This window comes from Lycium barbarum, chromosome 7, assembly GCF_019175385.1.
Source record: "Lycium barbarum isolate Lr01 chromosome 7, ASM1917538v2, whole genome shotgun sequence".
Lineage (NCBI taxonomy): Eukaryota > Viridiplantae > Streptophyta > Magnoliopsida > Solanales > Solanaceae > Lycium > Lycium barbarum.
The window spans coordinates 126,124,522-126,255,639 of record NC_083343.1 but is presented as its reverse complement, the minus strand read 5'-3'; the positions used below and the strand labels follow the sequence as shown (position 1 = coordinate 126,255,639).

At 34.7% G+C, this 131,118-nt stretch overlaps 8 protein-coding genes and 1 non-coding gene across 16 annotated transcripts; 7 read left to right on the top strand and 2 right to left on the bottom strand.

Annotated features, from left to right (window-relative positions):
- The first annotated feature begins 14,598 nt into the window (after positions 1-14,598).
- LOC132604234 (eukaryotic initiation factor 4A-2-like) lies at positions 14,599-19,674 on the top strand. Its single transcript, XM_060317653.1, has 5 exons — positions 14,599-14,759; positions 16,241-16,310; positions 16,496-16,602; positions 16,692-17,122; positions 18,748-19,674. Exons 2-5 carry the CDS (start codon positions 16,243-16,245, stop codon positions 19,381-19,383), a joined length of 1,242 nt encoding a protein of 413 aa, XP_060173636.1. The 5' UTR covers positions 14,599-14,759; positions 16,241-16,242; the 3' UTR covers positions 19,384-19,674.
- A 1,865-nt stretch (positions 19,675-21,539) lies between these two features.
- LOC132604233 (NDR1/HIN1-like protein 6) lies at positions 21,540-23,419 on the bottom strand. Its single transcript, XM_060317652.1, has 2 exons — positions 22,871-23,419; positions 21,540-22,177 (listed from the first exon to the last, which is right to left on the bottom strand). Exons 1-2 carry the CDS (start codon positions 23,361-23,363, stop codon positions 21,861-21,863), a joined length of 810 nt encoding a protein of 269 aa, XP_060173635.1. The 5' UTR covers positions 23,364-23,419; the 3' UTR covers positions 21,540-21,860.
- Positions 23,420-27,962: 4,543 nt separating this feature from the next.
- On the top strand, positions 27,963-34,060 carry LOC132604232 (eukaryotic initiation factor 4A-2-like). Of its 2 annotated transcripts, none has more exons than XM_060317650.1 (5): positions 27,963-28,146; positions 31,108-31,177; positions 31,356-31,462; positions 31,552-31,982; positions 33,096-34,060. In XM_060317650.1, the coding sequence occupies exons 2-5, from the start codon at positions 31,110-31,112 to the stop codon at positions 33,729-33,731; spliced, it is 1,242 nt and encodes a 413-aa protein (XP_060173633.1). In that variant the 5' UTR covers positions 27,963-28,146; positions 31,108-31,109; the 3' UTR covers positions 33,732-34,060. The 2 variants fall into 2 exon arrangements, with proteins under 2 accessions (XP_060173633.1, XP_060173632.1); XM_060317649.1 differs by lacking the exon at positions 27,963-28,146 and adding an exon at positions 29,611-30,249.
- Positions 34,061-34,749: 689 nt separating this feature from the next.
- On the bottom strand, positions 34,750-41,361 carry LOC132604231 (calcineurin B-like protein 9). Of its 3 annotated transcripts, none has more exons than XM_060317646.1 (9): positions 41,205-41,361; positions 40,921-41,098; positions 39,390-39,472; positions 37,707-37,766; positions 36,871-36,979; positions 36,736-36,788; positions 35,758-35,838; positions 35,563-35,675; positions 34,750-35,326 (listed from the first exon to the last, which is right to left on the bottom strand). In XM_060317646.1, exons 1-9 carry the CDS (start codon positions 41,214-41,216, stop codon positions 35,272-35,274), a joined length of 744 nt encoding a protein of 247 aa, XP_060173629.1. In that variant the 5' UTR covers positions 41,217-41,361; the 3' UTR covers positions 34,750-35,271. The 3 variants fall into 3 exon arrangements, with proteins under 3 accessions (XP_060173629.1, XP_060173631.1, XP_060173630.1); XM_060317648.1 differs by having other exon boundaries at positions 40,965-41,098; XM_060317647.1 differs by lacking the exon at positions 36,736-36,788 and having other exon boundaries at positions 36,863-36,979.
- Positions 41,362-46,331: 4,970 nt separating this feature from the next.
- Positions 46,332-60,456, top strand: LOC132604230 (uncharacterized). 5 transcript variants are annotated; one of them, XR_009568678.1, is made up of 6 exons: positions 46,332-46,939; positions 48,143-48,193; positions 49,326-49,411; positions 50,062-51,531; positions 54,722-54,807; positions 55,458-55,588. XR_009568678.1 is itself a non-coding variant. In XM_060317644.1 (6 exons), the coding sequence occupies exons 4-5, from the start codon at positions 50,064-50,066 to the stop codon at positions 53,523-53,525; spliced, it is 1,479 nt and encodes a 492-aa protein (XP_060173627.1). In that variant the 5' UTR covers positions 46,332-46,939; positions 48,143-48,193; positions 49,326-49,411; positions 50,062-50,063; the 3' UTR covers positions 53,526-53,565; positions 54,722-55,124. The 5 variants fall into 5 exon arrangements, 4 of the variants coding, with proteins under 4 accessions (XP_060173627.1, XP_060173625.1, XP_060173628.1 ...); XM_060317644.1 differs by lacking the exon at positions 55,458-55,588 and adding an exon at positions 53,515-53,565 and having other exon boundaries at positions 54,722-55,124; XM_060317645.1 differs by lacking the exons at positions 46,332-46,939; positions 48,143-48,193; positions 49,326-49,411; positions 50,062-51,531 and adding exons at positions 51,555-52,311; positions 53,515-53,565; positions 58,911-58,961; positions 60,052-60,456 and having other exon boundaries at positions 55,458-56,927.
- A 9,326-nt stretch (positions 60,457-69,782) lies between these two features.
- LOC132602590 (abscisic acid receptor PYL2-like) lies at positions 69,783-71,422 on the top strand. The gene is made up of 2 exons (XM_060315403.1): positions 69,783-70,163; positions 70,786-71,422. Exons 1-2 carry the CDS (start codon positions 69,935-69,937, stop codon positions 71,127-71,129), a joined length of 573 nt encoding a protein of 190 aa, XP_060171386.1. The 5' UTR covers positions 69,783-69,934; the 3' UTR covers positions 71,130-71,422.
- A 4,907-nt stretch (positions 71,423-76,329) lies between these two features.
- LOC132601906 (uncharacterized) lies at positions 76,330-84,870 on the top strand. The gene is made up of 4 exons (XM_060314956.1): positions 76,330-76,507; positions 78,935-80,898; positions 83,780-84,653; positions 84,828-84,870. Exons 2-4 carry the CDS (start codon positions 78,972-78,974, stop codon positions 84,868-84,870), a joined length of 2,844 nt encoding a protein of 947 aa, XP_060170939.1. The 5' UTR covers positions 76,330-76,507; positions 78,935-78,971.
- LOC132604719 (small nucleolar RNA SNORD24) lies at positions 82,124-82,215 on the top strand. Its single transcript, XR_009568822.1, has one exon. It is a non-coding gene; the product is annotated as a small nucleolar RNA SNORD24 (small nucleolar RNA).
- A 9,947-nt stretch (positions 84,871-94,817) lies between the features above and the next one.
- Positions 94,818-102,587, top strand: LOC132604229 (uncharacterized). The gene is made up of 6 exons (XM_060317641.1): positions 94,818-95,217; positions 97,995-98,263; positions 98,403-98,495; positions 98,581-98,652; positions 98,753-98,869; positions 101,234-102,587. Exons 1-6 carry the CDS (start codon positions 94,917-94,919, stop codon positions 102,353-102,355), a joined length of 1,974 nt encoding a protein of 657 aa, XP_060173624.1. The 5' UTR covers positions 94,818-94,916; the 3' UTR covers positions 102,356-102,587.
- The last annotated feature ends 28,531 nt before the right edge of the window (positions 102,588-131,118 follow it).

Below are 131,118 nucleotides of genomic sequence, written 5' to 3'. Positions count from 1 at the left end.
TCGTTAAAAGCTTGGCTCGAGTATGCCCCCAACGTTTTTTTTTTGCACCATATCTGCCCTTATGCTAACGGTGCCCACAAAAACTCGGGTCCCCCTCTTTTTATGACCCGTACCCGATGCCCCGCTCGAACCCAACAAATTAATACCCAACGTTATTTTTTTTCTCTCATTTCACTCTCTCTTCTTCACCTCTTCTTCAACGGAGTTTTTTTTTTCCAAAAAATTAGGGTTGTAAATTCCTCTTAGATTGAATGATATTTTAACTAGTTTAACTTTATTGTTTGATTTTGCTCATTATTGCTCTTGAAATGTCTGAAAATTCGAGCTCGTCAACTGGTCGGGTTTGTGGTTGTGGAGTTGCTGCACTCCATTTGACTTCGTGGACTCCAAATAACCCCGGTAGACGCTTTTTCAGGTGCCATAAGCCCGATGTAAGCTAGCTCTTTTCTTTTTCATGGTGTAATTTGTTTTGTGGTTGATTTTTTTTGTTTTTTTGTTTTGCCGTTAATTTTCTGTTTGTCGAAGGCATTATCTTGTGGATACTGGGTATGGGAAGACAAAAAAAATTCAACAAGAGCTATCCAAGTTATCAACAAATTGAAATGTGAAAAGGATGCTCTCATTAGTGAAAACGATATTTTGAGTAGTGAAAATGATGCGCTTATTAACGAAAACAAGTTTTTGAAGGATAAAGTTGAGTTTCTTCAACTTAAAGCTTTGAAGGAAATTGTGAATGAACTTGAGGCGAACTCTTCAACAATTCATAATGATGATTTTAAGGATATTGTTGATGAACTTGAGGGCAATTCTTCAACTATTGATAATGTGACTTTTAAGGACGTTGTGCATGAGCTTGAGGCTCCTTCTATCGATAATGAAGATTTTAAAGAAGTAGTGGACGTGGTTGATGCTTCTTGTATTGGTGGAAGTGTTTGGAATTTGTCGATAAAAGTTTATGTTGTATTATTGTGTTGCTTTGTTTGGTTTGTGTTTAGTTACATGTTATGAGGGAAGATTTGAAAAATTGATCTAATGTAAGGGTTGGAACATTTGGTTTGTGGCTTTAGTAGTTCTGCTATTTAGATGCAATGCGATGTAATGGTTTCGTTGCTAGTGTTAGGTAATGTTTTCGTTACAAGTGTCTTTGATGTTAGGTAATGTTATGTAATGGTTTCGTTGCAACTCTTTTGACGTTTGGAATGCAATGAAAGTTTGATCCCTAGTGTTTTTGTGTCTTCATGTTCTTGTTCCTTTATGGTTTTGTTGCAAATTCTGATTGTAATTAGGATCTTTACTTCATAGCAATGTCTAAAACACTTGCATCTTTACTTCATCTTTCAAATTTTGTTGTTAACATTCAAAGCGGAAAGAGATTACATAAATAAAACGGTTACTTAAATAGAAATACAGAGACCTAATCCTCTATTTCTATGATTTCCGTCTCAACATTAACAAAGAAGGTTATGCGCTCTTCATCTTCGCAAGCTTGAAAACGTAACACCAATCCTATTGTCAGGTTGTTAGCGTCGATAAAATTTTTCCAACCATTACATAAGCGCTTATATCTGCCAACCTTGTACTTCATGTAATGCGTACCACTGTCGTAAAGCACGACTGCTTCATGGTTGTATCTCGGTAGAAATTGGAAAACATCAGGAGGAAAGATGAAATCGTCATTTTCAACGTACGATTTGGTTAATTTTTTGTCAAACGTCACTAGAATGTCGGTCATTTTTGTTGGAGATAGGGCTGCCTAGAATGGGAGAGACAAAATGAATTATGTGGGGTGTGTTAACAAATCTGAGCAAGGGCCACTAATTTATAGTGCATTGTGAGTTATTACCTTCACCAAATAAATGAGTAATTGCCAACATCTAACCCCCCCCCCCCCCCCCCAACTAACTATTTAATGGTTTAACCACATAAATGTCCCTATCTATACGGTCTTAGAAACATACATTTATAAAGGTTCAAAGTACCAAGACCATAACACGTCTGAAACTGCCACTGATATTCATACTTGCATTCACATTCGCATGAAATTCATAATCACATTCACTTGTCAACAGTAACAGTCAACTGAAATTCATATTCATATTCACATTCACATTCAACCTGAAATTCATAATCACATTCACATATCAACAGTCGACATGTCAAATGTGTCAATGAATTCACAAAAAAACAATTTGCTACAGCAGCTAAGATAAGCTTAAAGGTTGTCCATCAACCATCATTAAACATTTGTCCAAAAAGGTAACCAGAATTGTTGTCCTCTAACAGGTTGCAACTTGTTCTTGTAAGTCAAGGAATATGCCTCCTTGCTGTAGAACCAGTGCATTTCATCCATAGGTTCACCCTTCAAAACAAATAAATACCACTAAGTAGTTAACTAGAAAAAACTTCTAAACCAAAAAAAAAAAAAAAATTGCATTACACTAATTTGATACCTTGTCATACAAGATAGCTTTGATAGCATGGAGGCAAGGGATTCCAGATAATTGCCAAACTCTACGTGTGCTTCTTTTCTGTGAACGATCAACAATATGCCTATCTTAACCTTCAGATATTTCATAGCCATAGTTACCATTATACTCAACCTTGCAGTAGTGAGCAATTGCCCTGTAGTCATCATACAACTTCAGAGATTCTGGACTAAAGTGACCATCCCATTTCCTGATTTCATCTTCATTTTTAACCAACAACATTCTTCTAGCTTCAAGAATCCATGAATTAAATGACTCAGTGAAATTATTATCAACCATCATGTTTTTACACTTAGTGTCTAAATATGCTCTACATCAAGATTGCGGAGGATAGTGTAACAGATCCTTGGCAGCAGAATAATTATCTTCCTTGGATAATTCACCCAACTTTTTGAGTTGGTCTTTGAACTCTTCTTCATAAGTGCTCCAATCACACCACCACATCAACTTCTTCATTTGTCCACTTCTCCATTTCTTTTGCCAATTGGCCTCAATGTGTCTCACACAGTATCTATGGTGAGAGTTAGGCAATGTATTCTTCACAGCATCAACCAATCCCTATGACAAAAACAGAAACACATAGTGAATAATTTAATACTAAATCAAAAGGAAAACACTTAAAAAACTGAAAATGTTACCTTTTGCATATCTGAGATGAAAGTCACCCCTAGTCCATCTTTTAGGTCCAAAGACATCTTCAAACACTCAAAAAACCAAGTCCAAGCCATGGTTGTTTCTTTGTCTACCACAGCCCAAGCAAGGGGATAAAATTGGTTCATGGAGTCTTGAGCAAGGGCCACTAACATCTGACCCTTATATCTACCCTTCAGAAATGTACCATTAACTCCTATCAATGGTCTCAACCTACCTTTCCAACCCTTCTTTAATGCATTGAAGCATATGTACATCCTCAAAAAATTTCTTTTACCTTTTTCAAGAGCACTTCTTGATATATTTATCACAACATCAGTGCCAGGATTAGATTGTCTAACTTCTTGCCCATAAGCCTCAAGTTTCTTGTAATGTGATGAGTCGTGAAATTACGGCTCATTCGACTCCAATTACTTAGTCTTTTGTAAATCCCCAAGTGCTTTTGATTTCGTTTCTCGTGTTTTTGTGTCAATTTGTAGAATAACATGTGTCGGAAGCAACTTGAAGCAAAACGAAGCAAAATGAAGCAAAAAACCCAGCAGAACTGAACAATGGCACCACCTGTGAATCGCAGGTACCACCTGCGAGTCACAGGTGGTGCAGCACATGTTGACAGAGAGGACAAATAAGACACCACATGTGGCACCACATGCGACACCACCTGCGAGTCGCAGATGTAACATGCGAATCGCGTGTTGTGTCGCGGATGCTGCTCAACAATTAACTGAAGATGCGACACCTGCGATGGTCTGGTGAAATCCGCGATTCGCGGGTTGAACATGCGACATTAGGTGCGAATCGCACCCTATGCGCAGGGGCATTTTCGTCTGGAAATTGTTCCCGTTTTGGACATGCTATAAATAGATTTGCTAGGGTTTTGGTTTATTTTATCCTGCAGTTTTTGGCATAGATTCTTGTGGAGTCATTATCTCTTGGTTGTTGAAGCATTTAAGGCAACAACTCCACTCTCATTCCATCTTGTATTTTGTATTGTAAGTTCATTATGTTTACTTGTAAGCTTTCTTTGTTATCCAGAATTATGAGTAGCTAATTTTAAAACTAAGGTTGTGGAACCCATGATGGATATTATGTGAATGGGTTTCTATTATTGATATATGCATAATGGTTGTTGGTATTCATTCAGTTTTTATACTTTAGTGTTGGGTGATGATTGCAAGCATTATCCTAAGTCATTATATTAACTGTTCTTGGGAAAGAAGGTTAGTATTGGTAAGATTGAATGACAATGACTCGAGGCGTTAACCCTCGTTTAATGGACTAACTTAGGAATAAGAATAAGTCTAAATTGGCATTATTGGTCGTTCTTCGATTGTAACTCTTTTATATTCGGAAGAATCATAAAGAGAAAATACGACTTAACTGTTGGGAAACATTAAGAAGTCCTTAAGAGACCAAGTGCATATTCATAGAACAACCATTAGAAGTATATCACATTGAAACCTGAAGCATAATATCTAATCAAATTGGGGAACACAACCTTAGTCTCTCTCTCTCTCTCACCTTAATTACATTTTAAGTCAAAGTATTCAATTACATTATTCAACAATCAATTCAAACTCTCCGGAATAGGATTAAAGCATTTAAAGACTGGTATCGCATACAATTAGTACTTTTTTCTCTCCATATTCCCTGTGAGATTCGACCCTAACCTTGTTGGGTTACTATATTTGACAACGTCCGCTTACATCGTTAATAGGTGTAATTTGAGCGTATCATAATGATCAACAAAACTGCCCTATAACTTCTGAAGAGCTAACAGCTTGGCCCTTTTGAGCTTAGCCTTAGTCACATTTAAATCAAAATTATTCTCCAACTCCCCTCTCAAGTCTTTCACCTTGTACTTAGGATTGCATTGAACCTTTTTCTTAAACAACTAAGCTAAAGTATTCTGATCAGCCCTAGGATTCTTGAAAGTTGGTTGACATGTGTGTTTATCAATAAAGGTCTTGATGCTCAAGCAAGTACTATTCTTTTTGTTATCTGTTGAGATATACAACCTAAAGGGGCAACCCTCCTGACATTTGTAACTAGCCCTAGTTCTATCTGTTTTTTTTTTAAAACAACCCTCTCTTATTGACCAGTGCATAAAAGTTAACTGCAGATCTAACTTCATAAACATCCTTGAAAGTCATACCTATCTCTAACTCTTGAAACTGTTCCAACTTATCAGTTACAAACCTCTTTTTTTCTTTCACTGACACTTCATTATCTGCAGAATCAAATTCAGAAGAATCATCTGATTTTTCTTCATCACATTCAGAGGCTACATCAAAGTCTATGGAAAAGGTTTCTGTGTGGTGAGTGATATTTCGAGCAAAAACCTTTAGTTCAGATGCATAAACAGCAAAGAAGTTAATATTCTTAAATTCTTTAGAGAATAAGCATTGTAGAGTCCTTATACCCTCATCAGCAGTAACCAAGTAATACCTCCCGGAGGGGCCAGTCACTAGAAGCTGCTTAACAACTTTAAACCCACAATGTTTTGTAAATTCTTCACAAACAGATTTATAAGTAATCATACAAGCTTCACAACCAGCCAAAGTGTGCATCAACTTCCTATTATAGACTATGTCATGTGAAAAGACCCAATTACCCCTATAGTGGAAGACCAAATCCACTTTCTCAATCATCTTCACGGACAGCACATGAAAACAATAGAAAAAGCGGACACAAATGGAGGACCACATCAGTAAATAAAGCCATAAAACATCAAAACCAGACAAAGTGTTCCCAACTACCAAAACATCAGCACCTTTAAAGGACCATAACAGCTAAAAAAACACACCTTTAATGACCAAATATTTGTTCTTTAGTAAATAAAGGTACACAAACAGCTAAAAGAGGAATACTTTACTTGATTATGAACCACAACAACCTAAAAAAAAAATCAACTTTGATGACCAGATATGTGTTCTTTATTATTTAAACGTACACAAACAACTATAAACAAGAATAAAATACTCGAATCTCACTTACTATATAAAACCCTAAGTGAACCCACACACAAACACTAGAAAAAAACACTAACAAGCATATTTAAATCAGAAATAGATGCCTAAAAACACAATAAAATACTAGAATCTCTCTTACTATATAAAATCCTAACTTAACCCACACACAAGCAGTTCAGAAAAACCCTAACTAGCATACAAAATGGTAAATAGATGAACTAAAAACTTAGACCTTAGCTAATACGACCGGAAAACAGCAACAACGACCCTTCTCCGATCAAACAGCAACTCAGACCTTAGCTAATACGACGGCGCAAACCCTAGTGAAATGGGTCGATCTCCTAAACAAAGAGGTGAAGAAGAGAGAGTGAAATGAGAGAGAAAAAATAACGTTGGGTATTAATTTGTTGGGTTTAGGCGGGGCATCGGGTACGGGTCATAAAAAGAGGGGGACCCGAGTTTTTGTGGGCACCGTTAGCATAAGGGCAGATATGGTGCAAAAAAAAAAAAACGTTGGGGGCATACTCGAGCCAAGCTTTTAACGACGGGTATATGTGTGCAATTTCGCAAAGGTTAGAAAAGCAAAACTAGCATAAAGAACATGCTCTTTATATTCTTTCGTCATGATCAAGTTTATGATTTAACATGATGAAGTTTATGATGACGTGATATGGGATAAATGCTTGTGCACATAAATGATAATTATAATCTTTTCGCAAAGTAATTTTTTATTATTGCTACTAGTTTACACTATAATCAAGCACCAAATCTAAGCCCCCACAAAATGGAATTTGTTTATATTAATTAATTAAGAAAAAATAAAGCCAGCGAATCATCTGTTAAAATTCTGGCAGAATGCGCATTAATTGGACACATCATTTTTCAGATTTGTCAAAGGTGCCTTTTTTTTTTCCTGCATTATTGTGATTATATTATTAATTAATATAAAGCATAATACTTTAAGCTGCTTTTGCGACGTGGCATATTTTTCTCGTGGCTTCACGTATATATGAAAGCGTGTTCGTCTTTGATTGGTTAAAAGTATCATAAAGCAATTTTTATCTTGACTTTTGACTTTAATTTTTGTACACCGATAGTGTACATCTTTTTACAGTTTAAAATAACCTACAACAACCAATAGCCGTTAAATGCTAGTATTATTAGGCCAATGATGATGAAAGCGTGTTCGTCTTTGATTGGTTAAAAGCATCATAAAACAATTTTTTATCTTGACTTTTGACTTTAAGTTTTGTACACCGATAGTGTACATCTTTTTACAGCTTAAAATAACCTACAACAACAAATAGCCGTTAAATGCTATTATTAGGCCAATCAAGATTCACTGATGACCATGCACTAGAGCAAGAGGAGAAAAACGGCCAAAGGGATGATAGAGTGATCTGAAGCTAATCCAAAATTTTAAGCATTTAATCTGTATATTTAATGTTAAAATATACAGCTTATTGAGTTCTAGATAAATTTTAAATATTTATTATATAAATAGGGCAGCCCGGTGCACTAAGCTCCCGCTATCTTTAATATAAATATAATAAGCCAAAATTACTAAACTATCAAATCCGTACATAGAATTCTACCTCAATCCCTGAGGGGACTATTAGAAATTATTTAACATTAAAGAAGTATTGGTAAGAGTAACTTGAATTTATGGAGGTGTCTTGTAAGTCAGCCAAGGGTTTTTGTTTTGATAAAGGGATTATTAAGAAATAAATGGTCTTACAAGTTGAATGGGCTTTCTCACTTAATAATAACCTTGTCTTGTAGGTTGATTTTCTTATCAATCTATAACAATTGATATCAAAGCAAGTCGAGTAATGTAGTACTAAAAACCACGACTTGGAGCGGTGGCATGGACCCACGAAGTCGGATGCCAATCATACCAACAAGAGTTTTTGAAAAAACGGAAAAGGGCCAAATATACCCCTGAACTATTGGAAAAGGGTCAAATATACCCCTCGTTATACTTTGAGTTTAAATATATTCCTGCCGTTATACTATTGGTTCAAATATATCCCTCATCCGTTAAAGTTGTCCACCTTGAACGTGGCAGTGCAATTTGATGAGGTAGATGCCACGTGGCATTGCCACCTCATCACCCCTAACCCTTTTTACTCCTCTCCTCTTCCACCACTAAAATTTCCACCCCGTCCACCACCATTGCCACCATACCGCCATATAATTACGGCTCTAGAAAAAATTGCCCTTCCAATTCTCTCTCTATACATCAATCTTATATATACTTCAGATATGTCGACTGCATAGTGATATTTCCATTTGTTTTCCAATTTCCATGGAAGAAAGAGAACGGAGTATATAGTTATATCCCATCATTTTTTTACCTATCTGAAAGGGAGTCTGTTGTTGTTGTCATCAAATGAACTTTCCTATCATAACCTTTTTGGCAACAAGTGGAGGAGCTTCTAGAACCATTGGGCATTCATTCACTCAGAAATTTTACTCATAATAAGATCATGTAAAACAGGAGCATACAAAACCATTCACTGTTATCCAAGTTCCAACGCAAACATTCTTGAGAGTGTTAATAACTTTAAAATAAAACCCCCATAATCAAATAATCAAGGAAACATGTCATACAAACATTCAATTCGCTGATTAGAATCAAGAATGAACATTTGGAGGCCAAAAGAAATCAGTATCATGAGCAAGATAGAATGAGGTTTGATGTAAACCCATTAAAACAAAAACTTATGATAATCAGGTCTTAGAGCATGAAAAGAAAAGTGAAATTCTGAGAAATTCAAGATTACAAGAATACGTGTTACCAAAATGAAGAGGAACAAGAAAGAGAAGGAGTGAGCCAAGTGAGGACGCAACATGTCCGGACCCTCCAGATCTTCACAGGGAAATGAATCAGGAATTAAAAGGGAAAGTTTCAGTTTGGAGTGTTAGGATTCATCAACTGCGATGGCGGCAATGGTGGTGGAAGGGGTGGAAATTTTAGTGGTGGAAGAGGGGAGGAGAAAATGGGTTAGGGTTGATGAGACGGCAATGTCATGTGGCATCCACCTTATCAAATGTCATTGTCACATAGGATAGCATGTTCAAGATGGACAATTTTAAGAAGGGTATATTTGAGTCAATAGTATAATAGCAGGAGTATATTTGGACCCAAAGTATAATAAGAGGTATATTTAGCCTTTTTCCGTTAAAAAAATATTACAATCTCAACAAATTCTCACTATTAGAAAAAGATGTTTTTTTCCACCGACATTCGCTGAGAAATTTATACTACAAAACATGATGTTCCCACCTCATTTTCACGAACCAATTTATTGGGAAAACGCATGGTGGGAAACAAATTTCCACTTAAAAGCAAGGAAACTTCATATTTTTCGGTGTGAAAATACTATTCTATTTAAGTTTTTCCCATCGATTCTCAGTGGAGATCCGGACATTTTTAAAATATATATATAGTAGTGTCTAGACCAATGGGACGTTAGAAGTGGTGGCTTGAATCGAGAAAGTGGTGTCAGCCGTGACCATGAGATGATTGGTCCTCGATCAGGCGAGACCAATCATTAATTGTGTACCTATTGAGTTCCTCATTCATCATTGTGAAGTGTGAAGAGTGCTGATAATGAGTTTATAGATTGACTATGTTCTTCCACTTATAATTAAATTAGTCTTTTGAATTGGATTCTCCCGTTCAATGTGAGCATATAATTAAATTCCTATCTGCTATACATAAATTATTAAGGAAATACCCGTAAAGAGAGACACATTTATTCCTTACATGATGGAACTCTCTAGTTACTCTCATCCTATATAATGTCCACAAGACTACACACTGTATTTCCTCATACATAAAATCATAAATCAAAATCTTTGTCCCTTTCTCATGGAACATTAGATAGCAAATAGCTAGGGTCTTATGTTCCTGTGTCCTTATTCTTGCAAATTGAAGATTCAAACAATTAAAGGGGGTATTTAAGTGAGGTGACAGAAGAGAGTGAGCACACATAGTGTTTTCTTACATGATATGTATATGCTAATTTCATGCTTGAAGCTATGTGTGTTCACCCTCTCTGTCGCCTACTTATCTCTCTCTCACTCTAGACCTTAGATATTACAAATTTATTTATAACATATACGTCTGTAGAGGAGTCATGGAGCAGCAGTTAAGTTATCTTTGTGTGGCCTATATATCAAGAATAAGCTCTCTCCGATCACGTGCACCGAATTACCGCATATTTGTGTGTCTATGGATTTTCCTATATGCTCTAATAGCAATACATGGGTAGATAGTTCTCTAAATATGTTGCATATATTCATCTCAATTCTTTCCTCTCGGTACCCTTTTAGGGCTTGGAAACTTTAGAGGGGGATTCTGTTTCAGTTATCTATTCTTGCTTTGAGTCGGTGTCCAGGCTTTTGGAGTATTCCCAACAATTCAACTAGAAAACCACAGGAATGGAGGCCTTTAACCCGAAGACTTCATAGGCGGATCCAAGATTTGACGACTTCAACTATTAGTAATTGTATTCTCTCTCTTTTTTTTTTTTTTTTTTTTTACGTATTTAGTAAATTTTCCTAACACAAGATCTGAGTCACTATTGGATTTTGCCGAATCCACATCCTGAAGGTCTCGAGTTCGGGATGTGAAAATGGAGTCTCCTTTGATACTAACTGCTAAAATACCTCAGGGTAGGGTTTTTATGTACAACGCAAATCCAAATTTCTGGGGTCAAGTTTTGGACACCAAATAATTAAAAATAAACATAGGAAAACCCCAAGAAAATTGCGCATGGCCTTGTCCAATTTGCAGTCAGATCTCTTGTGATATTTTTCCAAGGAAATTGCCTAGAGGTTAATGTTTAGGGCTTCTACAAAAACTTAGCAATTAGGGATTCGTTAAAATTTTCCTCTTTTATAGTATTTACTAATGCGCTGAAAAGTAATTTTTGTAGGGAAAATTTTATGACCTTAGCTTCTTCTATAAATTCCGTTGACAGTTTTTCTATGGGTCGACTTTGGGAACATCTGCTATTGTCTTCAGTGCTTGTACTTATAATATGAGTTTAAGTTTTGTGCTCTTATTTCATCAGGTAGAATTGACTTATAATAACAGATAACTTTTTATTGCAAGTTTGATATGGTTATTTAAAAAATAGAATAATAATTTGCTATAGCTAGTTAAAATAAACTAATGAATATAAAAAACTCTATGTTATTGATATGTATAACTTAAATTCTTAAAATATAGGTTTTCATAATGCTATCCACATGCAGGCAGATTGGATCCCATGGGAAGAAGAAAAAATGAACCATTTTCTAGTTGTGATTATTGACATTAATTTTTCTTTTTGTTCTTGATTAAAGTTGCTTTTATTACTATCTTGTGATATTATCATCTGTTCTAAAGTCTACTACTGTCTGCATTGTGCTTTCCTACGCATTATTCAACTCAAAATTAATTAAACAGATAAAGTCTCGTAATTTATTTTAACCATTAAGAGTCTAAAGTTCATTAATTTCGATTGGTTGAACATCTTAATTTTCATGTTTATTCCAACAGCTCGAATTTTTATAAGAAATTTAAAATATCAAAAAAGTAAATATATGAAAAAGTCAAGAGGATTAAATATTTATTATGTATACATAAAAAAATAAACTTTAATCTTATATATCGAGCGCAATTTTTTGACGAAGGTGGTTTACTTTTGGCGCCCATATAAACCATCTTGTGTTAACCAAGGTCTGCCAGAATTAGGCCCATTAAGGCACGATAGATGTTGCCCCTCAAATTGATGGTCTTTAATTTTTACCCTTCACGTAGAAACCTTGAGGTTTTGGGTTCGAACCCCCGCTTCGGCATAAAAATAAAAAATAATTTCGCAAGGCAAGGCTTGGGAAAAGTTATGCCGGAGTCGGCATACACGCGCTTAAGGCAAAACTAAAGTCAGCCGGAGGGGATAGACTTTGTCTTGAGGCATATATTTTATTTTATTACTTTCCAAGACAAACTTGCAGTTATGCCTTAAGGAAAAGTTCCGCCTTATGAGGCATAGTTTTAGTTATGCCTTAACTAAGATTATGTCCCATAAGGCATAACTAAACTATGCCTTAACTAAGATTATGTCCCATAAGGCATAACTAAACTATGCCTTAAGGAAAAGTCATAAGGCGAAACTTTTCCTTAAGGCAAAGTCTATGCCTTAAGGAAAGATTCCGCTTTCCGGTGCATACTTTTAGTCATGGCTTAACTAAAATTCTGCCCCATAAGACACAACTAAACTATGCAAAATGTTCTGCCGGATCCGGCATAACTTTAGTCATGCCTTAAGCGCGCGTATGCCGGCTCCGGCATAACTTTCCCAAGTCTTGCCTTGCGAAATTATTTTTTATTTTTATGCCTGAGCGGGGGTTCGAACCCAAAACCTCAGGGTTTCTACGCGAAGGGCAAAACTTAAAGACCACAAACATGAGGGGCAAAATCTAAAGACCACCCCAAAAGAAGGGCAATCCGCGCAAAAAAATGTAGACAATCCACCCTTAATGAACTTCTAACTATGGGTTTACATGGGGCGGTTTGATTCGATTTTTATCAACTATTCTCGGTTTGGGTCGGTTCAGTTTTATTAGTTATTTTGTGATTTTTTTGATTTTTTTTGTCTCGTGACTACTATTTCAATCTTATTTTTTCAAGTTATAGATAAGTGTTAATAAACTAATATATGTTTAGTAGTAATTGACAAACATATGCACTATAAACACATCATAGTTATTTTGTACCAACAATAATTTTTAAATGATGTATGCGTTTAAACTTAACAAATTTTAATCATTAAACACAAAAGTCAACATGGAACCTAAAAACTTATACACTATACTTTGTTTAATTTTAAAAAATAACCGATAATACAATATATCAAATTCGAAGAAAATATAAATTAAATATACCTTGAAATATGAATATGAAAGAACAAATAAATTGACTCATTTCAATAACACTTGATAATAAATTAAGCATTATTTAAAGTACATAAAAATGGATGCACCATACAGTTGTATTAAACATCCAATGTTGAGAGAATCGCAAATATTTCTTGACATATGTTTCTAAAGAAAATCTTATGTAAAATAAAAAAAAAATTATATAAAATTTATATATTTGTATGTCGGTTTGGTTCGATTTTTTTCTTAATTAATATCAAACCAATCCTAGTTGGTCTGTTTTGTCGGTTCGGTTGATCTTTGGATTTAATACTATTTTTCGATTTGGTTTGTACACCAATACTTCCAAGTATATATTTGTGTGTGTGGAAAAAGAAGTAGAAATAATACTAGATTACCTTTAGATATGTTTTAGTTTAGCAAGTCTTAAAAATTATTTAAATTGGATAGTTAGAGTCAACAATCTTAGACCGTTCCTCCTCTTTCTCCTTCTTCAGACCTTTGGGTTTAAAATTTGAACTACTAAACCAAACTTTAAATCCAATACTCGAGTCACTTCACAAAATCAAATTTATATATCTTTATTTAATTGTGAGATTGCTAAAATTTATAAACGTCATAAATTTTGACTATTTTTTAAGTGACACTCTTAAAACTCCTCCTCTTCTTTCTTTAGGCTTTCCGGTCTAAAGTTTGAACTGTTTAAACTAAAACTTCATATATGAAACTCATATCAAACTTTAGATATGAGTTTGAAACTTCAGAGCCGAAGGTCTAAAGTTTGGCTTTAAGCCGTCTAAATTTGATAGGCTTTAAAAACTTCCGCAATTTCTTAAATAGCAAAAAAATTGGGAATTAAATAGCAATATTAAAAATGGCTATTTGTGCACTTTGCCAACAAAAAGTCTGATTGTCCCTTTTTTTTTCTTTTTCTTTATTCAACTCCTTTCATTTTTCTTGATGATAAGATAATGTTTTTTCCTTTCCGTTTCACTTAGTGGAATCCACGTTATTAGTTATTACCATAACTCAATTATGCAGTGACAAGATCAGAATTTCACAAGAGAATATAATCCCCCCATTGAAGCGGTCCAAAATCCTAAAAAAAAAAAAAAAAAAAAAAAAAAAAACCAAACACCTACCTATATTTCTTTATTCCCTCAATTGTAATTTATGTGCCGCAACTAAAATTTCAAGATTTCAATTTTTAAACTTTGATCGTGTATTTAGCGTCTTTTCATTTTTTCTTGAATCAAGGGTCTATCAAAAACAGTTTTTATCTTGTAAGATAGGAATAAAGTGTGCGTACACTTTACTCCCTTCAGACATAAAAGTTTTAAGCTTTAGGAAATAAATGTATATATTTAAAAATTACGAAAAAAATATGATAAAGTGCAATAAAAAAATATTTAAAGGACTTATAAAAAAATTCGGTCGACGAAAAACTTGATCAACTCGCCACATAATTTATGTTTTTTTTTTTTACCCCAAAAGACATGAAAAATAAAAAAGAAAAAAAATTTTGAAAAAAAAAAAAAAAGACATGAGTCTCATAAAACTCATTCTCCATCAGATATTGTGTTCCTTAACTCCACGGTGTAGATCCGAGGAGTTTTTGGAAAAAAGAAAAAAAAAAGTTGCAGTCTTTACAAACCCTAATTTCCATTTTTGTCAAATCTTTTAGATCTCTCTTTAACATACTTCAAATCATTATCAGGTAACTCTTTTCTTCTTGCATCTTCCCTTTTTTTTTCTTTTTTTTTTTTTAAATTTTACTTTTTTTTTTTTAAAGATTTTTATATGTCTAAGTTTTTGTTTTGATTGAAAGATTGAGTTTTTATGGTTCATTTTTGTTGTGTAGTAGTTTTTGTATAGTTTGGTCTTGTGGGGTTTGATGGTTTTGTTCTTATATTATGTGGGTTGGTTTTGATTCTTGATTTAAATAACTGGAAAATGAGGGATCTATTAATAGTTTTCAAGATTATTGAGTATTGTGGAATAAAATGGGTCAAAAGATTCATATAGCTAACCCCAAGTTGCTAGAGATTGACGCTTAGCTGTTGTATTTGTAGTGGTGTGCTAAAGGGGTTAGCTTTGCAAAGATTAGAGGGGTTGGTAAGTTTCGAAGAATCGAAAAAGGCGAGGAGAGACTATAATGCCTCGATGTGCGCCAAAAACTTGACATTCTTTCCGTTGTTTTGATGTATTTTCCACTATCTCAGCTCCCTGAGTGATGTTATTTGGTATTGTGGAATAAAACGGGTCAAAGGATTCATATAGTTAACCCCAAGTAGCTTGAGATTGAGGCTTAGCTGTTGCAGTTGTAGTTGTAGTTGTAGTAGTGTGAAAAAAGTGGTTTACTTTGCAAAGATTTGAGGGGTTGGTAAGTTGGGAAGAACTGAATAAGACAAGGAGAGACTATAACGCCTCCATGTGCGCTAAAACTTGACATTCTTTCCATTGTTTTGATGTATATATTCCACTATCTCAGCTCGATGAGTGATGTATGTCTGCTCATCCGAAACTAGAGCTAGAAATGCTTTATGTCGTTTCATTCCCGTTCTTCATTTCCTTCTTCTCGAATCCAAGGGGAACTTCTCATATTTAGAATCTTTCTGCGGTGTACTCCGTAATGCCTTTTGAGTTTGTTGATACGAGCTGTGAGTACCTATTGTTTGTTTACGGGCACCTCGCCTCCTTAACACTTCCTTCATTCTCGTCCCTTGTTACTTTGATCCAGTGTCAAATAGCTATAAAAATTGGGTTGTGCTGTCTGGAAAAGTTATTTCTATCTTTATTCTCCCCCTTCTACTTATTTAAAAAAAAAAAAAAAAGGAGAAAGGATGCATCTTGACTCTTGTACATGCCCTCTATAATAATTGAAGGAAGAACAGATAATGTTATTGATACTCGGCGAATTACAAAAAACATTGTGACTTTGTTGAAGTGTTTTGGGTCTTAAGCTACCTTACTTATTATTTTATATGTCATGGAGTTAAGCTTAGACTTTCACTGTTTATCATCTACGGAATGTTCAATGAATTGCCATGTGACTGCTAAGATTTGTTATTCGTTAATTGAAAAAATTAGTTTCTGTTTTTTTTTTTTGTGAAATTGTTTATACCACTATACCAGAACTATTCTGAGATTAAAGCATAGTTAATTGATTGATTTGGTTTTTTCTTTTATTCCGTGCAGTCATGGCAGGATCAGCACCAGAGGGTTCTCAGTTTGATGCTCGTCAATTCGATGCGAAAATGTCAGAGCTGTAAGTTATCTCTTCTCCATCCTATATTGAGGTCATCTTAATTTGGCTGCAGAAAGCATCCTGGTCTTTCTACTTTCTTTTTCCCCTCCAATTTACTGATTATCACTTTCTGCTGATATTTTTGGCCTCTAGCCTTGGCCATTGATTTGATCGACTTTTGTGGTTGTTTGATATGCCAAAAACAGGATTGGTACTGAACAACAGGAATTCTTCACATCATACGATGAGGTTTACGAGAGTTTCGATGCCATGGGTTTGCAAGAAAACCTTCTGAGGGGCATCTATGCCTATGGTAAATTGACATCTCCTCATAATTCCGGTTTCCTTTCCTCCATTCCCAGATTTTACTGGGCCATGAACAGTTATTTGAATTTCTTGAAGGTTTTGAGAAGCCATCTGCTATTCAGCAAAGGGGCATTGTTCCCTTTACCAAGGGCCTTGACGTTATCCAGCAGGCACAATCTGGAACTGGAAAGACGGCAACTTTCTGCTCTGGAATACTCCAGCAGCTTGATTACAGTTTAGTTGAATGTCAGGCTCTGGTTCTTGCACCAACTCGTGAGCTAGCACAGCAGATTGAGAAGGTTATGCGAGCACTTGGTGACTATCTGGGTGTGAAGGTTCATGCTTGTGTTGGGGGTACCAGTGTCCGTGAGGATCAGCGTATTCTTCAGAGCGGTGTTCATGTCGTGGTTGGTACTCCAGGGCGTGTCTTTGACATGTTGCGTAGGCAGTCTCTTCGCCCCGACCACATCAAGATGTTTGTTCTGGATGAAGCTGATGAAATGCTCTCTAGAGGTTTCAAGGATCAGGTAGCCCTTTTACTTTAAGTTTTGCTTCTTCTTTTTCCAATTCAGAATGGAAGGTACTTTTTTATTTGGGTAAAGCGTCAAAAATGCCCCTCTACTTTGGGAAAAGGGCTAAAATATCCTCCGTTACAAATTTGGATCAAAAATACCCTTTCTGTCATTGAAGTTTTCAAATATACCCGTCTTAACGGAAATTCTCAACATAACCCGATTTCATTTTTAAACCCGCTCCATTTAAACCTGACCCAACTACATAAAAAACTCATATGCCACCAACTTGTTCCCGAGTCGTACATCTAGAGCCACTAGGCATAGGAGGAGGTAACCCATATGTGTTTTTTATTTAGTTGGGTCGGGTTTAAATGGAGCGGTTTTAAAAATGAAATCGGGTTATGTTGGAAATTTTCATTAACACAGGGGTATATTTGAAAACTTTAATAACGGGAGGGGTATTTTTGACCCAAATTTGTAATGAAGGATATTTTTAGCCCTTTTCCCAAAGTAGAGGGGTATTTTTGACCCTTTTCCCTTTTTTTTGTTACTCAGTGATGTTTCTGTGTTTCCTTTTATTAAAAAAAATTATGAAGTGAGGTGCAATTCACTTTTTAAATGTGTTTACTTAGTAATTATTAGTAGGTGAACTAATAAGCTAAGGCTGATTTGTTTGTAATATGTTTCTTTCTCCATCTTTTGGACTTCATTAGCTCTTTTGTTCTGGCCTAGTTAGTTATGTATAGCCGGCAAGAAAATTTGTTGTAAGCTTAAATACCAAATCTTGTCATTGCCTTTTATTGAAATCACTTACTTCATTAAAAGTAATATGTCTGTTTCTCTTGTCCATCAACTATTCCGCATTCCCGAACTAGTTGAGTTCGGTTATATGCATTCTATTATACAGCTTGATTTGGACCTGTTCCACTCCAAAGCTCAATAATCTGAAATTTAAATCACAAGAGGTTCTCTAAAATTCAATGTTCTTCAAGTCTCGCAGCTTATATGTAACTAGTACAAGGACTTTTAACAAACACTAGATTGAAGGTAAATTACAACTGAGTCTTGAACTCGTTGGTATTGCTATAAGGATCATTTTCTTTCTGGATTAGTTTCCACGATACTTTAGGTCTACCTTATCTCTCCTACCATGTCATTTTTTTTTTAAAAAAACTGCTAACTATCTCTCCTACCATATCATTATAGTCCGGTGCCTACGGATCAGAACATTTGAGGGTCTGTGTAGGATGAGAGAACCATCTCTAGCGACCATATATTATGTGTGCTTTTTATGTTCTCCGTCAAATGTGGTCATGGCTAATCTTGTCAAATCATATATGTGCGGACATTTGTGAATATGTTCTAATCTTTGAGGCCGAACATTCATTCTCAAGCTAGGTCCACATGCATTTCAAGAGGTTATGTAAGTCTCACTCTTTCTTTCATAAAGTTTGATTTGCTTGAAAATTGTGCTGTGTTATTGATCCGTTTATTGGTGAATCGTTTTCCCCCCTCATCATTGCAGCCTTCTTGTGCTCTTAATCTCTTTTAAGAATTGCTGCCTGCTTTTGCTGGTCGTTTCCTTCTTGGTTTTGATGATTTATCTTGTCCCATGACACACAATTATTATTTTCCAGATTTATGATATATTCCAACTTTTGCCACCAAAAATCCAAGTGGGTGTTTTCTCTGCAACTATGCCACCAGAGGCCCTTGAGATTACTAGAAAATTCATGAACAAGCCCGTGAGGATTCTTGTCAAGCGTGATGAGCTAACTCTTGAAGGTATCAAGCAATTTTATGTCAATGTTGAAAAGGAAGAGTGGAAGCTTGAAACACTTTGTGATCTTTACGAGACCTTGGCCATCACCCAGAGTGTCATCTTTGTTAACACTAGGCGAAAGGTTGATTGGCTCACCGATAAGATGCGCGGTCGTGATCACACCGTATCTGCAACTCATGGAGACATGGATCAGAACACAAGAGATATCATTATGAGGGAGTTCCGATCTGGCTCATCTCGTGTGCTTATCACAACCGATCTCCTCGCTCGTGGTATTGATGTCCAGCAAGTCTCCCTTGTTATTAACTACGATCTGCCAACTCAACCAGAAAACTACCTGCATCGTATTGGTCGTAGTGGACGATTTGGAAGGAAGGGTGTTGCTATCAACTTTGTCACCAAGGATGACGAAAGGATGCTTTTTGACATACAAAAGTTTTATAATGTCGTAGTTGAGGAGCTCCCAGCCAATGTTGCTGATCTCCTTTGATGCGATTTTTGGGTCTGCGAGGGGAATTTTGTTCCCTACATGAAGTAGTTTAATATATTTATTCTTAGGTTTAGTTTCAGTTTGTACTGGACTTGGAGTTGGGAAATGCTGGTCCCATGATTTGCCATAGCACCAGTTACTTTCCCAATTCAGTTGAACTTCAGAGTCAACTATTGCAAATTTTGTTTGGTTTGTTATTTTGTATTTTAAGTGTCCAAATAACTTCGGATTTGGTTGTTGGAATTGTTAAATTGAGCTATTTTTCTATGGAAGGTAAGGCTTTTAGTTGGACTTCTGTTTTCTACTCGATGCTATATTTGTACTTCAGCTTTTATGCCGTGTGCTTTTGATGTACCCCATTCCACAAAGAATGCTAAATAAACATGGTAAGAGAAGGATAAGTCGGATTTTTTATTTTTGGTTTAACCATCTGATGATAAGTCCACTTTTTCTTGCCCAGTCAATCAAGATTCATGTCGTATATGTCCTAAGATTTGCCTAACCAACCAGGATTCATGCCAGCTAGGTCCTCTAGTCGAGTCGAACTAATAGGATTCATGCAGATTAGACCAACCAATAGGATTCATAGCGGGTAGGTCCTTTAATCGAGAAGGTAAAACTTGCCCAATCAATCAGGATCCGTGCTGAATAGATCCTCTATTATAGAAGGTAAAACACGTCTTAGGTCCATTGTTTCTTGCCCAATCAATTAGGATCCATGTCAGGTAGGTCCTTTAAGATTTGCCCAACCAATGAGGATTCATGCCGAGTAGGTCCTCTAGGCGAGATCAACCAATTAGGATTCATATCGGGTAGATTGTCTAATTGAGAAGGTAAACTTGCCCAACCAATCAGGATCCACGCTAGGTAGATTCTCTTATAAAGAAGGTAAACGTATTTGGATAAAAATGGAGAGATCACAACCATCTCTGACATGCTTTACTATGGTTGTTAATAGTAGGATGGAGTGACTACTATGTTCATAGGTCTGCTTCAACTTGCCAGTTGTTCAATATGAACTACTATGTGCTTATACTCCACATATTGAGCTACTATGTGCTTATATTTCATCTTGTGTCTAACCCTCAATATCAAATTAGTTGGGTTCGAAAATTCCTCATATCATTCCATTCTATTTAGACTTACTACAATTCTAATATAATGCTTCAAAGTGATGCAGAGCTTTGTGTATGTTAATGTTAAAGTTATTCTATATGTACCTAGAGACTTACTGAAAGTGAGTTAAGTGCAAGTGCAGCTTCAACTAGATTAGCTTTGGCTAAATAACTCTGATTTCGTAAAATTCATACTCCAAAACTTTCGCTTTTTGGCATAGCCAGTGGAAGGCTCGCACGACGGGCTACTAGCTCAGTGATAGAGCATGCTTCTGATAATTGCGTGATTCAACTTTCAATTCACTCGTGGGATCCGAGAGGTCAGGAGAGGACCAACACGGCTCCTCTCTGCTCGAGGGATCCAAGCTGTCAGGAGAGGACCACCACGGCTCCTCTCTACTTGAGAATCCATATATCCCTTATCAGTGTACGGACAACAATCTCTCGAACAAAAGTTTAGGTTCGGATCAAAGAAAAAATGAAATGGAGCACCTAACACGCATCTTCACATACTACAAGGGAACGAATCTCATCCATCTCACCATTTTTTTTACGCCACATTACTTCAAGTTACTCGAAAAGAGAGAGAATAGATCTACTGATTACGAGATCCTAGGAACAAAGCCAGCTAGCAAATTGAAAAGGAAACAGAACTGAAACACTTGTATCTTAAGTTCCATTTTCCGAGGCTGGTTTCTGATGAGCTATTCTTCAATGTAATTATTTGAATTTCAATTAAAATTAATCATAAATAGAAAAAAGTTAGGTGATCTAAATCACACCCCTCAGGGAGTGTGCCTTTTTCCCCGAAACCCTGCTAACGCGAGATGCTAATGCACCAGGCTATAAAATTTAATTAGAGTTCATATAACTTAAAAAAGATGATTACAGGTAATTTCTTTAATAGCAACAATTAATAACGTAAAATAAATGATGCATACCTTATTGCAACAAATTAATTATAATAAATGAGATTATTACACTGCGAGAATTTAACTATATCCACAAAAAAGAATAATAAAGCTATTAAAAAACAAAAACTTTGGAATAAATATATCAAACTCTATATTCATAAACATTCTAGATACAATAAATATTCTCCTTCCATTTGCCTTGTCTCTACTAGTATAATACAACACTGAACAAATTGCAAAATTCAAGCAAATAATAAAAATAAAAACAACCAAAAATATAAAAGTATAAAATGAATCAAAAGGTCGATTCCACAAGTGAGGGTTGCTCAGTTGGTAAATCAACTCTACCCAGGGTCGGTACGTCCAGGTTCAGGTTCAGGTTCAAGTCACACTATGACTTGAAGAGGAAGTGTGGAAACGCCGTAGATCTTTGGTAAATATAAATAAATTAAAGGGTCCATTTTAAGATCTTCATTCTTAAATCAACCTTACATTTAGCATTCTTGATTGAAGCCACCACAGGAGTTTTTCCAGTGGGTATTTTTCCATGTATTCCTTCACAAGTAACTCTGATTCCCACTTTTTTACTCTTCAATTTATCCATTTTTGCTACCACCATTGTATCCAACAAGATCTTCAATGGTAATCCATTTTTTCTCTTCATATCTGATTTCAAAGATGAAACTGAATCCGCATCAAGCACTTGAGACGCCATTGATAAAGTTGAGTGAATAATTGTAACATTATTTGGACCATTGTTGAATCCTGTGAATGGAGGTGACAAAATTAGCACAGGAAAACATGATCCGCTCAACTCACTCATGTTTGAGTTAGTAGCCATCAATCTATTTATTAGCTCAGCTCATTTTAAACCATCTAAAATTGAACTGATATGTAGCCCAAATTGAGGATGAAATCTTATTAAAATCTCTTCAAAAATACATTTTTAAAATTTGATATATTATATATAGTCATAATAAAGAAGAAAATATTTTATCAGGTTCTCTATTCAGTTCAAAATAAGTTCACAAAATCAAGGAGAAACTAACTTTATCTTTTCTTATTTGCCCCTACTTACTTAAAACAATAAATAAACCAGAGTCTTAGTAATTAAAGTTAGTTTAGTCTTATTTACCCAAAAAAAAAAATTAGTATTTTCTTAAGGTAAAAAAGACTAAATGAACGCTTATTTTGAAGTAGAGAAGCAGGTAAAAATTATTCAGCCCAAGCAACTATTACTCCAGCCATTTTGACCCGCCTAAATTTAGTTCAATCCACCCATTTGATACCCCAAGGCTTTCGATGTGTGGATTCAATTAAACTCTTAACTTTCAGGGTGGAACATAAAGCTATGTATTCAATCAACTAGTAAATATGAACTCATAACTATAGGTTCAATATTAAAAATCTTAACTATTAAACTCATAAAATTTAAATTCTGAATCCGTCAATGCTTACCTGTGAACGATCCATTGGCTAGTACGACTGAATTTGACACCACTGTGAAGGAAAGGGCGTCGTAGTTGTAAATCAGCTTTTTATTCGGATTTTTGGTGGAGAGCGTGATGTTGACCTTGGCGGTAAGGCGGGTGGTATCATCTGAACTAGTACGGAGTTTGAATTGTGCGATTTTAACGGAGGAAACGGAGAATAACGGAGGTTTAGGACGGAAGAGCAAGTAGAAACACGCGCCGGAAATTGCGGCTAGGATAAGGATAGTGGAAATGATGAGAAGAGACCAAAAACAACAGTAGCAAAAACATCGACGGCAACTGCAATGTTTGCGGTTGTGTCGGTGGTATGCTGTTGGTGTTGGTCTGTAAGGAATGCGGTTTGGATTGTATGTTTGGCTTTTTGCTGGTGGAAATTGTAGCGGTTTTGTGGTAGTAGTTGTGGGATTGGTGGTGGTGGTGGCATTTGGTTTGGCTGAAGGGTGAACTCTATCAGCCATTTTTGGAAAGTGAGTTTAGCTTAGATTTAGATTTGGCAGAAGGAAAATAGAATTTATACACCCATTTCTGAATCATTAGTCATTCTGCTCAGTCCTTTCCAATTATCTGTGTTTTTTATTTTATTTTACAGGGGAGAAATGAATTTTTGATCCTTTTAAAAAAAATTAGTTTTATAATCTTTTTTAAGAGATTTTTATTTTTTACACATAAAAGATCTGAAAAAAATATATAAGAGATCTGAAAAAAATATTTTTTTTCTATTCAAATTGTAAGAGACCAAGAGATTCTATTTTCTCGATATAATTAGGAGGGATATTTGACATACTTTACTCCTATTTATGTTTAAGTTATAATCTTTTTTCATTAATGATAAAATTTTATAATTGGTAAAATGGAGAAAAAAATTAATTATATCTTGAACTTTTAAAACAACGAATATTTGAGATAACTATTTTTAGAAATCATAAATAATTTGAAGTATTATTTAATTATTCATGTGTTATTATTTCGAATTTTAAGGTAATAAGTTTCTAAAAATAATTCAAATATAACATATGTTTTAAATAAATTGACCAAAACCGCGCGTTTTAATTAAATGTGCTGAGTCATATATCATTAGGATCAAAATCATAATTTACCAATAATCAGGGATCAAAAGTGATATTATTCCTCATTTTAAAAGGAAAAAATACTCCTAGAGGTCTTTTATTAGTTTGTGAGAAGTTATACTAAAATTATAATGTGGGGCTTGTAGTAGAAAAATTAAGTAATTACAGAATTATTAGTATAATATACTTTTTGGTCAGTTGGAGTTGGTCGGTAAGGGTGCGATTGGGATATACTAATAAATTACAGAATTATTAGTAATATACTTTTGCGGCAGGGGCATTTGTGACATTTGGCTTGGCTGAAGGGTGAACACTATTGGCCATTATTGAGAGAGTGTGAATGAGCTTAGATATTAGATTGGAAGAAAGAAGAAAAATGGAATTTATACTCCTATCACTTCACAAAGGTGTTTGACTAACGTCGGTGGACTTGTGGAATTAGTTTAAGTTGCACGCAATTTTCAAAAATGTTGTCGGGTGAGTATTGAATTCTCTAAAAATAGTATATTTTGGAGTATCTAACACATATATGACAATACTTTATGTGAGTCCGAATAATTCTCTAAAAGTACTATTACATTTTGTAGTATCTGACACGAATACGAAAATATTTTAGGAGAGTTCGTATAACATAGGAATTAGTTAACCTCGATAGTCAAAGTTATTCATGTATGTATTGGTGAGCTCTAAATACCTCATAGAATTCATTGTGATGCACATAGTTGATTCGAATACTATAATTATGAGATAAAAAACGTGTTTTGGTTGACAATTGAGGAATTTGGTGGAATGAGCAAATTTTTTCACTTTTAATTAGAGGTTTTAAATTTTAGCATCATGAAAATGAAAAAAGCTCGAAGAAGAAAGGGTATCCGTTTTAAATAGACTCAACACGACAAATTAGTCAGGTCGATACATACAAATATGATAGTTGAACCAATCATTAGAGTTGGGTTAATGATTACTGAATATCGGATAGTTAAATAAAAGTTATTTAGTTAGGTACTAAACTAAATTTTAAAAGGAGAAAAAAAAATTAAAATTTGTAATTTTGAACAAGCCATTGATATTTTTTAGCTATGCAATTGTGTCACTAAACGTAATATTTAACACTAAGTTATTCTAAATATGGTGAAATATCATTTTATAACGTACTAAAAAGGAAAGACGTCAAATAAAACAAGCCGAGTTGTAACTTGGCTGATACAAAAGGAGCAAGGAGACGTGATGTAAGAAAGGGCTTTTAGAAGCTTTGGTTGTTGGGGAGGAATGAAATTTGTGAAGTAAAGGCAAAGCAAGTGTCAACGTCGCTCTTCTTAGTTTTTGACTTTTTCCTTCATTTGGTTCGAAGTCCTTTGAGAGGGAGGACAAATCTACGACATTTGTCATTTATATTAAATTGTAATTAAATAATAAATCAGAATTTCATACCTAACAATCGTAATTTAGTGATAATAAAATATGTAAGAATATATGTCATATATTCATTAGGTTAATATAAATATTAGTAAGTACAAATAAGGTTTTGATTGTGAGTTACCAAAAAGGCAATAAGTCAGAATCTCTTGGCTAGCTTAGCTATGGGTGCTTCCCTTATTCTTTTTCTTTTTATACTCCCCCGTCTCAATTTGAGTGTCTTAATTTGACTAGATACGAAATTTAAAAAATAAATGGAGGTTTTTCTAAACATGTGATCTTATATTAAAGATGTGTGAAGTCTTATAAATCATGTGGTCTTAAACTTGCCATATAGAATTTTAGAATTAAAAAACTTACTAAATATAAAAAGAAACACTCTTTTTTTAGGACATACCTAAAAAGGAAAGTAAGACACTTAAATTGAGACGGAGGGATTACTTCTTTTGTTTTGTTGTTGTTGCCTTGTTGGTCCTAGGCTTATTTTGTTCACCTACGTTTTGTGTGCTTTTTATTACACCCATTTATTATTCTCTCTTGTCTATTTCGAAGTGTCTATTTAGACTTTTAAATTTGATTCATGACAAGTAATCCTTCGGTCACAATTTATGTTTTTTATAACAACATCTTGTTATAACAAGCGAAAAAATCCGGAGAAACAACATTATTATAAAGAAGTTTGATTGCACGAAAGGAATTATTCTTTTCTTATACCAAATGTAATATATATAAATGAAGACACATAAATTTTACTAGTAGAAAATTTGATCACGGACACAAATTTTCCCTTTTTCTAAACTTAAAGTTAAATAAAGTATTTAACTTTGTAATTTTTAAGTGAAATAGAATATTTATTTTAAATGTATACAAGAAATAGGATTAATTAGATAATCTTCTCTTCGTATGTTTTTGAGGTCCGTATTTTTCACTCATGTGATTTTTGCTATTATATAACCAACATTATGTCTATTTTTCGGTAATCATCGTATTCAGATTAGTTATAAATACTTATTACCTCTCCCACCAACCTCATAGTCCACGGGCGAATTTAATATCCAAAGTTAATGAACTCAATTTTTAACTAAAATCACTACACTTTACATTATGAGTCAAGAACTTAATATTTGTTATTATATTAATTATTTTCAAACATGCATCTATGTCTCATAGCGAAATTTCCTGGCATTCATTATGCAAAGGTGCATTTGGGGCTGAGGGAATTTTTGTTTTGCGACCCGATGAATAATTTGGATTCATGTCAAAAAATGTTAAAAAGGTTTCTATCAGAAAAAATGTTATTTCTTAAACTTAAACTTGAAATCTCTAATTAAAATTGATAGAGTACTCTGCCACAATCTTTAATGATTGCATACTCTATTCCTTTCTTCCTAGTATAGGTAATGGATAAAATTATGACCGTTTTTTATTTGGTTGGGGGTACTTGTATTTATATGCTTCCTAAGCTTGAAGTAGACAATGTGAAAACAATAATTTCCATAGACTAAAAAGTAGCAAGAAAACGTGTAAGCATGCCAATAAATATATCGAATAGAAAAGTGAGCATTTCACATTGAAAAGAATCCTAAAAATGAAATTCAGAACACATGGAAAAAATGTACATACAAGGCTAATTTTACTAAACACTGTGTTTGGGCAAGCATCGACATACTTCCAATACCAATCTTCTAAGGGTTCATTTGTAGATGATCACTCAATTTCTAGTTTATTGCACCTACATCACTTAATTGGAGTAGATTCCGCATCCAATTAAGCAATTGACCAAGGAAATGAATGATCCCCATTGTGGCTAGCAGACAATCTAAGCCAGGTCAACATTGAATGAAGGAGACTATGGAAGGTATAATCGTCACATTCAAGAAAAATGACAAACATAGTCGCTTATCTTTGGTAGTAGGTTCAAAGTAGTTCTCTAAATATCACTTGAATAATTTTGGTTCTTTACATATCTATCATATATTTCCCAAACACTAATTGAAATTTAACCAAACATATGAAGAATAAATTTAAATTAAATTTAACTATAAACACCAGAAATGCCTCCATAATTCACAACATAAAAAGCTACATCAAGCACAAAAAAGGAGCACAAATAACAAAATTTGCATTAGACTTTTGAAACAGACCAAAAATAACATAAACGACAAAATCATACTCCTTTCGTTTCAATTTATGTGAACCCATTTGATTGAGCACAAAATTTAATAAAGAAGAGAAGATTTTTAAACTTGTGGTCCTAAATGAGTCACATATATTTTGTGTGACTATAAATCATTGCATAAAGGTAAAGTATTTCTGAATATAGAAAAATGTCATTCTTTTTTATACGGATTAATAAGAAACTAGATTCACATAAATTAAAACAGACGAAATATAAGTTTCCATTAAATATTTTCTAAAACTGCTCAGGTAGTAATACTTGAAAAAGACTTTTTTAAACCTACCACTAAGTAAAGGATTACTTTTTTTATTTTGTCTCCTAATTCTACTTGTATTGTTTAGGGATATTTTTCAACTTTACTTTTTTCCCAACACAACTAAAGAGTTTAGATTAGAATTGGGAAACAAACATAAAAGACAAAAGACAAGACAATCATAAAATCTCTTTCACACATTTTTGTCTTCCTTAACTCCACGGCATAGATCCGAGGAGTTTTTGGAAAACAGCACTCTTTACAAACCCTAATTCTCAAATCTTTCAGATCTCTCTTTTAACACACTTTATACCAACTACTATCAGGTAAAATCTCCTCTTCATATTACCTTTTGTTGGGTCTGTTTTATGTGTATCTGTTGGATTCTTTTATCTTTAACTTTTTGTTTGATTTAAAGTTTGAGTTTTTGTGGTTCATTTGTGTTGTGTTGTGTTGTGTTGTGTAGTGTTTTTTTTTACAGGTTGGTCTTGTGGGTTTTGATGGTTTTGCTTTTCTTTTATGTGGGTTGGTTTTGATTCTTGATTTAACTGATTGAAAAAGAGCATCCAACCAAAAAAAAAAAAAAAATGGAAAACGAGCGATCTATTGTTTCTTCTTTTACTTTTGTGGGTTTTGAGTATTGGAATGAGACAGGTCTAATGAAGTGAAATGGGATATTGAGGATTTATATAGCTTGTTTTAGCTAGGTTGGAATTGAGGGTTCATATAGCTAGTTGTTAGCGGTAGTTGAGTGGCGTGAAAAAGTTGTTAGCTTTGCGAGGATTAGAGGTGGGGTAATGTGGGAAGCAGACTAGGAGACTATAATGCCTGGATTGGAATGAAACGGGTCCAATGAAGTGAACTGGATATTAATGATTCATATAGCTAGTTGGTGTATTGAGTGGCGTGAAAAAGTTGCTAGCTTTGCAAGGATTAGAGGTGGGGTAATGTGGGAAGCAGATATGGAGACTATAATGCCTGGATTGGAGCGAAACGGGTCCAAGAAAGCAAACTGGATATTGAGGATTCATATAGCTAGTTGGTGTAGCGGTAGCTGAGTGGCGTGAAAACGTTGTTAGCTTTGCAAGTATTAGAGGTGGGGTAATGTGTATAATGCCTGGATCGGAATGAAACGGGTTCAACAAAGCGGACTGGATACTAGCACTACTTTGGGCCTTTTTAAGCAGCTGGTGGAGTATAGGGAAGAGAGATGGTGAGGAGGAGTGTCATCCCTGCCTGCATCTGGTGGAGTGTGTGGAAGGAAAGGAACGCTAGATTTTTTGAAGGCACTAGTAGTTCTATCCAGAAAATTAGGTTGTACTGTCTTAGTCTGGTCTCTTTTTGGTGTAAACAGAATCTGTGAAGGGAAGTAGGTGAATTAGTTGACTCTTTTTTTTTTTTTGAAACTTGTAACATTGGTATTGAAAGCACTAGGGCAGTGCTGAAGCCATATTTACAGAGGTGAATTGGTTGACTTGATAGGCAGTGTATAAGAATATAGGTTTTTGGACAGGGTTTTTTAGACCCTTTTGCTGTTTGTAAAGATCTAAACTTAGCACCTTTTTTGGGGTGCTTAAGTTTTTGTTTCATAATAATACAACTGTTACCTTCTTCGAAAAAGGAAGAAAAAAAAAACACAAAGCGGACTGGATATTTTTTGGACAATGTTAACATCAAAGCAGACTGGATATCGAGGATTCATATAGCTAGTTGTTGTAGCAGTAGTTGAGTGGCGTTGAAAAGTTGTTAGCTTTGCGAGGATTACAGGCGGGGTAATGTGGGGAGCAGACTAGGAGACTATAATGCCTGGATTGGAATGAAATGGGTCCAACAAAGCGAACTGGATATTGATGATTCATATAGCTTGCCTTAACTAGCTTCGGATTGAGGATTCATTTAGCTAGTTGTAGTTGAGTGGTGTGAAAAAGTTGTTATCTTTGCAAGGATTAGAGGTGGGGTAATGTGGAAAGCAGTCTAGGAGACTATAATACCTGCATGTGCTTTGTTGTTTATGTGCCTTATAAAACTTGATATGCTTTGTTGTTTATGTGCCTTATAAAACTTGATATACTTCCTGATGTTTATAATGTATATTTTTCCATATCTCAGCTCAATGAGTGATGTGTGTCTGACCTGGAATCACTTACGTGTTTGTTATATCTTAACGAGAGGAGAGTACCTATTGTTTGTCTATGGGCTCTTCACCTCCTCCAACACTTTCTCATTCTCGTCCTTTGTTACCTTGATGCTGTGTCAAATAGCTATACTAATAAGGTTGAGCTTCCTTGCAAGTAGTCAAACTGTTATTTCTATCCATATAATGCCCTTTTTACTTCTTCAAGAAAAGAAAAAGGAGAAAGGATGCATCTTGTCTCTTTTGCGTGCCCTCCAATAAATGAATGAAGAATGGATAATGTTATTGATACCAGGTGAATAAAATCTTGTTTGTAATTTTGTTGTAGTTTTTTAGACCTTAGACTACTTAGCCTATTATATCTTTTATGCCATGGAGTTAAGTTTCGACCTTACTTTCTGTCTTCTATAAGATGTTTAACGAACAGCCATGTGACTGGTAAAATTTGTGATTCGTTAATGGAAAATTTTAGTTTTGATGAGTAGTTATTCATACTCGGTGAACAAAATTTTATTATGTGATTTATGAAGTGTTTTAGGTCTTAAGCTGCCATATCTATTATTTTATATGTCATGGAGATGGAGTTAAGCTTCGACCTTCACTTTTTATCATCTACAAAATGTTCAATGAATCGCCATGTGACTGATAACATGTGTTAAAAGTTATTAACACAACAACAACAACCACCCAGTGAAATCCCACATCGTGGGGTCTGGGGAGGGTAGAGTGTACGCAGACCTTACTCCTACCAAGGTAGGACGGCTGTTTCCGAAAGACCCTCGGCTCAAGAAAAGCAAAAAAAGCATAAAAAAAGGTCAGATAAGGCTAAGAGATTCAAAGCGATATGGAAATGAAATAATATAAAATAAAATAATGCAAGCGACACAGATACCACAGGATAATCAAAGCACAGGAAATAGCAGATAATAGCATACATCGGAGCACAAGAAATTATATTGCGATACTGCGACTACTAATAAGAACGGATAACGAGACTATCTACTAGCCTTCAATTAAATGTTATTAGTTAATTGAAAAAATGAGTTTTCAAAAAAAAAATGTAAATTTTGCTTATATACCAGTAAACGAAAAATATTTTGAGATTGATGGGTAGTTAATTGATTGATTTGGTTTTTTGTTTTATTCCCTGCAGTCATGGCAGGCTCTGCACCAGAGGGTTCTCAGTTTGATGCTCGTCAATTCGATGCGAAAATGTCAGAGCTGTAAGTTATCTCTTCTCCATCCTGTATTGAGGTCATGTAAACTGGCTGCAGAAAGCATCCTGGTCTTTTCTTTTATTCCTTCAATTTACTGATTACGACTTTCTGCTGATATTTTTGCCCTCTAGCCTTTGCCATTGATTTGATTGACTTTTGTGGTTGTTTGATATGCCTAAAACAGGATTGGTGCTGAACAACAGGAATTCTTCACATCATATGATGAGGTTTACGAGAGTTTTGATGCCATGGGTTTGCAAGAAAACCTTCTGAGGGGCATCTATGCCTACGGTAAATTGACATCTCCTCATAATTCTGGTTTCTTTTCCTCCATTCCCAGATTTTACTGGGCACTGAACAGTGATTTGCATTTCGTGAAGGTTTTGAGAAGCCATCTGCTATTCAGCAAAGGGGCATTGTTCCCTTTACCAAGGGACTTGACGTTATCCAGCAGGCACAATCTGGAACTGGAAAGACGGCAACTTTCTGCTCTGGAATACTCCAGCAGCTTGATTACAGTTTAGTTGAATGTCAGGCTCTGGTTCTTGCACCAACTCGTGAGCTAGCACAGCAGATTGAGAAGGTTATGCGAGCACTTGGTGACTATCTGGGTGTGAAGGTTCATGCTTGTGTTGGGGGTACCAGTGTCCGTGAGGATCAGCGTATCCTTCAGAGCGGTGTTCATGTCGTGGTTGGTACTCCAGGGCGTGTCTTTGACATGTTGCGCAGGCAGTCTCTTCGCCCCGACCACATCAAGATGTTTGTTCTGGATGAAGCTGATGAAATGCTCTCTAGAGGTTTCAAGGATCAGGTTGCCTTTTACTTTAATTTTGATGTTTTGAATTTACCTCAAAAAAAGAAAAAAATCAGAGTATTTGCTTTTTTGGTTTGTTACTCAGTGATGTTTGTGTGTTTGAAGGTTAATTAACATATTAGAAGTGGGACCCGTTTTTCTATACTTAGAGTAGAATTCACCTTTTTTTTTTGGTTTTGTTGATAAAGTACAGTGGATTCAATTTTTAAATGTTTTTACGTATTAGTTGATAATGAATAATAAAGCGATGGCTGATTTGTTAGTAATATGCTTTCTCATATCAATCAACTGTCTCTCAGTCCCAAACTAGTTGAGTTCAGTTATATGCATTCACCATATACAGCTTAATTCGGACCCATTTCACTCCATAACTAACTAATCTGAAAATCAAAGAAAATTAGAAGTTCTCTAAAATTCAAAGTTCTTTAAGTCTCATAGCTTATCTCTAATTAATAACACTAGATTTAAATATAACAACCACCAAGTCTCGTCTCTCAACTAGTTGGTATTGCTATATGGATCATTTTCTTTCATTGTGTCTTATCCTTACTGAGGTTTGTATTTGTTTCCAGATATTGTAAGGCTTCTGCGATAATTACTCTTCCATGATGTTTTAGGTCTACCTTTTTCACTCTTTCAATGTTCAATCATCATTGTCATATGTTATGGACCAGAACATTTAAAGGTCTGTGTAAGACATGAGAAAACCATGAACAGTACCAGTTTCTCAAAAAAAAAGAGACACGAGAAAACCATCTCTGGCGACCTTTTTGAAGTTATCTCATATGTGTGCTATTTATATTCTCTGTCAAATCATATATGAGTGCACATTTGATATCCTTTGCATATCCATGACTTTGTGGATATGTTTGGTCTCAGAGGCCCAACATTCATTTCTCATGACTAAGTCCGTATTGATCTCAAGAGTGTGTAGGTCTCTTTCTTTCATAAAGTTCAATTTGCTTGAAAATGTATACTAGTTATTGATCAGTTTGTTGGTGAATTCCTTGCTTTAACTTCCTTTTAACAATTGCTTCCGCATTTTGCTGGTCTTTTCCTCCTTTGTTTTGATGATTTAGCTTGTACCATGACACAATTATTATTTTCCAGATTTATGATATATTCCAACTTCTGCCACCAAAAATCCAAGTGGGTGTTTTCTCTGCCACTATGCCACCAGAGGCTCTTGAGATTACTAGAAAGTTCATGAACAAGCCCGTGAGAATTCTTGTGAAGCGTGATGAGCTCACTCTTGAAGGTATTAAGCAATTTTATGTCAATGTCGAAAAGGAAGAGTGGAAGCTTGAAACACTTTGTGATCTTTACGAGACCTTGGCCATCACCCAGAGTGTCATCTTTGTCAACACTAGGCGAAAGGTTGATTGGCTCACTGATAAAATGCGCGGGCGTGATCACACAGTATCTGCAACTCATGGAGACATGGATCAGAACACAAGAGATATCATTATGAGGGAGTTCCGGTCTGGCTCATCTCGTGTGCTTATCACAACCGATCTCCTCGCTCGTGGTATTGATGTCCAACAAGTCTCCCTTGTTATTAACTACGATCTGCCAACTCAACCAGAAAACTACCTGCATCGTATTGGTCGTAGTGGACGATTTGGAAGGAAGGGTGTTGCTATCAACTTTGTCACCAAGGATGACGAAAGGATGCTTTTTGACATACAGAAGTTTTATAATGTCGTAGTTGAGGAGCTCCCAGCCAATGTTGCTGATCTCCTTTGATGCGATTTTTGGGTCTGCAGGGGGGGATTGTTCCTTTTGATAAGGGTGAGGGAACTGTTCCTTACATGTAGTAGTTTTAATATATTATTCTTAGGTTTAGTTTCGGTTTGTTCTGGACTTCAGATTGGGAAATGCTGGTCCCTTGATTTGCCACAGCACCAGTTGCTTTCCCAATTCAGTTGAACTTCAGAGGCAACTTTTGCAAATTTTGTTTGGTTTGTCATTTTGTATCTTAAGTATCCAAATAACTAAGATTTGGTTGTTGTTTGAATTGACTCTATGGAGTTAAATAGAGCTATTTTTCTATGGAAGGCAACTATTTTAGTTGATCTGTTTTCTTATTTTCTTCTGCTATATTTGTACTCCAGCTTTTTATGTAGTTTGCTTCTGAATTTGTCCTCCCAATTCCCACAGAATGCTAACATGGTAAAATAGAATGATGAGACTGCTTTTTTGTCGGTTTAATCATCCTATATGCATACGGGGACCACTGGTCCAAATTTTTTAGGATCCGAACTCGAGACCTCTGGTTAGGATGGTCTGCATTACCCTGCCAGTTGTTTCATATTGAGCTAATATGGGGCTATACAGCATGCCGCATTTGGCTTATATCAATCAAGGTTCATCAGTATGTGCTAAATTATAGGTAAATTTTAATAGAGTATAAGTTCATAAGCAGATCCTGAATTTAAGCTGTATAATTTAGTTCTTAGACTAAATCTATTATACTTTTGAAATTATAGGTTCAAAATTAATACTTAATTGTTATCCTGCTAATGTTAAAACTTTCCAAGGTCCATATGATCGTCCCTGTTAGGATGTACTATTAAACCTAAATTGGGGTTATCTACAAACTTATATCAATTTTTCACATATATATCTTTATTTCGTATTGAAAATGTTAAATTTAATTGAAACCATTGTGTAAATGCTGCATCCACCTACGGATAGACTGTTCTTTACTTGTATACATATGCTTCTTAAGTTGGAGACGAGAGCATGTTTGAAGTGGAAGAAAGAATCAGGAACTAAAATATTATAGAATAAAAATTTCAGTATATTACAAAGAAGAATAGCAAGAAACTTCAATGAAGTAGAATAGAAAAGTGAGCATTTCACATTTAAAAGAAACCTATAGTTGGAATACATATAAACAGATGGAAAAATGTATATACAAGGCCAAATTTACTAAACAGTACTACTATGTTTGGGCAGATATTGAGAGAACCCATAATCAATCTTCTAATGACTATAATACCTTATGTTGTCCGACTCTTCAAAAATACCGCAGGGGATCCTCCAAAAGCTATGCATTTTTTGAAGATCCAACATGGTGTTGCATCATTTTGGAGTGTCCGAGCAACATAGAATCAATACCAAAGAGGGTTCAGGTTGTTGTTAAAAGTGAAGGAATGCCTACAACTGATTAAACTCTTATCACAAGAACTGAAGAATGTTGTTCTCAGCAGATATTGAGAGCTCTTAGCCAGAAGAATGGAACTCTACAGTAAAAAAACCTTCAGAACAAATAGCTTCTATCTTAGTCCTCAACTTGTGTGTGGAAAACAAAACTTGGGAATGCAGCAGTTACGTCCCTGTAAGATGATATATAACACACAATAAATCAATGTTGTGAAGGTTAACTTTTACCTTATCAGAAGAAAAAAAAACTCAAGAAAACGTTAAGCTTGAGACGGAGGAAAATGAAAGAATAAAGCAGGGAAAGCCGAAAAGGAAGAATATATTTAGAATTCAGAACTAATATGTGGGAGCCTGCAAGTGGTAGAAGTAAAATGGTTGAATAAAAAAGAAGAAAATACAAGTGGCATACCTCAAAGAAGGAAGCGTCAGGTTCTTCAGCAGCGAGGGGTTTCTAATCACAAAGTTTTTCCAGTCATTTTTACTGATCTTACCATCCCCATCGGCATCAGCATCAGCAAATGTCTGTTGAAAAAAGGGGCACCCAAAGATTATGATATGAAGACGTGGCTTAAACAAAATGATTTTCAGTTGGACACACTCATACCCTATCAATAATTTGCTCCAGAGGTCCTTCGGACAGCTTAATACCAGATTCCTTCAGTATTGCAATCACCATTTGCTTAAGCTAGACAAGGAGTTGTCCACCAATAAGTTCTTCGATATAGGCAATAGCAATTATTTAGATTTCAACTTTAGTAAACAGAACAGATCAGAGGAAGGAATTACAGATGATAGGCTGCTATATTGGTTTAAATTGGACGAGTAACAAAAAATGGAGAATTCTGAGTAAAGCATGCCTAAGGAAGATAAAATGCCCAATCTGTTCAATCACCATAAACCTGAAGGCAAATTAAGGACTTATTGCAACAAAATTAATGTGTTCAGTAAAGAAGCAGATGTTACTGAAACACAAGGAATCAACAAGTTATCACCGTATCAAATAGGGATGTGATCACATAAAATGGGAGCCTATCAGGTCCAGGAAAACTTACAAAATAAACAAGTGTGTCAAGTTTATCATGCAATCGAGAAGTCGTCTTCATGGCTTCTTAACTGTCGTTAAAAATAATTATCATTCACATGTATCAGCTATAAAATTTGCTAATTAGTTGATTTTAATGAATTATGGGAGATGATCTTTTCCATATCCCTTGTTGGGCTCTCTCCGCTTCTTTCCCTCTTTGCTTCCTTCTTTCCTATTACTAAGCACACAGAACAGTTTCTGCGATAATTCTGATAAAAGAACCTGATCAAAAAATAGTTTCTGAGACAATTTCACATTTGTCTCCAAGTCCTAACTCCTAACCTATATCTCTGGAGAACTTCTTCCTAGATCTTGGTGAAGCATCACCTAAATTAATGTACTATTATCACATCGGCATCAAAAAATAAGTTCAAATATTAAGTTCCACATAGAAAGTGTGTTAGTTATCAGCTACTGATAGAGTTGAAATATAAGAGCAAGATTGTTCAGAAGGCATTGGGTAGCATTCTGTCTTTGGAGTTATTAATTTTTACTCACTTCTTCTTGCTCTATGAAACCGGTTTGTCGTAGATCATACAGTTTAAAAGCATCTGCAAAAGAAACAATAGAGCGAGGTTTACATCAGTTGACCTGAAATTATTCCAAAAAAATGCATTTGACCCACCCCCTTACAGTCTATTTTGTCTTCAATTGGAGCATATGGATGGAAGACATCAAGTGCATGGATTAATTCCTCAAACTCAATCACTCCATTTTTCTTTTCATCGAAAAGATCAAAAATCTGTAGAAAGTAGAAACGAGGAAATTTTTATGAGATAAACTGAAGAGGATTCTAGGCAATTAAGTATACTCTTACTTTATCCTTAAAAGTACTTGCAGTATGATGAACTTACGAAAAAATAAATGCAATTCCTAGGTTTAGGGCCTGATTCTAGTACCATACAAGGGTGAAGATTCTACATAATGAGCAGTACAAATGAGTTACAGTCAAGTACAGTTTGCAGAGAAAACAAGGTACTTCACAGATAAATATATTTTAGTATAGTGTCACCATGTAGTTCAAGAAAAGAACACTGACTGCAGGATGGAGTTTCTTTCTTCTTTTAATATGATCTCTTGTTTCCTTTTTTCCTTTAATAAGTACCTGAGTACTTAGTAATTCATCTATCATAAGACACAACAAAACCAGAGAATCATGAAAACCCATTTTTCTCCTGCAACATTTTTATATAATGTGAAAACCACTCCGAGAGTAGTAGTTCATCTTCATTATTATATAACTTAAGATGCTTTTTCCTGTTGAAGCATTATAGTACAAGTGCAATGGCGTATAAAGGAAATTTAACTCCAATAGGAACCTGTTAAGTTATATTACATCATTATTCTCAGGGACCAAAGACAGAGATGACAATTTCTTTATTTTCTACTTCAACATTTGCTAATCAGCATATTTTTCAAGACATAATATGAGATGAAGTATAAGAAATATAAAATGTTAGAGCACTTACCCTGTCCAAGAAAAGGTTCTCCCCATGTGGAGTTTGGAATAACGCCAGCTGAAGCTCTTCCTACAATTTAAAAAAGAAAATTAAACTAATATTACATCATTATACTCAGAACTTCCAATTACTTCATGCGGAACAGCTAAAATCGCATAAAGAAAAGCCACTCGGAGATCTCACAATTTGGCAACATCTATCGGTTCATCTGATAATGAGAATAGAAGTTCCCAATTGTACTACAAATCTGAAGATTGATGTCCCCGACCCACACATAGAAAGAGACAAGGAAAAGAATGAGAGGAAAGTTGGAGAGCAAATGACCAGGACACTACGGTTATCCAAAAAAAGTTGGGAGAGCAAATGGTGTCACTTATTATTTTCACCAGGTGATGTAAAATTAAAAGGGTGAAACTTCGCAGAGAAAATGGCACAATGTTTCTGACATGCCGATAAATATAACATAGCTCATAGGCACTAGAAACAGCGTGCATATTATAGAAATTACTTGGTTCTTCCACACACAATCATCAGTCTAGTTCCTGATCTCCTACAAATTCCAAGTTAACCTCAAAAACAAACTCAAACCCCTTATTGGCAATTTCTCTAATTCTGAAATGAAACATTTTGCATATTATAGAAATTACTCGGTTCTTCCATGCGCTACTATCTGTTATTTTCTGTACTTTGATTATCTTATTTTATCTGTGGTTGCTACTGCCCCTTTGCAAACTGCTTCATCATGGCTTAGTCGCTTTCGTTATTTTCATTTCCATATCGCTTTGAATTTCTTGGCCTTATCTGACCTCTTTTTATGCTTTCTATTGAGCCGAGGGTCTTTCGGAAACAGCCGTCCTACCTTGGTAGGAGTAAGGTCTGCGTACACTCTACCCTCCCCAGACCCCATGTTGTGGGATTTCACTGCGTTGTTGTTGTTGTTGTTGTACTCGGTTCTTCCACGCGCCACCATCATTCTAGTTCTAGACCTCCTATATATTCTAAGTTAACCCCAACAACAAACTCAAGCCCCTACTCGAAACTTTTGTACTTCTAAAACCTCCTCCCAGGATCTACTCAGCGACTAAGTTGCTCAGACTCTTCAAAAAATATCGCTGGGTGTGTCAGATCCTCCAATAAGTATGCATTTTTTGAGGATCTGATACGGATGCGGCAATATTTTTGGAGGGTAAGTATGCATTTTTTTAGGATCTGATACGGTCCAAGCAGCATAGCTTGGGGAAATAGAAAGGTTACCCCAGCCACAAAATACAAGTTGGATAGTATCAAATTGAGCTGTCAACTACTCCCTCCGTTCCATAATAAGTGTCACCTTAACCAAAAATACACATATTAAGAAAACAATAATGCAATGTGAAGTTTAGTAAATTACCCCTACATAATAAAAATAAATTATTTTTTTCTCTTGATTAGAGCATGCATGAGTAGTAATCCTTTTGACACTGGGAATCCAACAATACCAAATTACTATGTGGCTTGTCCAATTATCATTTAGATGTGACTTTAACTTTTCAGTTTTTGTCAAAGGGTAGATTTGGAAAAAACTAACCAATTTATGTCTTGGTTTCCTAAGGTGACACTTATTATGGGACAATTTTTTTTGGCTAAGATGACATTTATTATGGGACGGAGGGAGTAATAATCATAAAAGCACAGCAAAAACATACTGCTTACCTTATGTATCAAACCATCATCAATGATTGAACTGCTCAACTGCTTAAACATTTCATACAATGCTTCCACTTCATTTACTGTAACTGGAAATCAAAATCCATAAAACTTCAAACTTCAAGTTTCAATTCACTCCCAACAAACTATCAAACCATGTGACTAACATTATCTAAAAGCTTAAGTAATTAGAAAGTGGACCCCAATAAAAGTGCCTAATTTCTGAACTCTGAAAAAAAAAATTGCCAGATGGTGGAATAATAGTACTACGATTAGTTTTCTCTGGATAAAACAACAAAAATGACAAAAGTACCCTTGAGGTTCCTCCAACCCTTTTTCTACTAAATAAAGTGGAGGGTATTTTGTAAACAAACAATTTCTTCTTAGGAATTATGCAATGCATGTTATTTTTACTACAACAAACCAAACAGTGAATACTCACTCCTTTTCAATTTGTTTGTCTGATTTTGACTTGACATGGAGTTTAATAAAAAATTAAGAAAACTTTGAATCTTGTGGTCTTACACTAAAGATATGTAGCATGTACCAAAATGCCCTTTAATTTTGTGGTCTTAAACATATCATGTGAAAAAATGGAACTAAAGAGTTGTCAAAAAAGGAAATGTGCATTCTTTTTTAAACGAGCCAAAAAGGAAAGTGAGAATACCAGGATAACTAATCCCAACATAACAAATCTTAGTATAACTAATCCCAGATAACTAATCCCATCCCAGCATAACTTTCTCTTCAAGCCAAACGATCCTTACAGTTGAGAACATGAATTGGACACACAAATTTAACAAAAAGTACTAAAAATTGAGTTTAAATATGAGCATTACATCGAGATTCCAACATAACTAATCCCAACTGATAATAAGGTGTAAAACTCACGAAAAGTGATAGTTCAGATGTGTTTTTGACCATAAACTCTACAGAAAATGAATTGGACACACAAACTTAACAAAAAATACTAAAAATTGAGTTTAAATATGAGCATTACATCAAGATCCTAAATCCTATCAGGTAAGAAAAGTGAAGAGTAACTGATAGTTGAGGTGTGTTTTAATTCATAAATGCTGATAATTCAGGTATAAAAAGGGAACAACTGATAATTAAGCTGTGAAACTCGCGAAAAAATGATAGTTCAGGTGTGTTTTTTACCATTTAATTCTGCAGAAAATGAATTGGCAGCAAAACTTAACAAAAAAGTACTAACATTTGAGTTCAAATGTTTTAATACATAGATACTGATAATTCAGGTATGAAAAGAGAACAACTGATAATTGAGGTATAAAACTGGCGAAAGAGAGGTTGTTTCCGATAGACCCTTGGCTCAAAAGAAACGCAGACAAATGCAGGAACACTAACAAACCAAACAGTCAATAAAAAATAATACCAGATAACTAACCCCAACATAACAAATCCCAGCATAACTTTGTCTTCAAACCAAACGACCCCTAAACAGTTCATAAAACGAACTGGACACACAAACTTAACAAAAAAATACTAAAAACTGAGTATAAAAATGAAACATTACATCGAGATCCATTAGCAAGTCGAGCAAGATCCCTGTATTCATACCGCAACTTGTTTGGACTATGATGTAATTTTTGAGATCCAAAACAACCAGATGCCGCATATATTAAACATTCTATTATTGCAATTATTGGGAAAAATGCAGCACAAACTTTCTCTGTAAATTTCAAGCTCGAACTCTGTATAACCACAAAAAAAAAAAAAAAAAACTTAGTATTAAGAAGAATTGAAGGAAGAGTACATTAATTAATAAGAGTAATTAAAACAAATGGGTTGCTGGATTACCGTAGAATCCATTAGTATTAATGTTATTGTATTGTATATTATCTCGAGAAAGTTGTTCCACCAGATGAAATAAATCTTTTAGCAATTTAACCACATTAAATACTCATGGTCAATTATTGGTGTTGTTTAAGATATTTCTATCGTCAATGATTGGATAATTTCATTAGGGGTCAAGAATCTTTTTTTTTTTTTTTTTTTTTTTAAAGAGGGGTCAAGAATCTGTTTTTCTTTTTAAAAGGTGAAAAAGTGCAAATATACGCATCAATAAAATTATAATTTAAAGCAGTTATATCCCGTTATAAAAATGGTATAAATTTACCCTTATTATTATAAAATTTTGCAAATATATTATTTTTACTGACGGAATTTTTTTAAGAAATTATTTAGTTTATTTTTTAATTAAGAAAATACCATGTGAATTTAAAAAATGTCTACTCATTTTTTCTAAGTAGACATGTTTTCTAAAGCCTCAAGATAATTTTTTTTCTCGTCGTCGGGTCTGGCCCGTTTAAAAAAATAAATAGACTTTTTTTTTAAAGACACAGAGATATTTTTTAAAACGAACCACACCCGACCCACCAGAAAAAAAATTACCAGCTGGCGTTAGAAAATTATGTCTACTAAAAAAAATGGGTAGACTTTTTTAAAAGTCACATGACATTTTTTTAATTAAAAAATAAGCTAGATGATTTTTTTTTAAAAAAATTATGTTATCGAAAAGGGTATATTTGAACTATTTGTGTGTGTAGGGACACGGATATATTTGCACCATTTTGTAACGGGAAGGGTATATATGCCACTTTTTAAACGGGGGTATATCTGCTCTAAATCGCAAAGTTGAATGATATATTTGCACATTTTCCCTTTTTAAAATCACAAATCTCATTTCTTTTATAAAGGATTATCTGTAGATTTTGTAATTTAATTTGATAATATAATATAACATTGCATTTATTCCAATTTATGTGGTATAGTTGGAATTTTGGTATTCAAATCTCTAAACTTTGTCCATGAAATAGGACTTAGAAGCTTTAAGTTTATTTAAATAAAATTTAAAAATTTAGAAACTACGTAAAAAGTAATATAAATCATAATAATTAACAACTTAAAATATTTAAAAGATATATTAAAAAAATTGATTGACTCACGAAATTTTAACCGTGTCATATTATTTGGGACGGGGGTAATAATTTATTTAACTCTCAGTGTATATGTATACTCAGCACGGACCCAAAGCATTACATTTGAGGGAATCTTACACATTTGATGAGTAGGCTAAAAATAATTATATTCGTCAGTTAAATATACAAAAAATATACACTATTTTGTATCTAAGATGTATGTTTTATGTATATCAAACATTAATATACAAAGAATACACATTTGCGGGCTATTATTTTGGTGGGCGGCTATATATCAAATTCACTACACTTAATACTATTCACATATGTTCTTTTGACACTATTATTTAATTTATACTCAATTTTTAATTATTATTTTTTTTGGCACTTTTACTCACTTCAAACATGCTTTCTCTCTAAAGTTCAAGCAAAAATAAATGAACATAAGACATTTATCACTTCCTTTATTATATTTTATGTGATATTATATCTTTGATTTCAAAAAGAGTCCCTTATTTATATTAATGACGAGGCTCAAAGAAAAATAATATATAAACTAATAAAATTGTTACCTGTTTTAGTAAAACTAAGTAAAACACATACTTACCTTTTTAATCAGATTTTAGCATTTGATACACCCATCATTGTCAAACTTGAAAATTCAGTCCACCACATCAGTGACATAAGCACAAAACATGGGTCCTCTAAAGTAAGGGTGTCAACCGGTTAAACTGTAACCGGTTTAACCGGTAACCGGAACCGGTTAGACCGGAACCGGAACCGGAACCGGTTATACCGGTTCCGGTTAACCGGATATTAATTTACCGGTCCGGTTCCAAATTTTTTTTAACCGGAACCGGTTAAACCGGAACCGGACCGGTTAAACCGGTTAAACCGGTTAAAATTAAAAAAAAAAAAATAGTATATATATTAAGTATATATTGTATATATAGTAGATATGTATACATAGTATATATATTAAGTTATACTTATATATATATATATATATATATATATATATATATATATATATATATATATATTAAGTTATGCATATATTTAGTATATATATTAAGTTATACATATATATAGTATATATATTAAGTATATATTGTATATATAGTATATATATTAAGTATATATTGTATATATAGTAGATATGTATATATAGTATATATATTAAGTTATATCTATATATCTATATATATATATATATATATATATATATATATATATATATATATATATATATATATATATATATATATATATATATATATTAAGCTATACCTATATATAGTATATAGTACATATATATATATATGTATATATAGTATATAGTACATATATATAAGTATGTATAGTATATATATTAAGTTATACATATATATAAGTATATATAGTATATAGTACATATTTATATATAAGTATATGTAAGTTATACATATATATGTATACGAAAAGCACTATTCTGTATTGCTGACTTACTGTTAGGCTGTTAGTCAGTAAATATTTAAACTTTAATTATAAAGTTGTATAACATATGAAAATATAGCTACAATATACAAATAAATACTATAATATATATATATAATACAAAAAACAAAAAAAAAATAGATTTTAATCACTCCAAACCGGACCGGTTCCGGTTTGAGGTTTAAAACCGGTAAACCGGAACCGGTTAAACCGGAACCGGTTAGGCGGTTCCGGTTTTGGAACCGGAACCGGCCGGTTTTCTAACCGGTTCCATAACCGGTTCCGGTTCCAACCGGTTGCCACCACTACTCTAAAGGGCAAAGTTGTCTATACGTAACAATATAAGCCAACAGAACAAACCAACAATCCACAGAAATAAAAGTAAAATGACCAGAATGCCCTCAATTGCCAAAGCAATCATGTTTACCTGCTGCTTGTTTATCACCATTTATTATAGTAGTATAGAAAGGAAAAAATAAACTTAATTGGTATATGAATTTATGAATCAAAATACATAAATATTTTCTTTTAGCTATTCACAAATGTTAGACACCTCGGGGGATATGTGTACCCCATGCACACCCTCATCTTGCAGGTCTCACACCTAAGCATGAGGTGTGGAGGAGAATCATTTAATTATGTCATTAAAGTATTTGTTTGATTATAGGAAAAACTAAGATGTCTATCTCATCGTTACATATAACTTTAAAGGAATATCTATGTAAATATGATATTTGTGGCTATTTTATTCTTTCATGTGATAGGCATCCCAACATTTCAAAGGTAATTAGTCGCACACTCGCACTTTATAAGAAGGTTAGTTTTTTACTTTGTTATGGAATACTTTAATTTATCCCTCAATGTGGGATTCTCGGTGCGTATTCAAATTTAATCGAGCCTTGATATAAATATTAGATATCAAATTGGAAATCAAAATAAGAACTTAGCTTTCTTTAGAAGTCTTGAGGAATTACCCGCACACTTATATGATATTGTATTGTATTTCAGTATCATATTTAGGTAGTGTATCATTTGATGTGATTTATAATATTTTATAATTTACTTTGATTGTATCATATTATAAGTAACTACTAATACAACAACAACCCAGTGAAATCCCACATCGTGGGGTCTTATAAGTAACTACTAATATGTTTACTAAAGTATTCTTCATTGATGTAAATAATGGGAAAATTACTCAACAAATGTGATTTAAGATAACTTCATTTTATTAATTTATCACCATTTATGCTTTGCAAATAATTTAAGCTATTAATTCATGCAACTCCCTGATGCAATAAATTTTTTCAAAAAAAATCGGTAAACAAAAATCAGAAAAAAAAAATTCGTAGCTTAAAAAAATGAGAGAATGATAAAAGTGAAAGAAAGAAGGCTAGTAAACAAACCATAAATTTGAGGGGGAGATGCTTAATAGAGTAAAGGATCGAGCAAAATAAAATAATATGATAAAAAGAAAAATATGATTATGAAATAATAAGTAAGAGCACATATTTAACGAAAAAGAAAAATAAGACAACGGTCCCACCTCGTCAAGTACATAAAATTAGATTATTATTTTTTTTGTTGTTACATGGCAATGAATTACTTATACAATAAACTAAAATTAAATTTTAACAATCCAAATAAATATTATATGAGTATTTAATAATACAATACAATGCGTAATACCATCAAAATGAGTTGGTAAACAAAGGGGCAATTTTCAGGAATGTCCTTATTTTGGGGTGGTTTTTAATTTTTGTCCTTCGTTAGAACCTCTTGGTTTCGGGTTCGAACCCCCGCTCAGTCAAAAAAAAATTTTAAAAAAATCACAAGGTAAAGTTTGGATTTTTCCAAGGTAGAATTTTGCTACCTTAAGGTAGAGTTTGCAATCAAACTCTACCTGATCAGACAGAGTTTGAGTCAAACTCTACCTGATCAGGTAGAGTTTTGCCTTCACGCATGTTTATACCTGAATGCAAAACTCTGCCTGCAGCTAGGGGTATACATGGACCGGATTGTTTCGGATTTTTCAAATACCAAACCAAACCAATTGCGTCGGGTGTTTCAACTTCGGGTTTTCTCGGTTTATTCGATTTTTTTTCAAAAAAGTCTTCATACAAAACATATGACTTTTACTTCAAATATTCTTTAATCCTAATAAGATACAACTATATAACTAAGGTGTTTCTTAAGAAAATAACACAAAATGTGAGATGAGCGATGGCATTGTATTAAAATATTCAACAAAAAAAAAAAGATAATAAAATCGGTTCAAATAAGTATTGCTAATTAATAAGCCATAGAGAAAATAACTTTAATCTAAATACTAAGTTATGCTAAAATAAGTATGGCTAATAAGTATTAATTACATGACAAAGAAAAAAATTAAGCTATGTATTTTTACGCTCTAAACCAATTATGCAAAACTAAAAATAGATATCCAACATTACTATCATTCCTAGTGTTAGAATTGAATTTCTTTTGTTAGCATTAGTTGTTACATCCCGTATTTTTGAACGTCGGATTAATTGTAAGTTGAGGTGGGGCCCACACGTCAAGATTTTTTTTGGGACATGTGACATATTATATGAATCACATATGTGAAGTTAAACACAACTCAAGAAGGACCCTTGGGCCAAATCAAAGTGGAAGTCCTCCAAACGAATATTTTTAAGAAAACGTTTTCGGGTAACCTGACTTTGGGGGGCAAAAACGATATTATAAGTTTGGAATTTGGAAAAGTACCAAGAAATAGAAGTTGTAGATAATTGAATTAGCTTTCCATCCATAGGTCGTGGGTTCCCAGGTGACGTCGGTACAAGGAGATATGGACGTTTTAAGGCAGAAAGGTCAGTGGGCTAGGCCCAATCCGAGCCCAACCGGGTTAGGCCCATTACCCATGTCCTTATAAGTGCCAATTTCGGCCTTCTTCATCATTTTAACACCAGGAACAACCAGAAAATTCTGGAAAGAGAGAGAGGAGCTTTGGAGAGAAAAAAAAACAATTTTGACCAAAATCCGAGCCCCGAATCCCGAAGCCCATGAAGGGAAAAGTGTTGTACGCTACGTTGTCTTCAATTTGAGCTAAAAATCAACCAAAGAGGAGAGTGATGACGTGGTGGCTGCCTACTTAAGGTAATATGTAGGCTCTTTTTCATTGCTAACAAGTTTATTTAAAGTTTTAACGGATTAGAACGGGAAAAATAGCGATATAAATTCGTCAGTTGGTATTGTGAATTATGGAATGAGATTTGAAGAGAATTTTGGATGAAAATAAATGTAGTTAACTTGTAGAATGTGGAGGATGTTGCTATTGATGTTGTTAGTATTAATTTCGACTTCATTACGGAAATAAAAATTATGAAATAGCTATATGTGAATTGTTATGTTGGTTGGTGAATTTAGAAGGATGCTAGTCCATATTAGCATGGAAATTGGTTGTAGGAAATTATGTCATTTTAATGTGATTTTATGACATTATGGAAAGGAAGTTAATAAAGTGTGGATTATTGTTGTTGGATATGAATTTGTAAGTAGAAAATGTGTTGTGATGGTTTTGTTGCATATGTAGGAATGTTGGGTGGAATTGATGGAATTGTTTAAATCCTTGGGTTTTGATTGGAGTGTTATTGAATTATGTTTGAATAACCTTGAGTTAGTGAATGAATATGAGAATGGTGATATTAGCTTGATATTGTGAAGTTGAAATGGAAATGAATTAATTTTGTTTAATATGTTAGTTGTGTTGTTGAGATCCTTATAAGGCAAATGAAGGTTAAATGGTTTAAGTTGGCATTGAAATGGAATGTAGAAGGTTATGTCATTTTAGAATGATTTTATGATATTATGGAAATGAAGTTGTTAAGGTGCAAATCATGATTATTGTTGATGAACTTGGAAGACGGAAACATGTTATGAATAAGTATGCTAAAGATTAGAAGCTTTGGGTGAATTATGACTTTGGTGGAAAGTTTGTATATTTTGTATACCTTATGAATATTTTTGTGGAAATGATATGAAATGCTTCTAAATTATATTGTGATGATCTAGATTAATGATGAATGTGAAACCATTGAGATTGGTTTGGAAATTGAAGTTGAAATGAAGGTTATGACATTATGTTGGAAAGATGGCAAGTTAAGTTATATTGTGTTTATAGTGATTGTTGTTGTTGTTGATGTTGCTGTTGGGTTGTTGTTGATTGTTTTGGCCGAGTTGAATTCTCGGGGATGTTATATGTATAGGGGAAGTGCTGCCGAAATTTCGGTAGACAAATATAAAGTTAAGTGAATTCTTAAAGTCTTGTAATTCCTAATTGGTAACTTTGACCATTTGTAGATTCGGAGTGAAACGGGATTTGAGTTTTGGCGAACGTAAGACGCATATAAGGTATGTAAAGCTATCCCGATTCTTCTCTTGGCATGTCCTAGATGTACTAGGCTTGGATTTACGCCTCGGGGAATATTCTGTCCATCGGAATCCGCGTTTGAAATCGTCGCTTTTTCATTCAATAGAATTGAATTCCTTAAGTATGCTTTGATGAAAAATTATGAAAAAATTTCCCAAATTGCTTAGGAAGTTATGGAATGTCCTAGAACCTTTGTAGGTGACCCCATAAGCTTAAAAATACGTAATTTGAGCCCACCGCTTCATTGGTTCCGAGGTGGGCCCACTATTTCCAATTTTACCCTTTATGTGTCTATGACTTGTCTTCGAGCGTTTTCGTTAGAGATACTCTAACTACTCCTTTATCTACTAAATAAAAACTATTTTAAATATTTCATTAAGTCTTATAAATTGTTTTGAATCTTGAAAACGATCTCGGATAGATTATGCCTCCGTAACCCGTTATGACATCTAAATTTACTTACTATGTTTCCGTCCGATTTCATTGATTTGATTTGACATTCGATATGCCTCATTGAGTCTCTGGAAATATATATATATATATATATATATATATATATATATATATATATATATATATATATATATATATATGGTATTTTTAGTGCATTTAGTTTCTCACTACTCCGTTCGTGGATGCCTCAATGTTTCCCCCACTGAGCCCGGGCCAGGATATGTTGTCAAGCGTGATCCTTTGCATTGTTCGCCGTGCCTCGATGTGAGGGGGCAGGTATATGCGTACATGGGTTTGTGGAGTATGCTGTGCCATGTACGCTTGTTCTGATATGATTTGATATGGCCATCTGATATGACATATTATGTTACGGGGTTATGCCCCTGTTCTGATTCTTCTGTGTTGTGGCACCAGCGTCGGGAGGGTGGCCACGTTCTGTCTGCCGAGTCCCTTGGCAGGGGCCGGATTTGATGTGACATATGTTTCTGTACACACTCTGCATGTTTTGAAAATATGTATCTGATACTTTGGGTTTTCTATTTACTTTCTGTACGTTCTGTACCAGTTATGATTTTGTTTCTGTAATTCAGGCTTTGCATATTCAGTACATATTTCGTACTGACCCCCTTTCTTCGGGGGCTGCGTTTTCATGCCGCGCAGGTACCGACGACAGGTTTGCTGAGCCGTCCGCTTAGGATCTTATTCTCCTATTTTGGAGCGCTCTCTTATCCAGAGCCCATCTTTTGGTATAGTCTGTCACTACTGTATATATATATATATATATTCTCGTTCATGGGTATGGCGGGGCCCTGTCCCGTCATATGATTCTGTCGGTCTATTTAGAGGTCTGTGGACATGTTTGTGGGTTAGGGTCTTTCTGTATGGATGTATGTACATGTCGTTTGGGCGATCCCATACGCCGAGGCGGCCGGTCCGCGTATGTTTATATATTGCTTGGTTAGCCCTGTGTGGCTTTTGTTGGTATTTTCTGCGTGCAGGGTATATTGGATAGTCCGTAAAACAAAGGAAACTCTGTCGAAATTTTTCTGGAAATTACCTAAATTTGAAATAAAGCCATGTCGGCTTCCGCCATATACTAGAATGAGTTGATAGAATTTGAGATAATATTTGATAGATGGGTTCGGGTGCCCCGATCGGGCACTAGTCACGGCCGACGGGGTTGGGTCGTGACAGAAGTGGTATCAGAGCGGTTTGGTTCTCGGAATGTCTACAGACCGTGTCTAGTAGAGTCTTGTTTATCGGTGTGTTGTGCACCACATCTATAAACAGGAGGCTACAGGGCATTTAGGATGCTACCCTTCCTTCTTATCTTAGATCGTGCGATAGAGCGATATTATCAGGATGATTCCTCCCTAACGAATTGTTTTGTTTTCAGCCATGCCTCCGAAGAAAGCGACAGCTGCCCAGAAGGGCAAGTCAGTAGCAGCCGGAGAGACTAGTCGGGCTCAGAAAGTCACTCGGACCCTTGCTCAAATTATGCAAGATACTGCGCCCCGGCCAACCGACTCTACTACATCATCATCATCGGAGGAGTCTGGAGCAGCAGCCGCTGCCACTATGGATCAGGGGGCGGCTTCACCAGTAGCTCCAGAGGTTCCAGTACCTGAGCCTCCAGCTCCACAGCCAGGGGCTGAGGATCGGGCTATGAGAGATGCGGTCCAGTTGTTGACCAGACTGGTAGCAGGGCAGGTTCATAGGCACGGACTTGGGGATGGTCGTGCAGACAGACGTGACAGTTCGAGAGCTCGTGAGTTCCTGACCTGTAATCCTCCAGAGTTCTTCGGGACAAAGCCCGAGGAGGATCCTGAGGAGTTTATCAGGAAGATGCGGCGCACTTTGCATTTGATTAATGCTTCCGCGACAGAGTCAGTCACGTTGGCTTCGTACCGGTTGTATGATGTAGCGGCTAATTGGTACGAGTCATGGGAGTTATCCAGAGGTGACGGCGCTCCCCCAGCAGTTTGGGATGATTTTTCTCAGGCCTTTCTTAGCCATTTTCTGCCTCCGGAGTTACGGCGGGCCAGGGCTGACAGATTCTTATTGCTGAGACAGAGGGGCCGCAGTGTTCGAGAGTACAGTATGGAGTTCGACTCATTGGCCCGATATGCACCTGCTGTGGTAGCTACTATGGCTGACAGGATGGACAGGTATATTCTGGGGCTGGACCGTTATTTTGTCGACAGTTGCTTGGTATTGGCCGCTCAGCCCGATATGGATATTGCCCGGATTCAGGCGCACGCTCAGGGCATGGAGGACCGGCACAGGGGTCATCAGCCCGATAGGAGTCAGGATCGGAGACAGCCCAAGAGGGCCAGATCATCTGGGTATTTTGAGGAATTTCGGAGTGGGCAGCCTCAGCATCAGCAGCAGTCTAGCAAGCATTCTTCCCAGCCCGCACAGAGCACACCTCCGCAGTTCTCAGGCAGGAGATTTGATAGCCCAGGGTATTTAGGAGCAGGCCAGAGCTCCGGGGTTTCAGGTTCGCGGGTAGACAGAAGTTCCGGTCAGACGAGGCCACCCAGGCCTCAGTGTTCTTATTGTGGGAGATACCACCCGGGAGAGTGCTACCGTGCTACAGGTGCTTGTTATTCTTGTGGCCGCCAGGGCCATACTGTGAGAGAGTGTCCGTATAAGGGTAATTTGGGAGGTCCAGCGCAGCCTACCGGATTAGTCGCTGGGTCATCGTCTCCTTCGATAGCCATGCGCCCTGCGGGGCAGGGTACGTCGACATCAGCAAGCCGCGGCAGAGGTCGTGGCGGGGCTCCCAGTTCAAGCGGTCCTTCGAACCGCATCTATGCCTTGACTAGTCGACAGGACCCGGAGGCGCTACCAAACGCGGATACAGGTATACTAATGTCTTTTTCGAAATATAAGTGTATTAACAGATTTAGCCTCTACTATGTGATATATTTTCCCCAAAATGCTTACAAGACCCTATAAGATTAATTTAACATTCGAGGACGAATGTTCTAAAGGGGGGGAGGATGTTACATCCCGTATTTTTGAACGTCGGATTAATTGTAAGTTGAGGTGGGGCCCACACGTCAAGATTTTTTTTGGGACATGTGACATATTATATGAATCACATATGTGAAGTTAAACACAACTCAAGAAGGACCCTTGGGCCAAATCAAAGTGGAAGTCCTCCAAACGAATATTTTTAAGAAAACGTTTTCGGGTAACCTGACTTTGGGGGGCAAAAACGATATTATAAGTTTGGAATTTGGAAAAGTACCAAGAAATAGAAGTTGTAGATAATTGAATTAGCTTTCCATCCATAGGTCGTGGGTTCCCAGGTGACGTCGGTACAAGGAGATATGGACGTTTTAAGGCAGAAAGGTCAGTGGGCTAGGCCCAATCCGAGCCCAACCGGGTTAGGCCCATTACCCATGTCCTTATAAGTGCCAATTTCGGCCTTCTTCATCATTTTAACACCAGGAACAACCAGAAAATTCTGGAAAGAGAGAGAGGAGCTTTGGAGAGAAAAAAAAACAATTTTGACCAAAATCCGAGCCCCGAATCCCGAAGCCCATGAAGGGAAAAGTGTTGTACGCTACGTTGTCTTCAATTTGAGCTAAAAATCAACCAAAGAGGAGAGTGATGACGTGGTGGCTGCCTACTTAAGGTAATATGTAGGCTCTTTTTCATTGCTAACAAGTTTATTTAAAGTTTTAACGGATTAGAACGGGAAAAATAGCGATATAAATTCGTCAGTTGGTATTGTGAATTATGGAATGAGATTTGAAGAGAATTTTGGATGAAAATAAATGTAGTTAACTTGTAGAATGTGGAGGATGTTGCTATTGATGTTGTTAGTATTAATTTCGACTTCATTACGGAAATAAAAATTATGAAATAGCTATATGTGAATTGTTATGTTGGTTGGTGAATTTAGAAGGATGCTAGTCCATATTAGCATGGAAATTGGTTGTAGGAAATTATGTCATTTTAATGTGATTTTATGACATTATGGAAAGGAAGTTAATAAAGTGTGGATTATTGTTGTTGGATATGAATTTGTAAGTAGAAAATGTGTTGTGATGGTTTTGTTGCATATGTAGGAATGTTGGGTGGAATTGATGGAATTGTTTAAATCCTTGGGTTTTGATTGGAGTGTTATTGAATTATGTTTGAATAACCTTGAGTTAGTGAATGAATATGAGAATGGTGATATTAGCTTGATATTGTGAAGTTGAAATGGAAATGAATTAATTTTGTTTAATATGTTAGTTGTGTTGTTGAGATCCTTATAAGGCAAATGAAGGTTAAATGGTTTAAGTTGGCATTGAAATGGAATGTAGAAGGTTATGTCATTTTAGAATGATTTTATGATATTATGGAAATGAAGTTGTTAAGGTGCAAATCATGATTATTGTTGATGAACTTGGAAGACGGAAACATGTTATGAATAAGTATGCTAAAGATTAGAAGCTTTGGGTGAATTATGACTTTGGTGGAAAGTTTGTATATTTTGTATACCTTATGAATATTTTTGTGGAAATGATATGAAATGCTTCTAAATTATATTGTGATGATCTAGATTAATGATGAATGTGAAACCATTGAGATTGGTTTGGAAATTGAAGTTGAAATGAAGGTTATGACATTATGTTGGAAAGATGGCAAGTTAAGTTATATTGTGTTTATAGTGATTGTTGTTGTTGTTGATGTTGCTGTTGGGTTGTTGTTGATTGTTTTGGCCGAGTTGAATTCTCGGGGATGTTATATGTATAGGGGAAGTGCTGCCGAAATTTCGGTAGACAAATATAAAGTTAAGTGAATTCTTAAAGTCTTGTAATTCCTAATTGGTAACTTTGACCATTTGTAGATTCGGAGTGAAACGGGATTTGAGTTTTGGCGAACGTAAGACGCATATAAGGTATGTAAAGCTATCCCGATTCTTCTCTTGGCATGTCCTAGATGTACTAGGCTTGGATTTACGCCTCGGGGAATATTCTGTCCATCGGAATCCGCGTTTGAAATCGTCGCTTTTTCATTCAATAGAATTGAATTCCTTAAGTATGCTTTGATGAAAAATTATGAAAAAATTTCCCAAATTGCTTAGGAAGTTATGGAATGTCCTAGAACCTTTGTAGGTGACCCCATAAGCTTAAAAATACGTAATTTGAGCCCACCGCTTCATTGGTTCCGAGGTGGGCCCACTATTTCCAATTTTACCCTTTATGTGTCTATGACTTGTCTTCGAGCGTTTTCGTTAGAGATACTCTAACTACTCCTTTATCTACTAAATAAAAACTATTTTAAATATTTCATTAAGTCTTATAAATTGTTTTGAATCTTGAAAACGATCTCGGATAGATTATGCCTCCGTAACCCGTTATGACATCTAAATTTACTTACTATGTTTCCGTCCGATTTCATTGATTTGATTTGACATTCGATATGCCTCATTGAGTCTCTGGAAATATATATATATATATATATATATATATATATATATATATATATATATATATATATATATATATATATATATATATATATATATATATATGGTATTTTTAGTGCATTTAGTTTCTCACTACTCCGTTCGTGGATGCCTCAATGTTTCCCCCACTGAGCCCGGGCCAGGATATGTTGTCAAGCGTGATCCTTTGCATTGTTCGCCGTGCCTCGATGTGAGGGGGCAGGTATATGCGTACATGGGTTTGTGGAGTATGCTGTGCCATGTACGCTTGTTCTGATATGATTTGATATGGCCATCTGATATGACATATTATGTTACGGGGTTATGCCCCTGTTCTGATTCTTCTGTGTTGTGGCACCAGCGTCGGGAGGGTGGCCACGTTCTGTCTGCCGAGTCCCTTGGCAGGGGCCGGATTTGATGTGACATATGTTTCTGTACACACTCTGCATGTTTTGAAAATATGTATCTGATACTTTGGGTTTTCTATTTACTTTCTGTACGTTCTGTACCAGTTATGATTTTGTTTCTGTAATTCAGGCTTTGCATATTCAGTACATATTTCGTACTGACCCCCTTTCTTCGGGGGCTGCGTTTTCATGCCGCGCAGGTACCGACGACAGGTTTGCTGAGCCGTCCGCTTAGGATCTTATTCTCCTATTTTGGAGCGCTCTCTTATCCAGAGCCCATCTTTTGGTATAGTCTGTCACTACTGTATATATATATATATATATTCTCGTTCATGGGTATGGCGGGGCCCTGTCCCGTCATATGATTCTGTCGGTCTATTTAGAGGTCTGTGGACATGTTTGTGGGTTAGGGTCTTTCTGTATGGATGTATGTACATGTCGTTTGGGCGATCCCATACGCCGAGGCGGCCGGTCCGCGTATGTTTATATATTGCTTGGTTAGCCCTGTGTGGCTTTTGTTGGTATTTTCTGCGTGCAGGGTATATTGGATAGTCCGTAAAACAAAGGAAACTCTGTCGAAATTTTTCTGGAAATTACCTAAATTTGAAATAAAGCCATGTCGGCTTCCGCCATATACTAGAATGAGTTGATAGAATTTGAGATAATATTTGATAGATGGGTTCGGGTGCCCCGATCGGGCACTAGTCACGGCCGACGGGGTTGGGTCGTGACAGAAGTGGTATCAGAGCGGTTTGGTTCTCGGAATGTCTACAGACCGTGTCTAGTAGAGTCTTGTTTATCGGTGTGTTGTGCACCACATCTATAAACAGGAGGCTACAGGGCATTTAGGATGCTACCCTTCCTTCTTATCTTAGATCGTGCGATAGAGCGATATTATCAGGATGATTCCTCCCTAACGAATTGTTTTGTTTTCAGCCATGCCTCCGAAGAAAGCGACAGCTGCCCAGAAGGGCAAGTCAGTAGCAGCCGGAGAGACTAGTCGGGCTCAGAAAGTCACTCGGACCCTTGCTCAAATTATGCAAGATACTGCGCCCCGGCCAACCGACTCTACTACATCATCATCATCGGAGGAGTCTGGAGCAGCAGCCGCTGCCACTATGGATCAGGGGGCGGCTTCACCAGTAGCTCCAGAGGTTCCAGTACCTGAGCCTCCAGCTCCACAGCCAGGGGCTGAGGATCGGGCTATGAGAGATGCGGTCCAGTTGTTGACCAGACTGGTAGCAGGGCAGGTTCATAGGCACGGACTTGGGGATGGTCGTGCAGACAGACGTGACAGTTCGAGAGCTCGTGAGTTCCTGACCTGTAATCCTCCAGAGTTCTTCGGGACAAAGCCCGAGGAGGATCCTGAGGAGTTTATCAGGAAGATGCGGCGCACTTTGCATTTGATTAATGCTTCCGCGACAGAGTCAGTCACGTTGGCTTCGTACCGGTTGTATGATGTAGCGGCTAATTGGTACGAGTCATGGGAGTTATCCAGAGGTGACGGCGCTCCCCCAGCAGTTTGGGATGATTTTTCTCAGGCCTTTCTTAGCCATTTTCTGCCTCCGGAGTTACGGCGGGCCAGGGCTGACAGATTCTTATTGCTGAGACAGAGGGGCCGCAGTGTTCGAGAGTACAGTATGGAGTTCGACTCATTGGCCCGATATGCACCTGCTGTGGTAGCTACTATGGCTGACAGGATGGACAGGTATATTCTGGGGCTGGACCGTTATTTTGTCGACAGTTGCTTGGTATTGGCCGCTCAGCCCGATATGGATATTGCCCGGATTCAGGCGCACGCTCAGGGCATGGAGGACCGGCACAGGGGTCATCAGCCCGATAGGAGTCAGGATCGGAGACAGCCCAAGAGGGCCAGATCATCTGGGTATTTTGAGGAATTTCGGAGTGGGCAGCCTCAGCATCAGCAGCAGTCTAGCAAGCATTCTTCCCAGCCCGCACAGAGCACACCTCCGCAGTTCTCAGGCAGGAGATTTGATAGCCCAGGGTATTTAGGAGCAGGCCAGAGCTCCGGGGTTTCAGGTTCGCGGGTAGACAGAAGTTCCGGTCAGACGAGGCCACCCAGGCCTCAGTGTTCTTATTGTGGGAGATACCACCCGGGAGAGTGCTACCGTGCTACAGGTGCTTGTTATTCTTGTGGCCGCCAGGGCCATACTGTGAGAGAGTGTCCGTATAAGGGTAATTTGGGAGGTCCAGCGCAGCCTACCGGATTAGTCGCTGGGTCATCGTCTCCTTCGATAGCCATGCGCCCTGCGGGGCAGGGTACGTCGACATCAGCAAGCCGCGGCAGAGGTCGTGGCGGGGCTCCCAGTTCAAGCGGTCCTTCGAACCGCATCTATGCCTTGACTAGTCGACAGGACCCGGAGGCGCTACCAAACGCGGATACAGGTATACTAATGTCTTTTTCGAAATATAAGTGTATTAACAGATTTAGCCTCTACTATGTGATATATTTTCCCCAAAATGCTTACAAGACCCTATAAGATTAATTTAACATTCGAGGACGAATGTTCTAAAGGGGGGGAGGATGTTACATCCCGTATTTTTGAACGTCGGATTAATTGTAAGTTGAGGTGGGGCCCACACGTCAAGATTTTTTTTGGGACATGTGACATATTATATGAATCACATATGTGAAGTTAAACACAACTCAAGAAGGACCCTTGGGCCAAATCAAAGTGGAAGTCCTCCAAACGAATATTTTTAAGAAAACGTTTTCGGGTAACCTGACTTTGGGGGGCAAAAACGATATTATAAGTTTGGAATTTGGAAAAGTACCAAGAAATAGAAGTTGTAGATAATTGAATTAGCTTTCCATCCATAGGCCGTGGGTTCCCAGGTGACGTCGGTACAAGGAGATATGGACGTTTTAAGGCAGAAAGGTCAGTGGGCTAGGCCCAATCCGAGCCCAACCGGGTTAGGCCCATTACCCATGTCCTTATAAGTGCCAATTTCGGCCTTCTTCATCATTTTAACACCAGGAACAACCAGAAAATTCTGGAAAGAGAGAGAGGAGCTTTGGAGAGAAAAAAAAACAATTTTGACCAAAATCCGAGCCCCGAATCCCGAAGCCCATGAAGGGAAAAGTGTTGTACGCTACGTTGTCTTCAATTTGAGCTAAAAATCAACCAAAGAGGAGAGTGATGACGTGGTGGCTGCCTACTTAAGGTAATATGTAGGCTCTTTTTCATTGCTAACAAGTTTATTTAAAGTTTTAACGGATTAGAACGGGAAAAATAGCGATATAAATTCGTCAGTTGGTATTGTGAATTATGGAATGAGATTTGAAGAGAATTTTGGATGAAAATAAATGTAGTTAACTTGTAGAATGTGGAGGATGTTGCTATTGATGTTGTTAGTATTAATTTCGACTTCATTACGGAAATAAAAATTATGAAATAGCTATATGTGAATTGTTATGTTGGTTGGTGAATTTAGAAGGATGCTAGTCCATATTAGCATGGAAATTGGTTGTAGGAAATTATGTCATTTTAATGTGATTTTATGACATTATGGAAAGGAAGTTAATAAAGTGTGGATTATTGTTGTTGGATATGAATTTGTAAGTAGAAAATGTGTTGTGATGGTTTTGTTGCATATGTAGGAATGTTGGGTGGAATTGATGGAATTGTTTAAATCCTTGGGTTTTGATTGGAGTGTTATTGAATTATGTTTGAATAACCTTGAGTTAGTGAATGAATATGAGAATGGTGATATTAGCTTGATATTGTGAAGTTGAAATGGAAATGAATTAATTTTGTTTAATATGTTAGTTGTGTTGTTGAGATCCTTATAAGGCAAATGAAGGTTAAATGGTTTAAGTTGGCATTGAAATGGAATGTAGAAGGTTATGTCATTTTAGAATGATTTTATGATATTATGGAAATGAAGTTGTTAAGGTGCAAATCATGATTATTGTTGATGAACTTGGAAGACGGAAACATGTTATGAATAAGTATGCTAAAGATTAGAAGCTTTGGGTGAATTATGACTTTGGTGGAAAGTTTGTATATTTTGTATACCTTATGAATATTTTTGTGGAAATGATATGAAATGCTTCTAAATTATATTGTGATGATCTAGATTAATGATGAATGTGAAACCATTGAGATTGGTTTGGAAATTGAAGTTGAAATGAAGGTTATGACATTATGTTGGAAAGATGGCAAGTTAAGTTATATTGTGTTTATAGTGATTGTTGTTGTTGTTGATGTTGCTGTTGGGTTGTTGTTGATTGTTTTGGCCGAGTTGAATTCTCGGGGATGTTATATGTATAGGGGAAGTGCTGCCGAAATTTCGGTAGACAAATATAAAGTTAAGTGAATTCTTAAAGTCTTGTAATTCCTAATTGGTAACTTTGACCATTTGTAGATTCGGAGTGAAACGGGATTTGAGTTTTGGCGAACGTAAGACGCATATAAGGTATGTAAAGCTATCCCGATTCTTCTCTTGGCATGTCCTAGATGTACTAGGCTTGGATTTACGCCTCGGGGAATATTCTGTCCATCGGAATCCGCGTTTGAAATCGTCGCTTTTTCATTCAATAGAATTGAATTCCTTAAGTATGCTTTGATGAAAAATTATGAAAAAATTTCCCAAATTGCTTAGGAAGTTATGGAATGTCCTAGAACCTTTGTAGGTGACCCCATAAGCTTAAAAATACGTAATTTGAGCCCACCGCTTCATTGGTTCCGAGGTGGGCCCACTATTTCCAATTTTACCCTTTATGTGTCTATGACTTGTCTTCGAGCGTTTTCGTTAGAGATACTCTAACTACTCCTTTATCTACTAAATAAAAACTATTTTAAATATTTCATTAAGTCTTATAAATTGTTTTGAATCTTGAAAACGATCTCGGATAGATTATGCCTCCGTAACCCGTTATGACATCTAAATTTACTTACTATGTTTCCGTCCGATTTCATTGATTTGATTTGACATTCGATATGCCTCATTGAGTCTCTGGAAATATATATATATATATATATATATGGTATTTTTAGTGCATTTAGTTTCTCACTACTCCGTTCGTGGATGCCTCAATGTTTCCCCCACTGAGCCCGGGCCAGGATATGTTGTCAAGCGTGATCCTTTGCATTGTTCGCCGTGCCTCGATGTGAGGGGGCAGGTATATGCGTACATGGGTTTGTGGAGTATGCTGTGCCATGTACGCTTGTTCTGATATGATTTGATATGGCCATCTGATATGACATATTATGTTACGGGGTTATGCCCCTGTTCTGATTCTTCTGTGTTGTGGCACCAGCGTCGGGAGGGTGGCCACGTTCTGTCTGCCGAGTCCCTTGGCAGGGGCCGGATTTGATGTGACATATGTTTCTGTACACACTCTGCATGTTTTGAAAATATGTATCTGATACTTTGGGTTTTCTATTTACTTTCTGTACGTTCTGTACCAGTTATGATTTTGTTTCTGTAATTCAGGCTTTGCATATTCAGTACATATTTCGTACTGACCCCCTTTCTTCGGGGGCTGCGTTTTCATGCCGCGCAGGTACCGACGACAGGTTTGCTGAGCCGTCCGCTTAGGATCTTATTCTCCTATTTTGGAGCGCTCTCTTATCCAGAGCCCATCTTTTGGTATAGTCTGTCACTACTGTATATATATATATATATATATTCTCGTTCATGGGTATGGCGGGGCCCTGTCCCGTCATATGATTCTGTCGGTCTATTTAGAGGTCTGTGGACATGTTTGTGGGTTAGGGTCTTTCTGTATGGATGTATGTACATGTCGTTTGGGCGATCCCATACGCCGAGGCGGCCGGTCCGCGTATGTTTATATATTGCTTGGTTAGCCCTGTGTGGCTTTTGTTGGTATTTTCTGCGTGCAGGGTATATTGGATAGTCCGTAAAACAAAGGAAACTCTGTCGAAATTTTTCTGGAAATTACCTAAATTTGAAATAAAGCCATGTCGGCTTCCGCCATATACTAGAATGAGTTGATAGAATTTGAGATAATATTTGATAGATGGGTTCGGGTGCCCCGATCGGGCACTAGTCACGGCCGACGGGGTTGGGTCGTGACATTAGTGTTGAGTTGGTTTTGATTTGGACTTTATTTGAGTTACTAACATTTATGGGATATAAAACTTATTGGCATTCAAAATTCTAAGTTCAAGCTTAAAATAATACTATAAAAGACAAAAAACTATGAAAAAATTTAAGAAATATTTACAAATAACATTACAAATAAATATTTTTAAAATTGAATACACGTAATGTCGGGTCGGTTTTGTTCGGTTTGACTTTTTTTTGGCTAAAACCAAACCAAACCAATTATGGTCGGATTTTTTTTTTTTCAACACCAAACCAAATCAAACCAAACCACCAGTCGGGTTTTTTTCTCGGTTTGATTCAGTTTATCTGTTTAGTGCGGTTTGTTTTGTACACCCCTACCTGCAGCAAACTTTGCCTGCTGGGCAAAATTCTGCCCGCGTGTAGAGTTTTGCATTCAAAATTCTGTCTGAGGTATCATGCGAATCCAAACCTCTGCCCGATTTTTTTTTTTTTACTGAGCTGGTATTCGAACCTAAAACTTTAGGATACCAATTTAAGGGATAAAAATTAAAGACCACCAATTTGAGAGACAAAAATTGAAGACCAGTGCTTTTGAAGGACAATCCGCACAAAAAAGTGTAAACGGAGCTTGCTAGCCCATAATAGATGTCTTACCCAATACATGTATACATTCCTCGAATGTGGGTCTGATTAAGAGTAAGTTTGTTTTACGTTGTATTGATTTATTGAATCACTTGTTAAAAACCGTAGAATAACGGGAAAATGTCGAAATTTATTCTTTTACTATTTGAAATTATTCATATTTGTCATCTTAAACTTTTGGTTCATTCATACCTTTGCCGTTAGCAAATCGTCTTGTATTTGCCCTTATCATTAACGAGAGCTCCAGCATAAAATGAGTGGACTCTACGTATCTAAAGTTTGTGAAGATCCACATTTAACCCTAGACTTTACTGTGGTTTAGAGCTAACCTTGAGCTTGGAGCTCCGTTAGGGCTCAAGGAAAAAATGAGACCTTTTCCTAACAAAGGGATTAGATTGGACCAAGGGTTTTACAGAAGACAAAGTTATTAACTTTGAATTTTACAAGGACAAATTTAACCCCTTTTACCTAATATAATTGTTGAAGCTTTGCAATTTATGTCCTGATAAATTCTCATGTGTTGAATTGCGGGGACAACAGGCCAACATTGATTTATGTTCGATATCGTTGGAAAATATACTTACTTTGAATAGAACCTGCATATCGTGACGGCATGGTGCCATGATATATATGAATTATGAATAAAGCACACATGGTCTAATTATTTAATTTTTCTTGTACATAAAGTTCAACCCCACCCTCTTCCTATCACTAGGAAAACCTTAAGCATTTCTAGCTATTAATGAAACGTCATTCATCCAAATCTTTCTTAGCTACCCATTGCCCATTGGTGACAAAGTGGAGGCATACGACATCACCGTTATAGTGTACATTAAATATTCGTGAAAGAGACATCCTTAATTAAAACTTTAAAACAAAATAATATACAATTGATGTTGAGTTTTTTTTTACTCCTACAACCTATAGAAAAGGTCAAAGAAGTACTGTATTAAATAAGATATAGTGGAAATTGAACCAAAAAAATGGTGAAAGAATTCTCCTTCTATTCATTTGATGTGATGCCTTTTCTTTTATCTGGTAAAAAGTATACTAGTTTATACATATAGACTTTTTAACTTTAAACTTTTCTTTCCTAAATGACATGTTTCAATTGTTACAGAAATGTCATTCATATGATATAAAAGGAAATGGGAAGAGCGCTTTACTTCATACTAGTATTTGTACATCGCGCGGGTATCAAATGAAAGTAATCATAAAAGATTATCATATCTAATTTATATTATTATTATTGTAACAAAGCTAATTACTTATAAACTGTTATTCTTGTGAAGATTTGAAGATCATTTAGTTTCTCTTTATAAGTCAATTTTTAATATTCCTACAGATGAAAAATAATTAAAGGATGTCAAAATATACATGCTTTTAAGCTAAAAAAAGGAAGTTTGATATCTAATTTTTATGATTATGATATTATTTTCCATTGCTCCCTAACCCCCCCCCCCCCCCCCCCCCCTTCTTTTTCTTTTTTGTTAATATTCATTGAAAAAATTATTATATTATTTAAGTTTTTCTAAATTATTAATCCTATGTTAATTCCTCTTTATACTAAAAATGAATTTCTTATCTTTCATCTAAATTAAAAAAGATTACAAATAGCAACACTCAATAAAAGTTTATAGTTCACAACAAATTCAAAATATAAGCACACTCAATTAAAAAATTAACTACACTTGATGTTATTGTACTACTTATAAATATGTCAAATTATTTGCCGATTTTCTAACAATTTGCGACTAGGCTAAATATTATTATCCACGGCATATATATACTATCCGAGCATCAGTTCAATATTGAAAAATAATAGAAATATCAAATATGGACCACTAATGTTAAAACCAAATGAATAAACATGTAGCGCAAAAAGTGCAACGGATGTTAAATTATTACTACAGTATTAGTCCAATGTCATAAAATATTTCCTTATATGTTGCAGCTGTGAATATTTTTCTTTAACTCATATTATATAATATACACTACTCAACACAATGTTTGCCCATTATTTACCCATATATATTTGATAGTAAGTATATATTCCTTTTTTATTTTAGTATCCTTGCATTTCTTGCCAAACCACTAAGATTTACATCTTATTCAAACTATTCCTCACTATTTCCTTCTCTTTAAGCTTTTGATTTTAATGCTAAGCTTATGAAGAACGTCAAAGATGACAAAAGACCAATCTTGAATTCCAAATATGGACCTCAGTAAATAGTATATTGAGAACGTTTCTGAGTTACATTTATTCAACAGCTCCTCGAAAATCTGAAATAAATAAAAAATAAAGCTGAAGTTAAAAAAAAATACAAAAATTTGGATTAAATGAAAAATTTGCACTGAATACATGAGTACAAAAGAAGCGTTTTAAAATAATAAGAAAACAAAAGAAAAGTACGAAAAGAACATCTAGCCTTGTGCTCCATGATACACCAACTTGTGTCGACACTAATTTTTTAAGTGAATTAAAATGACAAATCAACTTTTGGAGCACGGGAATAAAAAATGCAAGTATTATACCTAAAGAAATTCAGAAGAAAAAAAAAAGATCACTGTACCTCTTTAACCAATATAAAGATCTTCGAATCCGCTTACATTTTTTCGTCAAGAGCAGAATTTATAGCATCACACTATCATTTACGCAAATAGTCTTGAATAGTCATTGTCTATAAACGAAATTGAACATTGAGTAAACATATTCAAGTGCAAAATGGAAAAGATAAAATTACTTTTTTAAATTAACTGATGAAGAAAAAATTCGAGATGCAAATAATCCTATCTTTTATAGCCACATTTTACAATAATGTTTAATCTAACGTTTGTATTAACTTTTTGGAGTTGTAAGCTATTACTAAAGAGAGAAGAGGGAGTCATAAGATGTGTTATCATTAATAATAAATTTTACTGTTAGCATTTAAATATAATAATTAAATCTGGATTTTTTTTTTCAAAAAACTTTCATTTTTGTATTCATTAGGGAAAGTCTCTCTCTTAAAAAAATGGGACTCCAGCTCTAATTTTGAACAATGATCATTATCTCATTGGCATATTTAATATCACGGTTATGATCACTTTAGATGTTTTGACATAATAAAGCTAAGATGTTTATCATATATACCATTAATAAATTTATAGATAATAAATTTATAAAATATTAACAATAATATGTCTTGAATAAAATTAATCTTTTTTACCTATCTAATTGACATATTTTTAGGTAGTTAAAAAACTATTTAACTTATAAAGCTTTCAATGTCATCAACAATTTTATGATAATTTACATCGAGAAAATTGAATTAAAACCATAAATGTAATAATCATTATAGTATTCTGGTATCACTAATGGTATGCAAATCTTTATTCAACAATTAATGTGAACAAAACAATGAGAAGACCATACAGACAATATACGCGGGAGAAAAAATATTCCTTTTTGGCTTAAACAAATTTACATAGTTATAAATAAAAGTTCTATATAAAAAGAAAATACCATCTTCTTTGCTTGTTTCATCTCCTTTTGTTAGATCTCCAATTCAAAAAGAAAAGTAATCTTCACTGCCTCTTGTTGTGTCCCTATACCTCTACCAAACAACTCATATTTTTTTAAATGGATATAAAAACATAGCATCATCCAAATTTAAGAAAACATTAAGAAGAAGAGTGAATTCATTTATATAAGAAGAGGGAATAGCAGATTTAATATACATATAGTCATATAGATAATTCACAGTTTCAAAATTAGATGAATTTACTATTGCTGCATGATTGCATATAGGGGAGGGCGGAAAAGTCGACCACTAATAGCAACGAAAAATTGTCAAACATAATAACAAATGTCAATCAACTGTAATTTCGTAACATCATTTCTCGTAATACGAATATCACCATCTGCATATAAAAAATGAGAACATTAAAAATAAATAATATGAAGAATGAAATAAATACAAATTCACTAATAAAGCTAATATTACTAACGAAAGGAGGAGAAGAAAGTCTAACATTTTGTATAATTAGAGGTGTATAAATAGAAAAAGTTATAGAGTTTGAACTTGACTCCAACTCAAATTTTATTTTACTTAAAATTTAAATTCTATCATATCAGTTGTAAGGTATATCTTTTAAAATACAATGTATATTTTAAAGATAATATTTTAAGATATTTTTATCTTACAACCTATATATTTGAGCTGAGTGAAATATTTGTAACCGATTAGATCAATTCTAATTTAAATATACTAATGAAAGACCAAATAGAAGATCAATTCATTACCATTCCTTATCCTTGTTTTTAACCTCTTCCCTGCGTTTTATTTTTCTCTTTTTTTTCTTTTTAATCTTCTTTTCTTTCTTTAGTTGTTACAAAAGAGAAATAATTTTTTCACAAAATTTAACATATATCTACCTTCTATTTTCAACATAAAAGGAACGCTTTTAGTTACATTTATTGAAATTACCTATGTGAGAAAGTTACTTATATATATAAATTTTTTAATCTTTGCTTAATTATTTTGTTACTTTTAGATTTTATTATTTATGATTCCAATTACATGGTCTTCTCCACATGATGTTTTATCTTTTATTTCTTAGTTCAAGATTGTTATGAGAGAGATATTATTTACTACTTTATTTTATTTGTTAAGTGAATCAATGTATAAATAGCCATAGTTATCTCAATCTACCGTTTTTTTTTCCTATTATAATGATTTTAAAATTAGTCATCTTAATTGTTTACTTCTAATTTGAATTCTGATACATATCTCTAACATACTTTAGGAGCTATCCATACTTTTAGCAGATACATGTTTAGAAAAATCAGTTGTCTCAATTTTAATTTTTAAAAAATATTTAGTTTTGAATTCAAATTTGAAAACTTTATCTTTTAATTATGTGTTCAAATTCAGAACTTTATTTATATACTCAAAAACTTTATCTTTATAATTCAAATTTACTTTTATTACATAACAATTGATATTGTCCTAAAATTGCCAAGTGGCTTGTTATTAGCTTGCTACTTGACTTATCCACATTACTTATACCTCTCCTATTTTATATATAAATATAGATATAGATATAAACATATATTATTATTATTATTATTATTGGTAGTAATAGTAGTGATAGATAATTAAATTAGGTAATATTTTAAACTACAATTAATTATTTCTTCTATAATTAATGCAAATAGAATTTGTTGCCAAGTGACATGTTGATATTACACCACTTGGCTTAATATTAAGCTAAACTACTCTCTTTTTGTATAAATATAGATATATATAGATTATTATTAGTCATAGTAGTAGTAGATTATTAAATTAGGTAATATTTTGAACTACAATTAATAACTTCTTTTATAATTAATGCAAATAGAATTTGTTGCCAAGTGGCTTGTTCATATTACGTCACTTGGCTTAATATTAAGGTAGACTACTCTCCTTATATATATATTAGTAGTAGTAGATTATTAAATTAAGTAATATTTTGAACTACAATTAATAACTTCTTTAATAATTAATGCAAATAGAATTTGTTGCCAAGTGGCTTGTTCATATTACACCACTCGACTCATTATTAAGCTAGACTACTCTCCTTTTATATATATAGAGAGAGATTATTTCTTATATGGTAATATTTGAACTACAATTAGTAATTTCTTTTAAAATTAATACAAATATAATTTGTTGCCGAGTGGTTTGTTCATATTACGCCACTTGACTTAACAATAAGCCAGACTACCCTCCTTTTATATATAAAATATATATAGATATAGATTATTATTATTATTATTATTATTATTATTATTATTATATTAACAACTCTACTACTATGTGTTGATAATATCTAATGAGTATATTAGGTGAGTTCATTATTATTTTCTTTATTATTATTAACAACTACTGCTACTACTACTACTATGTGTTGAAAATATCGTATGAGTATATTACGTGAGTTCATTATTATTATTATTATTATTATTATTAGCAGTAAAATATTAAATTAGGCAATATTTGAACTACAATTAATAACTTCTTTAATAATTAATGCAAATAAAATTTATTGCTAAGTGACTTGTTCATATTACGCCGCTTGACTTAATATTAAGTTAAACTACTCTCCTTTTATATATATATATAGATGATTGTGGAACATAGGCCCCATGTTTGCTTGTGGGTACGGTTGAATGCTGCAAAGTTGAGTTGATCACACGAGGTAAGTACTTTGTTAAACTTGTCACATGATCCTCGAACATACAGCTTGCTCTATTCCTCCCCCCCCCATTTAATGTCTTATACATGTGTTAGACCTCGACTAATCCGGATATACATCATGTACTATTGGAAATATGTTAATTTCCGACAGAAATGGCGTCTGAGCAAAATGGGTCAAAATTTGGTTTGTCGAAAGCGTTTTTTTTCCTATGGATTCGTCAAAATCCCATATTCTAACGGAAACATTCGTCAGAAATTCACATGTTTTTAGTAGTGACATAAAATATTAGAGTGAAAAATGTTCCTTAACATGATTTCCCCCCATTTTTATGAATTCGCAACCCGCCATCTTTGAGCAAGAGTCTGCCCAAACGACTAGCAATCGACTCTGGCTCACAAATTTTAAAAAGTGGCAAGCTAGAATCCAAAAATTCTGACTAAAAAGGAAAGGAAAAAAAATTATAACACCACAAATATTGAGGGTCAGCTTGCTCTATTCAACTGTTATGACCACGCCACTACATTAGGTTGTTTGTCCTCTTCTGTTTCGACCCTTTTGCCCTATTTATTCCTCTAATTTACAAATTATGTTACACAAGTCAGAGAGTCATTAGAATTTTAAAAAAATGTGACTACCACACCTCCAATTCAATAATTTTATATATATGTACATAACATATATATTTGTTATATTCTTGGAAAGCTAAACTTGCATCTTCATAAACGTAATTCGCTTTTGAAACATCTAAATAATCGAGTCACAAATTACTTATGAACGTATTTTCTTGTAGGAATATCGCATGTTTTGCTCTTTTTTTTTAGATTATTACCATTGGTATTATCTATTACAATATCATTATTCACTGTCGGTTTCCTATTAACGATAAACGTATAGTGTTTCTCATCTCATTAGCATTTTCTTCTTTATCTGAATTAGTATTACTTGAAAGAAATGGAAGAGAAATCATCCATTGCACATGCTCCTGGGAAAAGGTGACACAATAAATCACGTTGAGAGAAATTTGTTGTTAAAGTCAAACTAGTGGACCGTGCAGTAGACAGCTTACAACATAGAAAACACATTTAGCTGAAAATTTGTGTGTATGGATTTCACTGGAAAATTTGAAGTGACGGGGTAACTTCATGGATTCGTGTGAACCGATTAATTTTTCCCATAACATGAAATTTAGTAAATATTAGAACACTTTCGCGAGATATACTATTTATACACTGCTATTTAATTTGTATCTACTTTTTATTTTTTGTTTACACGTTTATCCACTTCGAAACAACTTCAAACATACGGTATCTAAAGTTAGGATTGAAAAAGCCTAACAATTAAAACAAATTATATTGTCTTATTACATATGCTTGATCTTCGGTTTCAAACACCACATATTTGAAGCTTTTTGAAGTGGGTAGACTTGTAAATTTTCAGCATTGCGAGCGGGCATGGCTTAAATGGCGGTCTTAAAATCAGGTATGTATGTATGTCCATAAAAACATTTGGTTGTAAACACAATTATTACTCTTTCCATCCCAATTTATGTTGCATAGTTCGGCTTTCGAGGATCAAATCTGTTAGTTTTGATCGTGTATTCAGACAAATTAAGTTTTTTGACATAAAGCTTACATATTTGGAATCTGCATGAAAAGTATTAAATGTCACAATAATTACGATTCAATCTATTTATAAGACATACGAAAAAAATTATGGTAAAAAAAAAACTGTTTGAATCATCTGAAGGGTGCTACATAAATTGGGACGAAAGGTGTATTATATATTAACTTGAAGTTCTCGAAGGAACCCAAAAACTTAAAATTCTGAATTCGCATATGCAAATAGCCCATGCCCACATAGCATCCACTTGTATTTTCTCCCACCAAAAATAACATTTTTTTTGCACGAATTTCCCTTCAAAGGTGTTGTTCTTTAATTTTTTCCCCTCAAATTGCTAGTCTTTAATTTTTACAATTTCCTTCAAAAAGTGGCCGAAAATACTCCAAGGTTCTGGATTCGCAGGATTTAGTTAAGGCAAAGGTTTGCCTTGCAGAATTTTGATAGGCATATATTTTTTTTTTTACTCTACTGTAATTCTATAAAAGTTAGGCCTAACTTCTGCCCAAATAGACTTAATTTTGCTACGAAATTCTACCTTGCGAAATCTTTTTTTTTTACTGAGTCGGGATTCGAATCCAGAATTTTGAGGTATTTTAGGCGAATAGCAAAAATTAAAGAGCGGTAATTTGAGGGGGGGAAACTAAAGACCACCCCCAAGTAAGGGCAATCGTGTAAATTAAAGCCTGGAACTTCTTCCTATTTAATTCCCCAAAGCAAACGAGGCATAGGAGACTTATCAGTCATCAGCCACCTCCCAAAGTACCAAGCAAAAGAGAGCAATTTTCTTGTCTTAATTCTATATCCGCTGATAAATTTTTAAAGAAACAAACAAGAATTTTCTCCTTTTTAATCATTCAACTTTGTGAAAAAGAATGAATGGTGATGGCCAATTAGTTCCTCAAGGACTAACAAAAGAAGAATTTGCAGAATTGGAGCCATTGATTCGCAATTACCATAAGTTTGAAGATGTACCAAACACTTGCACTTCTCTAATAACACAACGCATTGAGGCACCAGCTGACGTCGTTTGGCCTTTCGTTCGGCGTTTTGATAATCCCCACAAGTACAAGCACTTCATCAAAAGCTGCAAAATGACTGCAGGTAAGGATCGTTCGGTAGTTGGTTAGAGTTATGCAGGTATTAGTAACAAATAAATTGATTAGTTATCAGGGAATTCATGCATTGTTCTACGCCGGGTTTTGTTATTCATGTATTAGTTATTTCATCTTAAATCCTACATAAAATAATACATAGGTTCTCTTATAACTTATAGTATTAGCTATGTTGGTTTCTAAATTGTAAAACTAAACACTGTATTAGCTAGGTGTGTTGAATTTTATACAGTAAATGAAATTTGAATCTAGGATCTTCTTGGTTGCTGGTAGTGACGGAGCCAAGAATTCTAACCAATATTTCTAGCAAGATTTTTTTTTGACTTAAAGCAATTTTTAAAGCACTTTTACTACTAGCATACTAGCTAGAATCGTATCTTCTGTTCAAAGGTTTATACATATATATGTATATCAAAAGAAGTCAATTGTTTTCTTATTTGCACTGCATAATTGTATTTTATTAATAATGTTAATATTTCGCCTTTGATTTGTTTCTCTGTTCGCTTCTTTAAATACCGGCGTATATTGCTTAAAAAAGAATTACAGCGAACACACTATAATATTATTAAAGAGAGTGTACGTTTTTATTACTTTTAATTATGTGTTATCAGGTGATGGCGGAGTTGGGAGCATAAGAGAAGTTACTATAGTATCAGGAATACCTGCATCGACAAGTACAGAACGCCTAGAGTTTTTGGACGATGAGAAACATATTTTAAGCTTTCGAGTTGTTGGTGGTGAGCACAGATTGACCAATTACAAGTCAGTAACATCAGTGAATGAGTTCAACAAAGATGGAAAAATATACACAATTGTTTTGGAATCCTACATAGTTGATATTCCAGAAGGAAATACTGGAGAAGACACAAAAATGTTCACAGATACTGTTGTGAAGTTGAATCTTCAAAAGCTTGGTCTAGTGGCAATGTCTGCTCTGCACGGTCACGAACATTAGAGGCAGATTGATGATTTAAATTTAAAAGGTTATATTTTCTTAAAATAATTGTGGTGTCCGGCTAGCTTGCGTGCATCTCGAATGATTTTATGGGATACTTGTTATCTGCTATCAGTACAGGTACTCAATAAGAATGGATTAATTTTTGTGTTTTCACAATTGCATTCAATACACTTGTGTAATCATGGGTTCAAATTTTCAATGTTTATTGCTATTTTAGTGATTTTGTAAATATTTTTTTATGTTTCGTGAAAATCTATATATTGAGTTGAACTGAAGTCAAATTAAGTGTACATTGCATCTGGCTAGAATTCATAACGGCAGTGATAAGTGATTAATGGTGAAGGGTAGCAGTGGGCGGCGATAATTGGCAATATCTCTTAGTGTGCATTTTTTATTATTATTGTTGTAATAAAGAAAAAAACAGTTTTTGTTCTATTCTTACATCAGTGGTTAGCTTGGTTTGGCACAAAGCATTTCGCGTTAGTAAGATCTGAGAGAGGGCTACATTTCAAGGGATGTGATGTAAACAACCTACCCTAATAAAAATATATATTAGTGGTTGATTCCACAGCTCAAACCCTTGACCTGTATATCACACGGAGACAATTTTACCGTTGCTCCAAGGCTCCCTTCGCACCCCACCCACAAAAAAAAAAGGTTAGGTTGGCTTTCTTGCATGTTGGGAATAGTATCTATATATTTTTTTCATGCTTTGGTGATTTTATCACAAGTTCTTGTTTTGCTAGCTACTGTGATTTTTGGAGCACATGATTACTCCACTTGACGAATGTATCTATTAAAGTTACTTACTTTTTTTTAATTTTATATCAATAATGTCACTTAACTATTTATTAGTTATTTTAAAAGTCAATCTTGCTGAAGACTTAGAATAAAACAACGAGAATACCGTAATAACTAATAACTTACTCTTCATAAAACCACTGAAACATTTACTCATTAACTTTTGGCATGCTATTTTTATCATAAGTAAAACGTAAGAGATACTGTCAATAATCACCTTATAATAATGAGCTGTAGTATGTTTGGTGTTACATGCCGCACGTCCTCACTTTATATTGATGAGAAGGCAAATGCCTTAGCTCGTGCACTCCAACCTAAAGGAGAAAAAAAGTTGTACAGACGTGTAATAGCTAAGGAACCTGGATATGAATTCCGTGAGAGACTTGTGACTTCACCTTTTTTTTTTTTCCTTTTCATCTTGTCCGATATTTGTATTGGGATTCCGATCAAATCTGAATTCACGATATGTAGAAGCCCATTTAACGGACAAATACTCCCTAACAAGATACTATATTGTTCACCTTATGACAAAATGTGATATCGAGCTATGTTTTAATCATTTATTTTCTTAATTCTGATTTCACATCGTCCAAAATTTCAACTAATTACTTTAGTTTCTCCAAATCCTTTTCTTGTATAGTTATTAAAAAAATGTAAGGCAATCTGCAGCGAACAGTTATCTAGTGAATGTTGTCTCATCACCAGTATGAGAATCATCTTACTGGCAATACGCCAAACATTATCAACTACTTCAATAGATGTTTATCTGATTTTTCATTAAGTCATTTTTCTCGTAAGTTAAACATGATATCCTTGTGGTACATGTAATGATTGACTTGTGAATATAAGTTGAACTGCTAAATTTAGTTGTCTCTGTTCTTTCTACTCGAATATTCACTGCAAAAAAATTAGGTAATTTGCGGAGGTTGAAAGTTGCAATTTATGGGGGTTTTAGCCTCCTCAAGCAATTAGCAGAGGCTAAAACCCCGCGAATTGCAACTTTCAACCTCCGCAAATTACCCATTTTTTTGTAGTGATTGCATATTTTTATCAATTTGAGATCAACTATGTTTTAGATATGCATTGCATTAATGAATCACCCGTGATTATTTGTGACACTAGATGCAATTGGCCCGTGCTATTCATTGGTTTTGCTTATTAATGTAATCCTTGTTACACTGTTTGTTTTAATTTGATTAATATATTTAAAAATAATAATATATTTTTATATTTGATAACAATTAAATTTAAACAGTTTTAAAAAATCACTAATGCTAAAAGTAGAAAATACCCTTAAAAATAAATTAATTGCCAAGAAGTAGACATGTTGCACATGAGCTGCTTCTAGATTCTTCTATATGGTAGAAATTTTGTATGCAAATTGATATTCTTTCCATAACTTTTTTTAGTTAATGTTAAAGTAATACTATTTCGGAAAACATAGACTACTATGAAATTAAAGTTTGCTACTTTGAAGTCAACTTTGATAATATCTATCCTAATATATTCGGTGTTTATTGGGTATCAAAGATTTAAGGAATATTTTCCCCAAATAAACATAGATTTGAGATAAAGAGTTCTATTTATTAAGAAAAATATTGTTTAATATAGTATATATATTTTGAAAGAATTTGGGAATAAAAATAAAAATTATTTTTCTCCAACTTTCTAATACTTTTTGTGAATGGAGTGAAATTATTACAATGCTGGACTTGAACCTTTTTAATAACATCATTTGCTATTAACAGACAACAACAATGAGAAGAAACGCATTTAACGTTTTCTTATTTGTTAGTACTTTTGATTAAGCTCTTCTGGAAAGTACTTCAAGAACATTTTTATAAGTCAAAAAAAGCTGAGGAATTTCATCCTCCATCATTTATTTGAATTTCATCCTCCGTCAAAATTAATTTATTCCCAAACGTTTTTTATTGCATTAGATTTTGATGTTTTGTTTTACTATTGCGTGTATTTTATAAGTTAGATTAGTTTCTTCTTAATTATATAATCAAAATATTTTATAAAAGAGGCACATATGAACGTTTGATTTAGTTAATAAAGCCAGTGAAATTAATTACTAAAATGATAAAGCTTTGTTTGGATATTTAAGAAAATATGCCACAATATATTACTTCCTCCGTCACAATTTATATGATGGTGTTTGACTGGACACGGAGTTTTAAAAAATAAAGAAATACTTTTGAAATTTGTGATCTAGAATAAGTTATAAAAATTTCTGTGGTTGTAAATCATTTCATTAAGGATGAAATGGAACGTTTGAAGTTAAATTGTTACGAAATATAAAAAGATGTCAATTTTCTTAATTAACTAAAAAAAATGTCGTATAAATTGAAACCAAAAGAGTATTAAAATACCCAACTAAATATAAATAGTGTATATTCATGCCATTGACTATAGAAGTATTAAAGAGTTTATAGATGAAATGAAGAAGTGAAATTATGTGAACATAAAGAAAAGAGTGAAAAGTAAAAGTGTAAAAATGACATGTGGTTAGCTGATAATTATTACATGCTATCTGAAATGACATCATTTGTAGTACCGTACATATGTAAATGAGCACAACAAAATATATTAAAGATACAAATGAAAGAGATTGAATAAGAACTCTGGCTCATGGAAGAATCATAGGAAATGCTTTAATGTTGGTTGTGAAATTACAATGCTATCCTTGGTTGACGATCTTGATTCTCAAACCCTTGCTTCTATAATAGTATAAATATTAAAATATCTGAGATAGTCAAAAGTTAAAGAATACTCGGATGAGTGGTTAGTGTAGTACTTTTTGGGATCTCACATAAATCACAATGAAGCGGCAATTATTCTTTTTAAATAAGTTTATATTATGTTATAAAATAAAAACTATAAAGTAAATACACGGAAGAAATATATAGAGGGAGATAAGATTGTATTCCTCCTCTTTCAATTCTACATATGACCACTATTTATAAGGAAAACTATATGCTTAATGGCTAAGCCATTTAAGATAACAGCCAAGGGGTCACGTACTCTTGGTGGCTAAGTAACTTAATGGCTAAGTAACTTAATGGGCAAACATACTCATAACACTCCCCCTTGAATGTCCATTAATTAGATGATGTGCCTCGTTAAAACATTATTAGGAAAAACCCTGTGGGAAAAAGCCTCAATGAAGGAAAAAGAGTACACATATCTAGTAATACGCTTTGAGAGCTGCCTCATTAAAAACCTTACCAAGAAAACCCAATGGGACAAAACTTGGTTAAGGAAAAAAGAGTACAACGCGTATTTCACTCCCCCTGACGAAGACCAAGATTCAGATGTCGGAGTCTTCGCATTCCAATCTTGAATATCATCTTCTCAAGAGTTGAAGTTGGCAAAGATTTGGTGAACAAATCTGCAGGATTGTCACTTGAACGGATTTGTTGCGCATCAATATCACCATTCTTCTGGAGATCATGTGTGAAAAATAACTTTGGTGAAATGTGCTTCGTTCTATCTCCTTTTATGAAACCTCCTTTTAATTGAGATATGCATGCAGCATTATCTTCATATAATACTGTGGGTATTTTTGTATCACACTTCAAGCCACATCTTTCTAGGATGAAATGTATCACTGATCTCAACCACACACATTCTCTACTTGCTTCATGAATAGCGATTATCTCAGCATGATTTGAAGAAGTAGCAACAATGGACTGCTTTGTCGATCTCCATGATATAGCAGTACCTCCGTATGTAAACAGATAGCCTGTTTGAGATCGAGCTTTATGTGGATCAGATAAATAACCTGCATCTGCATAACCAACAAGATTTGTACTACCTTTGTTAGTATAAAACAGACCCATATCACTAGTTCCTTTCAGATATCGCAATATATGCTTAATCCCGTTCTAATGCCTCCGTGTAGGAGAAGAGCTATATATCTTGGTAGCAATTTAACAGAAAACGCTATGTCAGGTCTTGTAGCATTAGCAAGATACATAAGTACACCTATTGCACTAAGATATGGTACTTCAGAACCAAGTTGTAACACCCCAAAATTTTCTTTTTTGAAAGTAACACCTCAAATTTTTTTAGAAGAAAAAAAAATAATATTTTTTTTTAGTTATGTTTCGGGTGATCTGACTTCGGGAGGTCGTAACCCCATCCGAATTTGGGAATTTGGGAAAACTCATAAAATGAAAGTTGTAGATAATTGAAATACCTTTTCAACCATATATTATGGGCTTATAGGTGACATCTGGATAAAGAGTTATGGACGTTTTAATGCAGGAAGGTCAAGCTGGACAGCAAAAATTCGGCCCAACCCAATTCCAAGTCGGGTCAGGCCCAACCCCTTAGCCCATTAAGGGATAATTTCAGCTCCCTTCTTCATTTCCAGAACAAGAATTTCCAGAACCTCCTAGAGAAAGAGAGAGAAGAGAGTAGAGAGAAAAAAACCAAGATTTGACCAAAATCGGAGCCCCGAATTCCGAAGCTCGTGAAGAGAAAAGTGTTGTACGTTGCATTGCCTTCATTTTGAGCCAAAAATCAGCTAAGAAGGAGAGTGGTGACTTGGTTGCTGCATACTTAAGGTAAGATTGAGGTCCCCTTTTCATTGTTAACAAGTTTGTTTAGAGATTTAACGGATTAGAACGGATGAAATAGCGTTATAAACTTGTTTGTTGCCTTATTGCAATTTATGGATTGGGGGGCTGTTTTGTTGGATTTAGATGGGTGGAATTAATGGAGTTATGATGTATAATAATTGTTGATGTTGTTATTGATGTTGTTGATAAGTTGTTGTTCTTGAATTTGAAAGAATAAAGTGTATGAAGATATTGTATACAAACCCGTTTTTGGATTGGGACTGTTGTTAGTGTTGTTAGCATAACTCCTTGTATACAGCTCCGTTTTGAGTGATTCAAGATGTTCTGGAAAGATATTTCATAGACCTAAAACTTTCATCAAGTCTGTAAAACCCAGTTTTGCCTTTAGCTACCCGAAAAGGGGTGATGAAGTGCAGGGGGAGGTGCTGTCCAGATTTCTGTTTTGAACATTCTACATGGACTGCTGTTAGTATTTTGAGCATATCTTTTTGTACAAAATTTCTGTAGGGGTGATTCGAATTTCTATGAGACCCTAAGACATATATCTACAACTTTCATTGAGGACACAAAGTCCAGTTTTTCCATTTACCCCTTCGAAACTGAGCAACAATACAAGGCAGTAGCGCTGTCCAGAATTTCTGTTTTGATAGTTTGGCCTGATTTTCGTTGATTTCGTGTTTAGTTGTGATGTGCTGGGACTTTTGAACTTAAGTAGATATTTATTTGTGTATTTAAGGTATATATGCTCTTGTACAAGCTAAGAGGAATTATTTGACGAAGTGGACTTTGATTGGTCTATGGCGTAGATGATTTGAACTCCTCGAGTTGTGGTAGAACTTGTTGTGTGGTAAAACGCCAAGGTTTGTGTATAAACTTGAACTTAAAATATCTTTATTTTTCTGGAATTTTGAAGTATCTTGATGAGTTATTTCTTTACTCTTCATCTTATATTATTGTATGGTTATTGTCTCAAGTATTGCAAGACTTTTGCTAAATCGCCCACTTGTACGAATTGCTTGATCATTTTGCATTCTTGTTGGGACTTTGTCCTTATTGTTATGGTGACTAGTCATCGATATTGGCATGCCCCTCGATTCGGATCTTGCCCATCTTGACTTTGGATTTACATTTCGTCTTGACGATGGATTTTCATCCATTTTCGAGTACGAGTGGAAAGCCACTTTCAACACGGTTCTTGATTCTCTTGATATTGGGTGACGACCCTTCTTGATATGGGCTTCGGTCCTTCTTGATTTCGGGGCTTCGGCCCGTCTTGATATTAATTGTGCTTGGTGTGATGGCATGACGTACATATTGGGCGAAATTGGTTATTTGACAAATTCTCTTGAATTGAATTATAAGCTTTCTTGATACTTGAGCCTTAGAATATTAGTATTGATATTTTGAAACTCTTCAAGGTTTGTATTCGATACTTTGATATACTTGTTCACTTGGGCTTATTGTTACCTTATTGAGCCACATACGGCGAATAAGGGAATTGGAGAAATTAATGGCTCCAAGCCCAAAGTTTATACACCACTAAGCTTCATGCTTAGCGATAGTTGTTTTCTATCGTAGGTAATGCGCGAGATGAGGTATGAAGATGGCCAATTGGAGTAGACTTTTTGGGAGCCCTTGTGAAGATCACATCTGCATATGCATCTAGTTTTTGTAAATTTTTGGGGACTTGTACATGATACATGTGTGGCACTTACGTATGAAATTTTGAAGGCTTGTGGAAAACAAGACCATGTGCTTGTAACTTAAACTTGATGACTGGTTTTGCTATTTTAGGGTGTGTTTTTTTTTAACCCAAGTCATGCCATATACTGAATTTGTATTTTGTCTTGTAATTATGTACAAAGGATGATAATAGTTTTGTGAAAATCACTAGTTTGAGTTTTGTGCATATTATGGACCCGTAATCGTGTTGATTTGAAAATAAAATTTCAAAACGAAGCTTCTTAAATGTGTTGACTATTTGAGAAGGGAATTACCATTTTAAAATGATACTCTGCTATTGTATTTCATCTAAGAAATTTTTCGGAGTGCGCAATGAAAAATAATAATAATATAAAAAAAAATGCCGTACTTCCAAATTTTTCCGCATGGGCCTTTTCCGCTATTAAATATATTTGTGAATATCTTTTGGCATAAGTTCCTTCTAAACGGTGTAAGTGAAAAATTAGCTTTTGTTCGTAATAGTGTCCTCCCAAAGGGGGGTGCTACAAGTGTTGGTATCAGAGCCAGGTTTGTGATTCTAGGACTTTTATCAGAGCCAGGTTTGTGATTCTAGGACTTTTGTTGTGATTTGTTGGTATACTGTTCCTTTTTGTCACATGTTTTTTTTAGTATATAGCGCATATGCATCATGTACATGTCCCTAATGCAATGTGATCTTCCCTTATGTAGGAATCAAGTCGTGGCATCTTCTACTTCTAATAGACTTATGGAAGCCGCTCGTGAGAGTTTAAATAACTCCAATGCCCAACCTGACCTACAAGAAGGGGTTGGAGAACATTTTGCTGATTCTAATCCTCCTAGTGCAAGTGGATCTGAAGCGGGAAATAATCAGGGTACAAGAGTTGGGCCACACCCTCAGATGAGTCATAATGCTCCTGCTGTTAATCCCCCTTTTCAACAAATGACTGATTTCTTTCGTCACATGGCTAGAAGAATGCCTGCCTCTGATGAAATGAACTTTGAGAAAATGAGAAAAATGGGTGGAGTTGAGTTTGAAGGCACTGTTGACCCTACAGATGCCGAGCAGTGGTTGGAACGGATTGAAAGAGTTTTTGAGCAATTAGAGTGTTCAGACGCTGCTAAATTTAAGTATGCTGTCTCATTGTTACAAAAAGATGCCTACGATTGGTGGGTAAGTGTACCGAATGCCAGGGCAAAACCCCCTGTTCTTACTTGGAATGATTTTGTGAAAGAATTTCATATGAAGTATGTCCCACCTGCTTATCATGATGCAAAGAAAAAGGAGTTCTTGAATTTAGAGCAAGGGAGTATGTCTATTGCTGAATATCAGCAGAAGTTTCTCAGGCTATCTCGTTATGCCGGTGGTATTATTAATAACGAAAAAGATAAGTGCAGGCGATTCGAAGACGGTTCGAATGATTCTATCAGAAAATCTGTGGCGGTCCTACAACATGAAAACTTTTATAAATTAGTTTCAGCTGCTCTCACTTGGGAAAGGGTCGACAAGGAACAAGCTAGTAGAAATGAACACAAGTTCAGGAAAGCTGATGCAGATTCAGGAGGTCCATCAAAAAAAGGAAGGTTTGACAGTTCCAAAGCTAATACTGTTCGCAAGTTAGCCCAACATAAGCAAAATAGATCAAGTTCCTCTACTGCTAGCACTCTAAGCTATGGCCAAGGCAAGACTCGTATACCCACTTGTGCACAATGTGGAAAGAATCACTTTGGTACTTGTAGGAGAGCTTCTGGTGCTTGTTTTAATTGTGGGAGCTTCGATCATAAAGTGAAGGATTGTCCTAATCCTAACCCCACTTCTTCTCCGCGTATGGAAGGCTCGGTTCAAAAACCTATTACCACTCCCTCTCAAGGGAATAGAGGTGCAAGATCTAGAAACACACAAGTAACAGGTGCAGGTGGAGCCAACCAAGCTAGTGGGTCAAGAGCTACAGCACGAGCTTATGCGATGAGACAGAGGGATGACCAAGATGGAGCAGATGTGGTTGTTGGTAAAATTCACTTCTTCGGCTTATGTGTTGTTACATTATTTGATCCTGGTTATACACATTCCTATGTTTGCTCATCATTGGCTTTTCCTGAAAATGTGAAATCTGTGAGACTCGATTGTGGTGTGCTTGTCCAAAGTCCTTTGGGTCAACAAGTTATTTGCAATCAAATCTATCGAGGTTGTCCCTTGGTGATTCAAGATCTAGTCTTCCCTGCTGATTTGATTGAAATGCCTTTCCAAGACTATGATGTCATTATCGGTATGGATTGGCTTTATAAATACCATGCGGTAGTTGATTGTAGGTCGAAGCATGTGACCTTTAGAGCTCCTTCACTTTCACACATCATTATTCAAGGTGAAAGATCATTGACATCTAATATTATCTCCGCGGTTGTGGCAAGGAAGATGATCAGACAGGGTTGCGAAGCTTATCTTGCTCATATATTTGATACACACCTAGAAAGTCCAAGCCTTAAGGATATACCAGTGGTGTGTGAATTTCCTGATGTCTTCCCTGAAAATCTTCCTGGATTGCCCCCAGAAAGGGAGGTTGAATTTCCTATAGAGGTTGTTCCTGGAACTACTCCTATTTCTATAACGCCTTATCGAATGGCTCCAGCAGAATTAAAGGAGTTGAAGAATCAATTGCAAGAAATTCTTGAGAAAGGTTTCATTCGCCCGAGTGTTTCTCCCTGGGGAGCTCCTGTTCTATTTGTGAAAAAGAAAGATGGGACTCTTAGGCTTTGTATTGATTACCGGCAACTGAACAAGGTAACAATTAAGAATAAATACCCACTGCCTAGGATTGATGATTTATTTGACCAGTTAAAAGGTGCTAGTTTGTTCTCAAAAATTGACTTGAGGTCTGGGTATTACCAACTGCGGGTAAGGGAACAATGTTGACACTCAATTTTGGCTCATCCTTCTTAAAATTAACGTTTCTGCACAAAATAGCACAAAATACAACTTTTACATATTTTTCACATTTTTAATACGATTTATTGATACTTATCCTTATTTATGCAAATATTATGATTTTTTTTATCAATTTATCGTCATTTGAATTAATTTAAATAATTATTACTTTTTCAGAGTCATTTGTACAGGCACAGCATAATAGGGCAATTATATCTTAATAAATAATTATTTTTTATTTCTATACAGCACATTATAAAAATCAATCACATTTTTTCTAATTGTATATTAATACTCGTATTTTTATATGTATATTAGTTATATTTTAATACTGTCGATCAATATATAAAAATCGAAATAGTTTATCACATACAAAACTAATTCAGCGATATTTAATTTATCTTGCGCAAATTAGCATGATTACATCGCATTACTCCGTAAAATGGGAAGACATATTCCTAAATCTTAGACTTGTCTCCCACTCTTTCCCCCCTCCCATTTTTTTCCAGATTTTATTCCTCTCCCTTTTCTCTGCAGGGCCCCATGTGTTTTCTAACTTTTGACTTTCTCCCATTCTTTCCCCCTAAAAACTCTCTCTCTTCATTATTACACACACACACACTAAATATTTGACAGATTTCATTTTCTCTCCCAAGAAACCTAAGCATTTTCCCTCCTCTCATTTTTTTTTTCTTCACCCACTGCCCTCCACAAATCGCCGCCGCCCATCACCACGCCGGAGCTCGGAGCTCCGGCGAACCCCAACTTCACCTCCAACCAGCAGCCACCACGCCACCAAACCACTAACCCACTGCCCCACAACTTCATCTTCCACCATCTTCTCCGGTGACGAGCTCGCCGGAGTTCTAGACCAACACCACCAGCCCTTTGCTCCCTCCGTTCTCATCACCAAAAGCCTCCACTACGACACACCCTTATGCCCTCATTTTTTTTCTTCGTCACAGGCCCAACGCCACCACCAGTGATGTAAGGATATATTTGCTACTCTTGATGGGACTTTATCAAATTTCTATCTAATGATTATTTATCCACCAAGATCTCTGAGGCCTTATTTTTAAATTGTTTTCTTTTTAAAATATAAGGTTATATTGTTAGTGTGGCCCCATTTATGGGGCAAGTGCTTTCAAATTCTGACGAATTTTTGCCCAAGAAATAGTTAGTACTTATAAGTAAATATGATACATGCTTCGTCTCTTTCAATTTAGGTGTTTTAAATGTATACTATATCAAGTATCTTTTTTTTTATTTTGAACAGATTTAATAAGAAATTAGGACTCTAATCCGTAAAATGGTTAATGTAAAAGCTACATAGATAGTAAATAGTTCATTCTAATTTTTTTTTATTCGCATATTACTCATGAGTTACAAGGGAATTGATTACACTCTAAGTTCTAGTGTGAAAATTACAAATACTTGCCTTGATTCTTGTATCCTATACTCTTAATTTAGTACTACAACAGTAACATATCAACATAGTACACTCTTTACCTAGTATTATATGAATAATTATGAATAATTATGCTCTGCATCAGAATCCGACAAACACTTAAAAGAGTGTCTTTGTACTGCAGCTACAATTAATCGAATAGTTATTGGCCGATGAAGAAATTTCCGTCGATTTCCAAGGCCTTCCATGTACAAAGACGGGTTTTTATTTTAAGTTTATTCATTATTTCTTTAATTCATCCGATAGTTATTTATTTTCTTACTAACATTTTTATTAAGTCTCACGCAGGTATCCGGAGTTACTTTTTGAAGATGGCACTCAAAAGAAGTTCAAATAGCTTCTTAAATTCTTTGTTTATATTTTCTTTTACATTCTTAAATTATGCAAGCATAAAATATAGTGAAACTTTACTTTTTAGGGTGTAGGTTGGTTGTATTTATTTATGATCTGCTTAGGTGATTTAAATTTTATGTGTTTTAGACAAATTAATTTTAGGCAGTTGTTATTTTTGTAGCTAATATTCTTATAGTTATCATGTTTCGCTAGAGTTTTAATTCAATAGCTTAGCACACTTAAGTGAATAAATAGGGTGATTTGCCTCAATATTTAGGCTTTAGAATGTACTCTCATAATTAATTGATCAGACGTACATACTTAACTAGTTAAATTAGTTAACTCACTTCGAGTGCAAAATAATTTCATGTCCATTTTCTTTTTATACCTTTGTCACATACCCAAGTTTCTAAGTTGCACATAACCTTTTTTAAAAAAAATAATTATTATATCACATATGTAAAAAATACATATTGCACGATTATTTATGTGAATAGTCATATTAGTTATTCTTTAGTCTAAATTCTACTAATTTTTGTAAGTAATAATCAAACCTTTTACACGTCCCTCGAATAGTTAAATTGGTCCGGCCGGGAACCACATTTGTGGATTCTGAAGGATGCCTAACACCTTCCCTTCGGAATAATTTGAACCCTTACCTAGAATCTCACTTATTTTCGTAGACCATGTTAAGCTGCATATATTAATAATTTATAGGTACCCTAGTATACCTTAAATGCTAGGTGGCGACTCTGTACATAATTAATTATTTCAGAGCTCCATAAGTTGTGCTTTGTTTAGCCTTTGGTAAAAATGGGGTGCAACAAACAAGACGTCCCTAAAACTGCCTTTAGGACTCGATATGGCCATTATGAATTTTTGGTGATGCCATTCGGGTTGACGAATTCTCCTGCGGCATTTATGGACCTGATGAATCGCGTGTTTAAGCCTTATCTTGATCAATTTGTGGTGGTCTTTATAGATGATATCTTGATATATTCCAAGATTAGTAAAGACCACAGAAAGCACCTTCGAATTGTTTTGCAAACTTTGCAAGAGAAAAATCTTTATGCTAAGCTTTCCAAATGTGAATTTTGGCTTAGTGAGGTGGCTTTTCTGGGACATATTGTGTCGGCGGAAGGTGTGAAGGTGGATCCTAGTAAGATTCAAGCTATTGTCGAATGGAAACCACCTAAAAGTCCAACTGAAGTAAGGAGTTTCTTGGGCTTAGCGGGATACTATAGAAGGTTTGTCAAAGGCTTCTCCATTATAGCCTCTCCTTTGACTAAACTCTTGAGAAAGGATGTCAAGTTTGTGTGGGATGACAAATGCCAGGAGAGTTTTGAAAAGCTCAAATCTTTATTGACACAAGCTCCTATACTTACTCTACCAACGGAAGGAAAAAAATATGTGATATATAGTGATGCTTCTCATCATGGTTTGGGTTGTGTCCTGATGCAAGAAGGGAAAGTGGTTGCGTATGCCTCCCAAAAATTGAAACCACATGAATTGAACTATCCTACTCATGACCTTGAGCTCGCTGCCATAGTGTTTGCTTTGAAAATTTGGAAGCATTATTTATATGGTGAAAAGTGTCACATATTTACTGATCACAAGAGTTTGAAGTACTTGGGTACACAAAAAGAGTTGAATTTGAGACAACGTAGATGGCTTGAACTCATTAAAGATTATGACTGCACGATGAGGTATCGAAATGTTATAGCATCCATAACTGGTGAATACGTTTCTTCATAGTCGACGCTGGGTCTTTGAGAGGATCCTTGTGCAACAAGGCGTGCTTTGTATCACACAATTTCATTTCTCTCATTTTCTTTTCCGTACAAAGACCCATTTGTGGCAAACTGGCTTTACACCATTAGGCGTTTGGACTACAAGTCCAAAAACCTCACATTTAGCAAGTGAATTCAATTCTGATTGAATTGTTTCTTGCCATTTTGGCCAATCATATCTTCGTCGACATTCTTCGACAGATTGAGGTTCCTGATCCTCACTGCCTTTCATAATATTTAGTGCAACATTATATGAAAAAATACTATTCACCACAATTTTTGAACGATTCAAATTGACCTTATCACCAATAAAACTTAATGATAGTTCTTTACTCACATGGAGTCTCGGGCTTGCTGATTTCTTCAGGAATATCGGGATTAATCAGATCTTGAATCTCTTCATGAGATCCTTTCATAGTGTCATTTTGATCATTGTTTGTATTTCTTTTTCTAGGATTTTTATCCTTGGAGCCCAATGCCCTACCACGCTTCAGGCGTGGATGAGATTCAGAGGCTATGACACTAGTAGATTGTCCCTTTGGAACATCAATTTGAATAGGAACATTCTCTGCAGGGATATGCGACTTAGTTATTCTTTTCAAATCAGTAAATCCGTCTGGTATTTGATTTGCTATTTTCTGCAAGTGGATGATCTTCTGGATCTCCTGCTCACATATAGGGGCATGTGGATCAAAATGAGATAGTGATGAAACTTTCCACGCAATTTCTCTTTTGGTTTCTTCTTTTTTCTCTCCCCCTAATTGTGGGAAATTTGTTTCATCAAATCGACAATCTGCAAATCGTGCAGTGAATAAATCTCCCGTTAATGGTTCAAGGTAGTGAATAATAGAGAGTGATTCAAACCCAACATATATTCCTAACCTTCTTTGGGGGCCCATCTTAGTGCGTTGTGGTGGTGCTACTGGCACATACACAGCACAACCAAATATTCGGAGATGAGCAATATTTGGTTCATGACCAAATACTAATTGTGACGGGGAGTATTTATTATAATGAGTTGGTCTGAGGCGAATAAGGGATGCTGTATGTAAGATAGCATGACCCTAAACGGTAGTAGGAAACCATGTTTTCATAAGTAATGGTCTTGCTATCAATTGCAAACGCTTAATAAATGACTCGGCAAGGCCATTTTGGGTATGAACATGAGCTACAGGATGTTCAACCTTTATCCTAACTGATAAACAATAATCATCAAAAGCTTGGGATGTAAATTCTCCAGCATTATCAAGACGTATAGCCTTAATAGGATAATCTGGGAACTTGTGCCCTTAAGCGTATTATTTGTGCTAATAATTTCGCAAACGCCAGGTTGCGAGACGATATGAGGCATACATGAGACCACCTCGAAGACGCATATATTAGAACCATAAAATATCTGAATGACCCACAAGATGGGTGAATAGGTCCACATATATCCCCATGTATACGCTCTAGAAAAGCAGGGGATTCAACGTCAACTTTCATTGGTGATGGCCTGGTTATCAATTTGCCCTGATGACAAGCGACACATGAAAATTCACTGCTTTCAAGAATCTCCAGGTTCTTAAGTGGATGCCCATTTGAATTTTCAATAATTTTTCTCATCATTATTGATCCAGGATGGCCCATTCGATCATGCCAAAACACAAAAGTTCCTGAATCGTTAAACTTCTGGTTTACGATTGAGTGCACTTCAATTGTACTAATTTCTGCATAGTACAGGCCAGAAGACAAAGTTGGTAATTTCTCCAAAACATATTTCTGGCCGGAGACATTCTTTGTAATAATAAGATATTCATCATTTGTTTCATTTAATGTCTCGACGTGATACCCATTACGGCGGATATCTTTGAAACTCAACAAGTTTCTTGGGGATCTAGAAGAGAATAATGCATCTTCTATAACAAGTTTCGTCCCCTTAGGTAGAAATATAGTAGCTCTTCCGGAGCCTTCAATTAATTTCGAATTTCCAGAAATTGTACTAACATTTCCCCTTTTCTTAAGCAAGTGAGAAAAGTATTTCTCATCTTTGAATATGGCATGCGTTGTCCCACTATCAATCACACAAATATCTTCATGATTGGTCATTGATCCAAATAATATTTGAGGATTTTCCATTTATTCTTCAAAACGAAAGAATAGACAAAGTAAACATCGAAGTAGATATTATGATTAGACAAAGCATTACATACGCTTTATTACATATATTACTATTAAACAAAGCATTACACACACTCCATTTACATAACTATGGAAACATAACCACATTAGCTAATACAAACGACATGTATGAAATATCTAAGTTATTACAGATCCATCACCGATTAGATGTTCTATTTTCCCTTCAGGTTGTTCAAAGAAATCTGCCACATCTAGATGCATGAGTTCAACATTATCTTCATAAATGAAATTTGCTTCGGCATTCTTTTCAGCCTTTTTGAGGGAGGCTTAATACAACTCAACTAGGTGCTTTGGCGTACGACAGGTACGTGACCAGTGCCCCTTTCCTCCACATCGGAAGCATTTATTTTCTGAATTTTTCTTTTGCACAGCTTCATGCTTTTCATCCTTCCTTTTACACTGCTAGTGGTGAAGGGTATTATTTGGTGCAAGATGAGAATCATGATTAAAATTCCTTCCTTGACCACGACCATGACCACGACTGGGGCCACGACCTCTTCCACGCCTAGAATGGCGAAAATTTGCCTTATTCACTTCAGGGAATGGGGCAGTACCAATGGGTCGGCTTTCATGATTTTTCATTAATAATTCATTATGTTGTTCAGCAACTAAAAGATGTGCAATGAGTTCACAATATTTCTTGAACTTCATCTCTCAGTATTGCTGCTGCAGGAGCATACTCGAGGCAGGAAAAGTGGAGAATGTTTTCTCCAGTATATCATGATCAGTGATATTTTCACCACATAATTTCAACTGAGAAATAATTTTAAACATGGCAGAATTATATGCCTTAACAGATTTAAAATCTTGTAGCCTTAAATGGAGCCAATCAAAACGTGTTTGTCGAAGTATGACTATCTCAGGTGATCATATCTATCTCTCAGATCATTCCACAGCGTAAGAGGATCTTTAACCGTGAGATATTCCATTTTCAAATTCTCATCAAGATGATGGCGGAGGAATATCATTGCCTTGGCACGGTCTTGGTTTGATGCCTCATTTTTATCTTTGATGGTGTCTGCCAGACCCATCGCATTAAGGTGAATCTCGGTATCAAGAATCCAAGACATATAGCTGCCGGATATATCTAAGGCTACAAATTCACGTTTAGTAAGATTTTCCATTAGTAAAGGGAAAAAGAAAGTCAATACCTTCGAGGCTTTTAAAGTATTTGCTCGAGATAACAGAGTCTCGTGCTGATAACGTGTTATAAAATAAAAACTATAAAGTAAATACACGGAAGAAATATATAGAGGGAGATAAGATTGTATTCCTCCTCTTTCAATTCTACATATGACCACTATTTATAAGGAAGACTATATGCTTAATGGCTAAGTCATTTAAGATAACAGCCAATGGATCATGTACTCTTGGTGGCTAAGTAACTTAATGGACAAACATACTCATAACATATTACTCATTCTTTAATTATTCCCAAGTAAGTATCATTTTTAAGGTGTACATATGCGTCATGAATCAAATATGATTTCAGCATATACTAATACAAGTATCAACATCCATCATTTATTAGCATGGTTTTGCTTTGTATATCCTTTTGTTCTGGAATTATAATAGGTCATTAATCTATATATAATATAAAGCTAGGAATTAGAGAAGTGATGTGGCACCTCTTTTTGGCCAAGAATCATATTTAATCTTTTTTCTCATTTTTTTGACATTTTTTCCTTCACTTTTATTATTTATTATTGTACAAATATAAATGTGTCAGTTACTACTCCTCTATTCATTCTTATTCTTTAATGTCTATATTTGAATGTCTCAATATTTACTACTCCACTCATTCATATTCAATATTTTAGTTATTCCTCCCTCCCATTATTCAAGACGTTACAAAAGTAACTACCCCATTAATTAGATTTATTTGGAGCATTATTCCAAATGCCTAATGTGGCGACCCTGGGAGAATAAAACGGCACATGCACTTTCAATTGTAATAAACTCATTGAGGGGTTATGAAGTTGGAAAGAAATGAATTATGGAGGGCTATATATAACTTGTAGTTGTTGGGTCATCACCCATTGCATCCACAAAAATACTCAAGACTCAATAATAAAGAATTGGGGAAAGGAGAAAAACCAAGCATAGGGAGCACATAATTTTTTTGGATGTGCTGCTTGATTATGAGATCATTACTAATCTATTTGTGGTATTTTTATTTTCTGAATATCTTTCTATTTGTGTGTGTGTCTTAATTTACATGTTTTTTATTCATTATTTTTTATCGCGAAGAAGACTGTCACCTAACCATAGATTAATAATTCCAACTATTGTATCTATACAAGTTAAATATTGTTATATGTTTCTACTCCCTGCTAACTTAGGTCAATGTTAGTGGTTCGCTATGATTTGACTTAAACAAGTTTAGCATATAATGACGGTAGAGTTACTTGGCTATGATATTTTGTCGTAGGATCAAGTTTAACAAGCAATTTTAGATGCACGTGTCTTTTAAAGATCATAACAAATACATATTACTTCCCTATAGGTGTATCATATGATTAGGAAAGTTTTTTGCTTGATATTACACATTATAATTCGACAAATGAGGGTTAAATATCTGAAAAAGAACAATAAACCTTGAGAAAACATTTATTTTAAAACATACTGATAGTTATGACTAAAGAATATACTAACAATATAGTTGGTCAAAGAGGCTACCTCCAGCATCATAAATTGATGTCTCTTAGATACGAGACAATACAAACTTTTGTGTATTTTTACTTTTTACTATAGAACACATGTAATTTATAAAGATACAAGTTTGATGATACTTTTATCACCGCGCGAAGCTCGGCCACTTTCACTAGTTTTTTAGAAACTTGAGCATCATTTGTGAGCTAATAGTTTCAATCTTTAACCCACACAAAAAAGACTAATTGATGCAACAAACATGTGAAAGCATCATTGAATCTCAGACCGTAGCTATTTTTGGACTTTTAATTTGTTATTTATGACTGGATTTGGGAAAGGGAATTTGGCACAGTGTATGGTACATAAAATTGGCACATGGTAGCCAAGTTTTAAGAATGTTACACAAAATGGCCCTTTTCCACGTTTTGGGTCAAAAACTTTGGCAGATATGACCCATAAAGTCCTGAGTAAAAATTGGGATTTTGTACCTTATCGCTCCTAGAAGTTTTAGTTTTGTATACGGTACTTCCGTTCTCTCTCCTAGACTCCCTCTAACTTCTTCCCCTAATTCTCTCCACTAGAACTCCATTAGAACAGTAATATGTTTTAATATTTTCCATTAGAGGGTTATTTATAGTTGGGTTTGTTGTTTTTAGAAGGTAATTGATTTTTTAAATGTATATGTGTATTTTATTGCAGCTTTATTTTGGATACATCTATTGTATTCACATGTTGGTTTGTTGATTGAGATGTATACACTTAATGTATACACATGTTGTTTTTTATTTTCAACTTGGTTTTGTATACATCTATTGTTATTTGTATACATATATTTTATACACTTGTTGGTTTGTTGAATGAATTGTACACACCTAATGTATACATATATTGGTTTTCTTAAAGATTGGTTGTGTATACATCTGCAAGATTGTTGAATGCAGTTGATTTTTTATTTTTATTTTAGTCAGGTTTGCATAGACATATAATATACACCTTCGGATTTGTATACATATGATAGTGTACACATGTATATCCCAACAAATTTGATTACATATAGATTAGAGAATAAAGGGATTTAATATAGTGGCAGGAGCAACTCTCCTTATTTAGGAGAATTGAAAGTGGTTACTATTCTTTAGGTCTTTAGGTATACATGTTTAAAAAGAGTTAAAGAATATTTGCATCCCTATAATTAAGCCCCTTCTTTTCTTAATTGGCTACTTAGTGCCAATTTTTTAAGGCTTTGGATATGCTAAACATTTTGGGTTAAATATTTCCTAATATTATGTAGTACTTGTATCAAGATGTCAATTCCCCTTTGGGAAATGGGTAATTGACTAATTGGGTTGTGGAGAGGCAAGTCTGTAGGGTTGTATTTCGTATTAGGTCAAAGTGGATAATTGGGCTATAAATGGGTTAAGGTCCTTATCGTAATAACATGAGAATTACTCCTCTGTTCCAAAAATAAGTGTCGTCTAAGGTTGGGGGAAGATAATCAATGTCATTTATATAACTTGTTTTCCTACTCCTACTTGTTTTCCTACTCCTGTCATGATGACTATCGTTTTTTTGATTCTTAGAGAACTTATTTTCCTACAAAAAATAATTTAGCCAATTAAATATAGTTGAAAATATTTTCTGTCATATCAGACACACCATATATATGTGTATGATTTTTGTAATATAAATCGTGCAGGGGGGGGGGGGGGGGGTGAATTCTACTCCTTTTCAATTTTCTCACTTAAGTCGACTAGATAGGTAGGTAGTCGAGGAAATGAAACAAAAATACGCAGGCTATAGAAACAGTAAGTAAATTGCAATAATGTAAATGACACACAATGTTTAATACTCGTTGAGATCCAACGCGGATCTTAGTCCAGTCCATTCAGATTACAATAGTGTTTCTCTTTTAGCTTTTTGCGACCTTGATCACCACAACTTCTGTGTAATCTCTAATTACCACTTCAATATTCAATTATCTTTCTATGATTTATACAAGGCCTTTCCAAGTATGATCTCGCCCTCTCTTCTTTTATGTGAATAAAGTAAATCTATTAGTGTGAAATATAGTGATTTGAACAAGAGTAAGAAAGAGACTTTGTTTGTTGGTTAGACTTGAATATTTATATGCGGGAGGACTAGCCGATGAGAGGACTAGGGCTTGACTAATTTGAACAGAGATAGCAACTCAAATGTTTTGATCAATGAGAAGAGAATTCATTAGCTCATTATTCAGTACGAATCGGTGAAATGACCAAATCCATAAACATTATTCAACATGCTATAGAAGGAATTCCAAGAGGACCTTACGAAAATTTAGAAATCCAATTGAATAAATATGATTAACGGATCTATGGATGAAGATAGAAAGTTGATTTTTAATCGTAACTAAATCTTCAATTTCTTATTTGTAAAGAAATTTCAAGGTAAGAATCCTTAATTAATTGATCCTTTTCAAGAATAAGGGCGAAGCTTTAATGATTTGTTCTTGTTACTGTTGTTGTCTGCTTTGAGAATCTCGCACCATTGAATATGGGTATGAGATCTTCTATGATCTTCTTTTTTTCATTTGGTACTGAATCGACTATTCTTTTCATATGTGCATGCTCTGCTGCTGTTTTTCTAGGGTTTGATTCTTGATGGACTGCAAATCTTCTTTCCTTTACGTGAGTTGTGCAATATTTGATTCCTTCATTTCTTCTCAAATCTTTTGAGATATTCGATTTTTCCTTCCTTGCCTGTGCTGCGTAATTGTTGTTAGTTTCAGACATCTTTTGGTACTCCCTTAGTCAATTGAGATCTTCAATTTGCTTCTTTTCCCTTTGTGTCTTAATCACTTAAGATTTACTGATTGAGAACCTTCACGTTTTTTTTTTGTGTGTGTGTGGCTACGACAGTAATTAACTAGTGAGAGCTGTCATCGTTAAAGGTGAGCCCTGACGTATTCAACTGAATCATTATATCTGCATAAGATCTCTATAATATAGGATTTATTAAACGTTTGATTTTATTATATACTAAGTATATCTATAATTGATAGCATATCTGGCCAAGCTTATTAAATCAGCTTTTTTTGAAAAGTGTTTTTTTGAAAAGCACTTTTGAGCAGTAATTAATGCTTTATCAAGCTTTTAAAAGTGTTTCTAAGTGTATTTTCTCAAAAGTGCTTTTGGGAAAAAATTACTTTTGTTTTAGCTTATGAAAAACAGCTTATGCTACTCTCCAGAAACATTTATTTTCGCTCAAAAGCTTGGCTAAACATCTCACTTTTTTAAAAAAATAAACACTTTTGGCCTCCCAAAAGCTTGACCAAACAGGCAATGAGTCTTATTACTGGAATTTTTAATGTAATTCACCCGTCGCAAAATAAAAACAAAAATACGAGGTGCTTAAAAAATTTCAGAAAGAAAAGTGAAGATAAAAAAAAAAAAAAATCTACTACCCTAACGAAGATTGTAATCTTCCTGATTCTCATAGAACTTGTTTCCTATAAATAATAATTTAATTAATTAATATAGTTGAAAATATTTTGTGCCATATCAGACACACCATATATGAGGCGCTTAAAAAATTTCAGAAAGAAAAGTGAAGATAAAAAAAAAAATCTACTACCCTAACGAAGATTGTAATCTTCCTGATTCTCATAAAACTTGTTTTCCTATAAATAATAATTTAATTAATTAATATAGTTGAAAATATTTTGTGCCATATCAGACACACCATATACATGGATATATATGATTTCCGTGATATAGACTGTGTGTTTGATTTAAAATCAGATGTGGATATTTAACAGAATCCTTATATTCGTATAGGATTTTATAGTATAAGAAAATACGATTTGGATAATACCTTTCCTTACGACACAAGATTGTTCTGAACGTGACAAATTTTCTAACGTTGATCCCATAGAGCGGTAGCGAAAGAGACAATAAAAGGATAAAAAATTATTCACTTTATGGTTGTCGCCGCTTCTATCTCTAACGCTTTGAATATCGGTGTATGGTTGCTACTTTCTTAAAGTAAATGTTTAATTTTAAAATATATAAATTACTCCATATCTTTAATTGAGTTTTATTAAAGAAATATTTACCTAATTTACCTGTCGTCAGAAACAAAAGTACGAGGTGATTTGGAATTTCGGAAACCAGAAAAAAGGGAGTCGTGTGGCACCTGTGCTTCACACCCCCATCGCACGCCTATGCTCGTGTGGCACCTGTGCGTCGCACTGGTGGCACACAATAATCGACACCATTTATAGAACTTGTTTTTCCTACTTCTATGCCGCTGACTATCATTTTCCAAACTCATTTTTCTATAAAAAATAACTTAGCCAATAAAATATGGTTCAAAATATTTTCCGCCATTACAAACACACCATATATATGGATAGAATTTTCGTAATATAGATTATGTGTTTTGATTTTAAAAACAACAGTGTATCGTTATATTTGTGTAGGATTTTTATAGTACAAGAAAATATGATTTAGATAATACCTTTTCTTACGACACAAGATTGTTCTGAACGCGACAAATTCCCTAACGTTGGCTCCCACGAAGCGGTAGCGAAAGAGACGACAAACGGATAAGAATTCTCCAGTTTATGACTGCCGCCGCCTCTATCTCCGGCACTCTAAATATCAGTGTATGATTGTCATTTTCTCAATGTAAATGTTTAATTCTAAATCATACAAAGTGTAGTATATCTTTAAAATGTTGTATATCTTTAAAATTGAGTCTTATTATAGAAACATTTAACACCACCAACGAACGTGGTGCCGCCGAAGGAACTGCTACTTCCTTAATCCAAGCTTTCCGTTCAAGCTCTGAGCATGAAAAAATCGTAATAGAAAGCGCTTTCCTCCAAATGAGCTTTACGGGTGGTTTTAGGCCCCGTTTGTCCATAGAAACAAAAAAAAAAAATTCACTTTTTTGGAAATTTTAGAGTTGGAGTTGTGTTTGGCCATAGTTTTTGAAATTGTAGTTTTTGGTGAAATGAAATTGTAAAAAAGTAGAAAAGTGAAAAATTTTAAAAAATATTTTTTTTGAGTTTTTGGAATTCCAGAATACAACTTGAAGTTATATTCGAAATTCTTATGGCCAAAGGCTGAAAAGTGAATAATTCTTATCGCCAAACGCCTACTTAGAATTTCGGAAATTAAAAAAGGGCAAAAAAAAAAAAAAAAAAAACAAAATATCTAGTATCCATGGGTCAATTCCTATAAATACCGCTGTTGACCCCCAATTCCCCATCTCTCTCTACTTCTCTACTTCTCCAATTAGGGTTTCCCAAACCCTATCGCCTCTCTCTCTCCTTTTTTCCCCTAAATCTGAAACCTTTCAACAATGGCGGAAGAAGCACAATACGAAGCTGCTAACAACAAGAGGAAGTACGAAGTTGATCAAACGACGCCGTCACCAGTACCACGTAGACCTACTGGATTTTCAGCACCGATCTCTTCGTTATCTCCACCTCCTGATGTTGCTGCTGCTACGTATAATAATGTTCCGCCGCCCATGGATGATTTTCAGTTGGCTAAACAGAAAGCGCAAGAGATTGCTGCTAGGTTGTTGAATAGTGCTGAAGCTAAGAAACCTAGAGTTGATAATAACGGTTCTGGTGCTGGTGGATTTGATTCATACGAACGTAAGGATTATCAACTTTACGTGGTTGTTGTTGTTGTTGTGTTTGCGTAGTTTTTGTGCCCTGTTTGGATGTTTTCATGAAAAACTGTGTTTTTTTACTGAGCAGAAGACAAATTTGAGATTTTTTTTTTAAAATATAGTAATAATCAAAATAAATAAGAGTTGTGTTAGTTTTAAGTGCAAAATTGAGCCTGTTTGGATGTTTCGTTTTGGAATAGTGCTGAAGCTAAGAAACCTAGGGTTGATAATAACGGTGCTGGTGCTGGTGGATTTGATTCAAACGAACGTAAGGATTATCAAATTTATGTGGTGGTTGTTGTTGTTGTGTTTGCGTAGTTTTTGTGCCCTGTTTGGTTGTTTTCATGAAAAACTGTGTTTTTTTACTGAGCAGAACACAAATTTGAGATTTTTTTTTTTTTTAAAATATAGTAATAATCAAAATAAATAAGAGTTCTGTTAGTTTTAAGTGCAAAATTGAGCCTGTTTGGATGTTTCGTTTTGAATAGTGCTGAAGCTAAGAAACCTAGGGTTGATAATAACGGTTCTGTTGGGTTTTGAGCTTTCTGGTGTTTTGATGTTGTTGATTTTGTGTTTTTGGAGTTGTTGTGCCCTGTTTGGATGTTTCATTTTGTGTTTGTGAAGTTTGTGTGCTCTGTTTGGATGTTTCATGTTGTGTTTGTGGAGTTTTTTGTGCCCTGTTAGGATTTTTTTTTCATGAAAACCTGTGTTTTTTTAACTGAGCAGAAGACAAATTTGAGAAAAATTTAAAGAAATTATTTTAAAATTATTATAATAATAAATAAAATTAATAAGAGTTCTGTTAGTTTTAAGTGCAAAATTGAGCCATAAAGAGTAGAAAGCGCAAGAGATAGCGGCTAGGTTGTTGAATAGTGCTGAAGCTAATAAACCTAGAGTTCATAATAGCAGTTCTGGTGCTGGTGGATTTGATTCTTATGAACGTAAGGGTTATTTTGTCAATTTTGATGCTATTGATTTTGTGTTTGCCTAGTTTACGTGCCGCGCTTGATTTAACTATTGTCATATGTCCGTTCCAAATTAGTGTTTATAATTGGCTACCAGTGATGTGATTAGTTGATAAAGTAGTAGGGTTTTAGCTTTCACTTCCTGGTTTAGTGTATATTTTCACTTGATTAGTGATGGAGCTAAGAAACTAAGAGTTGACTGGTTGATTCGATTCCTATGAACGTAAGGTTATGAGCTTTCCAGTGTTTTTGCTGTTGTTGATTTTGTGTTTGTGTAGTTTGTGTGACCTATTAGTATGTTTTGATATTATAGAAAGATGTTTTCGTAAAAAAATGTATGTTCTTACTGAAATTCTGTTCCATTCAGTTACGAGGGTTAAAATTGCCCTCTTAGGATGTTTTTGACATGAAAGAGTTGTTTTCATACAAAAATGTATTTTCTTACCGAAATTGTTTCTTGTTAAAGGAATATACTGCACCAAAAGGAGAAATTGAATAGTGCTGAAGCTTAGAAACCTAGGATTGATTGATAATAACGGTGCTGGTGCTGGTGGATTTGATTCTTATGAACATAAGGGTCTTTTTGTTGATTTTGTTGCTATTGATTATGTGTTGGCCTAGTTTATGTGCTGTAGATGTTTTTTATTATTGAAATTACTTTGCTGCTTGTTGTACTATTATCTTATGTCTATACCATTTTAGTGTTTATAACAGTTAATTACCTTAAATTGAGCAGGGGTCAAAACTGTTAATTACCACTGCATATTATCATTGTACTATTATTGAATAGTGCTGAAACTAAGAAACCTAGAGTTCATAATAACGGTGAACGTAGAGGTATTTTTGTCAATTTTGCTGCTATTGATTTTGTGTTTGTCTAGTTTATTTGTCGAAAATTTTCAGGAAAAGGTGTTTTTATTACTGAAATTACTTTACTGCTTATTGTACTATTATCATATGTCTACCAGATTAGAGTTTATAATTGGCTACCACTGATGTGATTAGTTGACAAGGTATTAGGGTTTAGGTTTTATTTTCACAGAATCTTGTAGAGTTGTTAGATGTTGTGCTTTCCTATGAACGCAAGGTTTTTTTTTTGTGTCAATTTTGCTGCTATTGATTATGTGTTTGCCTAGTTGACTTGTGGTTTTTTTCAGGAAATTATGAAATTATGTTTTTTGTTACTGAAATTACTGTGCTGTTTTTTGTACTACTAGCATATATCTGTACCAAATTGGCGTTTATAATTGGCTACCATTGATGTGATCAGTAGGATTGTAGCTTTCACTTCCTGGTTTAGTGTATATTTTCACTATAATAGCATGTCTGGTCTATTATAAGATCTTGTAGAGTTTTTACATGTGTGCTCTCGTGGTTTGTGTGCTCTCTTAGGATGTTTCATAGAAAGTGTATTTTCTTACTGAATTTTTTTTTCATTTGGTTTCCGTGAGAGAATATACTGCACTAAAAGGAGAAACTGAGTTCAGTTTTCACATATATCCTTATACCCTGTACTGCCTGTTGTAGGATTGTCTTATGCCCTAAATAATGTTTATATTTGCTAACGACTGATGTGATTGGTTGCGATTGCTTGTCGAAGTATTAGGGTTTTAGCTTTCACCTCTTGGTTTTAGTGTACATACAGAGTATGATTTGATTAACATTGGCTACCACTGATTTGATTGGCAAGTTTTTCACCCCCTGGTTGTAGCGTATATTTTCACTATGATAGCGTTTCATGACTATTATAGTATCTTGTAGAGTTGTTAGATGTTTTGTGTTTTCTTGAATGCAGACAAGCCCATTGTTACTCCTCCGATGACAAGTTCATTTGGTTATCCGGGGCAAAGCAAGAAGATTGAAATACCAAATGGCAGAGTTGGTGTGATTATTGGCAAAGGTGGGGAGACCATCAAGTATCTTCAACTCCAGTCTGGAGCCAAGATTCAGGTTACTAGAGACATGGATGCTGATCCTAATTCTCCAAATAGAGCAGTTGAACTCATGGGTACTCCAGACCAAATAGCTAAGGCTGAGCAGTTAATTACTGAGGTTCTTTCTGAGGTACTGCTCTTTTCCTTACAATACCTAATAGAGTGTCAACTCCAGTAATTCTTTTGTTGAATCATATCCATGCTCATCCTTTCAACCATTAGTTCTTCTGTTTTCAGTTTATTACTTGTACGATATGTGTTTGAAACAGGCCGATTCAGGTGGTTCTGGTCTAGTTTCTCGGAGATTGCCTGGACAGCAATCCGGAGGAGAACAATTTTCGATGAAAGTCCCTAATAACAAGGTCAGTGAGGTTTAGTGCTGTAGTTTGTTTGTCTTGCGGTCTGCTTTTATAGTATTTGTCTCATGTCTATTGATGTGTGTTTTAGGTTGGTCTTGTTATTGGTAAAGGAGGTGAAACCATAAAAAATATGCAAGCAAGAACTGGAGCACGTATTCAGGTAACTTCAAACTATCTTTTTTCCCAAATAATTTGCATTGAAAAGCAATTATTCCTGGAGATTTTAATTCATCTTTCTTATATTTCCTATCTTGTCACAGGTGATCCCCTTGCACTTGCCTCCAGGTGATACATCACAAGAGAGGACCGTACAAATTGATGGGTCAAGTGAACAGATTGAGGCTGCAAAGCAGCTGGTGTATGAAGTGATTAGTGAGGTATGGGTAATTGGATTAACTCATCAGTTTTTATTCTTTCCTGCTTATTATTGTGAGAAACAATGGGCAGCCTTCAAATTTTAGAAGTGTTTATATGTGTATATTATTTGCTGATGTGGATTTGTAGTTTGTTACTGTGTATGTGTATGTTGCATTGTTGTGGAAGACTGTACTCCATCTCTTTATTCCGTAAGAGCTTCTTTTGTAGTTCTTTTGATGCTGAATGCTCTAAATTTCCTCTCTTAGCATCTTGAAGAGGCAATAATTTTTTCAGCAGTGGTGGAATTTCCCAACACATCAAAATTACTGTTTGCTTCTGTTGCTAGAGCATCATGAATGACCAATTTAGTAATAATATATCCAATTTTATCAAGATGGTCATAATCTATATCTAAAAGTTTACCTGATAAAAAAATTATATATCTAGAAGTTTCATGTATGCATATTGTTGTCAATTGCCTATATATCCTTCCTTGCCTCGCTGGAAATCGTAGTGTTTGCAGATATCATTTTGCCAGTCCCCTCTTTGGTCTACAGCTTCAGTTAATGGGAATTGTAGTTCGATTCCAATGATCCCTGGATGAAGGAGATTCGCACTTGCTGTGCTTCATTTTTTGGAAGGAAGTACTCTTATTCCTATTCAACATATGCTTTCTAGTTGCGATAGGTCGTTTAGAGTATGTTGTTCCACTCTGAAATATAGCTCCATACATTATGGATGAATAGTTTGTTATCCAAAGAATATATCTGTAGTGTGACAGGGCACCTACCTATGCCTACATTTTCTCCCATCGGTTTCTTTTTATTAGTTGGAAGTTGCTGGAGCAAGAGATGTTTTTCCTACCCGAAGGCAATGCCAGGTTTAAGATGGCTTATCAAAATGTTTAGTCATGCCTCAATGTCTATTGATCTATATTACATTGGACTTTAGATGTTTTGATTTTTTGTGAGGCGCAGGTTTTGGAGAAGTCTTTTCGTTGAAGGTAACTAAGTCTGTCTAAAAATTTCCCTAATATTGAGGATATAATATAATCTGAGATGTGCAATAACTCGTGGTTTGAGCTCTTAGTTAATATCAGGAGACAACATATAACTGTGCTGGTTAATTTTGTATATGATCACTGATATTATTATTGGAAAATTTGTAGGCTTAGTATGGTATTGGACAATGGTGACACCAACATGGAACCATTTAGTGTTGGTGTTCCCTCAGCATTGTTCTGGTATGGTCTCCAACCTGATTATTGATAACTAATGTCATATTCTGAGAGTAAATGAGAGTCTGCTTCTGTTAGGGCGCAAGGGAGTAAACTAAGTTTTTTTTTTTGAGATTATCATTATATCTTTTGGCTGTCAAGCTTGGGTATTATATGAATTCATCACATATAAGTGTTTCAAGGAATGGTGTTTTGTGTTATATATCTACTGGTGATGGCGGAATTCAACCAGAGGACAACTTTATTGTGCCTTTGGAGTTTCTGGTGCTTTATTTGGTTATATTTTGAAGAAATTTCATCACTGCCGCTAGTATCTGAATTTTTTGCTTTATCCATAGGCCTTTTAGTGTTATGGCTATAAAGATCAAAGTTCCCCTGAGAAAATCAGCTGTGTGTTCACCTCTTGATTGCTAGCGGTACTGCTAGGTGTGTTGCCCTTCAAGTACGATGTGGCATGTAGGAGTCTGTTTTCTGGTAGTGTTGCTAATGACATCAATTGTCACTCCTTGTGGTTTTCTTTGTTTTCGGGTACCACCGATTTCCACCTTCCTGGTTATGTGTGAACCCAATTCAAAGCTGAGGGTTCGTATTGGAACCGCAAGATGTGCTGCTGTTGCTGCTTTGTGAACACATCATATTTATTCTTGATATTGAAGTTTGGCTTGTCTAATATGCATGTTATTGTAGACTGTTATTAAAATTCACTGGGTATATTAATTTGTATACATATAAAAATTTGATTACTCTGCTGATGACAAAATGAACCGACTACTACGTCATCTTTACTATTGGCAAGTCGCCTGGGCTAGTAGTGCTTCCTTGGTCCATCTGATTGTGCCATCTTAAGAGTTATTTTGCCTACATATAGAATGTGTATATTTTTTGCTCTTTGCTTTGGTATCCTTCACTTCACATAGGGTGAGCACGGGCATCTGCCAGGAGTTTGTACCTACCAACCAGTAAGTCTTACATCTATCTTGACGCGTACCTGATATCAGTTGTTATATGTTGCTGGTTTTTGCTACTGTTTTATCTGCTATGTTTATGCTACCCGGGTGTGGCTCACTCTGCCTTGGTAATGTGAATTATTTTATTGTACTTGGATTAATCATATTCTTGGTTAATTTAGATATCAATTCTTGTGCAGAATCGCAGAAATCAAGGGATGACCGGAGGATACCAGCAACAAGGTTATCAGGCCCGACCTCCTACAAGCTGGGCTCCTCCTGGTGCCCCAATGCAACAACCTGGTTATGGATATGTTCAGCCTGGCGCATACCCAGGTTCAGCCCCCCAATATAATGCGTCGCAGCCACCTTACTCTGGATATCCTCCTCAAGCTGCGTCTGCTGGATATGCCTCTGGCTGGGATCAGGGTACTGCTCAAAATCAACAATCTCAGGCAGGTGGCTATGATTACTACAACCAACAGGCCCCACAACAGCAGCAGCAAACTGCTGGAGGTCCAGCCGCTTCGACTGATACTAGTGCCTATGGTTACAACCAGCAATCTGCCACGGGTTACAGCCAAGGACAAGCTTATTCCCAGGAAGGCTATGGGGGATATCATGCACCTGCTGCTCAATCTGGTGGTTACCAGGGTTCTGGTTATGAGCAGCAACAAGGTTATAGCTCAGCCGCTGGCTATGGGAGTGCTGCAAACCCAACATCAGAGGGCCAGAATTCGTCCTATGGTACACAAAGTGATGGCAGTCAAGCACCTCCACCAGTTCAGTCATCAGTTACGGGCCAACAAGGATATCATTCTGGCCAGCAGCCCAGTCCTAATCCTAGTTACCCATCTCAAGGCTCTGCTGCAGGATATGGGGTGCTCCCTACTTCTCAAGGTGGGTATGGTACGCCGCCAGCTGGCAGTTATGCTGCTGGTTATGGGGCCCCTCAGGCTCAAAAGCCTCCTAGTCAGCCAGGTTATGGTCAACCACAGCAGTCTCCTAGCGCACAAGCTGGTTACGCCCAGCCTCCCCCAGCTCAGCCTGGGTATCCACAGCCAGCTGCTCAATCAGGTTATGCTCAGGCTGATCCTAGCACTCAGCGACCTCCCGCTTCTGCATATGGTGCTCCACCAGCTCAGCCAGGTTATGGTGCCCAAGGTTATGGGGCTCCACCTAGTTATGCCCAGCAGCCACCACCGTACAACAGTGCCTACGGTGGTTACGCCCAGCCTCCAGCATATGCTTCTGAAGCAGCTCCGGCATCGCAGTCTGTTCCTCCTAGTGGTGGGGTTGCGAAAGCATCACCTCAGAGTTAATATCAGTTTTTTGGAATGGTTTAATGGATCATTTTAAGGAATTTCATATTTTTGTTGCTTAGGTATCTTTAGGTCTTGTAGTATATCAAGGCAGTGTTTTAAACTTCTGTTTGTTTTGGACCGTATGTCTGGGTTGCATGTTGTTTTCTTTGTTATATTTGCAATTGGTTGAACATATAAAGGCAGTGTATTAAACTTAGTTTGTTTTGGACCGTATGTCTGGGCTGCGCAATGTTTTCCTCCTTGTATTTTCAATTGGTTGGACATATTATCAAAGTTAACATGTGTGCATGCTATTCGAGTTTCTTTTAAAGTACTTAAAAAACCTTTTGACGAGTACCAGCACACCTTCAAAAGCATTGGATGCAATACAATGCAATGTTTCACGTTTTAAATATTGTTTTTACAGGTTCGATTTTCCCAGCCTATGTGTTCAACAGAGCGACTAATTATGGATGAAATAAATGTTTCTTCTTTTAGCCATTTTCTAAATTATCGAGAATTGGAGGTGTCTGCTTCAATGGGTTTTAGTTTTTTAACGAAAGATAGGCTGAATATTCTAATTTTGAGCATTTTAGATATAATGCAAGATTACGAGAAAAAGCAAGTGATGCTGAAAACGCATAGGTATTTTCAAGTGGAAGTAGAGATAATCCGAACCATGGAGTTGTGATATGAAGCAGATTTTACAAATCAACATGAATTTCACTTGGCAAAGTGATAAAATTTCGTGAGTAAAAGTGTTGCTCCCAAACGCACATGCAAGTGTATGCGATCGTACAAGTAATATAGACTGTTAAATCCAGATATTGATCCCACAGAGACTTAGATTCTGCTGTTAAACTAATTCAAATTCGAATGAAACTATTCAAGAAAGTGAAAATCAAGGTGTTTGTTGTACTAAACTAAAACTGAAAAGTAAACAATTTGTGATGGGTATTTTTGTGACTGAGAATATTTCGACAAAGATTGTAAGGTTTATTAGATGAGAGAGTTCTAGGGTTATGACTTTCGACAATCCAGTTGATCTTTAGACAATTCCACCTATCTTATTTCCTGAGTTACTAGTTGACGGGTTAATTATAACTTTATGAGTATCTTTCGAGTTGCTCACAAGCCTGTAGATGCTACTATAATGCCTATATCCCTATGGTCGTTAGAGGTAACAAGAACACATTTACTCCTCCGTATTCAACTAAGCAAGGCTAAAGGGTATATTTCTATCCTCATTAGCGAAACGATTATATCGAACAAGCCCTATTTATTCTTATTACGCATGCAAATTCCCTATCCCTAGTTCAATTCACACGCCACAGATAGTGTCTAACTATTGGCCAGATAATCAAACAATTAAGATCAAGAATAAATAAGCAACCCAAAATATGAAAAATCAATAGAGAATAATTGTCATCCAACCAACTTTCAAGTCTTATGCCACAACCCTAGAATTAAGAGATTAGCTACTCATGATTCAATCACAGACAAAAGAATTCATGATTAGCTTAGGGTTTATGAAGATAAAAGTAAAAACGGGGAAGGAAGGGTTAATGACTGCTTACAATTGTCTCAAAGTATCTCCGCATACCGTTCTCAACCCTTAAAATACGTATTTATAGTCTAGGAATTTAATGACTCAAGAATAGACAAAATCCTAATTAAATTCGGACAGGTTGAGCCCATCCGTGCTGGCCCCGTGTCGCGGGCTCAGCACGGACCCTTCAGTGATTTTCAGATTGTAAATGTGCCCAGTCCGCGACGCGCGTGCAGCGCAGGCCTTCACTTTCCCGCAGCTTGAACTTCACGTGCTGGACCCGTGCTACGGGTCTGGCACATATGCATCCTTCAGTTCAGTTTTTCACGTGCTGGACCCATGCTACTGGTCTGGCACGTATGCCTCCTTCAGTCCAGTTTTTCTTCTCTTTTAGTTTGTTACTTGTGGTCTTCGCCTAGTCACCTCGTATAATCATCCATATGCTCCAAAATCAACCACTTTTATCCCGGTTTTCCATCGCTTGTCTTCATTGTGCCTATACACATGAAATATAACAGCATTAGCCCAAATACGACGATTTCATCATAGATTAAGCGATAAAAGTCATAAGAATAGAATGTAAAAATGACACGAAACATGATATTTGTGCCAAATATCAAAAAGCTGTAATTTATTGAGAAAAAAAAGTTTCATGAGTAACAACTATAATTTGTTAAGAGAGAAATAAAAGTTTCGTGAGTAATAACTAGTAGTATCATTTATTTCCGTACTTCGCTAGTAGTAAACCAAGCGTCCTTTAATAAAAGGTTCATGCAAAGCTGTATGAAAGGATAATAAAAAAACTTTTGAATCCATCTGCTTTTTACCTCTCTTAAAAAAAAAAATTATGTCTTTCTCGCTTGGCATATTCCAAAATTGTCACATTTTAAAACATAGATCGTTTCATTCCATCTGGAGTTTGGGTGAATAAGTATACATATTCAATTATCTTCTTATGAAGAATAATAGTTGAATAAATATACTTAAAATAGTGTGAAAAGTAAAGGTGAGGCTATTATTAAGTGGCCGAAATATTTCATTTATTTCTTTTCGGTTTCAAACCATACATGGAAGAAAATCCCTTTCCTCAAACATTTCCTGAGGTCCTAACTTTGTAAGACGTGCATTTCTTATGATTTTTAATATTGCGTGAACCTCATTTCTTTCATGTTTCATGTCACAAAGCTATTAGTTAACCTTCAAGTGACAAACCTACCCCCTATGTTTTAACTTTTCATCCTTTTGTGTAGCAACCGACATTTGTGTATTACAATAAATTGTACAACTAATTTTCCACAGATCAAACAAGTATATCAACCTCTCATTAGGCAAATTTTGTTCACAAGAACTGGAGTGCAAGCTAAAATTCTCTGTAACCTCTGTTGTTTTCTATGTTTCCGGCATTTGTAAGACCAAGTGAATTAGTCGGATTGAACTAATTTTGAGTTCAACTCGAAAAATAATGTAACTAGTTTCACACAATTGGGCAATTTGATTGCACAGAGCTGATAGCCAAATATAAGGTACAACAAGCAAGTCAAAAAATAGAAAATAACAGTGCGCTATTTAAGCTATTCATTCTTATAACTATTGAGAGATCGATTTGGTTTGGACAAAAAATTAGTTGAGCTAAAATTATAAGTTTGAGGTGTTGTGTCAAGAAACACTTTACAAAGGCCTCCAGGATGAGCTAGGTGGTAAAACAAACACTTAGTAGAATAGTCTGTCTAACTTTTCAGCTATAAAAACAACCGAAGGGATAAAATTATGTATTTTCCCATCATGTTTGGACCTTTTCTTCACATCAAGGACAGTGTTCCAATTTCCAAAAATGCTACTCCCTCCGTCCCATAATAAGTGTCACCTTAGCCAAAAACACGCTTATTAAGAAATCAATAATGCAATATGAAGTTTATCAAATTACCCCTATATAATAAAAATAAATTACTTTTACCTTTTGATTAGAGCATGCACAAGAAGTAAACTTTTTGACATTGAGAATCCTTCTTAACAATACCAAGTTACTATGTGACTTTTCCAATCATCATTTAGATGTTACTTTATTGTCTAAGGGTAGAATTGAAAAAAACTAGCCAATTTATGTCTTGGTTTCTTAAGATGACACTTATTATAAGACAAAAAGATTTGACTACGGTGACACTTATTATGGGATGGAAAGAATAGTATATTAAAAGAAACTACTCAAAGTGGTTTCATCTTTTCTAACTGGTCCTGGAAATGTAGGCCATATCTCATTGGTTTAGAATTGTCATTTTCTTCTCTTTCTCCTATAAAGATGCTAATAATTAGATGTAGAATATAGGAAGGAACAATTAGCCCTGGTCCAGACTTGTGCATTGACTTTGAGCCTTTCCCTGTTAAGCAATTAATGACTAAAATCAAATTGAAACAACAACTTGAATGATTCAGTTAAAAGAATCAGGTATTGTATTTGGTTCTTAACATGTGCTTTTGGTATAGATTAACTTACTGCATTCATTTCAATGAAAAGGATATATAACACTGCAAACAAAATTACATAATGACTACCACCTCGATAACAAGGTGATTAAGACTTTCTTTTGATTAACATTTGTATAATATTTAAGATGCTTACCCATAAAAATTATTAAACTTATTGTGTCAAATATTCATAGCATCTTTGAAGGCCGACAAGACTTGAATCCTTTTAACATCCACCTGTGCTATATATATATCTCATGATTTTTGAGTTGGAAATCACACAAAGCACAATTTTCTCGGTTTATACTCTACAACTTTCTATATTATCTTCCTGGCAAAAAATGTGTTATAGGCACCTCTCGTAGTAAAAAAGGAAGAATTTTGAAATTTGTGGTCTAAATCAAATCTTAGACATTATTTGTGTCGCTATAAATAATTTCATATAGAAGGGAAATTTCAAAATTAAGTTGTTTCTAATTATAGAAAGGTGACATTCTTTTTGGGACGGATTAAAAAGAAAAGCCTGCCACATAAATTAAGATGGAGGGAGTAATATCTTTCCCCACTAAATATAATAAATAAGACATCGAAATAGGAAGTAATGAATCGCTCCAGACCCGCCGATCAAAGTAGAGAACACTTACTCGCAATAGAAAAGAAAAACACTGACATAAAAAAACTTACTCATCTTTACATCAAATCACATGAATTTACAATAGTTGAAGTGACAAATTAGTTTGAAACACATATTAATTAATTAAATGTGCCTAAGTGGTAGTAGTGTAAAACAAGACATGCTACATGAATTCATTAATTTGCTGTAAATATCGGGTGCTGACACGTTTTCCCTATCAAAGTAAAAGTATTACCTTGTTGTCGCTTTCATAAGTTCATTTGACATTTCCACGAAAAGACTTGTGTAACAACTACAACATATCAGTATATTCCCATAAAGTGGGGCCTGGGAGTGTACGCGGAACTTACTCAAGGTAGGTAGGGAGGCTGTTTCCGATAGACCTTTGACTCAAGACTTGTGCATTGACTTGAAATATCTCATTCATTTGGGAACTGTCCCTTTATTTCTTCTCTTTCTCCAGTAACTATTGTTGAAAATTGCTTTCAGTCACAGCAGTAATTTTCTTTTCGGAATAATAAGTTGATTAGTTGTAGGATGAGTATACTTTATTTGAATTTTAATTTAAGCAAAGATTAGATTATTGGGATTTTTGAAATTATTCTGCATATTTTATATTTTATGCACATTTTGTGTTGTTAATTGGCTATTTAAAGCCCGTCTATGCTTCATAAAATTATTTAGAGACATTTTCAATCAACACTTTCAATCTTTTTGCTGGCCCATCCTTTAAAAAATCAACAGTGGTAGCAGAGCCTCATTGATCTTACTGGATATGTGAGTTTTTCTTATTAGAGCCTCCATTGATCTTAATAGATCAGTGAGTTCATTGAAGAAGAACAACTTTCAACCATTTTTAACCCACACCTATTGTCACCCATTTTTACCCTTGCTTATTTATAATGATTGGGCCCCAATATATTTTAACAACCAATATCCATTTTTAACTTGTGCTTATTTTCAACTCACATGCTATTTTCGACCAATACCGATTTTTAACCAATATCAATTTTAAACCTATTTTCAAACATGGCAAGTAGCAGTTTTTCTTTCAATGCTCAATATATCTTCACTGATAAAAACTATCAAATTTGGCCAGTGAAATTCAAGTGTTACTTTGAAACCTATGATTTATGGGATGCTATGATGAAAGAAAAAAATCCTCACAACTTTTTGAAAATCCTACAATTGTCCAAATTAAAAAACACTTTCAAATGAGCTTTTAAACAAAACAAGGTTATTGAGGGCTCTTTTCATGCACAAACCCAGAAGAAAAAGAAAAAGAAGAAGAAATATTCATGTCACAAAAGTTTGCACATCTAGAGATGCTCAAAACAATCCTAAAGCACAAACAACAGAAGCAAAAATTGAGGAGGAAGAACTTTTTTAAAATTGCAGCAACTAAAGCAAATGAGAGTGTTGAAAATTGCTTTCAGTTACTACAGTAATTTTCGTTTTAGAATAATAAGTAGATTAGTTGTAGGATGAGTGTATTTTAATTTTAAAGAAGCTTTTGAAATCATTGTGTTAAATTGGCTATTTAAAGCCCCTATATGTTTAATAAAATTATATAGAGACATTTTCAATCAAACACTTTTAAGTTTTAACTTTTTTGTTGTCTCATCTTTTAAGAAAACAACAAAAATGCTAAATTAGATGTGGAAATAGGATGTTCCAAGCTACCCCAAATCCAGGGCTATCAAAGTATTCTGTTCACAATGATGACTTGAAAGGATTTGTCCCTGCGTAGCTTTCATTTCAAATATCCATGGAAAGACTTGTGCATTGACTTGAGCCAACCATTGGATTAACTAATTCTTATTGGATTAATATTTGTACTCTTATGATGCAGTTAAAAAAACATTCAAGTATTGATTTTGTTCTTAACATGTACTAATATAAATAACTTATTGCATTCAATGAAATCGATATAACACTGTACTGACTGGAGCTTTGACAATAAAATGATCCAGGTTTCATTGTTATAAAATTTGTATAATTATCTCAAAGCGAAATTTTAAGATGACGCTTATTGTTTCTTATATTAGAAAACAAATTTTTCTTAAGACTATATATATCTCTCATGAATTTTGATTTGAGAATAACACAAAGCACAACTTTCTTTGTTCTTTCTCTATTGCCAACTTTTAATACTAATCTATGGGTTTTGGGCACCTCCTATTTCTACTAGCATCTTGTTTCTCTGTCAACTTGGTTTTCCTTCATTCATACTCCATTTGTGCTCCAAATATGAAAGCATTTTCCTTCTAAAATTAAAGAATACGCTTACTGTTGATCCCTCATATAACGTAAAGTTTCCTGTTCATCTCTCTGCAATACTACTACTTACATTTGCAAGTAAGTTTTCAGATGTAGAATTGATATAAAATGCTTTTAAAAATTCCTATGGTTACGTTTAATCTAACTTCAGAGATTCACAATTTTAAAAAGAAAAGGCTAATAGAAGTTAAATTGGCTCAGTAGAATTAAATATGCGTAACATTTTGTGTACGTGGGGTAGTCAATGCATTATATTTAATACTATATATCTTAGTAACAGTAAAATCCGTGTCACGTGAGCAATGAAGAAATAAGTACTCCTGTGATAGAATGTAAAACGCATTTTAGATAAAACATACTCCTATATGGGTTAAAGGATGTAGAATATATTTTTGATTGAGTATATCTGCATAGTAAACCCCACGTTGTGGGATTTCACTGGGTTGTTGTTGTTGTTTGTTATATCTGTATAGTAATACGAGTTAATAATGTAATTTTGGTTCCATATACTGCAAACATAAGACTCAGAGAAAAGTATTTACTTTCTGTTTGATTTCATTGCAAGCTCCATGATTTCTCCATTTTTTTTAAAAAAAAATGGGATTTTGAGTTGGGAATCACACAAAGCACAATTTTCTCGGTTTATACTCTACAACTTTCTATATTGTCTTCCTGGCAAAAAATGTGTTACATGCACCTCTCGTAGTAAGAAAGTAAGAATTTTGAAATTTGTGGTCTAAAGCAAATCTTAGACATTATTTGTATCGCTATAAATAATTTCATATAGAAGGAAAATTTCAAAGTTAAGTTGTTTCTAATCATAGAAAGGTGACATTCTTTTTGGGACGGATTAAAAAGAAAAGCGTGCCACATAAATTAAGATAGCGGGAGTAATATCTTTCCCCACTAAAAATAATAAATAAGACATCGAAATAGGAAGTAATGAATCGCTCCAGACCCACCGATCAAAGTAGAGAACACTTACTCGCAATAGAAAAGAAAAACACTGACATAAAAAAACTTACTCATCTTTACATCAAATCACATGAATTTACAATAGTTGAAGTGACAAATTAGATTGAAACACATATTAATTAATTAAATGTGCCTAAGTGGTAGTAGTGTAAAACAAGACATGCTACATGAATTCATTAATTTGCTGTAAATATCGGGTGCTGACACGTTTTCCCTATCAAAGTAAAAGTATTACCTTGTTGTCGCTTTCATAAGTTCATTTGACATTTCCACGAAAAGACTTGTGTAACAACTACAACATATCAGTATATTCCCATAAAGTGGGGCCTGGGAGTGTACGCGGAACTTACTCAAGGTAGGTAGGGAGGCTGTTTCCGATAGACCTTTGACTCAAGACTTGTGCATTGACTTGAAATATCTCATTCATTTGGGAACTGTCCCTTTATTTCTTCTCTTTCTCCAGTAACTATTGTTGAAAATTGCTTTCAGTCACAACAGTAATTTTCTTTTCGGAATAATAAGTTGATTAGTTGTAGGATGAGTATACTTTATTTGAATTTTACTTTAAGCAAAGATTAGATTATTGGGATTTTTGAAATTATTCTGCATATTTTATATTTTATGCACATTTTGTGTTGTTAATTGGCTATTTAAAGCCCGTCTATGCTTCATAAAATTATTTAGAGACATTTTCAATCAACACTTTCAATCTTTTTGCTGACCCATCCTTTAAAAAATCAACAGTGGTATCAGAGCCTCATTAATCTTACTGGATATGTGAGTTTTTCTTATTAGAGCCTTCATTGATATTAATAGATCAGTGAGTTCATTGAAGAAGAACAACTTTCAACCATTTTTAACCCACACCTATTGTCACCCATTTTTACCCTTGCTTATTTATAATGATTGGGCCCCAATATATTTTAACAACCAATATCCATTTTTAACTTGTGCTTATTTTCAACTCACATGCTATTTTCGACCAATACCGATTTTTAACTAATATCAATTTTTAACATATTTTCAAACATGGCAAGTAGCAGTTTTTCTTTCAATGCCCAATATATTTTCACTGATAAAAACTATCAAATTTGGCCTGTGAAGTTCAAGTGTTACTTTGAAACCTATGATTTATGGGATGCTGTGATAGAAGAAAAATCCTCACAACTTTTTGAAAATCCTACAATTTTCTAAATTAAAACACTTTCAAATGAGCTTTTAAACAAAACAAGGTTATTGAGGGCTCTTTTCATGCACAAACGCAGAAGAAAAAGAAAAAGAAGAAGAAATATTCATGTCACAAAAGTGTGCACATCTGGAGATGCTCAAAACAATCCTCAAGCACAAACAACAGAAGCAAAAATTGAGGAGGAAGAACTTTTTTAAAATTGCAGCAACTAAAGCAAATGAGAGTGTTGAAAATTGCTTTCAGTTACTGCAGTAATTTTCTTTTTTGAATAATAAGTAGATTAGTTGTAGGATGAGTCTATTTTAATTTTTATTTTGAAGAGGCTTTTGAAATCATTGTGTTAAATTGGATATTTAAAGCCCCTATATGTTTAATAAAATTATATAGAGACATTTTCAATCAAACACTTTTAAGTTTTAACTTTTTTGTTGTCCCATCTTTTAAGAAAACAAAAAAAATGCTAAATTAGATGTGGAAATAGGATGTTCCAAGCTACCCCAAATCCAGGGCTATCAAAGTATTCTGTTCACAATGATGACTTGAAAGGATTTGTCCCTGCGTAGCTTTCATTTCAAATATCCATGGAAAGACTTGTGCATTGACTTGAGCCAACCATTGGATTAACTAATTCTTATTGGATTAATATTTGTACTCTTATGATGCAGTTAAAAAAACATTCAAGTATTGATTTTGTTCTTAACATGTTCTTATATAGATAACTTATTGCATTCAATGAAATCGATATAACACTGTACTGACTGGAGCTTTGACAATAAGATGATCCAGGTTTCATTGTTATAAAATTTGTATAATTATCTCAAAGCGAAATTTTAAGATGACGCTTATTGTTTCTTATATTAGAAAACAAAATTTTCTTAAGACTATATATATCTCTCATGAATTTTGATTTGGGAATAACACAAAGCACAACTTTCTTTGTTCTTTCTCTATTGCCAACTTTTTGTGACACCCCAGCTTAGGAGGAAAAATCCCACATCGGCATAACACAGGAGAGGTGCTGGGTATATAAGTAAGCATGCCTTACCTCCTAGTGACGCGTTTTAAAGCCTTGCGGGCCTTGGCCCAAAGCGGACAATATCACTAGTGGGCTGGGCTGTTACAGATGGTATCAGAGCCACTTCTGTGTCAGCCTTGTCGATGGGGGGCTAGAGTTCAACTGAGTTTAGGCAAATCCCGGGTAGGCGGGGCAAACCTCAGTATTGAGTCTAGGCAAATCCCATGCGGTGGGGCAAACCTCAGCGAGGACGCTGAGTCCATAAGAGGGGGTGTATGTGACACCCCAGCTTAGGAGGAAAAGTCCCACATCGGCATAACACAGGAGAGGTGCTGGGTATATAAGTAAGCATGCCTTACCTCCTAGTAACGCGTCTTAAAGCCGTGCGGGCCTAGGCCCAAAGCGGACAATATCACTAGTGGGCTGGGCTGTTACAGATGAGCTTGTCACGCCCCAAAACCCACCCTAGACGTGACCGGCATCCGACGTCATGAACAACATCGGAAGAACCTAAGCAACACCATAATAATACTTGAACCCGCCAGGTTTAACATTCGCCTCCAACAGTTTATAAAATAAAGGTAAACGAATCACGCATATAAGAATTAAATCAGCGGAAGTCTTTAGTTGTCTATACTTATCAAACATAACAACGTGCCCAAGAGTTAATCAATAACTCCATAACTACCCACAAATGTATACTAGGGAGCTTCTAAGATAAAGGATTAATAGCCTGACTCATCGGGACGCAGCCCGGACAACTATTGTAATAAATAAGTAAATCAACAGGGTGTCCCACGAACAAATGTGTGGGCTCACCAAATTATCCGCAACAGCAAGTCCTTTCTAAGCACCTGGAGTATCAAGAACCTGTTTTTCTCCGTTACCTAACATACCATAAAAAACAACAATGGTATGCCTGAGTACTTCGTACTCAGTGAGTGCCTCGGGGACAATGAATAATACGAAAATAAAGTAAAATAATACATGAAGAAATCAGTCTTGAAAATCATATGAAATCAACGTAAGGACAGTTATTCAGTTTATGTGTCTCAATAATAAGTATCAAAACCCATTTATAAAGCCTCTTGTCAAGTTACAACTTCAAATATGCCCTTTTTAATCAATTAAGATAGTCATCAACAATTCCATAAGAGAATAAGAATGTCACACATGCCAATACAGGCCCAAGAATCAAGCATATCGCGCATAGCACACCACATCGGAACATATAATTCTCGGTGGCTATCCTTCCTCCCGAATAGCTAGGCATAAATCACACCGGACTATGTAGTACGCGGTGGCTATCCTTCCTCCCGAATAGCTAGGCATAAATCACACCCCGGGTAGCGAACCCAACGGTGGCCACTCTTCCTCCCGAATGACTAGGCAATGACACACTAGGATCCATAGTGACTACCCTTCCTCCCGAGTAGCTAGGCATATATACACCGGAATATGAAATCCTCGGTAACCATTCATCCTCCCGAATGACTAGGAAAAATCACATCAACAGAGTTCATAGCATAGAAGCCAAATTACAATTCATCTCAAGGTAGTCACATCACCATTTACCATTAAGGTTCATTATGCCATTATGAAAATCCATAGTTTCATAGATAATCCTGAAAAGTTTCCACTTCTTTAAACAAGATTCCTTCTTTATAGTTCCTTTGTAAAATCATCAATACCAACAATTAACCATCGTCACTGATCATCTCTTATAAAAAAAAATGATTATGATTTCATATACGTATACAGAGGATAATACCATCAAGGTTTAATGTGGGCTTGTCCCCTCACGCACATTAACCATTAATCAAAACGTGTAATAAATTTCAATAGTGTACAACCAATTCATCATATCATTCAAATCATGCTTTTATAAAGAATCAATCTTTCAAGAGAGTTTGCAAAAGAGCTATATAAATTACCTTCATATTCAAAAAGGATTTTATTTTTAAAGAGACATACATTAGGGTTTTGTATGAGAAGTTCACCCCTTTTATTCAATAAAGAAATTTTGAGAAGAAAACATATATCCATGATAGGGTTTTTAAAAGATAGACATACATTAGGGTTTTGTATGAGAAGTTCACCCTTTTTTTTATTCAATAAAGAACTTACAAGAAAGGAAGTCATGCATTCCAAAATAAGATTTTCAAAAGAGACATACAAATCACAATAAGATTTTTAAAAGGGAGACATACCTTAATTTGTTAAACAAGGTTTAACAAATCACTTTTCTAATGAAGAACACCCAAACCCTAGCTTGAGTTACTTTGGAAGGAATTATGTTGCAAACCCTAGTTTTTTGGTCACAATAATCATGTTAGAAAGGGATTAGGAACTTGAATTCAACCTAGAATCATGGTAACACTTACCTTGTATGGTTATTGAGGCTTGGGACTTGTTCTTATTGACCTTGGGGAAATTTTTCGTGAATGGGGTGCTGGGGAAATAAACCCCAAACCTTAGATATAACTAAAAACGCGTAACCCGAATTTTGACCCGAATCTGACCCGATTCGCGATTGGTCCGCGATGCGGGACCATCGTCCAATGTTCTGCAGCTCAATACTCAGACTTGCGCGATCAGCCCGCGATGCGGGGACATTGCACGCGCACCCACGCGCCTGAAAAGGCGGCGTGTGTCGGTTCTGCACAGTGTTCGGTAAAATGGACATAACTTCCTGTACATAGCTCTGTTCAAGACCCATAATATACCGTTGGAAATATATTTCAAAGAGCTACAACTTCCATGAAGGATGTTTTTCCAAATTCACAACACATTTTCATGAAAATCGCCCAGAAGACAGACCTACCAAAACTTAGGCGAATTTAAGAGGCCTTAAGAACTTCACTAATTGGTTTGACTTCAAAACGACCATACTCCACCCGAATTCACAGAGAATGGATTCACATAGATAAAATATCATCTTAATACTAGATTTTTATATATTCACACCTAGTTCAAGTTTACGGGGTGTTACATTATCCCCCCCTTAAGATCATTCGTCCTCGAATGAGGATAGTATTCTAGGAAGGTAATTTACCAACATGAATTTTAACCACACAATCACCTTGTGCACGAGTAGTTCAAAACTTAACTCATACCTGAAATAGGGAACAAGTGAGGATATCTCTTCTTCATGTCCTCTTTCGCTTCCCAAGTAGCTTCCTCAGTATTATGATTTCGCCACAACACTTTGACCGACACAACATCCTTTGTTCTCAACCTTCTAACTTGGCGATCTAAAATCTGAACGGGTTCTTCCTCATAGGACAAGGATTCATCAATCTCAACCTCTTCATAGTTCAACACATGAGAAGGGTCAGGTTTATACAACCTCAACATCGAAATGTGAAACACCGGATGAACCATGGACATCTCAACCGGTAATCTCAACTCATAAGCTACCTTCCCAACTTCTCTAACAATCTCATAAGGACCAATGTAGCGAGGACAATCTCATACTTTTCACTGGGTTGTTGTTGTTTGTTATATCTGTATAGTAATACGAGTTAATAATGTAATTTTGGTTCCATATACTGCAACCATAAGACTCAGAGAAAAGCATTTACTTTCTGGTTGATTTCATTGCAAGCTCCTTGATTTCTCCATTTCTTTTTTTAAAAGAAATGGGATTTTGAGTTGGGAATCACACAAAGCACAATTTTCTCGGTTTATACTCTACAACTTTCTATATTGTCTTCCTGGCAAAAAATGTGTTACATGCACCTCTCGTAGTAAGAAAGGAAGAATTTTGAAATTGGTGGTCTAAAGCAAATCTTAGACATTATTTGTGTCGCTATAAATAATTTCATATAGAAGGAAAATTTCAAAGTTAAGTTGTTTCTAATTATAGAAAGGTGACATTCTTTTTGGGACGGATTAAAAAGAAAAGCGTGCCACATAAATTAAGATGGAGGGAGTAATATCTTTCCCCACTAAAAATAATAAATAAGACATCGAAATAGGAAGTAATGAATCGCTCCAGACGCACCGATCAAAGTAGAGAACACTTACTCGCAAAAAAAAGAAAAACACTGACATAAAAAAACTTACTCATCTTTACATCAAATCACATGAATTTACAATAGTTGAAGTGACAAATTAGTTTAAAACACATATTAATTAATTAAATGTGCCTAAGTGGTAGTAATTAAAACAAGACATGCTACATGAATTCATTAATTTGCTATAAATATCGGGTGCTGACACGTTTTCCCTATCAATGTAAAAGTATTACCTTGTTGTCGCTTTCATAAGTTCATTTGACATTTCCACGAAAAGACTTGTGTAACAATGATGAGTCGTGAAATTACGCGATATTCGACGCTAATTCCTTAAGCTTTTGTGACTCCTTAAGCACTTTTGTTGTTACTTTTTGTGTTTTTATGTTGTTTTGTAGGAAAAGATGCCCGGAGAGCATAACGGAGCAAAACGGAACAAAACGGACCAAAATAGAGCAAAAATAGAACAAATTCATACTTTCTGGCACCATATGCTACACGCAGAGTATAGCATATGGCGCAGCATGTGCATCATGCGAGCAGCATGTGGTGACAGAGAAAATTGTCACCACATGCTACGGTTTTGGCACCACATGCGATTAGCATGTTGAACATGCGAATAGCATGTGGTGCAGTATGTTGTGCATGAGGGTATTTTTGGCCAAATTTTGTTCCCGTTTTTGGAATGATATAAATACTCTTTTAGGGTTTGTAATAGATTATCTTTGGCAGTTTTTCATCAAGTTTGGAGACTAGTTTTTACACCACACTTTGGGGTTAAAGATTTGAAGATTTGGTTGAGTATTTCTTAAACCTTTAATTCATTTCTTCAATCCCTTGCTTTGTATTGTATATCTAAGTGTGTAGTATTTATTTCCATAACTTGAATCTCGTTTATGAAAGTATTCTTGATTAAAGTTTGGTTTGAAACTCTTGTTATGCTTATGTATTGAATGATTCTTATTGCTATTGAAGTGGGTCTTTGTTGATTTAATTAATCTCGTTCTTGAATGTTTCCAAAGGGATTAGCTAACCCTAGGACTCACCCATTTACTTAGACTGAGCTCGGAAGAGGAAATCTAGGTTGGGAAAGATTAATTAAGAAGAATTTGGGTCATTAAACTCATCTAATAACTTGAGCTCGGAAGAGGATAGTTACTTGAGGTTAAATTGGTTGTGCTTGATATCACACTCTAAGGCTTGAAAAAGCTTAAAGTGAAATTCATTGATTTGGTTGGAAGACTTTCAATGAGATTGTAGAAACCATTATCTATTAACATAAACCCGCTCTTAGTTGTGAAATCGTAAAATACGTTGGATCGTTACTTGAGTGTAATCTCCTATTATCCATACTTGTGGCCATTGATCGTTTTACTTGCTTTCTAGGTTAGTTTACATTTCCGCATTAGTCATAATCTTTCTCAAAAACCCATAATATTATTTATCGTTTGGCTTTAGCTTAGTTGGTGAAAGTTCCTTACTTTCTTAATCGCCTAGCATATTGTTCCCTATGGGATCGACCCCGACTAATAGTTGGGTAAATATATTGCATACAACCGTGCACACTTTCTCTTTGAGGAGTGTATTTGGACGTTATCAAACAACTACAACATATCAGTATATTCCCATAAAGTGGGGCCTGGGAGTGTACGCGGAACTTACTCAAGGTAGGTAGGGAGGCTGTTTCCGATAGACCTTTGGCTCAAGACTTGTGCATTGACTTGAAATATCTCATTCATTTGGGAACTGTCCCTTTATTTCTTCTCTTTCTCCAGTAACTATTGTTGAAAATTGCTTTCAGTCACAGCAGTAATTTTCTTTTCGGAATAATAAGTTGATTAGTTGTAGGATGAGTATACTTTATTTGAATTTTAATTTAAGCAAAGATTAGATTATTGGGATTTTTGAAATTATTCTGCATATTTTATATTTTATGCACATTTTGTGTTGTTAATTGGCTATTTAAAGCCCGTCTATGCTTCATAAAATTATTTAGAGACATTTTCAATCAACACTTTCAATCTTTTTGCTGGCCCATCCTTTAAAAAATCAACAGTGGTATTAGAGCCTCATTGATCTTACTGGATATGTGAGTTTTTCTTATTAGAGCCTCCATTGATCTTAATAGATCAGTGAGTTCATTGAAGAAGAAGAACTTTCAACCATTTTTAACCCACACCTATTGTCACCAATTTTTACCCTTGCTTATTTATAATGCTTGGGCCCCAATATATTTTAACAACCAATATCCATTTTTAACTTGTGCTTATTTTCAACTCACATGCTATTTTCGACCAATACCGATTTTTAACCAATATCAATTTTTAACCTATTTTCAAACATGGCAAGTAGCAGTTTTTCTTTCAAGGCCCAATATATCTTCACTGATAAAAACTATCAAATTTGGCCAGTGAAGTTCAAGTGTTACTTTGAAACCTATGATTTATGGGATGCTGTGATGGAAGAAAAATCCTCACAACTCTTTGAAAATCCTACAATTTTCTAAATTAAAACACTTTCAAATGAGCTTTTAAACAAAACAAGGTTATTGAGGGCTCTTTTAATGCACAAACCCAGAAGAAAAAGAAAAAGAAGAAGAAATATTCATGTCACAAAAGTGTGCACATCTGGAGGTACTCAAAACAATCCTCAAGCACAAACAACAGAAGCAAAAATTGAGGAGGAAGAACTTTTTTAAAATTGCAGCAACTAAAGCAAATGAGAGTGTTGAAAATTGCTTTCAGTTACTGCAGTAATTTTCGTTTTATAATAATAAGTAGATTAGTTGTAGGATGAGTCTATTTTTATTTTAATTTTAAAGAGGCTTTTGAAATCATTGTGTTAAATTGGCTATTTAAAGCCCCTATATGTTTAATGAAATTATATAGAGACATTTTCAATCAAACACTTTTAAGTTTTAACTTTTTTGTTGTCCCATCTTTTAAGAAAACAACAAACATGCTAAATTAGATGTGGAAATAGGATGTTCCAAGCTACCTCAAATCCAGGGCTATCAAAGTATTCTGTTCACAATGATGACTTGAAAGGATTTGTCCCTGTGTAGCTTTCATTTCAAATATCCATGGAAAGACTTGTGCATTGACTTGAGCCAACCATTGGATTAACTAATTCTTATTGGATTAATATTTGTACTCTTATGATGCAGTTAAAAAAACATTCAAGTATTGATTTTGTTCTTAACATGTTCTTATATAGATAACTTATTGCATTCAATGAAATCGATAGAACACTGTACTGACTGGAGCTTTGACAATAAGGTGATCCAGGTTTCATTGTTATAAAATTTGTATAATTATCTCAAAGCGAAATTTTAAGATGACGCTTATTGTTTCTTATATTAGAAAACAAAATTTTCTTAAGACTATATATATCTCTCATGAATTTTGATTTGGGAATAACACAAAGCACAACTTTCTTTGTTCTTTCTCTATTGCCAACTTTTAATACTAATCTATGGGTTTTGGGCACCTTCTGTTTCTGCTAGCATCTCGTTTCTCTGTCAACTTGCTTTTTCTTCATTCATACCCCATTTGTGCTCCAAATATGAAAGCATTTTCCTTCTAAAATTAAAGAATATGCTTACTGTTGATCCCTCATATAACGTAAAGTTTCCTGTTCATCTCTCTGCAATACCACAACTTACATTTGCAGGTAAGTTTTGAGATGTAGAATTGATATAAAATGCTTTTAAAAGTTCCTATGGTTATGTTTAATCTAACTTCAGAGATTCACAATTTTAAAAAGAAAAGGCTAATAGAAGTTAAATTGGCTCAGTAGAATTAAATATGCGTAACATTTTGTGTACGTGGGGTAGTCAATGCATTATATTTAATACTATATATCTTAGCAATAGTAAAATCCGTGTCACGTGAGCAATGAAGAAATAAGTACTCCTGTGATAGAATGTAAAACGTATTTTAGATAAAACATACTCCTATATGGGTTAAAGGATGTAGAATATATTTTTGATTGAGTATATCTGCATAGCAAACCCTACGTTGTGGGGTTTCACTGGGTTGTTGTTTGTTATATCTGTATAGTAATACGAGTTAATAATGTAATTTTGGTTTCATATACTGCAACCATAAGACTCAGAGAAATGTATTTACTTTCTGTTTGATTTCATTGCAATCTCCTTGATTTCTCCATTTCTTTTTTTTAAAAAAATGGGATTTTGAGTTGGGAATCACACAAAGCACAATTTTCTCGGTTTATACTCTACAACTTTCTATATTGTCTTCCTGGCAAAAAATGTGTTACATGCACCTCTCGTAGTAAGAAAGGAAGAATTTTGAAATTGGTGGTCTAAAGCAAATCTTAGACATTATTTGTGTCGCTATAAATAATTTCATATAGAAGGAAAATTTCAAAGTTAAGTTGTTTCTAATTATAGAAAGGTGACATTCTTTTTGGGACGGATTAAAAAGAAAAGCGTGCCACATAAATTAAGATGGAGGGAGTAATATCTTTCCCCACTAAAAATAATAAATAAGACATCGAAATAGGAAGTAATGAATCGCTCCAGACGCACCGATCAAAGTAGAGAACACTTACTCGCAAAAAAAAGAAAAACACTGACATAAAAAAACTTACTCATCTTTACATCAAATCACATGAATTTACAATAGTTGAAGTGACAAATTAGTTTGAAACACATATTAATTAATTAAATGTGCCAAAGTGGTAGTAGTGTAAAACAAGACATGCTACATGAATTCATTAATTTGCTGTAAATATCGGGTGCTGACACGTTTTCCCTATCAAAGTAAAAGTATTACCTTGTTGTCGCTTTCATAAGTTCATTTGACATTTCCACGAAAAGACTTGTGTAACAACTACAACATATCAGTATATTCCCATAAAAAGGGGCCTCAGAGTGTACGCGGAACTTACTCAAGGTAGGTAGGGAGGCTGTTTCCGATAGACCTTTGGCTCAAGACTTGTGCATTGACTTGAAATATCTCATTCATTTGGGAACTGTCCCATTATTTCTTTTCTTTGTCCAGTAACTATTGTTGAAAATTGCTTTCAGTCACAGCAGTAATTTTCTTTTCAGAATAATAAGTTGATTAGTTGTAGGATGAGTATACTTTATTTGAATTATAATTTAAGCAAAGATTAGATTATTGAGATTTTTGAAATTATTCTGCATATTTTATATTTTATGCACATTTTGTGTTGTTAATTGGCTATTTAAAGCCCGTCTATGTTTCATAAAATTATTTAGAGACATTTTCAATCAACACTTTCAATCTTTTTGCTGGCCCATCCTGTAAAAAATCAACAGTGGTATCAGGGCCTCATTGATCTTACTGGATATGTGAGTTTTTCTTATTAGAGCCTCCATTGATCTTAATAGATCAGTGAGTTTATTGAAGAAGAACAACTTTCAACCATTTTTAACCCACACCTATTGTCACCCATTTTTACCCTTGCTTATTTATGTTCACTGATAAAAACTATCAAATTTGGCCAGTGAAGTTCAAGTGTTACTTTGAAACCTATGATTTATGGGATGCTGTGATGGAAGAAACATCCTCACAACTTTTTGAAAATCCTACAATTTTCTAAATTAAAACACTTTCAAATGAGCTTTTAAACAAAACAAGGTTATTGAGGGCTCTTTTAATGCACAAACCCAGAAGAAAAAGAAAAAGAAGAAGAAATATTCATGTCACAAAAGTGTGCACATCTGGAGGTACTCAAAACAATCCTCAAGCACAAACAACAGAAGCAAAAATTGAGGAGGAAGAACTTTTTTAAAATTGCAGCAACTAAAGCAAATGAGAGTGTTGTAAATTTCTTTCAGTTACTGCAGTAATTTTCGTTTTATATTAATAAGTAGATTAGTTGTAGGATGAGTGTATTTTAATTTTAGTTTTAAAGAGGCTTTTGAAATCATTGTGTTAAATTGGCTATTTAAAGCCCTTATATGTTTAATAAAATTATATAGAGACATTTTCAATCAAACACTTTTATGTTTTAACTTTTTTGTTGTCCCATATTTTCAGAAAACAACAAAAATGCTAAATTAGATGTGGAAATAGGATGTTCTAAGCTACCCCGAATCCAGGGCTATCAAAGTATTCTGTTCACAATGATGACTCGAAAGGATTTGTCCCTGTGTAGCTTTCATTTCAAATATCCATGGAAAGACTTGTGCATTGACTTGAGCCAACCATTGGATTAACTAATTCTTACTGGATTAATATTTGTACTCTTATGATGCAGTTAAAAAAACATTCAAGTATTGATTTTGTTCTTAACAGGTTCTTATATAGATAACTTATTGCATTCAATGAAATCGATATAACACTGTACTGACTGGAGCTTTGACAATAAGGTGATCCAGGTTTCATTGTTATAAAATTTGTATAACTATCTCAAAGCGAAATTTTAAGATGACGCTTATTGTTTCTTATATTAGAAAACAAAATTTTCTTAAGACTATATATATCTCTCATGAATTTTGATTTGGGAATAACACAAAGCACAACTTTCTTTGTTCTTTCTCTATTGCCAACTTTTAATACTAATCTATGGGTTTTGGGCACCTCCTGTTTCTGCTAGTATCTTGTTTCTCTGTCAACTTGCTTTTTCTTCATTCATACCCCATTTGTGCTCCAAATATGAAAGCATTTTCCTTCTAAAATTAAAGAATATGCTTACTGTTGATCCCTCATATAACGTAAAGTTTCCTGTTCATCTCTCTGCAATACCACTACTTACATTTGAAGGTAAGTTTTGAGATGTAGAATTGATATAAAATGCTTTTAAAAGTTCCTATGGTTACGTTTAATCTAACTTCAGAGATTCACAATTTTAAAAAGAAAAGGCTAATAGAAGTTAAATTGGCTCAGTAGAATTAAATATGCGTAACATTTTGTGTACGTGGGGTAGTCAATGCATTATATTTAATACTATATATCTTAGCAATAGTAAAATCCGTGTCACGTGAGCAATGAAGAAATAAGTACTCCTGTGATAGAATGTAAAACGTATTTTAGATAAAACATACTCCTATATGGGTTAAAGGATGTAGAATATATTTTTGATTGAGTATATCTGCATAGTAAACCCCACGTTGTGGGGTTTCACTAGGTTGTTGTTGTTGTTTGTTATATCTGTATAGTAATACGAGTTAATAATGTAATTTTGGTTCCATATACTGCAACCATAAGACTCAGAGAAAAGTATTTACTTTCTGTTTGATTTCATTGCAAGCTCCTTGATTTCTCCATTTCTTTTTTTAAAAAAAATGGGATTTTGAGTTGGGAATCACACAAAGCACAATTTTCTCGGTTTATACTCTACAACTTTCTATATTGTCTTCCTGGCAAAAAATGTGTTACATGCACCTCTCGTAGTAAGAAAGGAAGAATTTTGAAATTGGTGGTCTAAAGCAAATCTTAGACATTATTTGTGTCGCTATAAATAATTTCATATAGAAGGAAAATTTCAAAGTTAAGTTGTTTCTAATTATAGAAAGGTGACATTCTTTTTGGGACGGATTAAAAAGAGAAGCGTGCCACATAAATTAAGATGGAGGGAGTAATATCTTTCCCCACTAAAAATAATAAATAAGACATCGAAATAGGAAGTAATGAATCGCTCCAGACGCACCGATCGAAGTAGAGAACACTTACTCGCAAAAAAAAGAAAAACACTGACATAAAAAAAACTTACTCATCTTTACATCAAATCACATGAATTTACAATAGTTGAAGTGACAAACTAGTTTGAAACACATATTAATTAATTAAATGTGCCTAAGTGGTAGTAGTGTAAAACAAGACATGCTACATGAATTCATTAATTTGCTGTAAATATCGGGTGCTGACACGTTTTCCCTATCAAAGTAAAAGTATTACCTTGTTGTCGCTTTCATAAGTTCATTTGACATTTCCACGAAAAGACTTGTGTAACAACTACAACATATCTGTATATTTCCATAAAGTGGGGCCTGGGAGTGTACGCGGAACTTACTCAAGGTAGGTAGGGAGGCTGTTTCCGATAGACCTTTGGCTCAAGACTTGTGCATTGACTTGAAATATCTCATTCATTTGGGAACTGTCCCTGTATTTCTTCTCTTTCTCTGGTAACTATTGTTGAAAATTGCTTTCAGTCACAGCAGTAATTTTCTTTTCGGAATAATAAGTTGATTAGTTGTAGGATGAGTATACTTTATTTGAATTTTAATTTAAGCAAAGATTAGATTATTGGGATTTTTGAAATTATTCTGTATATTTTATATTTTATGCACATTTTGTGTTGTTAATTGGCTATTTAAAGCCCGTCTATGCTTCATAAAATTATTTAGAGACATTTTCAATCAACACTTTCAATCTTTTTGCTGGCCCATTCTTTAAAAAATCAACAGTGGTATCAGAGCCTCATTGATCTTACTGGATATGTGAGTTTTTCTTATTAGAGCCTCCATTGATCTGAATAGATCAGTGAGTTCATTGAAGAAGAACAACTTTCAACCATTTTTAACCCACACCTATTGTCACCCATTTTTACCCTTGCTTATTTATAATGCTTGGGCACCAATATATTTTAACAACCAACATCCATTTTTAACTTGTGCTTATTTTCAACTCACATGCTATTTTCGACCAATACCGATTTTTAAACAATATCAATTTTTAACCTATTTTCAAACATGACAAGTAGCAGTTTGTCTTTCAATGCCCAATATATCTTCACTGATAAAAACTATCAAATTTGGCCAGTGAAGTTCAAGTGTTACTTTCAAACTTATGATTTATGGGATGCTGTGATGGAAGAAAAATCTTCACAACTTTTTGAAAATCCTACAATTTTCTAAATTAAAACACTTTCAAATGAGCTTTTAAACAAAACAAGGTTATTGAGGGCTCTTTTAATGCACAAACCCACAAGAAAAAGAAAAAGAAGAAGAAATATTCATGTCACAAAAGTGTGCACATCTGGAGATGCTCAAAACAATCCTCAAGCACAAACAACAGAAGCAAAAATTGAGGAGGAAGAACTTTTTTAAAATTGCAGCAACTAAAGCAAATGAGAGTGTTGAAAATTGCTTTCAGTTACTGCAGTAATTTTCGTTTTATAATAATAAGTAGATTAGTTGTAGGATGATTGTATTTTAATTTTAATTTTAAAGAGGCTTTTGAAATCATTGTGTTAAATTGGCTATTTAAAGCCCCTATATGTTTAATAAAATTATATAGAGACATTTTCAATCAAACACTTTTAAGTTTTAACTTTTTTGTTGTCCCATATTTTAAGAAAACAACAAAAATGCTAAATTAGATGTGGAAATATGATGTTCCAAGCTACCACAAATCTAGGGCTATCAAAGTTTTCTGTTCACAATGATGACTTGAAAGGATTTGTCCCTGTGTAGCTTTCATTTCAAATATCCATGGAAAGACTTGTGCACTGACTTGAGCCAACCATTGGATTAACTAATTCTTACTGGATTAATATTTGTACTCTTATGATGCAGTTAAAAAAACATTCAAGTATTGATTTTGTTATTAACATGTTCTATATAGATAACTTATTGCATTCAATGAAATCGATATAACACTGTACTGACTGGAGCTTTGACAATAAGGTGATCCAGGTTTCATTGTTATAAAATTTGTATGATTATCTCAAAGCGAAATTTTAAGATGACGCTTATTGTTTCTTATATTAGAAAACAAAATTTTCTTAAGACTATATATATCTCTCATGAATTTTGATTTGGGAATAACACAAAGCACAACTTTCTTTGTTCTTTCTCTATTGCCAACTTTTAATACTAATCTATGGGTTTTGGGCACCTCCTGTTTCTGCTAGCATCTTGTTTCTCTGCCAACTTGCTTTTTCTTCATTCATACCCCATTTGTGCTTCAAATATGAAAGCATTTTCCTTCTAAAATTAAAGAATATGCTTACTGTTGATCCCTCATATAACGTAAAGTTTCCTGTTCATCTCTCTGCAATACCACTACTTACATTTGCAGGTAAGTTTCCACGAAAAGACTTGTGTAACAACTACAACATATCAGTATATTCCCATAAAGTGGGGCCTGGGAGTGTACGCGGAACTTACTCAAGGTAGGTAGGGAGGCTGTTTCCGATAGACCTTTGGCTCAAGACTTGTGCATTGACTTGAAATATCTCATTCATTTGGGAACTGTCCCTTTATTTCTTCTCTTTCTCCAGTAACTATTGTTGAAAGTTGCTTTCAGTCACAGCAGTAATTTTCTTTTCGGAATAATAAGTTGATTAGTTGTAGGATGAGTATACTTTATTTGAATTTTAATTTAAGCAAAGATTAGATTATTGGGATTTTTTGAAATTATTCTGCATATTTTATATTTTATGCATATTTTCTGTTATTAATTGGCTATTTAAAGCACGTCTATGCTTCATAAAATTATTTAGAGACATTTTCAATCAACACTTTCAATCTTTTTGCTGGCCCATCCTTTAAAAAATCAACAGTGGTATCAGAGTCTCATTGATCTTACTGGATATGTGAGTTTTTCTTATTAGAGCCTCCATTGATCTTAATAGATCAGCGAGTTCATTGAAGAAGAACAACTTCCAACCATTTTTACCCCACACCTATTTTCACCCTTGTTTATTTATAATGCTTGAGGCCCAATATATTTTAACAACCAATATCCATTTTTAACTAGTGCTTATTTTCAACTCACATGCTATTTTCGACCAATACCGATTTTTAACCAATATCAATTTTTAACCTATTTTCAAACATGGCAAGTAGCGATTTTTCTTTCAATGCCCAATATATGTTCACTGATAAAAACTATCAAATTTGGTCAGTGAAGTTCAAGTGTTACTTTGAAACCTATGATTTATGGGATGCTGTGATGGAAGAAAAATCCTCACAACTTTTTGAAAATCCTACAATTTTCTAAATTAAAACACTTTCAAATGAGGTTTTAAACAAAACAAGGTTATTGAGGGCTCTTTTCATGCACAAACCCAGAAGAAAAAAAGAAGAAGAAATATTCATGTCACAAAAGTGTGCACATCTGGAGATGCTCAAAACAATCCTCAAGCACAAACAACAGAAGCAAAAATTGAGGAGGAAGAACTTTTTTAAAATTGCAGCAACTAAAGCAAATGAGAGTGTTGAAAATTGCTTTCAGTTACTGCAGTAATTTTCGTTTTATAATAATAAGTAGATTAGTTGTAGGATGAGTGTATTTTAATTTTAATTTTAAAGAGGCTTTTGAAATCATTTTGTTAAATTGGCTATTTAAAGCCCCTATATGTTTAATAAAATTATATAGAGACATTTTCAATCAAACACTTTTAAGTTTTAACTTTTTTGTTGTCTCATCTTTTAAGAAAACAACAAAAATGCTAAATTAGATGTGGAAATGGGATGTTCCAAGCTACCACAAATCCAGGGCTATCAAAGTATTCTGTTCACAAACACTTATTGCATTCAATGAAATCGATATAACATTGTACTGACTGGAGCTTTGACAATAAGGTGATCCAGGTTTCATTGTTATAAAATTTGTATAATTATCTCAAAGCAAATTTTTAAGATGACGCTTATTGTTTCTTATATTAGAAAACAAAATTTTCTTAAGACTATATATATCTCTCATGAATTTTGATTTGGGAATAACACAAAGCACAACTTTCTTTGTTCTTTCTCTATTGCCAACTTTTAATACTAATCTATGGGTTTTGGGTACCTCCTGTTTCTGCTAGCATCTTGTTTCTCTGTCAACTTGCTTTTTCTTCATTCATACCCCATTTGTGCTCCAAATATGAAAGCATTTTCCTTCTAAAATTAAAGAATATGCTTACTGTTGATCCCTCATATAACGTAAAGTTTCCTGTTCATCTCTCTGCAATACCACTACTTACATTTGCAGGTAAGTTTTGAGATGTAGAATTGATATAAAATGCTTTTAAAAGTTCCTATGGTTACGTTTAATCTAACTTCAGAGATTCACAATTTTAAAAAGAAAAGGCTAATAGAAGTTAAATTGGCTCAGTAGAATTAAATATGCGTAACATTTTGTGTACGTGGGGTAGTCAATGCATTATATTTAATACTATATATCTTAGCAATAGTAAAATCCGTGTCACGTGAGCAATGAAGAAATAAGTACTCCTGTGATAGAATGTAAAACGTATTTTAGATAAAACATACTCCTATATGGGTTAAAGGATGTAGAATATATTTTTGATTGAGTATATCTGCATAGTAAACCCCACGTTGTGGGGTTTCACTGGGTTGTTGTTGTTGTTTGTTATATCTGTATAGTAATACGAGTTAATAATGTAATTTTGGTTCCATATACTGCAACCATAAGACTCAGAGAAAAGTATTTACTTTCTGTTTGATTTCATTGCAAGCTCCTTGATTTCTCCATTTCTTTTTTTTAAATAAAATGGGATTTTGAGTTGGGAATCACACAAAGCACAATTTTCTCGGTTTATACTCTACAACTTTCTATATTGTCTTCCTGGCAAAAAATGTGTTACATGCACCTTTCGTAGTAAGAAAGGAAGAATTTTGAAATTGGTGGTCTAAAGCAAATCTTAGACATTATTTGTGTCGCTATAAATAATTTCATATAGAAGGAAAATTTCAAAGTGAAGTTGTTTCTAATTATAGAAAGGTGACATTCTTTTTGGGACGGATTAAAAAGAAAAGCGTGCCACATAAATTAAGATGGAGGGAGTAATATCTTTCCCCACTAAAAATAATAAATAAGAGATCGAAATACGAAGTAATGAATCGCTCCAGACCCACTGATCAAAGTAGAGAACACTTACTCGCAATAGAAAAGAAAAACACTGACATAAAAAAAACTTACTCATCTTACATCAAATCACATGAATTTACAATAGTTGAAGTGACAAACTAGTTTGAAACACATATTAATTAATTAAATGTGCCTAAGTGGTAGTTGTGTAAAACAATACATGCTACATGAATTCACTAATTTGCTGTAAATATCGGGTGCTGACACGTTTTCCCTATCAAAGTAAAAGTATTACCTTGTTGTCACTTTCATAAGTTCATTTGACATTTCCACGAAAAGACTTGTGTAACAACTACAACATATCAGTATATTCCCATAAAGTGGGGCCTGGGAGTGTACGCGGAACTTACTCAAGGTAGGTAGGGAGGTTGTTTCCAATAGACCTTTGGCTCAAGACTTGTGCATTGACTTGCAATATCTCATTCATTTGGGAACTGTCCCTTTATTTCTTCTCTTTCTCCAGTAACTATTGTTGAAAATTGCTTTCAGTCACAGCAGTAATTTTCTTTTCGGAATAAGAAGTTGATTAGTTGTAGGATGAGTATACTTTATTTGAATTTTAATTTAAGCAAAGATTAGATTATTGAGATTTTTGAAATTATTCTGCATATTTTATATTTTATGCACATTTTCTGTTGTTAATTGGCTATTTAAAGCCCGTCTATGCTTCATAAAATTATTTAGAGACATTTTCAATCAACACTTTCAATCTTTTTGCTGGCCCATCCTTTAAAAAATCAACAGTCGTATCAGAGCCTCATTGATCTTACTGGATATGTGTGGTTTTCTTATTAGAGCCTCCATTGATCTTAATAGATCAGTGAGTTCATTGAAGAAGAACAACTTTCAACCATTTTTAACCCACACCTATTGTCACCCATTTTTACCCTTGCTTATTTATAATGCTTGGGCCCCAATATATTTTAACAACTAATATCCATTTTTAACTTGTGCTTATTTTCAACTCACATGCTATTTTCGACCAATACCGATTTTTAACCAATATCAATTTTTAACCTATTTTCAAACATGGCAAGTAGCAGTTTTTCTTTCAATGCCCAATATATGTTCACTGATAAAAACTATCAAATTTGATCAGTGAAGTTCAAGTGTTACTTTGAAACCTATGATTTATGGGATGCTGTGATGGAAGAAAAATCCTCACAACTTTTTGAAAATCCTACAATTTTCTAAATTAAAACACTTTCAAATGAGCTTTTAAACAAAACAAGGTTATTGAGGGCTCTTTTATGCACAAACCCAGAAGAAAAAAAGAAGAAGAAATATTCATGTCACAAAAGTGTGCACATCTGGAGATGCTCAAAACAATCCTCAAGCACAAACAACAGAAGCAAAAATTGAGGAGGAAGAACTTTTTTAAAATTGCAGCAACTAAAGAAAATGATAGTGTTGAAAATTGCTTTCTGTTACTGCAGTAATTTTCGTTTTATAACAATAAGGAGATTAGTTGTAGGATGAGTGTATTTTAATTTTAATTTTAAAGAGGCTTTTGAAATCATTGTGTTAAATTGGCTATTTAAAGCCCCTATATGTTTAATAAAATTATATAGAGACATTTTCAATCAAACATTTTTAAGTTTTAAATTTTTTGTTGTCTCATCTTTTAAGAAAACAACAAAAATGCTAAATTAGATGTGGAAATAAGGATGTTCCAAGCTACCCCAAATCCAGGGCTATCAAAGTATTCTGTTCACAATGATGACTTGAAAGGATTTGTCCCTGTGTAGCTTTCATTTCAAATATCCATGGAAAGACATGTGCATTGACTTGAGCCAACCATTGGATTAACTAATTCTTATTGGATTAATATTTTTACTCTTA

Coding starts and splice junctions, on each gene's coding strand:
- LOC132602590 (XM_060315403.1), top strand. CDS start 69,935: ATGAATGGTGATGGCCAATTAGTTCCTCAAGGACTAACAAAAGAAGAA. Junction 70,164..70,785: donor AAGCTGCAAAATGACTGCAG/GTAAGGATCGTT, acceptor ATGTGTTATCAG/GTGATGGCGGAGTTGGGAGC.
- LOC132604230 (XM_060317643.1), top strand. CDS start 55,460: ATGCCTCCGAAGAAAGCGACAGCTGCCCAGAAGGGCAAGTCAGTAGCA. Junction 56,928..60,051: donor GCTACCAAACGCGGATACAG/GTATACTAATGT, acceptor CATGCCGCGCAG/GTACCGACGACAGGTTTGCT.
- LOC132604231 (XM_060317646.1), bottom strand. Junction 37,767..39,389: donor ATGATGGTTTGATACATAAG/GTAAGCAGTATG, acceptor TTTAAATTGTAG/GAAGAGCTTCAGCTGGCGTT. Junction 36,980..37,706: donor AGAACCTTTTCTTGGACAGG/GTAAGTGCTCTA, acceptor TACTTTCTACAG/ATTTTTGATCTTTTCGATGA.
- LOC132601906 (XM_060314956.1), top strand. CDS start 78,972: ATGGAAGCCGCTCGTGAGAGTTTAAATAACTCCAATGCCCAACCTGAC. Junction 80,899..83,779: donor GCAAGAAATTCTTGAGAAAG/GTTTCATTCGCC, acceptor GCAACAAACAAG/ACGTCCCTAAAACTGCCTTT. Junction 84,654..84,827: donor GATTATGACTGCACGATGAG/GTATCGAAATGT, acceptor TTACACCATTAG/GCGTTTGGACTACAAGTCCA.
- LOC132604232 (XM_060317649.1), top strand. CDS start 30,216: ATGAATGAAGAATGGATAATGTTATTGATACCAG. Junction 31,463..31,551: donor GAGGGGCATCTATGCCTACG/GTAAATTGACAT, acceptor CATTTCGTGAAG/GTTTTGAGAAGCCATCTGCT. Junction 31,983..33,095: donor CTAGAGGTTTCAAGGATCAG/GTTGCCTTTTAC, acceptor ATTATTTTCCAG/ATTTATGATATATTCCAACT.
- LOC132604234 (XM_060317653.1), top strand. CDS start 16,243: ATGGCAGGATCAGCACCAGAGGGTTCTCAGTTTGATGCTCGTCAATTC. Junction 16,311..16,495: donor GATGCGAAAATGTCAGAGCT/GTAAGTTATCTC, acceptor TGCCAAAAACAG/GATTGGTACTGAACAACAGG. Junction 16,603..16,691: donor GAGGGGCATCTATGCCTATG/GTAAATTGACAT, acceptor AATTTCTTGAAG/GTTTTGAGAAGCCATCTGCT.
- LOC132604233 (XM_060317652.1), bottom strand. CDS start 23,363: ATGGCTGATAGAGTTCACCCTTCAGCCAAACCAAATGCCACCACCACC. Junction 22,178..22,870: donor AGCCAATGGATCGTTCACAG/GTAAGCATTGAC, acceptor CTCCATTCACAG/GATTCAACAATGGTCCAAAT.
- LOC132604229 (XM_060317641.1), top strand. CDS start 94,917: ATGGCGGAAGAAGCACAATACGAAGCTGCTAACAACAAGAGGAAGTAC. Junction 95,218..97,994: donor TGGATTTGATTCATACGAAC/GTAAGGATTATC, acceptor TCTTGAATGCAG/ACAAGCCCATTGTTACTCCT. Junction 98,264..98,402: donor TTACTGAGGTTCTTTCTGAG/GTACTGCTCTTT, acceptor TGTTTGAAACAG/GCCGATTCAGGTGGTTCTGG.